The following is a 144179-nucleotide window of genomic DNA, read 5'->3' on the forward strand; positions in this document are numbered from 1 at the left end:
GAACGGGGGTCAGGCCTACATTTCTCACGAATATGAACCTAGTTAATTGATATGCTAAATGATCAATGCAAAATATTTATATTGACTTATATTAACTTTCATGTGTATTGGTTCAGGTGATAGAACCTTCGATCAAGCTTTTGTTTTCAAAAACTACTAAAGAAACATTTTGAAGTGCAAGTCCCTTTATTAAAAAAAACGGGGAGCTATCCAAGAATGGGCCCACATCTGGGAGACACTGGAGCACCCTTAGACCCAAACTAAAGTGTTGTAATATAAAAGTGACTAGGGGAAAAAATCTGAGATATCCAAGGACTGAACTACATTTGAGGCATACTAGACAACCCCAACACTCGAACCAAAGTACTCTGATGAAATTCGGACTTGTGACTTTATTTTACAGACTTTTTTTTCCATGTCAATTCATGTTCATGTTAGTGGACCCATTCTTGGATAGCTCCATTTTTTTAAAATAAAGGGACGTTCACTCTGAAACTACCCCGTTGCGTTACCATAATGCAAACAATGATCCAAATGAGGGACGGCTAGCTTGATTTCATAGTTCCATGTAGAGGCTGGTCTGACCGCAGTAGTTATGCATGCTAGCAAGTTCACACAGTTTAATGTTATGCTGACTCAGATGCAGGTCGGACTTTCAGTAGCAAAATTAGTGGTGTTTCCCCCACCTCCATAACATTGACGTCTTTTTACATTACTTACAGAGGCTCCTGCTGGCCGTAAAAAAAATATGTGTGTGTCTCTGTGTTGTCAGTTCGTCAGCCAATCAAACGTGCGTTTGAGGGGGAAAAAACAGACTGGCACATTCAGCAAGTGAAAAGGGGTAAATGTAAGTCTCAACATAATGAAAATAATTCACTTAAAAATGATAGTGTCTATTCTAGGATTACAACATCTGGGAAGACTAGCTAAATGACCTACACTCACCAGCCACTTTAGTAGGTACACCATGCTAGTAACGGGTTGGACCTCCTTTTGCCTTCAGAACTGCCTCAATTCTTCGTGGAATAGATTCAACAAGGTGCTGGAAGCATTCCTCAGAGAGTTTGGTCCATATTGACATGATCGCATCACACAGTTGGTGCAGATTTGTCGGCCGTACATCCATGATGCGAATCTCCCGTTCCACCCCATCCCAAAGATGCTCTATTGGATTGAGATCTGGTGACTGTGGAGGCCATTTGAGTACAGTGAACTCATTGTCATGTTCAAGAAACCAGTCTGAGATGATTCCAGCTTTATGACATGGCACATTATCCTGCTGAAAGTAGCCATCAGAAGTTGGGTACATTGTGGTCATAAAGGGATGGACATGGTCAGCAACAATACTCAGGTAGGCTGTGGCGTTCCAACAATGCTCAATTGGTACCATGGGGCCCAAAGAGTGCCAAGAAGATATTCCCCACACCATTACACCACCACCACCAGCCTGATCTGTTGATACAAGGCAGGATGGATCCTTGCTTTCATGTTGTTGACGCCAAATTCTGACCCCACCATCCAAATGTCGCAGCAGAAATCGAGACGCATCAGACCAGGCAATGTTTTTCCAATCTTCTATTGTCCAATTTCGATGCACTTGTGCAAATTGTAGCCTCAGTTTCCTGTTCTTAGCTGAAAGGAGCTGCACCCGGCGTGGTCTTCTGCTGCTGTAGCCCATCTGCCTCAAAGTTCGACGTACTGTGCGTTCAGATATGCTCTTCTGCCTACCTTGGTTGTAACGGGTGGTTATTTTAGTCACTGTTGCCTTTCTATCAGCTCGAACCAGTCCGGCCATTCTCCTCTGACCTTTGGTATCAACAAGGCATTTCCGCCCACAGAACTGCCGCTCACTGGATATTTTTTCTTTTTCAGACCATTCTCTGTAAACCATACACATGGTTGTGCGTGAAAATCCCAGTAGATCAGCAGTTTCTGAAACACTCAGACCAGCCCTTCTGGCACCAACAACCATGCCACGTTCAAAGGCACTCAAATCACCTTTCTTCCCCATACTGATGTTCGGTTTGAACTGCAGGAGATTGTTATAAACCATGTCTACATGCCTAAATGCACTGAGTTGCCGCCATGTGATTGGCTGATTAGAAATTAAGAGTTAACGAGCAGTTGGACAGGTGTACCTAATAAAGTGGCCGGTGAGTGTATATAACCGAACTCATTATATAATAGAAATAAGGTTGCTTGGAAGTTGATGGGGACAATTTAAGCATCCTGAAAAGTTGGTAGTTTTATGTCCCTACCATCCCTATGCAAACCTAAGCCCTTGGGTGTAATAAGGTCCATTTTCCTTGTATTTGTGAGGACTTAGCTGTAGCATCCTGATTGATTTTTTGTTAAGAACTGTAAACACACCATTGCAACAATCCAATTTAAGGACAGCAAAAACTTTTAATGAGTATTTTGTCTCATTCTGGTGACTAAAAAAGAAAATATGATTAGAAAGGATTCTTTTGACGTTTGATAGTCAAATATGTAAATGCTCTGTCGGTCCAGCACTCACTTGTCGTGATGCAAATGAGGCAGGTGAAGGCGAGTCCGGCTTCATCTCAAGTTATGATGACGATGACGGCGATTATAAAGAGCATCACATCATGGTGACAGAACAAAAAAGAAATCCTTCGCCCAGCTTGTCTAATTGATTAGTTGTGTTGTGACAGTGCCGTGCCGGCGCAATTATCGTCATCATCATCTCGCTGTGCCGTGGTGTAGCATGAATCAAGATGAATGGGAAAGATCACAGGAGTAAAAATAGTAACCGGCACTACTCTCCCAGTCAAACTGGATTGGACGTCCAGCGTCGGCATTGGCACTAAAACATGCGCAATCGCAGCCAATCCTCGCAGTTTAAAAAAAATTACGCCTATTCTTGTCGGTGGCAGGCAAGGATATGAAGTAAAATATAATGTCCACTCAGTTTGAACTAAGAGAACTGACAGTGGACGTAAATGACGTTGAATGAGTTCATGCCAACAGTTTGGACTTTTTACCTCAACGGCAAGTTTCATGACTCGACAGTTTTTTTCTGGCCTCTCAAGGGTGTTGTGTTCACCAGCAGACCTCTTCAGCATTGCATTGTTTTCCAGTCAGCGCCACATTTGATTCTATTACATTTCACCTCACAACACTCGGTTTCAGTCCATCCAAGTAAACACTTGGCAGAACGGCGTTATCCCTCTCGTTCTACAGTAGTGTGGCAGTTGCCATGGCGATGGAGTGTAGGTGGTGTACTGTGCTGTACTCTTCCCTCGTGCACCCCGCCACCCCTTCTTGATCTCTCTCGCTCACAATCCTTCTAACCCAGTCACTAAATGCACTGCTGGAACAATAGTTACATTGACAAGCATGCAAAATTGGTAAAACATCCATCAAATCTGCCTTTTGTACACAACTTTAGGTTATCTTTTGATGCATATTTTCTATCCCAAGCATTTCCTCTCAACTGTACCCCCCCATGCTGTCCACGCATGGCAGCCAAGCTATTCTTTTATCAGTTTCCATGGCGATATGTGTGAGTGAAGGCTCACGTTTCAAATAATGCTGATCAACCACGCTGATGTAATTTCTTCAAAGATGTGCTTGCGTGTGTGTTAAAAGTTGATGAAAGTAGTGGGCTGCGCTGTCCACAAAGCGCGCCCTTCCTCTTCTAAAAATACACCCTTGCCCATCATCCAAGTTCTTGTACTAGTACATATTTATTATTTTTTTTGCAGACAAGCTATTCTGTTATCAGTTTCCATGGCGATATGTGTGAAGAAGGCGAGCAAAGTGACTCGTTGTTCTCTATATTTGCAAGTGCCGTCCGTACGCTGTCAGTCATGTTGCTGGAAAGTCAGTGGGGACACTTATTAGGTGTGATTAAACCTGTAAGTATGTACACAAGATGTAAAAAAAAAATACCCTAAATGATAGTTCTGAATTTGATCTTGCAAAAACATACATTTGAACTGGGAAGGGTTGGCAGTGGATGCGCGCGTTTCAGTGCCATTAACACATGCAAGCTATTGTTGAAATTAGAGTTTAAAATTAAATTTAAAATTTTGAAAAATGATATCTGATAATATCAACGTTGGTTTTTCATTATCGGTTTTGGGCCAATATGCATGTTGCTTTCAAAGTGAATGTAGAAGCCTTCTGCCTTTGTACAAGTGCTGGTGACTAGGGTTGTTCCGATCATGTTTTTTTGCTCCCGATCGTTTTAGTCTGAGTATCTGCCGATCCCGATATTTCCCTATCCGATTGCTTTTTTTTTTTTCTCCCGATTCAATTCCAATCATTCCCGATAATTTTTCCTGATCATATACATTTTGGCAATGCATTAAGAAAAAAATGAATAAAACTCGGACAAATATATACAATCAACATACAGTACATAAGTACTGTATTTGTTTATTATGACAATAAATCCTCAAGATGGCATTTACATGATTAACATTCTTTCGGTGAGAGGGATCCACGGATAGAAAGACTTGTAATTCTTAAAGGATAAATGTGACTTTGTATATTGTGACTAAATATTGCCATCTAGTGTATTTGTTGAGCTTTCAGTAAATGATACTGCAGCCATTTAACTTCAGCCCAAATGCATGATGGGAAGTGCAACCATGACTGTGCGTAGGGGCCCCAATTGATATATCTTCTCTGCGTTGGGAAAGAACATAGGGTGTTAAGAAAATGATCAACTATTACCTTTCTTCCCCACATTGCCTCCCATGTTATTTTTATCCGCTGAGAGAGGTATTGTAAGACTTTAGCCACATAAAAAATGGCTCCAAAGACTGTCAAAATTCTCTCTACTCATTATACGCTGCCTTTTAGCGCTATCTATAGGTAAAATGGCGTCTTTATAGATTGAACGCGACAATGCATGAGTGGGTCGTGCAGCGCATTCGTTAATTATTATAATAATAATAATAATAATAATTATAGTGATTAATTAAAAAAAATTAATTACCGCCGTTAACGCAATAAATTTGATAGCCGTACTTTAAGCCAAAACTACTCTGGATGAGTGTAAGACATTTTGTCTGTAATGTTAAATACAATTAGAAAATGATTTAAATGAAATATATAAATATATAAAAAAAAAAAAGGTATGTCCGATATTGTTTTGCCGATTCCGATACTTTGAAGAAAATGATTTAAATAAAATATATAAATATATTAAAAAAAGGTATGTCCGATATTGTTTTGCCAATTCCGATACTTTGAAAATGACGTGATTGGCTTCCCGATCGATCGGGACATCTTTACTGGTCACAGCTTAGCACAGCAGTTAGGGTTATTGACCATTAGATGTCTCTAAACTAAGATTCTTGGGATTTGTTATGTGACCGTCATCATTATTAAAGCATCCAGTGGGGCACCACAATACAATTAGCCATAATATGTTAAGTCCACGACCTCATAGACTAGAATAGAATAGAATAGAATAGCCCTTTATTGTCATTATACAGTTGTACAATGAAATTGTGGAGCATCTCCATTTACAGTGCAGGACAAGTAAAAATCTCTAAAGTGGCTAGAAAGAATTAAAATGTAAAATCTAGATAAATATAATATATATATCGGTATCGGTTTGATATCGGTATCGGATTTTTGGAGTTGGACAATATCGGGATATTGGTTAAAGAGTAATTATCCGACAACTCTTGTAATTTGTCAGATAAACCGTCAGATATTAAACGCAAAATAATTTTTAACGGAGAGGCTAATTTTTTTCCCGCAAAATCTTGATTAATAAAGAATAATTGACAAAAGATTTTTTTTTAACCCAGCTAAAAATAGCAGGTACTTTCACACCACCTAGTGGCTATAAGTGCAAATGTTTGTTAATGTACGAAATCTGTACCTTTCTGTGTAAAAATTGGTCTTCTGTCATGTCTCTGCCGTGGCAATTTTGTATGATCTCTGAAAGCACATATCTTAGCCTAATAAAAATATTTTTTGAACATTTGAACACATAAAATGAACAAAATTCAATAATATCTGGACAATATATCGCTCAAGGTCCTTGCAATTACAGTTATCTCTCGCTCCTTCGCGCTTCAAATTTCGCGACCTCAGTCCATCGCGGATTGTTTTTCAATTAAAAAATAAACAAAATAAAAAATACAGATGAGCTGTCCCGAGCCAATCGTGTAGTCTCACTCTCTCGTTCTTCACGTTTGTTTTTTAAAATTTTCTTTGTTTGGATCGATTATTTATCATCTAACATATCGGGGATAATGCGACAGTGACAAAAAAAATAAAATTAAGCCATAGTTATGAGGTAGATATCCGTGACTTATTTACAGACACCATTTTTAAATTGAGACGTAATTTGTTTAAAAGTTTAAAATATGCGAGTGAATAATTTCTTAAAATCGTTTTTCTTTTTCAAACGAAATATTAGACATCAATTAATATTCTAAGCTAAAATTGACAGACATTTGGAATAATAAATATAATTACTTACCTTCTTTTTATGGCTGGGATGAAACAAAAGCGGTTGCTCGACGTCTTTAAACGGGGATTTCCAGGGTAAAACGGACAAATTAAAAATAGTTTGTGGGCTTAATGCGCCATGAATCTGCTATGGCAGCATATACAGTTGTGGTCAAAAGTTTACATACACTTGTGAAGAACATAATGTCATGGCTCTCTTGAGTTTCCAGTTATTTCTACAACTCTGATTTTTCTCCGATAGAGTGATTGGAACAGATACTTCTTTGTCACAAAAAACATTCATGAAGTTTAGTTCTTTTATGACTTTATTATGGGTTAACAGAAAAAGTGATCAAATCTGCTGGGTCAAATATATACATACATGGATCTGAAAAAGCGAATCATTGACTTGAACAAGTCAGGAAAGTCACTTGAAGCCATTTCAAAGCAGCTGCAGGTCCCAAGAGCAACAGTGCAAACAATTGTTTGTAAGTATAAAGTGCATGGCACTGTTTTGTCACTGCCACGATCAGGAAGAAAACGCAAGCTATCACCTGCTGCTGAGAGAAAATTGGTCAGGAGGGTGAAGATTCAACCGAGAATCACCAAAAAGCAGATCTGCCAAGAAGTTTGCTGCTGATCACATGGACAAAGATAAGACCTTCTGGAGGAAAGTTCTGTGGTCAGACGAAACAAAAATCGAGCTGTTTGGCCACAATGCCCAGCAATATGTTTGGAGGAGAAAAGGTGAGGCCTTTAACCCCAAGTACACCATGCCTACCATCAAGCACGGTGGTGGTAGTATTATGCTGTGGGGCTGTTTTGCTGCCAATGGTATTGGTGCTTTACAGAGAGTAAATGGGATAATGAAGAAGGAGGATTACCTTCAAATTCTTCAAGATAACCTAACGTCATCAGCCCGAAGATTGGGTCTTGGGCGCAGTTGGGTGTTCCAACAGGACAATGACCCCAAACACACATCAAAAGTGGTAATGGAATGGCTAAATCAGGCTAGAATTAAGGTTTTCGAATGGCCTTCCCATTGTCCTGACTTAAACCCCATTGAGAACTTGTGGACAATGCTGAAGAAACAAGTTCATGTCAGAAAGCCATCAAATTTAACTGAACTGCGCCAATTCTGTCAAGAGGAGTGGTCAAAGATTCAACCAAAAGCTTGCCAGAAGCTTGTGGATGGCTACCAAAAGTGCCTAATTGAAGTGAAAATGGCCAAGGGACATGTTACCAAATATTAGCGCTGCTGTATGTATATTTTTGACCCAACAGATTTGATCACTTTTTTCTGTTCACCCATAATAAAGTCATAAAAGAACCAAACTTCATGAATGTTTTTTGTGACAAAGTATCTGTTCCAATCACTCTATCGGAGAAAAATCAGAGTTGTAGAAATAACTGGAAACTCAAGAGAGTCATGACATTATGTTCTTCACAAGTGTATGTAAACTTTTGACCACAACTGTATACATATTGTTCTATCAAACACAACAGTTCTTTTGGCTTAAAATGCAGCAGTTTATTTTAAAGATGGGTGCAAGAGCAGAAACTGTTTTTTCAGCCTTGTCTGTGTTTTCCGCCATATACATATTTTTTTAAAATTATACTTTGGGGGAAAAAAGTAAAAAAAAAAAAAAAAAACTTATCGCGGTGGTTTCTGGTCCACATTAACTGCGAAAAATGAGGGATCACTGTAATCAATATGGTGTTTGGTTTGCCCCCTCATTTATACTGGTTGGCATTCCAAACAAGACTTTCCCTGTTGGCAGGGAATTTCAAAGTCACCATTCCTCACAAATGTGAGTTCTCGCATCGCAATAAGTGATTTCCGCACCAGCGTGAGAGATTAAACTCACTCTGGGTGTCATTTGAGCTCTATCGCACACTTCCAATCTCATTCCAATTAAACGGCGCGGTGGGGTTCCTCCAGCGGGAGAAGAGCGCTTGCAGGGCGGACTCGCTCGCCTCTCGTAGGCGGCGCTTCCTCGCCCCCACCCCGCCGATTCCGTCTATCTCACGCGCTATCTCCGCCCTCCTGGGAGAAGCGCATCCATTGAGCGAGCGCCTCTTCTGTCCTCCCGCCGCCGTCTTTAATCGCAATCGCTCTGCGGAAGAGATCGCCGCTCCGGTAGCGATTTACTGGACCTTATTATGGATTTTCTTCCCCAAAGAGTTTAGTCGAAAACGGAAGGAGAAACGTCACGAAGGACAAAATAATGTCGCACAAATGTGGATGTTTACCTTTTTTGGATGGCGGTTCACGTCTGTGAGGGTTAAAAGTGTTCTTAACGCGGGACTTCCGATTGATTCCAGGCCCGTAAACGCATCATGACCACAGCCAGAAGGCTCCAAAGAGAGAGTGCAACATCCCAGCTGCCCCTGGTGGTACCCACTAGAGTTGGAGGAGAGCAAGAAGAAGAGAGGTAACGAGGATTCTTACACACATATTTCCTGTTAAAACACCTGACCGAGGGCCTGCACGCACCCACTTGCAGGGGATGAGTAAAGGGTCACTCCAGGGGGACGCTCAGGTGTGATTCTCAACCCCGCCGCTGTCGCCGTGGCAACCTGACAACCGGCCCAGTGGGTCCGCAGCCTCGGATGTGACTGAGCTGTCAACGTTTCTTCGCCGGGAAGCAACCCCCCATCATTTTTGGGTGAGTGACACCGATATAGTACACAGTTGACGCATGTAGGACGGGGTCTCCCATCTGCACGCTCACCGGAATCAATATTAGGGACCCCCTGCACCATGTCATGTATCCAAATTCTCAGTTTTGATTGACGCTGACAGCGTGTTTGGTGTAACACCGAATATTTTGACATAATTGTTATTGATATTTGAGGGGTACGCATGTAGCAGTGATGCTAATTTAGCACTGTAAAAAAGAAAATCATACTGAAATCCTTGTACTGTGTTCTAGTCATAATACTTGTAATTTTTTATGCAAATGAGATGTTAATGTACTATGTCACTTTTTGCGCTCTTCCCAGTTATTTTAAATGGGAGATATATGAACTCTGGCCAACATTGACGTTAACGGAGCTGAAACATGAAAATTAATGGCTTTATGACTAATAGTGATTATTGTCTGCACTTCATCTGCTTGTTTTCCAGCAACTACATGGAATCTCAATAGAAGTGCGTGAAATTTTAACCAAGCCAAACATTTGTTTAATTTTTCTCTTCTAGCTTTGATACCCGGAGGTTCATTTTGTTCGTTGAATAATGCATGCCTGGAAACGCTGGGTTTTCTACTCTTGACTCGAGAGTACTGTGTTCTAAAATCGTTTTAGTGTATTTAAATTTAGAGTGTTTCAATGTGTTGTGCTGAGTACCACTCTTCTAGAAAACGTCTACCAGCTATCACACTTCTCTTGTCGCCAATCAGAAGCCGGAATACAGTCATTTTTTTGGGGAAAAGGTGCAAATGGTGAATATCAGGAAATTAATAAACTTGGAAACGTAATGCGAGAATAAGTCCAATGCAGAAAACAATACTATTGCGAGCATAGATCGGTAACATTTTTTCAACATCATATTTTTGTTTAAATATTTGTAATTCCACAAAGAAAAAAAAATAAAACTTGACGAAAGTGAGCTTGTAGTCTTACAAGAAAAGTACAAATATTTGAACATTTATGTGGTTTTATATGGATAAAGTTGCAGTTTCACAATAATATTGTAATATTGACAAGAAAAAACGTGTAATGCTACGTGAAAAGTATTTTTGGGGAGTTCTTAGATAGGGTTAATGTTTCAGAATTTTAAAATTGCAAGTAAAAGTACCAATTTTACGCGAATGAAATATGACTGACTATGAAAAGGTTGCAATTTGAAGATGAGAGTAGTATTTCTTCCCAAAACATCACAATTTAGCAAGAATTACAAGAGAAAAGACAGATGATCACAACATTTTTTTGGTGATTTCACCAATTTATCATTTCTGTGTGGCATGAATACTTCTGTGTGTGCATTAAAACATACTAGGGCTGCAGATATCGATTATTTTAGTAGCTGATTAATCGATTAACTATTTAGTTCGAATAATCGATTAATCGGATACGGAGCATTAAAAATTAAAATACCTGAGCTGAGCCTCAAGCGGTATAAAAAAGTCAATAAATGAGGATTTATGTGTGACAAAAGAACAATTGGCTAACTTACATAGCAAAAACCCGCGAGCTTAAAATGCTATAAAATACTAAATTAAAAAAAATTTTTTTTACAATGCTCTTAAAAAATGGTTCAGACACATATTTACACAAAAAACGGCTAAATACTAGTATACCTTTAAAAAAACAGCACAAAAAAAAAAAAACTTGGTTGGTCTTAACAGGGAGCAGCTGGATTCAGCAATGTGAAATGAGCCAGACTAGAGGGCACTGTATCCACCGAAATCAATAAAGTTAAATGCTAACACTTTCAAACCAAACCATTACAATGCCACTTTAATTAAACGAATACTCGAACCAGCAATATTTAATTCGAATCTTTTTTTCTAACCGAATACTCAAGTTAATCGATTAATTGTTTCAGCATTAAAACATACATTAACTGGCTAACTACCACCTTGCACATGCATATTTGAAAAAAGAGCAAACCTAAAGGTGGGATTAAACAAATCCTATCAATTAATCATGAGAGCAGCTGAGCAGCAGCCATGGTGACATTTAGGTTATAAAAGGGCAGGGCCGAGCTGTGCTGCTTGTTTCGCCGGATCATGGAATTCATACCTTCCATCCAAAAAAATAAGTTGAATACAAGCGAGTATGGCTGCAGCTATCGATTATTTTAGTAGTTGATTAGTTGATGAACTAGTTAGTTTGAATAATCGAGTAATTGAATAAGGACCATAGAAAATTAAAATAGCTGAGCCTCAAACGGTATATAAAAAAAAAAATGACGATCTAAGTACAACTAAAGAACAATTGGCTAACTTAGATAGCAAAAGTCAGCTAGCTTAAATGCTATAAAATGCTGTTTTTTGTTTTACAATGCTCTTAACAAATTGTTCAAACACATATTCCAACAAAAAAAGGCTAAATATTCCAGTAAACTAAATTATGAATGCATTAAATAAACATTAGCTCAAACAAAAACTTAGCTTATGTTGGTCTTAACAGGGAGCAGATGGATTCAGCCATGTGAAATGAGTTATGTCATATTCACTGTCATCACTAGAGGGCAGTGTATCCACCCAAAAAAAAAAAAAAAAAAAAAAAAAAAAACTAAATGCAAACACTTTCAAACCAAACCATCACAATGCAACTTTAATAGAACGAATACTCGAGGCAGCAAAATTTAGTTCGAATCGTTTTTCTAATCGAATTACTTGAATTAATCGATCAATCCTTGCAGCACTACAAGTGAGTCAACCCTGAGAACAAGAACTTGATTTTTGCATGTTGTGTGCCTTGTAGCTGCATGGACGCGCCGTCAAAGTCGTGGCTGCCGCATCAGGGTCAGTTTGGGTTAGGTGGTCAAGTGGAAGTGTGCTGTGGTGGATCCGGCGTTTTAACCCCAAGTGAGAATCCGCCGTCCTGTACTTCGTTCTCTGTTGTGCTTCACGTTACCTCCCTCAATGAGGTCGTAGCTCTCTGACGTGACGTGTTGGTCTGTTTTTCTGTGTCCTTGTTAGTGTTGTATTAACTTTTTTTGATTGACATGTTGGGATTTTCAACTTATACATGTCCTTTTACGGTTGCCACTCTAGTTCTACAGCACTCCTCCGAATCCTCAACTTCATTCATTCATACCGCTTTTTATTGACTGATACTGTAAATGTCAGCACTCAGCTTGGGAGATTTTCCCTTTGATTTCCCCTCCGGTTTCCCCTTCGCTCAGATGAGCTGTGAAAACTGCCTATATACTACTTCAGAATCTATTATTAGCCTGTGTGTTTGATAGTGCGAGTGATCGTGGTTTATTGCAAGGATCTCATGCAACTATCACGATCACACTGACTAATTTAAAAGTTAACACTTAAGACTTTTAACCCTATTGAAGTCAAGTGACTATTTTTGGTCGTTCAAAATCAAGAAAAAAGATATATGCAGTGGCAGAACAAATGAGGATGGGGCCTGGTTTGCGATGAGGGACGAGCCCCTCCACACTTTCATAGGCCCCTCAAGACGATTGTCCAGTGAATGTGTGTGTGGAAATTTTTTGTGGGCCCCTCCAGACAACCAGCCAAGTGGCTGGCAGAGATATTTTAACACTTATACACTATATTACAGCTCCATGCATCTTCATATCTTTTTGTTTGACCATCCCCTCACCCAACCACGCCCACTTCACGGCTGCAAACTGGGCCCCTTAGTCTAGGTTCATACCGCAGTCTTAATGCACGAATCCAATTTTTTCGTGCTTTTCCGACTTGAGTGAGGCATTAACTTGACGGTCTGAACGAGATAAGTCGCATAGAAGTGGACCATTTGAAATTGGATCTGCGTCAATTTCGTATGTGGCTTAAATCCAATCTGAGCCACATTTTTAAGAATGTGGCGGCGGTCCGAACTGCTCCCAAAATCGAATTCAGGCAACAATTACGTCAGCAAAGAGCGAGAGCGGCACGCAAGACGGCAGTGATGTAGCTTTTCATTAGCGTTAGCGGCTAGCTTGAACTCCGCTTTTTACTACACTGGCTTGACCACAGCCATAAAAAAACTGCAGTGTATGGCAGAAAATAACAGAATAGAATAGAATAAAATAGAATAGAATAGCCATTTATTGTCATTAAACAGTTGCACAATGAAATTGTGGAGCATCTCCCTTTACAGTGCAGGACAAGTAAAAATCTCAAAAGTGGCTTGCAAGAATAAAGTGTAAAATCTAAATAAATATAAAATATGTATGAGGTAGTCCTATGTAGCCTGGTACTCCAGAGTCACCGCTGTTCCAGCTATTGAGTCTGGCCACCATTAAGCGGATAAAATTTCCAGGACTGAGCAAGCCACAGCAAACAGACAGCAGAGTGGACCAATCAGCGACGGGCGGGACGAGGGACTTGCGCGCGGAAGTAAACATACGAGGAGAGCGGAGTTTATTCAACATGGCTAGCGCGAGACAGATCGATGTGTTTTTGGTAATTTAAAACTGATTTTACCGTGGATTGGAACATATTCTCGGCTCTCCTGTTCGCCAGCTGTGTTGTTGTGGAGACGACTTCCGACGCGGAAGAGTGACGTTGCTCATTAAGAACACATCACGCAAATAAACTAATCTGATTTGTCGATTGATTTTGTACTTGCTCGAGAGGCCGTTAATGGGCTGGGTCCCAGACTATTCTCTCAGTGTTTGAAAAACACAGGGAGAACAGTCTGGCCGTGCCAGGCAAAGTCCTATGTTCAGGCAGTGCAAATAATTAAAGTGAAGTAGCAGCAGTTGACAGTGAAGGCCTGGAATACTGCACATTAATATTGCACGTAAACCAGTATTGCACATAGAATATGTGTGAATAAAAGTAGTAGAATTTGACAGTGAGGCACTGAAAATTGCACATTAATATTGCATGTAAATAAGTATTGCACATAGAATGTGTGTAAATACAAAATAACACGATGGGGCTAAAAAACGAACATTAAGTGCAGGGAAATGAAATGAAAAGTGTAACTCACCCGTATGCTGTTTCAACCTTTTTTTAACAGCGGCCTCTCCTAAAACTTGATTGCAAATATCTTTGGTCGTGGGCATAATGAGTTATTCTCCATTCGTGAAAGTTTTCGTGGCTTTAGCAATATGGTTCGCCACGAAGTATGATGCTCTCAGTGCATTCGGTTTTGTTGCCTCGTTTGTTAGCTTTTAGCCACATTTTATACAGCTTGGACTTGGTTGTGGGCTCCTCTTCTGGCTCATCAGGTCCAAAGACCTCACCGCCCACAGCACACCGCCAACAGCAGCTAACGTTAGCTACATTGACTGACGCTGGGCTGCTATAGGTGTGCAATCACCCCAGTAATGACGACCAACCAGTAGAGGGCGACATACACAAATCTCTACTCGGATTAGTCAATACAGTAGACAAGCATATTGATGTGTCAAGAGGCACAGGTCAGATTGCGATTATTAAAAAATGATTTATTATTTCTTTGCGGCCCGGTAGCGAATGCGACACGGACCGGTTTGCGGCCCGATGGTTGTGGATCACTGCATTAACTGACTAAAACAGTAAAGTATCAATATTCTAAGAATAGATTTTATTGTGTAAAAATCTAGTATTGGTCCATAGGTAAATATAACAATGAAGAAAAGGTTAAGCCTGATAATGCTCGGTTTCTTACTGTGCGCCAAATGACCAATATGTCAGTATTGCTTACATGGCCGAGTCGGGGCAAACTGACCCAAACACATAAGGCTAATGCGTGTGCGTCCTGCACACACAAAAGTGTGTAGTTATTTGTTTTGATGTTTCTGCGCATGCGGGTCAGTTCGCTCAGCGCGTGTCGGACTGAAAGTTAGTGCGCATACATAATACTTGAATGGGCTCAATGGACAAAGGCACGCCCAAAAAACAGATATAACGAAAAATTGGAATTGTGCATTAATTCCTGCAATATGAACCTAGCCTTAAACACTATATTACAGCTCCGTACATCTTTCTGTTTGACCGTCCCCTCGCCCAACCACGCCCACTTTACGCCTGCAAGATGGGCCACTTAGAGACCCGGGTGCTGTTACACCCCCAGCGCCCCCCCTAAGTTCCGTCTCCGTATACAGGTATTCCCCGGTTTACGAATGAGTTCCAATCCTGCGCTGACAATGTAACCCAGATTTCCGTGCAAGTCGGAATTACCCTTTAAGTACCTCTAAACACCCTAATTTAAAAAGAGCTATCCAAAAACATGTGTTTTATGTCATATTAATAAAATAAAGTAAAAAAAAAAAAAAAGTGAAAAGTGCACGACTGTTACGCGACTAAAAAAAAGGGGTGAAAAAATGACTCGAGACAAAATGGCGTCCGAAACGCCAGCGTCGTACAGTCGAAATCGCATAGGTCGGGTCCGTTGTAAGCCGGGCTCTAACTGTATATGTGTATGTTTTAAATTATCAATCATTATTGGGTTTTTATATTATAATTTTGTAATCATGAATACATTTATCGATGAATTCCGTGGTACCGCCACTTAAGAAATTAATTGGTTCTGGAAGTAGTTTCTATACTTGAAAATTCTGTTAGTAGAGACTAGGGCTGCAGCTATCGATTATTTTAATAGTCAATTAATCGATTGACTAGTTAGTTCGAATAATCGAGTAATCAGATAGGAACATAAAAAATACCTGACCTGAGCCTCAAACAGTATAAAAAAAATAAATAAATGAGGATATATGTTCAACAAAAGAACAATTGGCTAACTTACATAGCAAATGTCCGCTAGCTTAAATGCTATAAAATGCCAACGTTTTTTTTTTTTTACAATGTTCTTAACAAATAGTTCATATTCCCACAAAAAAACGGTTAAATATACCTTTAAACTAAATTACAAATGCATTAAAAAAACATTAGCTCAAACAAAAACATAGCTTATGTTGGTCTTAACAGGGAGTAGCTGGATTCAGCCATGTGAAATGAGGCAGACTAGAGGGCAGTGTACCCACCAAAATCAATAGAACTAAATGCAAACACTTTCAAAACAAACCATTTCAACGTCACTTTAATTAAACGACTACTGGAAGCAGCAAAATTTAATTCGAATATTTTTTTTCTAATCGAATACTCGAGTTAATTGAATAATCGTTTCAGCACTAGTAGAGACACTTTTTCCATGTAAATGCCCTAATACGTTCCAAGCCCCCACCCCCCCAAAAAGAAAATCTGAGTTGCATAATGTAAAAAAACCAAGAGTAAATTAAAGAATCAAAGTTAATACACTCATGTAAAGCTGTCGGAACAAGATGAGCGATGAAGAGGACGCTGGGATACACGCATACACATACAGTAGAGGTCACTCATAGCCAATTGGATGCCAGGAGTGCTTAGCAATAGCCAATTGCAGAGCAGATATAAGTATGTTACGTTCAGTCAACTCAGGAAGCTGCGAGTACCAGCCATACTGTATTTTTTCTTTTTTATCCTGAAATTTCTTTGTTAACCAGAGGCAATATTCTCCTATTGAGGCGTGTCTTAACTTGAAAATTCTGTATGTAGAGAGACGTTGTTAAGTAGAAGTACCACTATTTGATGTAAGTCAAAATTAAAGAAATTAAAATGAATAAAAAGAGATTAAACACTAAGTACAGCCATATGTAACACTCTAAAGTTATGATTATTATTATTTTTTAAAATAGTACTGTAATTTTTCGCATAATGAGGCACATCTGATTATAAGCCGCCACCCACCAAATTTGACACAAAAACAGCATTTTTTAATAGATTAGCCACACTGGACTATAAACCACAGCTGTTCTTACTGTATTATAAATTTCTGTCATAAGACCAAATGCACCACCATGAAACTTTGCACCAATTGGCTGCAAAACTTGCCTCAAGAAGCTTCATTGGTCCCTTGGGAGAGACAGTCAACCTCTGCTGCCACCTGCTGTCAATACTGTTGTTGCCGTCCAACATGCCTCCTAGCATGCATTGCAGTGCTCCAGATGAAAATAACAATCAAAATTCATGTTCTGTCCTCATTATTTCTTCAGTTACTATTTCAGTTGTTTCATTAATTGCTAGTTATGGGATTTGGTAACACTTTATTTTACAGTGGCGCCAAAAGACTGTCATTAGACAGTCATAATTATGACATGACACTCTCATGAACATTAACGAATGCTTATAACAGATGTCATTTAGTGTTATCTGGCAAATTATCTCATTTTTGAATGGATGTATAAGATCCAAGCTGGACATAAATGGAGTTAGTGACATAATTTGCCAGATGACACTAAATTACACCTATCATAAGCAATCAGTAATGCCCATGATAGTGTCATGTCATAATTATGACAGTCTTATGACAATCTTTTGACCCCGCTGTCAAATAAAGTGTTACCTATTAACCCAAATAAATCAACAAGTAAGCCGCTCTTTTACAAAAATGAAGTTTTAATTTTATCCACTGAAGCAAGGGCGTAGGTTTGCATAGGGACGGTAGGGACATAACACTACCAACTTTTCAGGATGCTCAAATTGTCCCTACCAACTTTTAAGCAACCTTATTTGCATTTTATAATGAGTTCAGTTAAATAGGTCATTTAGATTCCCTTCCAAAATGCTGTAAGGATATAATTGACCCTACCATTATTAAGTGAATTATTTTCATTATGTTCAGACTTATATTTACCCCTTTTTCATTTGCTGAATGTGCTAGTCCATTCCCACCCCTCAAACTCGCGTTTGATTGGCTGATGACTTGACCCCGCCCCACCCACACAGATACGCACTGACCCGACAAAAATACAACATGTCGCCAACTTGCCGCCTCATCCACCCCCTTCAAAGAGGAGGGATATTAGAAGTTTTTTTTCAGCCAGCAGCAGCCACTGTAAGTAATACACACCACTAATTTTGCTACTGAATTTTTGCTACAACCTGCGTCAGAGTTTGCATAATATTAAACTGTGAATTTGCTAACCTGCAAAACTTGAGTAGGAAGCTGCTTAGAGAGAAGTGTCCTCCACTTTTGTTTGTATTTTCTGCTGTTAACGTAAATTAAGCTGTGAGAAACCGAGGTTTACCCCCTTCTACAAAATTGTCATTTTTGTTTTGTTTATGTGGTCTTAAATCCGCACTTGGTAACTTTTCAGTTTTGGTCGATTTTAGCGACGCTGGTGGACAAAAGCGGTAGTTTTTTGAAGACTGCATAGCGTCTTCCTATGAGGGGCATAACAGAAAATAATTGAGAAGGACTAGTATAACTCAATACAGATTTATTTTGCAATGATCAGTTAACCTATCAATTAATTAGGTTCATATTCGTGAGAAATGTAGCCCTGACCCCCGTTTACCCAATCGAACCTACACCCTTGAACTGTAGTCAACATTTTTAACAGAATAAAATTTAAGAAGATCAAGTTGTAGCATTACCAGGAAAAGTACAATTTTCATGAGAGTTCAGTTGTGCATTACATAATTTCTAATTTTTGTGTGAAGACACTTCTCCTGCTTTGCTCACAGTTTGCCCCCAAAAATGTAGTATACAAGACAAATTAGTATCAATATTATTTTAAAATAAATGAATTAGTAGAGTTAAGAAGTTGCAATTTTGGAAGAGTACCTCTTTACATTAAAAAAAATAAACATATCACACACTGTAGTTTTACTCATTGCAAGCAATGTTTCCATGGCAACCAGGCCACTGTCCCCCTCGGCCAGCTCGCACGTGCACGAGCAAAAGGCGGGAACGACGCACAACAACAACAAAAAACGACTACAAGGTCGAGAGTGGTCGGTTTTTCTTCCGAGGTGACGTTCAGCCTCACGCTGGGGTCCACATGGGAGCCAATGGAAGATGGCCTTCTACATCTCCCTCCCACCCTCACGTTGCGCTACCTCAGCACCCCTCCACCCACATCTCCCGTTCGAATCCTGCAGCGCTTCTTCATTCCTTCCTCCTCTTCTCTTTCTATGTCTTTTTTAAAAAAAATTTATATTTACTTGATTGCAGCTAGAGGCACTAAAAATAGCGGCAGTCACAAGTGTCACTTGTCTTTCTTTGCCCACTTTGCATAAATTACCCTACTGAGAGCTCAGGTAGTGCTTTCTTTAAATGTTAATTTGTCATTGAAGATGCAGGCTGGGCTGTAATATGTAGTGCAGAATGTTTGTAATATGAAAAAGAACATAGATGTAAAAAAAATTATGACTTGTTAGGTGTTCTATTTAGACTTCATGCCTTTAATGTTTGGTCCGTAACGCTGACAAAATTATGATTCTCATAAGATTTTGACTGTTTTATTTTAAACTGCTGGCGTTGGCATACCTCATAAAACATTTAGTCTATTTTTGCAAATTATGACTTAGCGCTCATAAAGTTTCAGCTAAAGTCTCGTAAAATGAATATTCTTGTAACTTGATTTTTAAGACCTACTATTTCGGATTCATAATATTTGGACATTTATTCATGAAATCATGACGTAATAGTTTGACTTTTTAATTTATTCAGCGCCATAGACATTAACTCCACTTGAACTGTGATAGGTTGCATTGAATGATCCAAGAGTTGTCCAAAAAGGACTTTTTAACCACTAAGCGATATCCCGATATTGTCCAACTCCAAAAGTCTGATACTGATATCAAACCGATACCGATATAACCGGTCACGGACTTAACATATTCATTATTTTTCAATCATTCATTGTTCAGTTTTTCACCATGAATGCAAATAATTTACTTACATAATAAATCCCAATCAACTTAATTTGGAGACATCGAATGGTCAATAGGCATAAGTGCTGTGCTAAGCTGTGACCAGCCCTTGTACAAAGGCAAAAGGCTTCTACATTCACTTTCAAAGCAACATGCTTATTGACCCAAATCCGATACTGAATAAAACAATGTCGATATTATCCGATATCGTTTGAAAAGTCTTTTATCAGTTTATATTATCGGGTAGCCGATAAAATCGGACAACTCCAAAGCCTCGTTTCAGCTTAAAACCTGGTAAATTCCCGTGTAAGGTGACGCGGGATTTACTCGTGTCATTGCTTTCATACTAGACATGTGCCGATTACCAGTTTCAAGGTATATCGTAAACGTCACGGTTTCAAAACCGCAAAAAAAAATTCCGTCATACCCTCCTTACGCTATTGGCTGTTTATTATGTCCCAAAAATGCAGGGAGAAATCCCTTTCTCCCGCCTGCAAAGCTCAACCCTCCCCCACCAGTTGTTGCTCAATGTCAGTGAGTCAGCTGTGCTACACGATGGCTGGAGGAGGTAAAACTCCTGAACTTTTTCCCCCATTGAAGAAAACGGAATCGCTGGTATGGGAATACTTCGTCTACAGAAAAGTTACAGGCAGCCGAGGTTTAGAGGAGGAGGGCCAACCGACATGTCAAACATGTTTACGGAGGCAACACCTCCGAATATGATTTGGCATTTATACAAAAATAAAGGTTAGAAAAAACTGTCCTGAACGTTTCCCACCAGCTACGAGAGTTACCTCCAGCCTTTTTAGTGTGTCTAGCGGTGGTAAAACACGTGTTTTTTTTTTTTTCTCTCTGGCAACTGTCTTGTGTTGAGTGTGTATAATGTAAACATTATATGAGTCACACATCCGCGCTTTTTATGGAAAATACAGTAATTCAATTATTTTTGTTATGATAATAATGTTGAGCTGTGGCTGTGGGTTTAGGCTCAATTAAAGGACTACATTTATCTTAATTTTATTTAGAATATTTCAATTTTTGGGCACAACATGTTGATGACCCCGAAACGCAGTGTCAGCAATAAAATTAATTTACAAGAATATTTATAACATAATAAATTGAAAATGAGCATTTTTGTGTTTCCCATCCTTTTTGAGGGGAATTCTAAATCAGGCTGCTTAGGACAGCTATACTTTTCGCCAAGATCATCATCCAATATGGTACGCCCGCCGGTGTTCTGTCAAATTTTGCACCCTATCAGATATGTTAAGAAGGACTGGGCCACGAATAGAGCAGTTACAAAGTCAACACTACCAACTTTCTTTAAATAAAGGAATATTGACTTACGTTCAATCATGCACGGACATGTACAAAAGTTCTCCTCAGACGCATCCTGCCATGGTAGTGCACACAACAACTGCACACCACTCTCTCACTGTTTATGTCTTCGCTGTGTCGTTAAGCATTAATTTACACCATATTCGTGTTGAGCATGTATATGTTTATGATGTTACTTGTTTATTTAACACCTGTGGATAATATTGAGAGTCCAAGTGAATGTAAAAGAGGGCTTATTCACTGCTTCAACACCTTTGGGAGCAAAATATAATAAGGGTGCAAAATTTGGCAGAACACCGGCGGTGGCTCTGTTTTACAGTTAGCGTCTTTAGTGGCGGGAAATTGAAACTCCGCTCACCATTTTGGTGGTGCGTTTTATGGTCCACATTTTCAATCCTTGGTTCTTGCTCCAGTTGTTGTTGGTTTTTAAAGCTTTGGTTTGAAAAAAAATACGTATATGGCGGAAAACGCTCAGGTGAAGTTCCGCTCTGAGACCCCCAATTTGGCTAACTTTCAAAATTGTCCGATATGCATGTGTGATACATCACTGGAAAGCTTAAAATCTCAATTTTCTGGGGGAACAAAAGTTTTGAACAGGAGTGCATTTAAAAAAAAAAAAAAAAAAAATTAACAGCAAAACCCTAACAGGAGGCGAGAGCAGAATTAAAGATGCCACGATTTTAACGAGATATTATCGCGTACTTACCTCGTTTCGATCCAAAAACTCCATGTAGCATGTATCACCAAGTGTCAAGACACAGCTGTGAATGGCCACAGCCGGATTTTTGGGGGATTATGTGGGTGAAACATGGTAATGTAATAAGGGTTCGCGATGCAGGAATCGCAGACAACAAGGAGTGGTCGAGATTTTCTTTTTTTATATATTTGCCCTTTTAAATATTATTTTTCAATTTTTCTTTGTTTGGATCGAATATTTATAATCTAAAATATCGGGGGAAATGCGACAGTAACGAAAAAAATACAATTAAGCGATAGTTATGAGGTAGATATCCGTGACTTTTTTACAGACGCCAATTTTTTCATTGTGACGTAATTTGTTTAAAAGTTTAAAATATACGAGTGAATAATTTTTTTAAAGTCGTTTTTTTTTAAAACGCCATATTAGACATCAGTTAATGATCTTAAGCTAAAAATGACAGACATTTCGAATAATAAATCCGATTACTTACATTATTTTTATGACTAGGTTGAAACAAAAGCGGTTGCGCGACGTCTGTAAACGGGGGTTTTCAGGGTAAAACGGACAAATTAAAATTAGTTCAGGGGCTTAATGCGCCATGAATCTGCTATGGCAGCATATAGACATATTGTTCTATCAAACACAACAGTTCTTTTGGCTTAAAATACCGCAGTTTATTTTAAAGAGGAGTGCAAGAGCAGAAACTGCTTTTTCAGTGTTGTCTGTCATCTTGCCTCTTCGGTTTTCGGTGCCTCTTGCCCTAAATGACTAGCTAAGGTGCTAGTCACATGATCTGTTCGAAAAATAATTTTGACCCATTATAATTTTTTTTGTTTTCATTTCATTCATTTTTGTTGTTTGTTTTATTACTTTACAACTTTTATAGACAATATTTTACTGGAAAACTCAGATTTAGTCCTATAATTCCTATTATCAGATATAGGAAAGTCAATTACATAGAGCCCCCCCGAAACTCCGCTTATGCTCACAGTATCTTATTTTTTTCCTTGCTTTATTTATATGAAATGTTCTGTCCTTACTAAATGTAAAGTTGTTCAGCTTTAAAGACATCAAACTGCAATTGTGCTTTTTGAAACTTTTTACTTCCATCACTTTTGACAATTTGTAAAGCTTTAACACACATTTGTACACATATGTTCAAAATGACATGCATTTTAACAGTAAAACGCTTGACACAAAACAATCAGTGTCAAACGTCTATATCGTCTGATCAATATGGAAATTTAGTCGATTAAATCAGCCTAATTTGCCTCTAGCTAGTCCGCTAGCTTAAATGATACTTATTTACAATTATATACAATTATACAATTATAATTCTCATAGCAAATTGCTCACACATAACTCCACAAACTATAGCAGTAAACTTAATTACAAATGCATACACAAACATGTATCAGCTGAAACAACTTACAGCCTTATGTGGACCAGACCAGAGCGCAGCTGTCCTTTGTTCATGTCAGAAGAGAGTCTACTCCTCATCCATAAGGCGATAGTCCAGCCAGACCCTACGCTGCTACCAGTGATAGTGTATCCTCCATCATTAAATACTTTTGGACTTTTTGATAATTATTTTAGTTATTTATTTTTAAATATTAAGTGTATTAAGTGTAAAATTACAATTTAATGATTATTTGATTACTTCTAATCTTTTAAAATTTGATAATATTTTCATTGTATCATCTTTTATAATAATTCTACATTTTCTCTTCTCCTTGAACTCTAGTTTGATACTAATATATTATTTTTATGGGAGGTTGTCCCTAATAATCCCTTAAATACAACTTTAAACACTCTCAAAGCCACAGCTTTAGTACAAATAGGGAAGGGATTTGAATACATAATCAGAATTATAATTTTTAAGTTCGAGGTGTCCTAGCTGGTTCAAATGCTGTTACAGTAGCTTATGTGGAGTTGCCGTGGTAACAGCAGAGCTGCTGTTTTTGAGTGTTGTCCAAATGATGTAGAATGTGATATTTCAAGGTCACTTTTCTACATATGCCGGGTTTGATATGGTCAAGAACTAACTGCAAGTGTTTGACACGTCGGAGTTCATTTGGGCTTTTCCCACACGTCCCTCGATTCGCGCGCTCGGACTGAAAAACCTCCTGGGGCGACGCCGTCAGCTTGTCAAAGAGGCATCAAGTTGATGGTTGAGTTTTTTTTTTTTTTGCTCTCAACGCCGTCACGCTGGCTGATTGTCTTGGCGGCTCGCTTCAAATGAACCTCCTTGAACCCTCTTTTGAGGTTTGGTCATTCAGACCAACGTAGACTTTACAGAGCGGCCGTTTGTTCACCGACAAGTAGCAGGTTTTGGGCACTTGGGGTGGATTTCCTCAGTTTGCATAGGAATTGTATCATGTTGCATTAGTTGAGGTAATTAGTTTTGATGGCGGTATTGTCCTAGATTAAGATTCACCGACTCTTGTAGAAAATTTAATATGTTTCGAGAGGCTTTTTCCACAGATGGTGGTTATTTACTCAACTGCAGATGGTGGAAGATGCATTTTTGGGTGTATCTGTCCTCCATGGTTTCTTTAAAAACGCAACTATACTGTATGTGTGTTGTCATGTTTTAATCTTCAAAAACAAGATTATTATCATATACAGTGGGTCAAATAAGTATTTAGTCAACCACCAATTGTGCAAGTTCTCCTACTTGAAAAGATTAGAGATGCCTGTAATTGTTAACATGGGTAAACCTCAACCATGAGAGACAGAATGTGGGGGAAAAAAAACAGAAAATCACGTTGTTTGATTTTTAAAGAATTTATTTCCAAATTAGAGTGGAAAATAAGTATTTGGTCACCTACAAACAAGCAAGATTTCTGGCTGTCAAAGAGGCTCCACTCGTTACCTGTATTAATGGCACCTGTTTTAACTCATTATCGGTATAAAGGACACCTGTTCACAATCTCAGTCAGTCACACTCCAAACTCCACTATGGCCAAGACCAAAGAGCTGTCGAAGGACCCCAGAGACAAAATTGTAGACCTGCACGAGGCTGGGAAGACTGAATCTGCAATAGGTAAAACGCTTGGTGTAAAGAAATTATTAAGAAAATGGAAGACAGACAAGAGCCCCGATAATTTCCCTCGATCTGGGGCTCCATGCAAGCTCTCACCCCGTGCCGTCAAAATGATAACAAGAGCGGTGAGCAAAAATCCCAGAACACTACGGGGGGACCTAGTGAATGACCTACAGAGAGCAGGGACCACAGTAACAAAGGCTACTATCAGTAACACAATGCCAGGGACTCAAATCCTGCACTGCCAGACGTGTCCCCCTGCTGAAGAAAGTACACGTCCAGGCCCGCCTGTGGTTCGCTAGAGAGCATTTGGACGATCCAGAAGAGGACTGGGAGAATGTATTATGGTCAGATGAAACCAAAATAGAACTTTTTGGTAGAAACACAGGTTCTCGTGTTTGGAGGAGAAAGAATACTGAATTGTATCCGAAGAACACCATACCCACTGTGAAGCATGGGGGTGGAAACTAAAGCTGTCCCGATCGATCGGGATGCTGATCGATCGGGTCCGATCACGTCATTTTCAAAGTATCGGAATCGGCAAAAAAAAATCGGACATGCCTTTTTTTATTCATTCATTCATTCATTTTCCATGCCGCTTTTCCTCACGAGGGTCGCGGAGGTGCTGGAGCCTATCCCAGCTAACTCGGGGCAGTAGGCAGGGGACACCCTGAACTGGTTGCCAGCCAATTGCAGGGCACAAGGAGACATACAACCATTCACGCGCACACTCATACCTACGGACAATTTAGAGTGTTCAATCAGCCTACCATGCATGTTTTTGGGATGTGGGAGGAAACCGGAGTTCCCGGAGGAAACCCACGCAGGCACGGGGAGAACATGCAAACTCCACACAGGAAGGCCGAAGCCCGGGATTGAACCCTTGATCTTAGAACTGTGAGGCAGACGTGCTAACCACTCAGCCACCGTGCCGCCAAATGCCTTTTTTTAATATATATATATATTTGTAATTAAATTGTTGTCTAATTGTATTTAACGTTGCAGACAAAATGTCTTACACTCATCCAGAGTTTTAGTTTTGGCTTAAAGTAGGGCTATCAAATTTATCGCGTTAACGGCGGTAATTAATTTTTTAAAAATTAATCACGTTACAATATTTAACGCAATTAACGCATACGCTGGACGACCCACTCACGCATTGTCGCGTTCAATCAATAATGGCGCCGTTTTATCTATATATAGAGCTAAAAGGCAGCGTAAAATGAGTAGAGTGAGTATTGGCAGTCTTTGGAGCCTTTTTTTAATTGACTAAAGCCTGACAATCCCTCTCTCAACAATTAGAAATATCGTGTGAAGCAATGTGGGGAAGAAAAGTAGTAGTTGATCTTTTTCTTAACACCCTATGTTATCTTCCAACGCAGAGAAGATATATCAATTGGTGCCACTACGCACAGTCATGGTTGCATTTCCCATCATGCATTTGGGCAGAACAGTTAAATGGCTACAGTATCATTTACTGAAAGCTCAACAAATACACTAGATGGCAATATTTAGTCACAATATACAAAGTCACATTTATACTTTAAGAATTACAAGTCTTTCTATCCGTGGATCCCTCTCACAGAAATAATGTTAATGATGTAGATGCCATCTTGAGGATTAATTGTCATAATAAACAAATACAGTACTTATGTACTGTATGTTGAATGTATATATTCGTCCAAGTTTTATTCCCTTTTTTTTTTAATGCATTGCCAAAATGTATACGATCGGGAAAAAATATCGGGAATGATTGTAATTGAATCGGGAGCAAAAAAAAAGGAATCGGATCGGGAAATATCGAGATCGGCAGATACTCAAACTAAAACGATCGGGATCGGATCGGGAGCAAAAAAACATGATCGGAACAACCCTAGTGGAAACATCATGCTTTGGGGCTGTTTTTCTGCAAAAGGACCAGGACGACTCATCTGTGTAAAGGAAAGAATGAATGGGGCCATGTATCGTGAGATTTTGAGTAAAAATCTCCTTCCATCAGCAAGGGCATTGAAGATGAGACGTGGCTGGGTCTTTCAGCATGACAATGATCCCAAACACACAGCCGGGGCAACAAAGGAGTGGCTTCGTAAGAAGCATTTCAAGGTCCTGGAGTGGCCTAGCCAATCTCCAGATCTCAACCCCATAGAAAATCTGTGGAGGGAGTTGAAAGTCCGAGTTGCCCAACGACAGCCCCAAAACATCACTGCTCTAGAGGAGATCTGCATGGAGGAATGGGCCAAAATACCAGCAACAGTGTGTGATAAGCTTGTGAAAAGTTACAGAAAACGTTTGGCCTCCGTTATTGGCAACAAAGGGTACATAACAATGTATTGAGATTAACTTTTGGTATTGACCAAATACTTATTTTCCACAATGATTTGCAAATAAATTCTTTAAAAATCAAACAATGTGATTTTCAGTTTTTTTTTTTTTTCACATTCTGTCTCTCATGGTTGAGGTTTACCCATGTTGACAATTACAGGCCTCGCTAATCTTTTCAAGTGGGAGAACTTGCACAATTAGTGGTTGACCAAATACTTATTTGCCCCACTGTACGAGTGTCATTATCAGTTTCATGTGTATTTTGGATTACGAATTTCTCATCAATATAACAACCCTGCAGATTTTGGAATTTGAGGTCATTACTACTGCTTTCGCCTAAAGGCACGAAACATCCCCGAATGTTTTGCAACAATTTTTGCCAGAAAAATTATTGTGATTTCATTCAACTCTGATTGAATTAAAAAAGCATGTATTCATAGAGGGCCGCATGATAAGTGGCGAGTATGCTTCTTAACACCCACTCTGCAGTCTTCTTCCTCGGTATCGCAGCTAGCTGGAGGCTGGAGCCGCCCACACACCTAACAATTTACATCCCGAATGGAGAGAGTCAACACACACACGCGCATGTGCACGCAAACACATGTTTTGCGTCAAACCACTCAGTCAGGTGCCTCACCGCCCAAGAACCAGCTCAGATTCAGAACGTGCGCCGCGTCGCCCGCCTTTTTGTTTGTACCGTGCCGCCACCTTGAGCGGTTGAAACGCGAACTAGTCGTTACCATGGAGACCAAACAATTATCCCGGCTTTCAGAATAGAACCTGGCGAGCGGCCCGCTCGCAGGCCTTGGGAGGAAATGGCAGGATGACAGTGTGTGTCTTTTGCTTACATTGAAGTAAAAGACAAGCTAAAATAGCATAGAAGAAAGCAGAAAATGATACTTTGAGTTGAAATAGCTCACATTTGCTTACGTACATGTCACAATTAGTCAGTAAAAGCTACTTTGTCACTGTGGATGTCTGTCTTCATGTTTATTGGCAATGTTGTTGACGGTCAAGCGTTGATTCCAAATTAACTTAATGCTTCCAAAAGGCTTTTTGTGCATCTGTCCAATCATGATTAAACTTGTTATGATTGCATTTTCCTGCCTAGACCAATCACGGAGGGCAAGTTTTGCCTCTGTGCGACAGTCAAGCATGGAAACGCCTCCCAACACCACCCCACAGTCCTTCAGACAGCCAGTAAGTGCATGAAAAACACATTTGAGCAAATGTATTGACTACTGTTATGGTTTACGTTTGGGTATTTCTCGTGACTTTTTTGCAATGTTCAGAGTTTCCTCAATCGAAGGCTGAAGGGCTCCATCAAGAGGGCCAAAAGCCAGCCCAAACTGGACCGGACGAGCAGTTTCCGACAGATGATTTTGCCTCGGTTCCGTAGCGCCGATCAAGAAAGGTTAGTTATTTTCCTTTTTGCAATCTGTCCTGTTTTTGTCCTAACCCTTTCACTGCCATTGACACAGTCCAGTTATATAGAGTAGAATCAGAGGATGTGCTGTGGTTAGGGGTGCAATGATCACAGTTTTCTTGCCTAGCATCACTCTTTGCAGATCCCAATTTTAAACAATGTATACCAAAAGTTTTTTTTTTTTTTTTTTTTAATGGTGTAATACTTATATAGCGCTTTTCCAACTTTTAAGGCGCTCAAAGCGCTTTACACTATCTCGCCATCCACCTACTGGTGACATAGCACCAGGAGCAACGTGGGGTTCAGTGTCTTGCTCAAAGACACTTAGACGAGTTCATCAGGGTGGAGAATTGAACCCACAACCTCTGGGTTGGGGGACAACTACTCTACCACTGAGCCACACCACCCCAGGTTAAAAGGTTTTCTTTCCAAACTCCAATATTATACCTTCCTTTACTAAAACATAAAATGCAACATTATTTGCAACATAAAATGCAACATTATTTTGTTTTTCAAAAACAGATTTTATTAATTAAAAAATATTGTTTTCTAGAGAACTACTAAATTACAGTTTATCAGATTCAAAGGCGCGTTAACTTTTATTTCATTATATTTACTTGAACCTTTTGAGAAAAATGTACTTATGAAAGTAGTTTTACTAAGCCATACTTTATACTTTTACTTGAGTAGATTTATGAAGAAGAAACGCTACTCTTATTCTGCTACTTTGGGCTACACTAGTCATTGCATTTTTCTACTTTATTCTACATATTAGATTTTCATTTTTCATTTTTTTCCCCCAGAGACGCCAACAGTGGCGCTACCAGTTTAACCAATGAGATGGCGCAACAATAATCACATGACTCCATTAAATCAATCAGACTCAAGCTTGTCGTTCTATGATCACACCGGCCTGTTCAATCAAATGGCGTCTTTAAAGCACTGTAAAAAAAAAAAAAAAAATTAAAAAAAAAAAAAAAAAAAAAAAAAGGATTTGCTATAGAGTGCTGCCATTAACTTTTCTCACACTTTTTATTAGTCACCGATTGACTACGGAAAACCGGAGATATGATGCTTTTAGTTTCATAATAGTAACTATATTTTCTCTACTAGACGGCACTCATGCTCTTCAGACGAACGATGCTTCATTTCAGTTTTTTTTTTCTCGCGATGAAATTCAATTATTTTTGTGGGTATTTATTTGGCTTTATGTGGTTATGTAGCAGCTTATAGTCTTCTTCTTAAGGGTATACCCTAATTCTCGGACTACAGGACGCACTGACTATAAGCCGCCATGCACCAAACTTGGCACGAATATCGGCATTTGTTCATCGATAAGCTGCACTGGACTATAGGCTACAGCTGTCCTCACTGTATTATTGGATATTTACACCAAAAGTTATTAACCGGTACACAAAACCAAATAAACTACCATGAAGCTTTGAACCAATTGGCACAACGCTTCAGTGCTTCAAGAAGTGTCATTTGGCCATCAATACTCCTTTGGAGGAGACAGTCAACCTTTGCTGCCACTTTGCTGCTTTGTAAACACTGTTTTCGTCCAGCATGCCTCCTAGCATGAATTGCAGCGCTACACAGATGGAAATAACAATCAAAATTCATGTTCCATGCTAATTATTTCTTCAGTTATGATGCTGCCAGTTATGATGCCACCGTCAAATAAAGTGTTACCTATTAACTAGGGCTGTCAAAATTATCGCGTGAACAGGCGTTGATTAATTTTTTAAATTAATCACGTTAAAATATTTGACGCAATTAACGCAGATGCCCCACTCAGAGAGATTTAAATGACAGTACACAGTGAAACGCTCACTTGTTGTGTTTTATAGAGTTATGCCGCCCCCTGCTGGCGCTTGGGTGCGACTGATTTTATAGGCTTCAGCAACCATGAGCATTGTGTAAGTAATTACTGACATCAGCAATGGCGGGCTACTAGTTTATTTTTTGATTGAAAATTTTACAAATTTTATTAAAACGAAAACATTAAGAGGGGTTTTAATATAAAATTTCTAAAACTTGTACTAACATGTTTCTTTTAAGAACTACAAGTCTTTCTATCCATGGATCGCTTTAACAGAATGTTAATAGTGTTAATGCCATCTTGTTGATTTATTGTTATAATAAACAAATAGTCCTTATGTACTGTATTTTGAATGTATATATCCATCTTGTGTCTTATCTTTCCATTCCAACCATAATTTACATAAAAATATGGCATATTTATAGATGGCTTGAATTGCGATAAATTGCGATTAATTACGATTAATTAATTTTTAAGCTGTAATTAACTCGATTAAAAATTTTAATTGTTTGACAGCCCTACTATTAACCCAATAAATCAACAAATAATCCGCACTGGTCTATAAGCCACATAATTCAAAATGAGGTGGAAAAATAGTGGCTTATAGTCTGAAAAGTATGGTAATAATAACAGTTCATATAGATAACTTTGTGCTGAGAAAAAAAACATTTAAAAAAATCAAACATCGTAAGCGGTTACTACTACTACTACTACTAATCATAATAATACATTATTTGTACAGCGCTTTTTTCCCAATGCTCAAAGATGCTTTACAGTAGGAACAAAAAACAGCAAACAACGTGAACAGAACAAAACAATAAAGAAAATAATTATATGTTAAAAGGTAGTTTAAAAAGGTGAGTTTTTAACAGTTTTTTGAACGTGGGAAGGTCTTTACAGGTACGGCTGGATTTAGAGAGTGAGTTCCAAAGGGATGGGGCAGCAACGGAGTAGGCTCTGTCCCCCCCAAGTTCGGTGTGTTCTTTGTTGGGGCGGTTCGAGGACATTGCCATTAGAAGAGCGGAGGTGACGGGAGGGGTTGTGGGGACAGAGAAGGTCTGTGAGGTAGGGAGGGGCCAAGTTGTTGAGTGCTTTGTTAGTGATAAGGAGGATTTTGAACTGAATTCTGTATGAAATAGGAAGCCAGTGCAGTTTATGGAGAACGGGGGTAATGTGGTTCCTATAGGGGGTCCGGGTGAGAAGGCGTGCAGCGGAGTTTTGGATATATTGTAGTTTATTGATGAGTTTGGATGGAGAACCAAAAAGAATGCTTTTACAGTAGTCAAGTCTGGAGGAGATGAAGGCATGGATAAGAGTTTCAGCTGCAGAGAAGGTGAGGGAGGGGCGAAGACGGGCTATGTTCTTGAGGTGGAAGAAGGCAGTTCTGGTGATGTGGTTGACGTGCTGGTCGAATCTTAGTTTATTGTTGTAGTTACTCACAATGTTACTAATTACTTGAGTATTCCTTTCACCATTTTTTTTACTCGACTACTTTTACTTGAGTAATATTATTTTAACGTAATGCTACTCTTACTTGAGTAAGATTTTCGGGTGCTCTACCCATCTCTGATCAGATCTCTAAGTCTTTATTTCTTTCACATCTTAATACCTTTTAGGCTGGAACAGTCTGAATGTGAGCCAAATGTGAGCTTTTACTAAACAGTTATTATCTGGGTGGATTCACTTACAAATTTACAAAACCATCTAGTGCCCGTAAACCTACTACCACACAGTAACGACTTGGAAAGGCCAATACACATTCTACTCCTTCCCACATTAACGCAAAACAGATCAGCAGATGTTTCAATCATAAACATTATATTGGGGTCGTTAAAGTATGTAAAGAGATAAGAAGCAACAATAATCTAACGGTTACATGCTCATACAATGACCACGAATGTCTGCAACCAAAATGCTAGTGGGCTAATAGGGCTAACTGACGCTTGATGCATTTAGCGGCAAAGATTGGTTAAATTTTTGGTGATCAACTATCACTATCTATTTAAAATAATCCATTAACGGATATAGAAGTAGGAACCATTTGGTATTCTCACAAATGGCGACTTTGACAGTGACATCCAATCCATTTGATTCCATCCATTGAGTGATTTGATTGGGCGTTTATCGCCGTTAAAGGCACAGAAAATTATCATTATACGCATATTTGTGTTCAGATACAAAAAAAAAAAAAAAGCATGCCTTTCCTAAGGCTTGCTTCGTCTTGTTTTTGCATTCTAATGCGGGGTCACATCTCACGGGGAATCTGGCCTGCATTGTTGTCAGAAATTTTCTGCTGTACTAACACAATTCAGTCACGACATGTACAGGAAGTGAAGATGTAAAAAGTGGAGCTATTATGCTGACACGAGCCACTAGAGGAGGAAAATAGACATTTTCAGGGCAAGTAACCACAAAAGCTTAACAATAAAGTGGAATTAACTTGAAATGAAGACAAAGTTTACATGGCGAAGGTAGTAGAGGTCAGAGGGGGTGGTCACCTTGACTTCCTGGCCCGGATTGGTACCGCTGCCCGACAGCTGCCTTCACAGCCGGCTTGCCGTTCTGCCCACACACACTTAATTCTCCCGTTGATGCCGGCGTCGCATCCGACGTCCAACTTCGCACTCTCGCAGCTGCTCAAAGTGGGCCCTGCCAAGCTCTTGTTTTTTTTTTTTTCTTTTTAATTTTTGTGTACTTCATCTTTTGATTGACATTTGAGTGCAGGACTGAATTAACACTCCAAAGATACAGCTTTAATTTTACCTTTGCATTCTTAATCCCTTGTGTTATGTGCTGAAATAATTCAAATTCTAATGTCTAATTGCCTGGTCAAAGCTATGCAACGCTAATTCCACGCCTAATAACACTCTCATAATGCCTCGACAAACTTCAACCACGCTTCGCATTGAAATGAAAATGCTCTCCCAGCTGCAATTTCACCACATCTACCTTTTAAAACTCGGAAATGAACTGATTTTCACTCCTACATTTTCCTCGGCGCTGCGACTCCTGCTAACGAATGACGCAGACGCGCCGAGTCAACAAGCCAAACTGCAAACAACAAGAAATGAAAACCCAGTGCTTTTGCTTCTTCCCACCCCCAAAACTCATTATAAAAGGATCATCTCTAAAAATATATTTAGATTGTCAGGTGTGATGCGTTAGGGCTCCCCGAGTCATCGTGACTCACATGTGTATCGAATCAAAGTCTTTCTGGATACGTTTATTTAAGGATGATGACAGTTACACACTTGGAGCTGTGAAAGTGAACACATTGTGTGTTTTTTCTTTCTATTCTTTGAATCCCACAAGGACACGCTTGATGCAGAGTTTCAAAGAATCCCACTCCCACGAGTCGCTGCTTTCTCCCAGCAGTGCTGCCGAGGCTTTGGACTTGGTGCTGGACGAAGACGCCGTCATTAAACCCGTCCATTCTAGCATTTTAGGGCAAGAGTATTGCTTTGAGGTGTGTAAAAACAGTTTTTTGAAATATGGTTCACTGCTAGAGAATGCAAATTTATAGAAAAAATATGCCATTCCTTTGTGCTAGGTTTGTGCTGCTATTGTTTATGAAATATTAACAATTCTTTTTTAATCATTCTGAGGTCAAGAAGTCCACCATTTTGATTAAAAATGACTAAAAATGGTGTCAATCGTTTGTGCTACGTTTGTGCTGGTTTGTGCCGTAAACATTTTCGTTTGTGCTGCTATCATTTTTGAGATATTAATTTCGAGTGATGACGTCACGCAGCCCCCCATGTATTGCAAAATGGACCCAAAATGGTGCTGTTCATTTACGCTACATTTGTGCTAGTTTGTGCTCAATACATTTTCACTTGCGCTGCTATCATTTTATAGATATTGAGATATTAATTTCGAGTGATGACGTCAATTGCAGCACCTCCGTCGAGTTAGATTTTTGTGGCGGGGGAGGGGTGGGTGGTGGTGGTGGTGGTGTTATACTTATATAGCGCTCGATGACCCTGAAACGAATAAATAAATAATGAATAGACTTACAAGATTAAAATTAATTTACAAGATACAGTGGGGCAAATAAGTATTTAGTCAACCACCAATTATGCAAGTTCTCCTACTTGAAAAGATTAGAGAGGCCTGTAATTGTCAACATGGGTAAACCTAAACCATGAGAGCCAGAATATGGGGAAAAATAAACAGAAAATCACATTGTTTGATTTTTAAAGAATTTATTTCCAAATTAGAGTGGAAAATAAGTGTTTGGTCACCTACAGCAAGCAAGATTTCAAGCTGTCAAAGACGTCTAACTTCTTCTAACAAGGTCTAACGAGATCTAGCAAGGCTCCACTCGTTACTTGTATTAATGGCACCTGTTGTAACTCATTATCGGTATGAAAGACACCTGTCCACAACCTCAGTCTGTCACACTCCAAACTATGGCCAAGACCAAAGAGCTGTCGAAGGACCCCAAAGACAAAATTGTTGACCTGCACCAGGATGGGAAGACTGAATCTGCAATAGGTAAAACGCTTGGTGTAAAGAAATCAACTGTGGGAGCAATTATTAGAAAAAGGAAGACATACAAGACCATTGATAATCTCCCTCGATCTGGGGCTCCATGCAAGATCTCACCCCGTGGCGTCAAAATGATGACAAGAACGGTGAGCAAAAATCCCAGACCCACACAGGAGGTAAATGACCTACAGAGAGCTGGGACCACAGTAACAAAGGCTACTATCAGTAACACAATGTGCCGCCAGGGACTCAAATCCTGCACTGACAGACGTGTCCCCCTGCTGAAGCCAGTACACGTCTAGGCACGTCTGCGGTTTGCTAGAGAGCATTTGGATGACCCATAAGAGGACTGGGAGAATGTGTTATGGTCAGATGAAACCAAAATAGAACTTTCTGGTAGAAACACAGGTTCTCGTGTTTGGAGGAGAAAGAATACTCAATTGCAGCCGAAGAACACCATACCCACTGTGAAGCATGGGGGTGGAAACATCATGCTTTGGGGCTGTTTTTCTGCAAAGGGACCAGGACGACTGATCTGTGTAAAGGAAAGAATGAATGGGGCCATGTATCGAGAGATTTTGAGTGAAAATCTCCTTCCATCACCAAGGGTATTGAAGATGAGACGTGGCTGGGTCTTTCAGTATGACGATCCCAAACTTCCAGCCAGGGCAACAAAGGAGTGGCTTCGTAAGAAGCATTCCAGGTCCTGGAGTGGCCTAGCCAGTCTCAACATCTCAACCCCATAGAAAATCTGTGGAGGGAGTTGAAAGTCTGTGTTGCCCAACGACAGCCCCAAAACATACTGCTCCAGAGGAGATCTGCATGAAGGAATGGGCCAAAATACCAGCAACAGTGTGTGAAAAGCTTGTGAAGAGTTACAGAAAACGGGTGGCCTCCGTTATTGCCAACAAAGGGTACATAATAAAGTATTGAGATGAACTTTTGGTATTGACCAAATACTTATTTTCCACCATGATTTACAAATAAATTCTTTAAAAATCAAACAATGTGATTTTCTGGGTTTTTTCAAAAACATTTTTTTTGATAATTTCATTCATTTTTGTTGTTTGTTTTATAGCTTTACAACTTTTATCGACAGCATTTTACCTTCAAAGTCTTCATTTTAAATTTATATAGTGGAATGTCAATTACATGCAATGGCATTTTCGGCCACCAGGTTGCTACTGACTGACTGGCTACTGGGCTACTAACAACTAGTGCAAACGTAGCACAAACAAATGACACTCATTCGGGTGCATTTTGCAGTAAATGGGAGGCTTGAGATATTCATTTCAATTGACGACGTGACTTGCAATTAATGACATAATTTTTCTATACATTTGCGTCTGATGGGGGGCCAACTTCACGTAGGTAGTTCCTTTAATTGATAAAATAGTCTTTTTTTCATCTTTAGGTTACAACTAATTCAGGGACAAAATGTTTTGCCTGCCGTTCCGCTTCGGAGAGGGACAAGTGGATTGAAAACCTGCAAAGAGCTGTCAAACCCAACAAGGTGAGCCTTATTCTAATTCAAGTCTGATTTACCCATTAACGGCCAAAAATGTGTTTTTATTGTAGCTTGGCAACAATAAAAGGTAAAAATTTAGCGCACAAGGTTTTTGCGATTAATCACAATTAATCACATTGTTATTAAGACAATCAAATAATGAGGTAAAATCAGCAATGTATTTCTTCTATTACATCACAACATAACCAGTTGGTCTAGTAATACTGTGTTTTTAGTTAAAATAATAAAGGTTTTCAATTGAAATTAATCGCATAAGAACCTAGCGATTGACACGTCTGCCATATGTTAACACTAGGGGTGTAACAATTAATCCATATGGATCAATATATTGATTTGTTTAGCACAATTGAACGTAATTTGGTCAAAATGCCAAATGATTACATTTTCGGCATGCTGTTTTGATTTTAAAAAAAATCAACAATATTGTCAAACAAATCAAAACTTGATTTGTATTTTTCATTGCTTGAGGTAAATTGGAACTGATTGTGTTAAATGTCTTTATCATTTTGTATTAAATCAATTGAAAGCCTTTGAACCGAATCGTCGCAGAATATTGCATTATGGCTGCAGCTATCGATTATTTTAGTAGTCGATTAATTGATGAACTAGCTAGTTTGAATAATCGAGTAATCGGATAAGGAACATGAAAAATTAATATACCTGAGCTGAGCTTCAAATGGTATTAAAATAAATTAATAAATAAATGAGGATATAAGTACAACAAAAAAACAATTGTTATCGCCCGCTAGCTTAAATGCTACAAAATGCTAATGTTTAAAAATTTTCACTTTTCTTAACAAGGCTCTTAACAAATGGTTCAAACACAAAAAGATGGATAAATATACCTATAAACTAAATTACGGATGCAGTAAAAAAACAATAGCTCAAACAAAAACTTAGCTTATGTTTGTCTTAACAGGGAGCAGCTGGATTCAGCCATGTGAAATGAGTTATGTCATCTTGTCTGTTGCCACTAGAGGGCAATGTATCCACCCAAATCAATAAAACTAAATGCAAACACGTTCAAAACAAACCATTACAACGCGACTTTAATTTAACGAATACTCGAAGCAGCAAAACTTAATTTGAATCTTTTTTCTAATTGAATTACTCAAGTAAATCGATTAATCGTTGCAGCACTATATTGTATCATTGTTCAAAGAATCTATGATGTATTATACCTTCATGAAATGTTTGCCACCCTATCACCACGCCATTTATATCAGATCCGCCCCTGGGTGTCATTGTCATAATATTAGCACATTTATTCATAAAGTTAAGATGTAATATTTTGACTTATTCACTGCCATTAACAGTGATCAGCATTAAACAAATTTGGACTAGGATGGCTAGCATTGAGTGATGTTTTATTCCCATTGACGGCGATAGACATCTTATCCGTTTTGAGTTCATTGCCAAAAAACAACAATTAAAGTTCTGAATCACAATTAACCTTCACAGTCGCTTGAACCTCTATTTCTGGCAATGACAGTCAAAAGAATTTCAATTAGCATTAGCTATCAAATTTCAAGCGCTAAAATTAATGAAACCGTTTCGCTCCTCATCCAGGACAACAGCAGGCGAGTGGAAAATGTGCTCAAGTTATGGATCATTGAAGCCCGGGACTTGCCAACGAAGAAGCGCTACTACTGTGAGCTGTGTCTGGACGACATGCTATATGCCCGCACCACCAGCAAACCTCGCACGGACACCGTCTTCTGGGGCGAGCATTTCGAGTTCAACAACCTGCCCACCATTCGTAGCCTTCGCTTGCACCTCTATAAGGAGACGGACAAAAAACGACGCAAGGTAACTGCAATTACAGTTGTCCGATAATTACTTTTTAACCGAAAACCGACATCTCGATATTGTCCAACTCCAAATATCTGATATCAAACCGATACCAATTTTCATGGACATATTATGGCTAATCAGTGTTGTGAAAGTTCATTTTCTACAGGAACTGGTTCAAATTGCAGTTCATCATTCAAAATTTGGTTCAAAGGTTCAATGGTTCAAAAAAATGAATGCAGGGATTCCAAAGTAACCACCAAAAACTTTATATAAAGAAATGAATATGTAGTTACATTTGGTCGATGATGCACACGAAGGAAAGTTCTACTCACACACATCCTACAATGTGGCAGCACAGCCATAACAGGCAGCTTGGGTTGCCAGGTTGGATAGTTCTCTGCTATTAACATTTGGATTTTTCTTTTATAGTGTGTTTTTAGCCTAGTGCTTTATCTACAGCAGGGGTGCCCAATCCTGGTCCTCGAGAGCCCCTATCCACTTTGTTTTCCATGTCTCCCTCCTCTAACACACCTGAATCAACTATCAGGATTGTTATCAGGCTGCTGCAGAGCCTTCTGATGAGCTGATCATTTGATTCAGGTGTGTTAAAGGAGGGAGACATGGAAAACAAGCTGGATAGGGACTCTTGAGGACCGGTATTGGGCACCCCTGATCTACAGTTTTCTCGGAAAGGCTCTAATTCTGAACTCATGAACGCAGCTCACAACCGCTAGAATGATTGCGTTCACAGTAATGTAAATATGATGCGTTCAATTCACCTTTGCCCAAAATATGAATGCTTTCATACACAACATTGTGGCAAATTGTATTGTGATGCCCGACTGGATGCTTTAATAATGATAATGCTCACATAACAAATCCCAAGCATTTTAGTTTAGAAACATCTAATGGTCAATAGACCCTACCCACCGACGTCACAAAATCACGTGATCGCTGTATTGTTCCGCCCCCTTGTCCGTCATTTTGTGTCTGTATTATCAATGGTCTCAATTGATCGAGCAATTTATAATGCATTTCATGGAAGACCCGGTGCTTTCGGATGCCGTAAACTCACTGGATGCGATGCATAAAAGGCGTTATGTGGAAAAGCTTCAGTTTATCCATTCGCCAGATCCATATTTGATGCCTAAATCGATGTTTTTCGACCCGCTGTCTTCGCCGTATTTGCCTGACATCTGCTAGCTACCCTGATATTTACAACTATCTTGTCCACACAAAATCAGCCTATTCTCACTAAAGTTTGAAAAACTTTAAGAGCTTGGAGGCTTATAAATACTTCGTTGCTGGTTGGGTGAAACAGGTCCTCGTCCACGAAAATTAGGCAGGAATCTATCTTGTGCTTGGAAAGGTGAGTTACGAAATTGTCAATTCAAAATCTTTTGTTCTTGCTAACATCCACTGTCAAGTTTAATGTATTTCATGTCATTTGTCAATGGAGCTAGGGCTTTTAATGTTTATATGGTTTAGCGATAGCACTCTCACTACATACATACGTGTATGTTGTCGGCGATTAGCCTAGCAATGATCTTAATTGTGGTTGTCAGCCCCAAACCCTCTAAATATATATTAAATGCATCTTACCAGAAAAAATTACTACTACATAATCTGTGGTAATCGTTTGGAGCCCAGTTTTCTCGTCGAATTGCAGCAGCCCATCTCGCTCTCTCCTCTCCGGGTCTCTCGGAATCCGGTAGAACTTCAAGTCTCTCCGTCTATCTTCTCTGTTATTGCAACCGACCGCCACACACGACTTCACCATTTTGATTATTAATGTTAACGAGCAGAAAAACACGCCGTAAATAGGAGGAATGTACGTAGCCGTAACAGGTAAACACGATGTGTTGACGGACAATTGGGCAGCACCAGTCAGGAGGGCGGAGTTGTGAGCATAACTGATGTGCTAAGATGTGACCAGCCCTTGTACAAAGGCAGAAGTCTTCTACAGTACATTCACTATGAAGGTAACATGCATATTGGCCCAAAACCGATAACGAAAAATCAATATAATCCGTTATCATTTTAAAATGTTCTTATCGGCCGATATTATCTGCTACCCAATAGCATCGGACAACACTACCGACAATCATTTATTGCTATATTATAAAAGCTACTGTAATTTCCGGACTATAGGACGCACCTGACTATAAGCCCGCCACCCACCAAATTTGCCACGAAAACTGAATTTTTTTCATTGATAAGCCGCAGTGGACTATAACCCACAGCTGTCCTCACTGTGCTGTGCGATATTTACACCAAAAGTTATCAGCCGGTAACACTTTATTTGACAGCGCCATCATAACACCAAATGAACCACCATGAAGTTTTGAACCAATTGGCTGCAAACCTTCATTGCTTCAAGAAGCATCATTTCGCCATCATCGCTCCCTTGGGGGAGACAGTCAAGCTTTGCTGCCACGTGCTATCAACACTGTTGTCATCCAACATGCCTCCTAGCATGCATTGCAGGGCTACAGATGTAAATAAATATCAAAATTCATGTTCTGTGCTAATTATTTCTTGTTTCATTAATTGCTAGTTATGGTATTTGGTAACACCTTATTTGACAGTGGCGCTACAAGCCTGTCATAAGATCATCATGATGATGACATGACACTGCCATGAGCATTAAGGAATGCTTATGACAGATTTTGTGTCATCCGGCAAATTATCTCGCTTTTGAATGGATGTAAAGATCCAAGTTGGACATAAATGGAGTTGGTGTCATAATTCATTATGTCATGACAGTGTCTTATGGCAGGCGTATGACACTGCTGTAAAACAAAGAGTAATCTATTAACCCTATTAAATGAACAAATAAGCTGCACTGGACTATAAGACGCAGGATTCAAAATGAACGGAAAAAAGCAGGGTTTATAGTCCAAAAATTACTGTACTTTTCCAATTCTGCTTCTAGGAGAAAAGCACATACATCGGCCTTGTCAGCATCCCCATCTCCAGCATCACAGGCCGTCAATTTGTAGAACAGTGGTATCCCGTCATCCAGTCCAGCGTTTTAGCCAAAAGCGGCGGTGTCGGGAGTGGCAAAATTATCAACGCCTCACTTCGTGTCAAATCCCGCTACCAAACCATGAACATCCTCCCCATGGAGCTGTACAAGGAGTTCGCTGAGTACATCACCAACAACTACCGAACACTGTGCGCAGTTCTGGAGCCGCTGTTGAGCGTGAAAAGCAAAGAGGAAGTGGCGTTTGCCTTGGTGCACATCCTCCAAAGCACTGGGAAAACCAAGGTAAAAGACTATAACAAGGTTTAAATGGGAAAATCTGTATCTTACAAGCAAAATATGTCGCTATCCCTCAGGAGTTTCTCTCTGACATGGCGATGTGTGAAGTGGATCGATTCATGGAGCGCGAGCACATGATTTTCCGGGAGAATACACTGGCTACAAAAGCTGTGGAGGAATACCTCAAGCTTATTGGGCACCGATACCTCAAGGAGGGAATAGGTAGGATCTGACGGTCAGTCTAAAAATTGCTTCCGTCTGTATTTTTTCTTTCATTTTCATGACGTCCGCCTTGCAGGTGACTTCATCCGTGCATTATACGAATCAGAGGAAAACTGCGAGGTGGACCCCATGCGAGTCCCGCCCTCGGTGCTGGCTGACCACCAAGCTAACCTTCGGATGTGCTGTGAGCTCCTACTCTGCAAGATCATCAACTCCCTCTGGTGCGTACGCAAGCTCTCTAAAATAAGCCATTTCCGTTTCTGAATGAGTCTCGTTTAGAGTTGGAGGTGGAAAAAGAGCACTTTTAAATGATATCGGATAATATCGACCTCATTATCGGTTTTGGCCCAATATGCATGTTGCCTTCAAAGTGAATGTAGAAGCATCCTGTCATTGTACAAGTGCTCTTTACAGCTTAGTACAGCTTCTCCTTATTTGTTTAAGAATGTTTATTTTATTTGGAAAACTTTGAAGTTGTTACATTTATTATTACGGTATTAAAGTAGGGCTGCAACTATCGATTGTTTTAGAGAAGTTGATTAATCTATTAACTGGTTAGTTTGAACAATCGAGTAATCGGATTAGGAACATTTAATGTGTTGCAGAATAGATGTTAGGAGAGGTAAAATTGCTAGGATTGCACTTTCAAAAGAGCACATAAATGCAAATAAAAAATAAAATTCCCAAGTGTTTCTTCAAACTATGCAGCATTACACGTTCATTTAAAAGTAATATAAAACCTACCTAAGCTTTGCCTCAAACGGTATTAAAATAAATAAATAAATGAGGACAAAAGTACAAGAGAAACATTGGCTAACTTGCATTGCAAAAGTCCGTTAGCTTAAATGCTATAATTAAAAAAATTTTTTTTAACAATGCTATTAACAAATCGTTCAAACACATATTCCCACAAAAGACACCTAAATACCCATACACTAAACAAGCAATACATAAAAAAAAATATTAGCTTATTTTGGTCTTAACAGGGAGCAGCTGGATTCAGCCATGTTAAATGACTTATGCCATATTCACTGTTGCCACTAGAGGGCAGTGTATCCACCAAATCAATAAAACTAAATGCAAACAGTGACAATGCCACTCTAATTAATTAGTCGCAAAATTTGATTCGAAGCTTTTTTCATCATCACATTACAATTACGGTAGCCATAATATGTAAAGTCCACGACAGCATATCGGTTTGATATCACTATTGGATTTTTGGAGTTGGACAATATGGGATATCAGTTAAAAAGTCGTTGTCGGACAACTCTAGTTTCGTTTGACTTTTGGTGCACGGGGGCACAACATGTTGATGACCCCGAAACGAAGTGTCAGCAATAAAATGAACTTTGAAGAATATTTATAATTTTGTTTCTCATCGTTCTTGAGGGGAATTCTAAATCAGGCTGCTTAGGACAGCTATGCTTTTCGCCAAGATCGTCATCCATTGAATATGGTGCGCCTGCCGGTGTCGTGCCAATGTAGTTACAAAAAATTCAAAAATTGTATCCCCGGGGCAGAGCCACACACTGCACTGATTTGCTTGATTTCCGTGTTTTGGTGATATAGTTATGTACGAGGTTTTAAAACATGGTCCATCAATCATTTTTTTCCCATCAAAAAAAACCCTTTTTTTCTGTCTATAACGTAACATATGTACTGAATGTAAAAAAGTCAAAGTTTTACTGTTTAACTCGTTGGATGAAATTTGGCCAAATTTCAAAATTGTCCGATTTGCACGTGTGATACATCATTGGAAAGCTTAAAATGTCAATTTTCTGAGGAAAGAAAAATTTTGACCAGGAAGGCATTTAAAAAAAAAAAGTGGAGGTTAGAGCCCGCGAAAGCAGAATTAAAGACGCCATGATTTTAATGAGATATTATCGCGCCCTTACCTTTTTATCGATCCAAAAACTTCATATAACATGTATCATCGAGTGCCAAGAGACAGATGTGAATGGCCACAGCTGTATTTTTTCGGGATTTTATGGGTGAAACATGGTAATATAACAAGGGTCGCGATGCAGAAGTCGTAGACGTCAAGGAGTAATCGAGATTTTCATTTTCATATATTTACCCTTTTAAACGTTTTTTTTTTTGGTTTCAATTTTTCTTTGTTTGGATCGATTATTTATCATCTAAAATATTGGGGAAAATGCGACAGTGACGAAAAAAATACAATTAAGTGATATTTATGAGGTAGCTTTCCGTGACTTTTTTACAGACGCCAATTTTTTTCATTTTGACGTAATTTGTTTAAAAGTTTAAAATATTTGAGTAAATAACTTTTTAAAGTCATTTTTATTTTAAACGACATATTAGACATCAATTAATGATTTTAAGCTAAAAATGACAGACATTTTGAATAATAAATATAATTACTTACCTTCTTTTTATGGCTGGGTTGAAACAAAAGCGTTTGCGCGACGTCTGTAAACGGGGTTTTTCAGGGTAAAACGGACAAATTAAAGATAGTTCGGGGACTTAATGCGCCGTGAATCTGCTATAGCAGCATATACTGTAGACAAATTATTCTATCTGATACAACAGTTGTTTTGGCTTAAATACAGCAGTTTATTTTATAGAGGAGTGCAAGAGCAGAAACTGCTTTTTCAGCCTTTTCTGTGTTTTCCGCCATATCCACCTTGCTTCTTCGGTCCTCAGGTGGTTTTGGCTAAGCAAAGCAAATGACCGTCTAAGGTTGTAGTCACATGATCTGTTCGAAAAATAATTTGGACCCATTATAAAAATACTTTTTTGCTCATTTCATTCATTTTTGTCGTTTGTTTTATTGCTTTACAACCTTTTTAGACAATATTTTACCGGAAAACTCTTAATTTTAAAATCATATATAGGAAAGTCAGTTACATAAAATGACACTTTTTGGCCACTAGGCTGGCCCTAACTCCCCCTTAAACTTTGCGTATGTTCTTGCGCTTGTTGCAGCATTTTCCCCCGTGAGCTGAAGGAGGTGTTCGCATCATGGCGGGCCCGGTGTGCAGAACGCGGCAGAGAGGATCTGGCCGACAGCCTCATCAGCTCCTCGCTGTTCCTCCGTTTCATGTGTCCGGCAATCATGTCACCTTCGCTTTTCAACCTGACTCAAGAATATCCAGCAGAACGCACCTCGCGGACTCTTACACTTATTGCCAAGGTCATGCAGAACTTGGCCAGCTTCAGCAAGTGAGTCCCCCATGCTGTCCTGATTTATTTGATGAGTCATACTGTTCCACTCTAAAGTACTTGAAATTGTGCCTGCTGCAGGTTTGGACCTAAGGAGGAATATTTGTACTTTATGAATGAATTCCTGGAAATGGAGTGGGGCTCCATGCAGCAGTTCCTCTACGAAATCTCCAACATGGACGCCGGAGGGAACGCCGGAGGTTTCGAGGGCTACATCGACCTCGGCAGGGAGCTGTCCATGCTTCACAGTCTGCTGTGGGAGGTCATGGGGCAGCTTAGCAAGGTCGGTAAGCTTAATGTAAAAGGAAGTGCTGAATTAACCCCTACAGTGTAACAACTTGACAACTCCTGCATATGCTCAGTGCGACCTCATTTAAGGTTGAGAGACGCCGTTAAAAATAACATCTGGTCACGGTGACATTTTCCCTACCTGCTCACAGGACGCCATTCTCAAACTGGGTCCGCTACCTCGGCTGCTGAATGACATCAGCGTGGCCCTGCGCAACCCCCAGCTGCACGCCGTCACCAACCACCAGCCCGAGCGGCCCAAGGACAGACTCTTCTCTCGGCCCACGTTCAATCGCCTCATGTCCTCCGACTTCCAGAGCTTGATGATGCGCGACTTAAACAGGTAGGTGTCCCCCTCCCCTTTTCCTTCCCTCCTCTTCCATTTCAGAAAATAGATCATCATGTCCTCCGGGAGGCCGGGTAGTTCTAACGCGGCCTGACACCGCTGCGTCATACCGGTGTAATTAATCGTGAAACGCAGAACGAGAAAACTTACAGGATGGGAATTCTACGGCTCGGAACACAATGCCCGGCTTATTTCCGAGAGCCCCTCTAATGTCACCTAATTTATCTCCAAATGCGCTAAGTATTTTATCAATCGGTAATTGCCGGAGCCATCTGTTCTCAAACCCCCTTAGCCAAACCCTCTTTTCCTCCGCCTCACACTTCTTATTATCAGTAGACACTAGCGCTCATTATCGCCTAACAATTCAAATGAGAACTCTTTACGTAAGAGCAATAACAGCTGTAATTGCGACTGTTTCCCCTCCACTGAATTTAGCTTGAAAACATTTTACTGGCGTTCTTATATGAGAAAAATGGTATCATCCAATGACACATCTGACAAATGACATGTATGTACAAACACATGCACTGTATTTTCCTCAAATAGCACTCATTCCTCAAACTGACTTTAGTCTCATATCTATGTATAGTTCCATAGACATCTCCCGCCTGCCGTCGCCGCCCACCGTTTCGGCCGTCGAGTCCCTGTCGTCCAACCTCAACATGAGGCGTCAGGCCGAACGAGACCTGCGCTCATCCCGTGAAGTGTTTTACGTGACTCGACCCCCGCTGGCTCGATCCAGTCCGGCTTACTGCACCAGCAGTTCGGACATCACGGAACCCGATCCTAAGGTAACGCAGTGAGCTTTGTGAGAAATTAATAATATGCTATGATCTATGTACAGTGCACTAATTGTGCAAGTTCTCCCACTTGAAAATATTTGAGAGGCCTGTAATTGTCAACATGGGTAAACCTTAACCATGAGAGACAGAATGTGGAAAAAAAAAAAACTGAAAATCACATTGTTTGATTTTTAAAGAATTTATTTGCAAATCATGGTGGAAAATAAATATTTGGTCAATACCAAAAGTTCATCTCAATACTTTGTTATGTACCCTTTGTTGGCAATAACGGAGGCCAAATGTTTTCTGTAACTCTTCACAAGCTTTTCACACACTGTTGCTGGTATTTTGGCCCATTCCTCCATGCAGATCTCCTCTAGAGCAGTGATATTTTGGGGCTGTCGTTGGGCAACACAGACTTTCAACTCCCTCCACAGATTTTCTATGGGGTTGAGATCTGGAGACTGGCTAGGCCACTCCAGGACCTTGAAATGCTTCTTACGAAGCCACTCCTTTGTTGCCCTGGCTGAGTTTTTAGGATCATTGTCATGCTGAAAGACCCAGCCACATCTCGTCTTCAATGTCCTTGCTGATGGAAGGAGATTTTCACTCAAAATCTCTCGATACATGGCCCAATTCATTCTTTCCTTTACACATATCAGTCGTCCTGGTCCCTTCGCAGAAAAACAGCCCCAAAGAATAATGTTTCCACCCCCATGCTTCACAGTGGGTATGGTGTTCTTCGGATGCAATTCAGTATTCTTTCTCCTCCAAACACGAGAACCTGTGTTCCTACCAAAAAGTTATATTTTGGTTTCATCTGACCATAACACATTCTCCCAATCCTCTTCTGGATCATCCAAATGCTCTCAAGCGAACCGCAGACGGGCCTGGACGTGTACTTTCTTCAGTATAGGGGGACACGTCTGGCAGTGCAGGATTTGAGTCCCTGGCGGCAAATTGTGTTACTAATAGTAGCCTTTGTTACTGTGGTCCCAGCTCTCTGTAGGTCATTCACTAGGTCCCCCCGTGTGGTTCTGGGATTTTTGCTCACCGTTCTTGTTATCATTTTGACGCCACGGGGTGAGATCTTGCATGGAGCCCCAGATCGAGGAAGATTATCAATGGTCTTGTATATCTTCCATTTTCTAATAATTGCTCCCACAGTTGATTTCTTTACACCAAGCGTTTTACCTATTGCAGATTCAGTCTTTCCAGCCTGGTGCAGGTCTACAATTTTTTCTCTGGTGTCCTTCGACAGCTCTTTGGTCTTGGCCATAGTGGAGTTTGGAGTGTGACTGATTAAGGTTGTGGACAGGTGTCTTTTATACCGTTAAAACAGGTGCCATTAATACAGGTAATGAGTGAAGCCTCGTTAGAAGAAGTTAGACGTCTTTGACAGCCAGAAATCTTGCTTGTTTGTAGGTGACCAAATACTTATTTTCCACTCTAATTTGGAAATAAATTCTTTAAAAATCAAACAATGTAATTTTCTGTTTTTTTGTTTTCCACATTCTGTCTTTCATGGTTGAGGTTTACCCATGTTGACAATTACAGACCTCTCTAATCTTTTCAAGTAGGAGAACTTGCACAATTGGTGGTTGACTAAATACTTATTTGTCCTACTATATTATAGTAGGGAACAACTTGAAAACAAAACAAAAATGTTGAGTTACAGTATTATGCTGATTAAAACTAAAATTGGCATGCTAATTTCAGAATTCCAGTCTTTTTTTTTCTAGAACCTTAAGTTTTTTCTTCTCAGCTATGTTGTTACTGCCAACATATAGAGAATTACACTAGTCATATCTAAGCCTGTGGCGATATGCAATGAGTGAATTTATCACATAGTAAAAAAAAAAAAAAAAAAAGAGATCGGTCATTTACCCGGCTGCGGTTTATTGCCGCGTTCGTTTGCGTGTGCTGCGTGCACTCAGCACACGTGTGTGTTGATTGCATACGAGACTCCAGTTCCTTTCACAGATGTTTATTGGTCATCAACACACTGTAGAATTAAAGTTCAGACATTCAATATAAGGAAACACATCTATATTAAACATTGTAAAACGTTAGCATTGAGGCTAATGGGAAAAAAGGCAATGTACTAAGCACTATAGCCTGCAATAAAACAATGGCAGTCTTCTCCAAAACGCAAACTTGCGGTTAAAAGGGGACACTTCAAAAATGAAAACTTGCTGGTTTGCAGCATTTGAAAACAATGCGAAAAAAGAAAAAAATCGATTACCAACACCCCATGCATGATGAAAATAGAAATGCTTTTTTTTTTTTTTTTTTTTTTTTTACTGAGTGTAAAGCTTACAGTTAGCGGTTTAGCGAACATACTTCCGGTGAATATTTCAAAAATAAAAGCACGTCATGTTCAACATGTAAATAAAGATTTCTGGAGTTAATCTCACATACTTTACATTCTACACTTAGAATAGCTTTAAAATGACATTCATTATGAAAAATCTGATTGGCAAAGAATTATGTAGGGTAAGATGACAGTCATTTTGGCTAAAACACTTTTGATGGGGTCTAATTATCAGAGAACAAAAATGGCGTTCGTTGGTTTCTTTCTTATTTCATGTTCTGCACATAGCTAGCTATCAGATTACTCGTTATGCATTGGGTTTTTTTCTCATCATTTTTAATATAGATTGTATTTTATTTAATTTATTATTTATTAATATATATAAATTTATCATTTTTTATTTAATTTATTGCCTTTGAATGGGTGATTTATTAGGATGTACTGTCACTACATTAGTGGTTGGATTGGTTTTAAAAACTGACCATATTATCGCATATCGGCAATGATTTATGAGACAATATATCGCCTACTAAAATTTGTTATCGCGACAGGCCTATATATAGTATCATACGTAAAACACTATGGTGTTTAAAAAAACATTAAAGTTGTGCCTCTTTCTTTCATATTTCATTTTATGTCGATATATGTGACGGAAAACGCTCAGGTGACTTTAAGTTCTGCTTTGAGACCCCCAATTTGGCCAAATTTCAAAATTGTCCTATATGCATGTGTGATACATCATTGGAAAGCTTAAAATCTCAATTTTCTGGGGTAAGAAAAAAATTGAAAAAAAAAAAGTTTAACCCCCGAAACCCTAACTCGAGGTGAGATCATAAGAGAGCATGATTAAAGACACAATGATTTAAACGAGATATTATCACATACTTACCTTGTTTCAATCCAAAAACTCAGTGTAGCATGTCTCAATGAGTGTCAAGACAGCTGTGAATTGCCACAGCAGGACTTTTTGGGGATTTTATGGGTGAAACACGGTAATATAACAAAGGTAGCAATGTAGAAATCGCAGACATCAAGGAGTGGACGAGATCTTTTTTTTCCCTCAATTTTTATTTGTTTGGATCGATTATTTATCATCTAAAATATCGGGGAAAATGCGACAGTAACAAAAAAAAAAAAAAAAAAAATACAATTAAGCGATAGTTATGAGGTAGATATCCGTGATCTATTTACAGACACAATTTTTTTCATTGTGACGTAATTTTTAAAAAAAAGTTTAAAATATGCAAGTGAATAATTTTATAAAGTCGTTTTTTTAATTTAAACTAAATATTAGACATCAATTAACGATTCTAAGCTTAAAATGGTAGACATTTTGAATAATAAATACATACCTTTTTTTTATGGCTGGGTTGAAACGAAACCGCTTGCACGCTGTCGGTAAACGGGGATCTCCAGGGTAAAACGGACAAATTAAAAATCGTTTGGGGGCTTAATATGCCATGAAACCGCTATGGCATGATATAGACATATTGTTCTATCAAACACAACAGTTCTTTTGGCTTAAAATACAGCAGTTTATTTTGAAGAGGTTTGCAAGAGCAGAAACTCCTTTTTTAACCTTGTCTGTGTTTTCCACCATATACAGTGTATATACAGTATATACAGTATATATAATATATATATTAGAGCTGTCCCGACTAGTCGACATTGTCGACGAGCACAACATCCCGTCGACGGTTAATAAAGGGTTAAAAAAAATATATGCGTGGAAAGTTCAGAATGTCGGACGCGCTCTGTATGCAAGCGGGGAAAGCGGCACAAAGCCAAAAAAAGCGCACCAGAGTGTCCAAAACATTGACTTATTTCAAAGAAACAAAGGAAGGTACACACTTTCTGTCCTGTCTCTTCATGCACGTCGGCCGTGAATAAACACCTCAAGCGCCGTCGCCCAGTTTGTAAGTCCATCTAACTAACTAACGACATGTTTTATTGAAGTTGCTAAGCCTGTCGAGATATGCAATGAGTCCATTTATCGCATGGCAAATAAAAATGAGGGCGGTAATTTTCACGGCTGCCTTTTATCGCTGCGCACGTGCGTGCGTGCATACATTGGTGCGTGTGTGCGTGCTGGTGGCATGTGAGACTCCTTTCTCTTATCAACACGCTGTAGAATTAAAGTTCAGACATATAAAATAAGAAAACACATCTATATTAAACACTGTAACGTTAGCATTGCTACACTGAGCTGAATGGGGGGAAAAAGGCAACCTACCGGTACTTTAGCCTGAAACATTGGCAGTCGTCTCGTGAAAGCAAACTTGCGGTTAAAAGGTGACACTTCAAACATGAAAAATCGCTGGTTAACAGCATTTGCAAACGAAAAAAAAAAAGACCAAAAAAATCTATTATTGACACATGCAATGACAAAAAGTGATTTTTTTGCGGAGTGTAAAGCTAAAGTTAGCGGTTTAGCGAACGTACTTCCCGTTAGCGGTTTAGCGAACGCACTTCCGGTGAACATTTCAAAAAAGCATGTCATGTTCGTCATATAAATAACGATTTCAGGAGTTAATCCCGCATACTTCAGAATTTAGATTCTACACTAAGAATACCTTTAAAATGACACCCTTTATGAAAAATCTGATTGGCAATGAATAATTATTATAATTATTATAAAACTATTATATATAGTACTATACTATAATATTAAGGCTAGGTGTTTTTTAAGAATTGTTTTGAATCATGTTGGAAAGGTGAAGTCAGTGTTTTGAATCTGTTTACATTCCATTGTTTTGCACTAGTTAATTCTACCAGCATTTGAACTCATTGTTTATTTGTGATTTATTATTGTTATTTACGTGTTTATTTGTACTTTAATAAATAGTTTAAGTGTTCCAATATATTTTTGTGAATTGATAAGCGTCAACAATAATTTCATTGCTAAATTAGTAATAATTTTTTAAATTTTTTATTATTAGATTAGTCGACTAATCGTAAAAATAGTCGGCTGACTAATCGGGAGAAAATTAGTCGTTTGGGACAGCCCTAATACATATATATATATATATATATATATATATTTTTTTTTTTTTTAAATAAGCACTTGCTAACTTTATGGCGGGAAAAAAAACTTTACTGCGTTATTAGCCGATATAAGAAGAGTTTTCTTTTTTAGTTCATCGCCTTTTTATTAATTTCGTTTGGTTTTATGAATAATGTTAAAGTTAACAGCGTAAAATACGAAAATATAATCACTTGGTGACCTCTAATATTTTAAATATTTTTTTTAGAAATCTGTTATTCTATAGTTGGAAAAACATGATTTATTAGAGACTCACTTTTGGATTCTGCACCCCAAAATTATTTAACAAGGGGAGCACTCTTAAAGAGCATACTTCCGCCTAAGCAGCCAAATTCAAAGCATTACCATATTTAGTAGCGTGGGCGGGCACTCACTTCCATCATTCCCCATTCTCTTCTCGTCCGATCACCTGCCCTTCAATTTTGAGTTAATAGGCTAATCCGTTACCAAATTATCTTGAAATTCCTTTCCTGACCTCAGTGACCTTTGATTTCATTACCTCCAAATGTAGTCACCTTTTCCTTTTCATAATTCAAATGTGTCCTGCAAGTTTGATAATAATCCCTTAATTCGTTCTTGAGTTATCAAAGGACCAAATCCACAAACTCTGCCTTCCGTAGGTTCCATGTACTGACGGAGGTGAAAAAACAGCTATCAGACCTAATTCAACAAAATATGTATTCCCCAGTGTTACTATGTTCTGCTATTGTCACTTGTGTCAGGTTCACAGTGTGAACAAAAGCGTGTCAATGATGGACCTCCAAGACTCGCGCATGAACAGCATCTCCAACCTGAACTCTGTTGGGGACATGTTAACCTCCTCCCAGGCCTCCATCGCCGGCTTGGGCCACAGCTTTAGCAACTTGGGCGGCCCCCTCCGCATGGGTGGCTCCGGCCTGAGGCTGAGCCAGATGGGCCACATCGGCGGCCCCACCGAATCCATCTCCCAGCAGCAACAGCAGGCAGCGGCGGCCATGAACTACCCGCTGTCTTTCCAGAATCCTCTCTTCCACCTGGCGGCGCAGAACTCGCCGGCTCATCCTCCGCCGCCGCCCCTCCTGCTGGCACCGGAACCGGAGAACGGCCACCACGACTACACGCCGGCATTCGGCAATAACGTCTTCTCCCGCAGTGAAGATTTATCGGCGCTACGGTCTCAGAACAGCCTGGTTCAGCCTAGCATCGTCCACTCGCATAGCTATAGCGACGACTTTGCCCGGCAGAACCAGAACGACTTTGTCTGGCACCAGCTCTCTCTCCAAGTGCAGGTGAGAGCCCCTCAATCGGATATCTTAAAATAATAACAATTAATTCATTATTCTCATATTCTATATTTTCTGATATTTTCAAAATGTGCGAATAAACTCTCACCCTAGAAACATTTACCGCAAAAATTGCATCCATGTCATTGGCTGCCATTGACGGCGATAGACGTCCTATCTATTTTGATTAGGGGATAAATTGGACGTCAATCACCGTCAATGATAGTGAATAAGCTAATAGTTGTAAATTAGTACAATAACCTTGTTTGGTGATTCAGCAGACATTTATTATTTTATTGTATATACAGTCTTCGTATGTATTGTTATGATTGGTAGTGGGAAGAATTTCAAAAGTGAGACATAGACTTTATTGATGTATTGACGGGCCGTGGGGCTGATAAATTGTTGGCGAGGCCGTCAAAGCTGACCGAGTGGAATCACAGACAAAGAGCTTTTTTCGTTGAAAATTCTTGTGAATAAATGCTTAAATCCCTGAATTCTTTATAGATATGGACGCAAAACAGTCTCTATTTTTGGTTAAAAGCAAAAAAAACATGCAGTTAGCATTTATTTCATGTAAATATGTCGAAGTACAATGCTAGTCTGTTAGTAAAAGTAACTAGCTGCCGCCTGATGTGAACAGAGGTTTTCTGGTGAAAATTCTTGTAAATAAATGCTGAAATCCCTGGATTCTTCATAGATATGGACGTGAAACAGTCTCCATTCTTGGTTAAGAGCAAAAAAAACGTGCAGTTAGCATTTATTTTACGTAAATATGTCGAAGTACAATGCTAGTCTGTTAGTAAAAGTAGCTAGTGGCCGCCTGATGTAAACAGAGGTTTTCTGGGAAAATTCTTGTAAATAAATGCTTAAATCCCCGGATTCTTCATAGATATGGACGTAAAACAGTCTCCATTCTTGGTTAAGAGCAAAAAAAACATGCAGTTAGCATTTATTTTACGTAAACATGTCAAAGTACAATACTAGTCTGTTAGTAAAAGTAGCTAGCGGCCGCCTGATGTAAACAGAGGTTTTCTGGCGAAAATTCTTGTGAATAAATGTGTAAATCCCTGAATTCTTAGTAGATATGGACGTAAAACAGTCTTGATTCTTGGTTAAAAGCAAAAAATACGTGCAGTTAGCATTTATTTTATGTTACTATGTCGAAGTACAATGCTAGTCTGTTAGTAAATGTAGCTAGCGGCCGCCTGATGTAACAGAGGTTTTCTGGTGAAAATTCTTGTGAATAAATGCGTAAATCCCTGAATTCTTTATAGATATGGACGTAAATTGGACGTCGATTCTTGGTTAAAAGCAAAAAAAAAAAAAAAACGCGCAGTTAGCATTTATTATACGTAAATATGTAGATATGGACGTAAAACTGTCTTGATTCTTTGTTAAATGAGCAAAAAACCGGGCAGTTACTCATCTATTTTATGTATATATGTCGAAGTACAATGCTAGTCTGTTAGTAAATGTAGCTAGCGGCCGCCTGATGTAAATAGAGGTTTCCATGTGAAAATTCGTGTGAATAAACGCTTAAATCTTCAAATTCTATATAGAAATGGACGTAAAACAGTTTTGATTCTTGGTTAAAAGCAAAAAAAAAAAAAAAAAAAAAAAAAAAAGAAAAACGTGCAGTTAGCATTTATTTCAAGTAAATTTTGCAGACTATGATGCCAATGCAGTAGCGGCTAATTTCTCCCATTGATTTTTTTCACAACATTTCAAAATGCATGCATGGTGTGAAAAATATAATAATTACCTTGAATCGGCGAACAAATCACTCCTGAGTCAATCCTTCGTGTTTGTATGCTTTATAGCTTTAGATCGCTGCGCGCGTGTTTGTGAATAGCTCCTCTCGATTTGGGCGGCCCCCAACTTGAATGCAAGACGCAGTGCATGACTGATCTGACCCGTCAATACATTATGAAGTCTATGAGTGAGATTTTATGTGTTCTATTACGCACTACATGTTACTAAGTAATGTGTAATAGAACACCTTAATATTTGTTATTAGCTTGCCACTCACACTGTGTAAATTGCTGTGCTTCTAATGATACCATTATGTACCGTAGTGTCCTGAGCTATTTCTGTCCTGCCGCGTGGGTTGTGGCGGAACAAACATCTCTCAGCTTCCCAGTCTTTTTTTTTGTCTTGCTTTCAAATACAGTTGGTGTAAGGATGATTGTTCTTTGTGAATTAATTAGCATGTTGTCCATTTTCAAATATGAAGAGATCTTCTCAGTTTATCTGAGGATTCACAGCAATTCGGCGAATCTCTCTGATGATGGATAAAATAACGTTTAAACCAAAAAAAAAAAAAAAATTGCACTGCTTAAGTGAGGCCGTTTTATGACATCAGTAATACCCATGCATATAAATTCGTATACGTAGATCGGAGCACTGTCATAAGTATTAATGATGTCATGATGGAAAGGCAGGTAATCTGGGATCTGATCAGTTTTTTACTAACATAAAAAAGAAAATGCCACCTCTTAAGGAGCATACGACAGGAGAAAAAAGGCTTAAATAGCATTATTATGTGAATTAGAATCATATTTTGAGACAATTCGACTATATATAACAATTTAGCAAAGCGCAGATGACGAGAAGTTAGTCTTTTAATCTGTCGGTTAGCCACGCCTACCATTACAAGGCTCTAGCGTCCCCAACAGGTGGATGACGTCAGCGGGAGACTGGGCTCATCGGTTTTACTATTCAGCCCATTGAGGGGGAATTATTCAGAACGAGGAAAATGCGACAAAGAGAGCCGCAAAATGTCATTGTTTCAGTCTCTCTGCTCCAATATTTTTACAGGATATTCTTTTTATCCAAGTATTTTTCCCCAATAGCTAAATAAATGGCTTGAGAAGGACCAGTCAGCCCGTCGAGGGGTATTCACAACGAGGAAAATGCGACGAAGAGAGCTACAAAATGTCATTGTTTCTGTCTCTTTACTTCAATATTTTTACAGGATATTCTTTTTATACAAGTATTTTCCCCAATTGCTAAATAAAAGGCATGGTCATGACAAATAAGTCTTGTGTTAAATGGAATATAAAATACTAAAAATGCACTTATTCAGGACGACATTACTCCATAATGGTCAAAACTGTCGACTTCACCTTTACTGTCGCACCTCCCGAACGATATTTTATGACACCTAAATCGGACATATGTCATTTCCCTGCCCCGGCTTCGTAGAATGTAAACAAACCAAGAGGCGTGACAGCTAGCCGACATGCTAACCCGAACCGAGTGATGTTTCAAAGTCTTCGGAGCGGAAAATCACACATAACTAGCCCGGATTATTTGACATGACGACTGGGTTATCGATTGTCTTCGCGGACCGGCAAACCGCCCGGCGGAGAGCAATTTATAGCTAGTTCCCCGGAGTAGGGCGGCTGCAGTTGTTGTGCAGCTAACGTTCAGCTAATGTGCACGAGGAGAGCTTTTTGCATGCCGATCAATGATCAAACTTACAGTAAGTAGTCCTTTATTTAAAGAAAGTTTGTAGTGTTTACTTTGTAATCGCTGTATTCGTATTTGACATACTACAAAACAAGATGTTTACTCACTTCCTCGTAAGTCCAATGGTCCCACAGTAGTAGGGCTTGTTTTGGCCAATGTCCACGGTGAATGGGAACCTTTTGAAACTCCAAAAAGGCGCATACGCCTCTCCCTCATAAAGCAAGATTTTTCTGTAGCCGTTTGGCTGGCGTGATGCGAAAAATAAACGTATTAATCCGCAAAATCAGCTGAATCCTTAGTCCTCATACACAACAGTACGGCTGGAGAGTGAAGAGGACGCCTTCAACCTTACACGTCACAGCGCCCTCCTCCTCAATGCTAGACCGAAGCCGGAAGTCACTCATTTTCATGGCGCGGGATTCAAAAAACTAAATAAATATAGCGATCGCTTCCACACACATCCAAGCGGTCCATAGCATTCAGGAGCATAAAATACCGCGTGTATGATGAAATAAACATGCTTTTTCGTGTCTCATGCACTTTAAGGATGACCACTTCCTGGAATATTTACATTTTTCTTTGCTATTACACTTTAAAAAATTAAAACGTTTTTCACTTTATTAAACAAGATTCTTGCTGCTGTGATGCACATGGCAAAGGTGTTGTCTGTCCTCAGGAGTCCCTCCAGCAGCAGCACATGATGGGCGTGGCTTCTCAGACGGCCACCGGAACAGGCACGCCCGCCTCCTTGGCCACGCCTCCTACGACCGTTCACCCCGTGCGCCAGTCCTCCATCGCTCCTCAGCTCCTCAAGTCCCAACGCTCCATCAACAACCCGGCGACTGCTACGCCACCCAAGGCCCGACCCCAAAGCAGGAACCTCCTACTGGAATCCACTGACACCAACTTCATTCAGGCTAAACAGCGGCAAACGCAACCGCAACAACAACAGCAACCTACGCAAACTCAGCAGCAAGAGACTACGACGGACAGTCCGGCTCCTGGTTTGCCGTTTCAGACAGGAGCCTCCAAGGAGAATCAGAATCCGTCCTCCGTCGCTACCGCCGCGGCCGAGGACTCGACGGACACGCCAACCAAAAGCGGGAAAAAGTCACAACAGCTGCAGCCTCCACAACAACATCTGCTGAAGCCACTGGGCAACAAGCAGGTCAGTCAATTATTGGAGACGTTTGTGTGTTTATCTACTCAACTTCAGATGGTGGAGGCATCTATTAGTGAAAGGATTGATGTTCTCATGTTTTTTTCCCCAGGGCTCTCAGTCCAACTTAAATGAACGCACCGTAGCTTGGGTGTCTAACATGCCTCATCTTTCCGCTGACATTGAGAGCCTGCGCCCTGACCGCGAGGGCCAGCTCAAGGAGTACTCCAAAAGCATGGACGAATCCCGTCTGGAGAGGGTAAGTGCAACACGTTTAAGGGCGCTTTCACACTAGCACTGTTTTAAATAGACCAAATTCTTTTTCTTAGATAGTCCGCCTCGTTTTGTAAATGTGAACACTAGGGCTGCAGCTATCGATTATTTTAGTAGTCGATTAATCGATGAACTAGTTATTCGAATAATCGAGTAATCGGATAAGGAACATGAAAAATTTAAATACCCGAGCTGAGCCTCAAACGTTATATAAAAAAAAAAAAAAAAAAAAGAATTTATGTACAACAAAAGAAGTTTTTTTTTTTTTTTTTTTCCGCTTAACAAATGGTTCGGACACATATTCCCACAGGAAATGGCTAAATATACCTGTAAACTAAATTACGAATACATTAGAAAACAGCTCAAACAAAACTTAGCTTATGTTGGTCTTAACATGGACCAGCTGGATTCAGCCATGTGAAATGAGGCAGACAAGAGGGCAGTGTAGCCACCCAAAACAATAAAACTCAATGCAAACACTTTCAAAATAAACCATTACAAGTTACAACCCCACTTTAATTAAACGAATTCTCAAGGCACCAAATTTAATTAGAATCTTTTTTTTCCTAATCGAATACTCGAGTTAATCAATTAATCGTTGCAGCACTAGTGAACACACATCCGAACGCTAGTTCGGACTAAACAACCGAGTTTGAAAGCGGAAGTACAGCGCGGACGCTATTCAAAATCAACAGTGGCAGGATGACAGGCGATTAGCCATTGCCAAATTGTTGTGCTGCGCTATAAGCAGTTGCATTTGATACACAAAATCGGGTTTTAATGTGGCCATTGTGTTTTGCATGCTGTTGCTGAACTTACCGTATGACGGTATGAGAGTGACTGGCCGAGACAGGCGGAGCCTCTCGGGGCGGCCGTTTCGTGAGTCCCACTCTCCTGGAAGTGGCGACAATTTGACAGTCCAAAAAGTCACGAAAGTGAAAGCGATTGCGTGCCTGTATGACTTGGGTTACTACGTGGCTCTCTTTCGTGGTTTAATTTTCCCCTATGCATTTTTTATATACTCCAGTTCGCTCAGTATTGAGTTGGGAGGGAGCGACCCCTTGCTGGCCGAGAGGCGACATGCTATGCTATTTGACATTACAGCACCATGCATTGACGCTCAGCGCTCCCTCTTCTATTTCCTCTTTTATTTGTCCAATCAATGAGTGCGCCTTTCGTCGACGTGATGCTACTCGGAAAGTTCGGTTGGCGCAGTGTGAATATTGAACTTTTTCAACAATTCATAAGTAAGTGTTGAGGAAGCTATCCAACCGGGCACTGGTCCTCTTGGTCTAGTGCGGGGGTCAGTAACCCGTCGCGCTAGAGCCGCATGCGACTTTTAGCGCTGCTCTGGTGGCTCCCTGGAGCTTTTTCAAAAATGTTTGAGAATGGAAAAATGCAGGAGGGAAACATATCTTTAGTTTTAATTAGGGCTGTCAAAATTATCGCATTAACGGGCAGTAATTAATTTTTTTAATTAATCACATTAAAATATTTGAGGCATTTAACGCACATGCCCCGCTCAAACAGATTAAAATGACAGCACAGTGTCATGTCCATTTGTTACTTGTGTTTTTTGGTGTTTTGTCGCCCTCTGCTGGCGCTTGGGTGGGACTGATTTTATGCGTTTCAGCACAATGAGCATTGTGTAATTATTGACATCAACAATGGCGAGCTACTAGTTTATTTTTTCTTTGAAAATTTTACAAATTTTATTAAAACGAAAACATTAGGAGGGGTTTTAATATAACATTTCTATAACTTGTACTAACATTTATCTTTTAAGAACTACAAGTCTTTCTATCCATGGATAGCTTTAACAGAATTTTAATAATGTTAATGCCATCTTGTTGATTTATTGTCATAATAAACAAATGCAGTACTTATGTACCGTATGTTGAATGTATATATCCGTCTTGTCTTATCTTCCCATTCCAACAATAATTTACAGAAAAATATGGCATATTTTATTTATGGTTTGAATTGCGATTAATTACGATTAATTAATTTTTAAGATGTGATTAAATCGATTAAAAATTTCAATCGTTTGACAGCCCTAGTTTTAATGTTTTTTTAGGAGGACTAACATGACACAAACATTCCTCTTAATTCAATAATATTATAATGAAGCGGCATCGTACAACAGAGTAGTCACATTCTGTATAGGTTGCCATGCAGGGAAAATAAACATTTATATTTCCGCACTATAAGGCGCATTAGAGTATAAGTAGCAATGAATGGCCCCTTGAAAACCGTTTTCACGTATAGGGCGCACTGCATTATAAGGCACAGTAGTAGTAGTGGTTTGTGTTGTGTTATTCATCCATAAGATGGAGCTGAGCTAAATGGAATGTCATGCCATGATTAACCAATATTGATCCATATATAAGGCACTTGTTTAAAAGGCGCACTGTCGGCTTTTGAGAAAATTGAAGGCTTTCAGGTGCGCTTTATAGAGCTGAAAATATGGTAATCATGAATGCTCATTATGTATTTGTAGCCATCATAGCCATTTTGATAGTGGGCTAATATAGCTAAGATGGATACATACAGCATGTGTTCCTTTCATTATAAGGCTAATATAAGGGTGTTAATTTTTTGAGGCTCCAGACATTTTTTGCTCCAATATGGCTCTTTCAACATTTTGGGTTGCCGACCCCTTGTCTAGTGTGAAAGTGCCCTCATATCAGAGGTGGCAAAAGTAGAAACACATTTTGACTAGAGCTGAAACGAATACTCGAGCAACTCGAGTAACTCGAGTTTAAAAACTGATCCGAGTAATTTTATTCACCTCGAGTAATCGTTTATTTTGACAGCTCTAAGCATCACGTTTTGCTCGGACTACTTTTAATGCGGGACAACAACGCGCTGATGTCACGTGCGTAGAGGAAGAAGCAAAAATACTTACTGCAGCCGACACCCGCTACAAAAGACGCCGACGTTGCTAAAAACTAGCCCGCATGATGCTACGTTGGTAGCAGGTAGCGTCTGATGCGTCTCATAGAGATCACATGTATATTGAACTAGATGCGAAATGACAGAGTCAGCAGCATTAGTAAACAGCCGCCATCTTAAAGTAGTAGAGCGCTAAGCGCTAATAAAGAGCGCTAAGAGCTAATAAATAAGATTAACGTTACTGTCACTAGCTCACGTAACGTTACCCCTGCGGAGGGCTAGGTTTCTATTAATTATGACCACTGTCGATGCGTGGCTAACGTGTCTTACATACAGGCTTTAACATAACATAGCGTTGTGGAGTGATGAGGATGTAAAATAAATACTTAATAATGCTAACTATCAACTTTAGCTCAGTAGTCATTGCTGGATAAAACACCATGTAGCACTGGTCCCTAATGTGGTCCATTATAGCCTGTATCATACATTTATTTTGAACACTGCAAAAACTCAAAATCCTATCACGACTTACAGTTTAGACTAACCTAAAACTTAACTAGAACTTAAAAATAGCTTGACACAAATAGAAATTCAATTGAAACACGTGGGAAAAAATCCTAACTTTTAAGTGATGTGTGTTATCAAGCGTAATGGCATTTTTAGGTAAGAAACATATATATATATAATTGTTTTTTTTTAAATAAGATCTAAAAGTTTTTTGAGTGAAAGCAGTGAATTGGTCTTTTTTTTTTTATTCTAGTTACATCTGAGATGCAATTGTTGGCTGTTTTCAACAATGTACATCAAAAATAAAGACATTGATTGACTGAAAATGGTTCAATATTAGATGAAATGTCTTGTTTTCTCATGTATATTCATAATTGCTCTTCATCTAAAACTATATATATCTTATCCGATTACTCGATTAATCGATAGAATTTTCAGTCGATTACTCGATTACTAAAATATTCGATAGCTGCAGCCCTAATTTTGACCATGTCTTCATTTCAGGTGAGAGAGTATGAGGAGGAGATCCACTCTCTGAAGGAGCGTCTGAAAATGTCCCATCGCAAGCTGGAGGAGTACGAGCAGCGGCTAGCGTCGCAGGAGCAGCAAACCAGCAAGATTCTTCAGCAGTACCAGTGCCGCCTTGAGGACAGCGAGCGCCGTCTCAAGCAGCAACAAGTGGAGAAGGACTCTCAAATCAAAGGCATCATTAACAGGTGACGCTTCAGCAAACGACTGCGGTCACTCTTCTATATTCCTTTATTTTACCTTGTATTCATTTGTACTTCAAATGATTTTACAGTCTTTTTTGTAAATTAATAAAACAACCGCTTGACAATATTTACACCAAGCTGAGTGGGGAAATTTGCACATATTCACGTCATTTTTGTGACAGACTCAGGACTAGTTAGCTAGCTAGCCCAAACAATGTAAACGTTTTTCTACTTATCTGTGAGAAAGTTGCCAATAAACTTAGCTCAGCATGCCAAACAGCATGCCAAAGACCTCAGTGTAAAATTATAATACAATTTAATTTATTTTTATTTCCCTGTTGTCAGACTCATGGCTGTGGAAGATGAGCTGAGAGGGGGCGCCATTCCTGATATTAAGCCTCGAATCCTCACAGACCAGGTTAGTGCCTGAGTCTACTTACGTATATATATGATTTTATTTATTTTTACTCATCGCCACTCGCTCCAAATGCCATTAAAACCTCATTCTCCATTTGCTAGTCAGCACAGGACCAAGTTTTGAGGCTGTCATGCTTACACACCAGCTTATCATTACAGTGGTACCTCTACTTACGACATTAATTCGTTCTTGAAGTAATCTCGTAACCCCAAAATTTCGTAAATAGAGGTGCGTTTTACATGTAAATGCCCTAGTCCGTATCAAGCACTTCTGACACACCACATTAACTTTAATAATTGGGGTAAAACCGAAGATCAGCACCTCCAAATCAGAGACCATAGTCCTGAGTCGGAAAAGGGTGGTGTGCCCTCTCCGGGTTGGGGATGAGATCTTGCTCGAAGTAGAAGTGTTCAAGTATCTTGGGGTCTTGCTAATGAGTGAGGGTAGGAGGACACTGGAGATCAACAGACAGATCGGTGCAGCGTCTGCAGTGATGCGGACACTGCACCGGTCCGTACTGGTGAAGCCAATAGACGAAGCTCTACCAGTCAATCTATGTTCCTACCCTCACCTATTGTCACGAGCTGTGGGTCATGACCTAAAGAACAAGATCGCGGATACAAACTGCCGAAATGAGTTTCCTCCGCAGGGTGTCCAGCTCTCCCTTAGAAATAGGGTGAGAAGCTCGGTCATCCAGGAGGGACTCGGTGTTGAGTCGCTACTCCTCTGCGTTAAGAGGAGCCAGTTGAGGTGGCTGCGCCATCTGGTTTGGATGCCTCCTGGACGCCTCCCTGGAGAGGTGGTCCGGGCATGTCCCACCAGCAGGAGGCCCCGGGGAAGACCCAGGACACGCTGGAGAGACTGTCTCTCAGCTGGCCTGGGAACGGCTTGGGATCCCACCGGAGGAGCTGGTTGACGTGGCTGTGGAGAGGGAAATCTGGGGTTCCCTGCTAAAGCTGCTACCCTTACGACTTTACCCCAGATTAAGCGGTAGATGGATGGGTAAAACCAGAATAAAACAAAAGCCAAAAACATTTGAATCATTCCATCTACAGTACCTAACCTAACCTAACCTAACCTAACCTAACCTAACCTAACCTAACCTAACCTAACCTAACCTAACCTAACCTAACCGTTGATACTTGCAATGAAGTAGATATTAGAACAAAATGCAAAGAAAAATATATATCTTACCTTTGGAGTGAGGCAATGTCCTCTTTCACGAGATCGATGGAGCCTATCGCCTATCTCAGTCATCGTGAGTCGTGACACATAAAACGCAAGGAGAAATATGCTCTAATGTGCTTCTAAGGTGGGCTTAAAAAAAACTTTGTGAGACAAAACATGCTCATTTTGTTCAGACGTCGATCGCTATATGAACAATAACACCGTTTGCGTCTGTGCATGTCATAATACTGCGACAGTGAAATTGATACATTATCAAGAATAGGCCAATAGGAGAGCAGCATGCTGAAGGGGCTGGGATGGGAAAGATTATAACCAATAGGGCAGCAGGATCTTTTGGCGGGACTTTTAAAAGTAGAAAGCAGGAAGTATATACATATCTTTTACAGTATTGTATCGTATTTTTGCCTCTCGTAACCTCAAATTTCTTTCATATTAAGAGGCAATATTTTCCCGTTTAAACATTTCTTAACCTGAAGACAACATTTTTCGAGACGTTCATAAGTAGCGGTACCATTGTATTAGCGACAATCACGGACTGGACGCTAATCCAGTCAGGGGGTGGGGTTGTTTAGTCCATCAATAATTCATTGGCTGCCATTAACAGTGATAGACATCCAATCCATTTGGACTGGGAGGTCGTGCAGCCAACCCCAACCAAGTTCAAATGGATTGGACGTCTATCGCCGTCAATGCATCTGGTGTATCTTGTTGCTGCTGAACTTTTTTTGTACCACACTCACTGCCTGCCTATCCAGTTATCATTTATTTTCCTCTCACTTGCAGTCTATCAGCCAGGGGTATGGGGGCCTCCCAGGATCCTGACTGCCACTACGAAAGCGACCAGGATCCGTGATGGTCATCCAAGTGTGAGCGCAAAACCGCCCCAGACAGACTCCACTTGAAGATCTGCTTGCCAGTCAAGTAGGACCACACACATTAAGGCTCCTAGTCGCTTCAAAACTTTTCAAAGAACTTTTGACAATCACTTGAAGGGGACACCAATTTGTACAAAGACTCCAACTTGAGCTAACATTCCATGTTTTTTGAGCTAAACCTACGCGGGGATGAAGACTCGGGGGGGAATCTGGTTACAAGCAGCACTTGAAAATGTAGAAGCACACAAAAACAGGAATTAGGTGGGTAGGATTTTTATTTATTTACACTACTGACACAAAAAATGCTTTCATGTGACATATTAGGATTTCAGTATGAGCCTGTACAGGTCAGAGTGCATTAACGCTCATCCTGAAATTTCCACTGAAAGCCCAATAATAACATTTTTTGTGAGTAGTGCATGATTATCAGTGGTTCAGATTTTTTTTGCATCCCTTTACCGCACATTTTACTTTTATGTTGTGCTGGATTGAAGGAAGGCCTCTGTAAAAATGCAACTTCATTTTGCTCGTTTATCATTTTTTAATTTTAAACAAACCAAAAAAATTTAAATTTCCTGTCTGCTTCCTTTTTTGGCTCCAATACTGCCTCTACAGGCTTGCTGGCCCAACTTCTATCCACCACTACTACGCATCAGCGCTGTTTATTACAGAGTAATAAAATAAGTGTGAAAATACCAGCTATCGTGGACCATGTGTCCAGTATAACAACCCGCCAAAGTACATACAGTACATGTAAATATAACAATCAACTTGACTTGAAGATGAAATATTAGTTCTGTATAGCACTTAACGACTAGAGATCGTAAAACTAAAATTGTTCAACAGTATAAATAGTTTATTTGGATGGAAATCCTCGTCTTTCAATGACTATAAATACCGTACTTCCTCAAGTAGAAAATGAACACCTGCCTCAAGGAAACACTGGTTGGTTGCACGCAGTTTAAAGCCTGTTGCTAACCAAAACAGCAGAACTTACTAAACAGTCTATGTGTATTTTAAACAGTATTAGTAATGCAGTAAACTAAAATTTCATGAAAAATATATTTAGAAGTCTATTTGTGGAAATACGGTAAGCAAGGAAGAAATATCTGCTTCCAGGATGTTAACATAGATAATTGTCACCATTGTCTATGGACTTTATTTCTATATTTTTTTGCAATACTGTTCCTCTAAAACCTATACTGACTCATCTGCTGGTGAATTATCAATGTGCATGTGCTTTTTAAAACGCGAGGATTAGTAAGCTATATATTATGATGTTCATTTTTCCAAACAAGATTTCCTGCCTTTTTGGCATTATACACCGTGAAGGACGGAACGGTGAAGACAACTAGGGTAAATGGATGCAGGGTAATAAGATATACAGCAACAACCCCAACAGGAGAACAGGTGTAACATTTGTATATTAAGCGTCTCTTTTGTAGTCGGGTTATGAATTAATACTGTGTTGTACCTATGAGTCATTTCTATTACAAAGTTGATGAATTGCTCTTTTAACCTCTTGCCTTTAAAACGTTTTCTTTCAACATGAATAGCATCTATACAAAGGTTTTTATGTTTGTAACAGAAACGTACATAAATGGACATTAGTATTCAAATGCACATTAAGTGATACTACTATAAAGGCATTTTTATGAATTACATAGTTTGATGTAGGCCTGGCTCCTAAACTGGCGAGTGTATTATCTAATATCTATTCTTATATGTATTCAAGTAATCAAAGGCAGTCAGGCATGGACATGTTGTACAAACGTAAACAGATTCTCTACTGTAAAGTATTATGATAAAACTCTTCAGAGCTATATTCTGTAGAGAGAGGTATTCATACAATAATGATTTGCTGTTTTAAAATATATATGTTTATTTTTTTGCTATTATGGTATTGTTTTTATTCTCCTGTGGGGCAAAATACAAAGAGGAAATATGAAAGTGAATTTTTGGACCTTAGGGGCTTACTTTATGCTAATGTAATTTAGTTGTTTTTTTTTGTGTTTTTTTTAAACAACAACATGGTTTTATTCATTATTTTAAAACATTACTTTGATTTAACTTTTAACTAACATTTTTTTTTGGGTGTGTACTTTTGGGGAAAATACCCATTTAAACAATTTCAAATAGACTTTTATTTAATTGTTTGAATGTTATTTTGACTATTTAAAAAAAAAAAAACGACTTTCATTTGAATGACATATTTTGCTCATGTGTTTTAAAGCAACACTTGGTAACTGTTCAGTTATGGTTGATTTTAGCGACGCCGGTGGGAAAAATGCGGTAGTGTTTTGCCTTAAGGAAGACTGCATTTCCCATGAGGACTAGCGCTGCGTTTCGTATTGTGTCGTAAAATCATGATGGTCACCTGCTGATGGATTAAACAAGATTTCTGTTTCCAGCTGCTGTGTCAAGGATGAAAAGTCATAAGGTAATGAATCCAGTTGTGGCTAAACAATAGCATATGACGGTTAGCAACCGTGTGGCTTAATGTGGCTAACCCCCACACCCCACTCGAATTCGTCAGCGCTCAGGGTGGAGTGAATGCAGGGCCAATGCTTATTCTGTATATCTTGGTAGCCTCCCTTTCTTTTTCCTGTCTCTGTTGCTCTGCAATATTTGCGGAATTCGCTCAAAAGCGTGAGTATCGACTTTTTTCTTTATACAGTGCTAGCCAAAAGTATTGGCACCCTTGCAATTCTGTCAAATAATGTTCAATTTCTCCCAGGAATTGATTGCGATTACAAATGCTTAGGTAGTAACATCTTCAGTTGTTTTGCTCCCAATGAAAAAACACAAGAGAGAATTAAAAAAAAAAAAAAAAAAAAATCATTATCATTTTACACAAAACTCCAAAATTGGGCTGGACAAAAGTATTGGCACCCTTTGAAAAATCATGTGATACTACTCCAATTTTTGTAATTAACAGCACCTGTTACTTATCTGTGGCACATAACAAGTGGTGGCAATAACTAAATCACACTTGCAGCCAGTTAACATGGATTAAAGTTGACTCAACCTCTGTCCTGTGTCCTTCTGTGTACCACATTGAGCATGGAGAAAAGAAAGAAGACCAAAGAACTGTCTGAGGACTTCAGAAGCAAAATTATGAGGAAGCATGGGCAATCTCAAGGCTAAAAGTCCATCTCCAAAGACCTGAATGTTACTGTGTCTACCGTGCGCAGTGTCATCAATAAGTGTAAAGCCCATGGCACTATGGCTAACCTCCCTTGATGTGGACGGAAAAGAAAAATTGACGAGACATTTCAACGAAAGATTGTGCGGATGGTGGAAAAATAACCTCGACTAACATCCAAACAAATTCAAGCTGTCCAGCAGTCCAAGGGTACAACAGTGTCAACCCGTACTATCCGTCGGCATCCTGACTGAAACGGGACTCCATGGTAGGATACCCAGGAAGACCCCACTTCCAACCCAGAGACATACAAAAGCCAGGTTGGAGTTTGCCAAAACATACCTGAGACAGCCAAAAACGCTTTGGAAGAATGTTCTCTGGTCAGATGAGACAAAAGTAGAGCTTTTTGGGAAAAGGCATCAAAATAGAGCTTACAGGACAAAAATTAAGCCTTCAAAGAAAAGAACACGGTCCCCACAGTCGAACATGGAGGATCTTCCCTGATGTTTTGGGGTTGCTTTGCAGCCTCTGGGACTGGAGTGCTTGACCATGAGCTTGGCATTATGAAGTCTGACTACGAACAAATTTTGCAGCATAATGTAGGGCCCAGTGTGAGAAAGCTGGGTCTCCCTCAGAGGTCATGGGTCTTCCAGCAGGCCAATGACCCAAAACACACTTCAAAAAGCACTAGAAAATGATTTAAGTGAAAGCACTGGAGACTTCTAAAGTGGCCAGCAATGAGTCCAGACCTGAATCCCATAGAACACCTGTGGAGAGATCTAGAAATAGCAGTTTGGAGATGGCACCCTTCAATTCTCATAGACCTGGAGCAGTTTGCCAAAGAAGAATGGTCTAAAATTCCAGCAGAGCATTGCAAGAAACTCATTGATAGATACCGGAAGCGGTTGTTCGCAGTTGTTTTGTCTAAAGGTTGTGCTACCAAGTATTAGGCTGAGGGTGCCAATACTTTTGTCCGGCCTATTTTTGGAGTTTTGTGTAAAATGTAGGGCTGTCAAACGATTAAAATTTTTAATCGAGTTAATTACAGCTTAAAAATTAATTAATCGTAATTAATCGCAATTCAAACCATCTATAAAATTTGCCATATTTTTCTGTAAATTATTGTTGGAATGGAAAGGTAAGACACAAGATGGATATATACATTCAACATACGGTACATAAGGACTGTGTTTATTATAACAATAAATCAACAAGATGGCATTAACATTAACATTCTGTTAAAGCGATCCATGGATAGAAAGACTTGTATTTCTTAAAAGAAAAATGTTAGTACAAGTTATAGAAATTATATATTAAAACCCCTCTTAATGTTTTTGTTTTAATAAAATTTGTAAAATTTTCAATCAAAAAATAAACTAGTAGCCCGCCATTGTTGATGTCAATAATTACTTACACAATGCTCATGGGTGCTGAAGCCTATAAAATCAGTCGCACCCAAGCGCCAGCAGAGGGCGGTAAAACTCCATAAAACACAAGTGAGCATTTCACTGTACTGTCATTTAAATCTGTCTGAGCGGGCATGTGCGTTAATTGCGTCAAATATTTTAACATGATTAATTTAAAAAATATTAACGCCCGTTAACGCGATAATTTTGACAGCCCTAGTAAAATAATTATTTAATGTTTTTTTTTTCATTCTATTTTGTGTTTTTTTCATTGCAAGCAAAATAAATGAAGATATTACTATCAAACATTTGTAATTGCAATCATTTTCTGGGAGAAATTGAGCATTATCTGATAGAATTGCAGGGGTGCCAATACTTTTGGCCAGCAGTGTATGCCGTGCATGAAGCAGTCAGCACATTTGTATTTTTTTTTTTTTGTGTAGCAGAGTTGCTACCATCATTCAACTAGTTGTCAGTCGACATATCACAAATGGTATGAAAATAAATTGAAAAGTCACCTGGTGTTGCTTTAAATTTGATTTTAAAAATTCTGTTTCATTAGATTTGTATTATCTTTTCAGAATGATATTTTAAGTTTGTAAAATTGTAATTTCATGTATATCCCTCGTCCTCCCCTCGGGTCTAGCAACAGCCAGTCAGGAAGTGACCTGACCAAAAATGTAATAATCAATGCCCTGAGATTCCCCATGTACTCAGAAATACATATTTAAAGGTTTCAAAACTTACATGTCGCTGCTCTTACACTAGGCTGTCAGATAAGTAAACCTAAGCCTAGCTGCTTCTTTTCTTCTTCTATTTTTGAATTTTTAAAAATATTTTTTGACACCTTAATGTCTTGCACAGGCCAATCCAGGAAAATACCATTCTAATATTTGAAAAGAAATGTACAAGGTATAATTTAATAATCTGCAAGTGTTCTTCAACTTCTTATCAACAAAACTACCGTTGTTTTACTTTTCTGTTATCCTTTTTGGGCAAGTTCCATTAACATGTTAATCAGAGTGTGTTTACAAGTTTTTGGTCAGACTTTCAGATGTTCAGTGTGGAACACAAGAGATAATCTTTAATTTCTCTGCTGTCAAAAAGCACAAAAAATGTATTGAAAGCATAATCTTTTAGGAATAATAAATTAAGCACTTTTATCGTAACATTTTATTTATATGGAAAAATTTTCTTTTGGTAGAAAAAAATTGTCTGAAACATGACACAATATATTTATGTGCCATCTGGCTGACACCTCATAAAGCACATGAAATATTCTGTATTTTTTAAATTATAATTGAGTATGACATATTTATGTTTTTAAAAATGGATGTATAGAGTATTTATTTCTTGGCAGCTAATTATTCTGCACTATTGACTTAGTGTGCTACAGATGCTCTAACTTTTTTTTTCTTTTCTTGGGCCTCCTGGATGTAACGTGTTCATTAACTTGACATTTGCTTTAAAACAAGCCATGCCCCCCATTGATAAAAGCCATATCCTCCCCCCGATGTTGTATGGTGGATGTTCGATGTATGAACATTTTTTCTTTTTTTTTTTTTTTTTTAATTTTAGTTAATAACAGTAATTGTTGTAGGAATGATTGCGCTTGTAATTATGATAATCGGTGTACGTGGGTTGATACGATTTGTTTGAAACTTAAAAGGAATGTATTTAAAGGTTTGAGTGATTTAAATAAAGTAACATTCAAAGATGTCAAGATTTGTTTGATATCTTCCTTTCATCAAAAGGTGAGTAGTTTTGCTTTTTTATGCAGTGGTTACAATTATTTATTACTATTATTATTATTATATATATTTAAGGTTAGCGTGTGTAGTTTATGATTTGTTTATTAGCGTTTAATTTTACTTTACTTTACTGTGTAGTCGTGATAGTAATAGTCATATGCTTTTATTCAACCACAACTTAACAATGTGTTTATATTAATTGTCGTTTGTAAGTTGTCGATAATTTTTTTTTTTTTTCTCTCTCTTTAACTGATGCTCAATCTCCAGCAGCGATGTAACATGTTAGCTATAGGATTTTTGCATAAAATTAAAGCAAAACAACTTTATTTATGTAGTATCTTTCACAAAGCCGTATTATACGTACAGCTGAAACATTTTTCCTAATTAATAAAAAGTATGGTCTTTCATTTGCTCAGGTTACAGTGTTCTCTGCTATAAAAGTATTTAGCACCATCTTGTGGCAGATGAAATAATTAAAAATATGCTTGCTTTTTGTGGCAAATGAAATAATTAAAAATATGCTTGCTTTTTGCGGTTAACAGGGGCCACCCTCAAACACGAAAATAAAAAATCTGCAAAGTGGAAATGGAGTTTATTTACATTATAAACAACCCCCCCCCCCCCAAAAAAAACTTTTTTTAATGTTGTTGTTTTTGTGTTTTTAATGTATTTATTCAGATTAAGATCAGATTCAGGGCCGAAAAGATATTGGAGAGCATGCTAGTCAGTTAGCCTGCTGTGTCCATAATTCTCGCGCTAGCGTTCGACTGGAATGTATGTCTTTTTGTGGCTTTCCGGTAACTCGTGGTGAGAGCATAATTAAAGACACCATGATTTTAACGAAATATTATCGCGTATTTACCTTGTTTCGATCCAAAAACTCTTTGTAGCGTGTATCACCGAGTGTCAAGACACAGCTGTGAATAGCCACAGCCGGACTTTGTGGGGATTTCATGGGTGAAACACGGGACAACAACAAGGGTCGCAATGCAGAATTCAAAGACGTTTAAGAGTGGTTGAGATTTTCTTTTTCAAATATTTACCCTTTTAAAAGTTTTTTTTTATTTTTTATTTTTCTTTGTTTGAATCGATTATTCATCATCTAAAATATCGGGGAAAATGCGACAGTAACAAAAAAGAAAAAATATACAATTAAGCGATATTTATGAGGTAGATATTTGTGAACAATTTACAGACACTTTTTTTTTTCATTGTGACATAATTTGTTTAAAATAAAATATGTGACTGAATAATTTTTTTAAGTCGCTTTTTTTTTTTTAAACGGAATAGTCAACATGAATTAATCATTCTAAGCTAAAAATGACAGACATTTTGAATAACAAATATAATTACTTTTCTTCTTTTTTGGCTGGGTTGAAACCAAAGCCATGAAACTGCTATGGCAGCATATAGACATACAGTATTATTCTATCAAATACAACAGTTCTTTTGGGTTAATATACAGAAGTTTATTTTAAAGAGGGTTGCAAGAGCAAAAACTGCTTTTTCAGCCTTGTCTGTGCTTTCCGCCATATGTATATTTCAATACAGGGTTTTTAAGCACTGCAAATGTAATAACTATTCTATATATTAGATATATATAAAAGAATATTATGATTTGTACATGTAAACATGCATATACATGCATATATCTTAACATTTTTAAATAAAATACTATATATATATTTTTTTTTAAATTGAAAAAATCCATGATGGCGCGAAGTTTGAAGCGCAAAGTAGCGAGGGATCAGCAAAAAAGGATTGAAAGAGCAACAACAGCACCATCATGTGGCATGTTGGAAGCACACATTGCAGCAAATTGTAGCACAAAAATCCCTGAATATCTAAGTTTGTTGTATTAGTGTGTATTAGGGTTGTTCCGATCATGTTTTTTTTCTCCCGATCCAATCCCGATCGTTTTAGTTTGAGTATCTGCCGATCCTGATATTTCCCAATCTGATTGTTTTTTTTTTTTTGCTCCCAATTCAATTCCAATCATTCCCGATAATTTTTCCCGATCATATACATTTTGGCAATGCATTAATTAAAAAATGAATAAAACTCGGACGAATATATACATTCAACATACAGTACATAAGTACTGTATTTGTTTATTATGACATTAAATCCTCAAGATGGCATTTACATTATTAACATTCTTTCTGTGAGAGGGATCCACAGATAGAAAGACTTGTAATTCTTAAAGTATAAATGTGACTTTGTATATTGTGACTAAATATTGCCGTCTAGTGTATTTGTTGAGCTTTCAGTAAATGATACTGTAGCCATTTAACTGTTAACTGCCCAAATGCATGATGGGAAGTGCAACCATGACTGTGCGTAGTGGTACCAATTGATATATCTTCTCTGCGTTGGGAAATAACATAGGGTGTTAAGAAAAAGATCAATTACTACCTTTCTTCTCCACATTGCTTCCCACGATATTTGTAATTGTGGGGGGAGGGATGGTTAGGCTTTAGCCAATTAAAAAATGGCTCCAAAGGCTGCCAATATTCACTTTTCTGAATTTACACTGCCTTTTAGCTCTATATATAGGTAAAATGGTGCCATTACAGATTGAATGCGATAATGCGTGAGTGGGTCGTGCAGCGAATGCGTTAATTACTGCTGTTACTGGGATAAATTTGATAACCCTACTTTAAGCCTAAACTAAAGACTCTGGATGAGTGTAACATATTATGTCTGTAACGTTAAATACAATCAGAAAACGATTTAATTAAAAAATATATACCGGTATATATATTTAAAAAAGGCATGTCCGATATTTTTATGTCGAGTCCGATACTTTGAAAATGACATGACCGGACCCGATCGATTGGCATCTCTAGTGTGTATGTTGTTAAAAGTGTAGATAAATACAAAATTAACACTGAATACATTTAAACTTTTTTTGTTCATTTATTAATTGCGGTACCAACAACTCAAAACACCCAAAAACAGGATTTCTTAAAAGCCCCAAAAAATAAGACATGAGGCCAGTTGCTTGCTGTAAAATATACATATATACTGTACATTGTATTTCATGATATAGTTTAGCTTTGGAAACCCTGATTTAAACCCTGATAAAATACTAATGACACTTAGCAGTATAGGATTATGTAGAGGTAAGTTCTTCTGTGCAAGCCTACAAAAATCCAATTTTATGTTGTATGTGCTGTAACAGATCTCAGTGGATTGTTTCGCTGGTACATGTATGTACATTTTATACTGTTACATAAGTGACAGCTGTCAGGACTTAAATTACAGTGGAAATCCTCCTTTCAGGTAATGATGTGGACTGTTAGCTTGATTCTTGTCTCTTGTGTTTTGAAGGTGGATTGAGTTGAAGCCAGTATTATCGTTTGTAACTTACAACTCCACAGCTACAAGGCAGAAGTGCCTATTTTGATTGGATTCCAAATATAGTTGAACACTCTGGTGAAAGTCATCCAAAATAGCAGTCAACCTTGGCTGTTCCGCTTTATAAACTGTAATTCTGTTCTGATAGGGTCGAGACAACCATTGGGAATGACGGAATATCTGTTTTAAAGATGATGCAGCAAATTTTAAGGTTTCTGTAAGCTGTAATTCTACAAAGTGGAGACCATCGTTGGTAGTGTCGATAAGGGTGCATATCGCCTTGAGTCCGATTGACTGGTTTGGCTCGGCATGTTGCTCAATGGTATGGCCAACTGCCCTGCTTGCTCAGAGCCTTGGTTGGAGTTGGTGGCGTACGGCATCTTGGACATGATGGACAAGCTTAACTTGAAGAAGATGTTGTGGAGAGCCGCCCGGTACTCCTTACGCACCAGGCAGTAGATGACAGGGTTGAAGCAGCTACTAGTGAAGGCCAAGCAGTTAGCTAGCGGGAAGAAGTAGGTCTGCGCCCCGTAGAAAGAGGGACTGATGTCAACTATGTCCAGATGGATCATGACGCTCCACAGTGTGAGAATGTTGTACGGGAACCAGCAGGCGCAGAAGGACAGAACCACCACCGCAACTGATTTAGAGATGTTGGCCTTCCGACGGGAGTTGCCGCCCTTCAGTTTGTGGCGACAGAGGAAACGCAGCAGGAGCAGGTAGGACAGAATAATAATGGCGTAGGGGAGCAGGAAACCCAGAATCACACGCAAAAGTTGGTTTATCCCCAACCAGGCGGTTCCGGCCGGGAACCTCAGCAGGCACGCCGTATCGTTGCCGCTTCCCACGTGGCGTATGTCGGCAAAAACGGCTCGGGGAGCTGCAGCCACCAGGGCCGCCGCCCATATGATGGCCGTGACCGCCGGGGAGGCGCATGGCCGTCCGCAGGGTGATTCCCTGGGTTTGAGCGCGGTGGCCACAAAGCAGTAGCGCGCTAAGCTCATGGCGGTCAAGAAGAAGCAGCTAGCGAACACGTTGAGGCCTGTGAGCAGTGACACGGCTTTGCATGTGGTCACGCCGAAGGGCCAGCTGTAGTCCAGCACAATGTCCATCGTCCAGAAGGGCAACGCCAAGGAAAACAAGAGGTGTGCCAGAGCCAGATTGAAGACGAAAAAGTTGATGGTGCCTGTAGTGATGGTGCGCGTAGAGTAGAGCAGGAACAACACCAGCAGGTTGCCCACCACTCCGGCCGTGGCCACCGCAAAGTAGACCACCGAGATAAGGATCCGCAGCCACGGCGACCCGTCCCCTGCCAGTTCCAGCCTCCCCGCGCTCATGTTATTTATCAGCAAGTGCGAGTAGTTGCACGACATGTCCGCGCTGCAGAGGTTCAGGAAGTTTCGGAAAAGCTCCATTCTTTCGTGGTCGCTAGTGGACATGTTCCGGATCACGGTTACCGGGGGGCCGCCTGCGAGATGACAGTCCTCAGTCGCTGCGTGGAAGGAAAGAGGAAATCATTATTGCGTAATAGGCACTGCGCTTTTATGAGCATTTAAATGGATTAGGCTTGTCAGATAAACAAATTACACCCAAGTGTCAGCCGCAGAGTTTGCTAATCCAATTTCATCTCAGCGAGACAATTTCTCTCATGATAAGACTTAATTGACAACTACAAGACAAGACTTGAAATGGTCACATCATGATCATATTTAATGGTGCTTAACCTACGAACCCTGCGGTGTATATTGAAAATCCGAGAGTAATTAACATGCCCTGAAAGGAATATTGGTTCTGGCCTATAAATGCTACAAGGTAGTGGCAAAACACTACTTTTTTCCTCATTTATTTCCTCAATGCACTCTTGTCAATTATATTAGTCAATTACATATTTCAGTGAGGACTGTCTGATGACAGTCTACTATGGATTTACATAAAAAAATTAAAAAAATTTTTTTTTTTTTTACTGATGCTCAGTCTCCAGTAGATGGCAGTGATTCAACATGTTAGCTATAAGATTTTTGGATAAAAGTAAAGCAAGTATATCACCTTTCACTGTCAATTGTCACAAAGCCATATTGCACTGCCGAAACTTTTTTTTTCTCCCTAATTTGAGGTGCAACAATTGATCGATTAATCAATTTGCAAATTAATCGACAACTATTTTGATAACCGATTAATCATTTAGGACCTTCTTCACCTTAAACTTGTCTGAATTCCTAAAATTATTACAAATATATAACGTCTCTATTGCAAATATTATCGGATTTCTTCATTATATTTTTATTTTATTTAAGTCAAAGTAGGACATGAACAAAAATCTGCTTTTACTATGGAGAACAACATTTCACATTTTTGCCAATTTTCTGACATCTTACTCTCTAAACTAGCTTCTTAATAAGACTGCAACAACTAAACGATTAAATCGATTAATAAACTAGTTGCCAACGAATTTGGTAATTGATACAGTTGTAGACTACAGTTAAGTCAGGAAGCTTGAATAAAATATTATTTTTGAAGGAAATAGTCATCCCTTTTGTCTTCATTACTACCTACATCATGCCGAAAACAACTTTAAGGTAAATTGTTTTTGTTGCAATTTTATTGCTGTGCAACTTTTATACGTATATATTCAGGTAAGTCAATTACATGCAATGACACCTTTTGACCCTAAACCCTAACCCTGGCCCACCCTTAAAATCCGCTTATGCCTAAAATATTCTACAAAACGACTAATAGTAGACATCCAATCCATTTACCATCCAATTACCTTTTTTCAAAAAGTGACATTTATGCAATTAATCGTTTAATTAATTGCCCAATTAATCGATAATGAAAATAGTCGTAATTTGTATCCCTATTCCTACTTAAAAAATATGGTCTTTCATTTGTTCAGATTAAAGTGCTCGCTGCTATAAAAGTCTTTAGCACCATCTTGTGGCAAATTAAATGATTAAAAACATAGAGGACCACTCACACTCTGTCAGACCTAAAGTACAAAAGAGAAGGAACAAGAAAGTATTTATTATTATTACTGAATGTGTCTAAGTTCTATTTCCAATTCCATGTTTGTAAGTCTTCTTCTTCTTCTTCCTTTTTTTTTTTAAGTTAAAAAAACGTGTGGTCATCATAATACACAACCAAAACAATGAACACACTGTTAAATGGAAACATTTTTCCCGTTGTCAACTATAAAACTAAGCATTAAAGACGTAATTTACCTTCAAATGCGTCATATGTTTCATTTTAAAAGAACAACTTACCAAATGCTCTAAGTTGTTTTTTTTTCCCCTTTTCCCTAAGAAGTGTTCCCCTGCAGTGCCCAGCATGGAAAACGTGGAACTTATCTAGGAGGCGGTGGACGACAACAATATGATTATCATTGCATTGACGCTCCACCCCATCCTCTTCCTCACTGGAAATAACCTGGTATGACACTACCACTGCTCTCGCTTTAATAGAACTGAAATTTTAGGTACAGGTGCAATTGCATTATATTTGATTAAGACTCAGTGAAAGGTTACATCCATCTGGAGTTCCAAACTGTAGTTTGGGGCCCCAAAATGTATCAATGATTAATATTTTAACCCCATTTTAATTCAGAATAAATTTATTCAGTGTATATAAATTTAGAAATTAAGGACCAAAAACTGAAGGGAAATCTGAGTCTGTTATTTTCTATTTATTCACCAGCAGAGTTAGACAGGGCGGCCGCAGTGATTCATTACCAATGGCTGATAGTGGAAACAACATCAGCAGTGAATGACCAAATAAGATTACGCGGCAATGGGCGGAAGAAGACAACGGTGCGGTGGAGGCTGGACTGATGAACGGCACCTTGTCAAAACAGACAAAACAAAGTCATTTACTTCAAAGTACACCCTGCAAAGTGCCATCAGCTACACTCTTACAGCTCTGATACTACCTCCCAAAAGATGGAAAATCGGGTATGCTTCATACCTCAATACACACACACATTTTCTGCAACGGTGCCATTAAAAAAAAAAGGGGCGGAAATATTACAGTTTTAATGCACTCCTCAACTGACATTAGTTTGTTCACAACTCAACTGTTACCACATAAAGCCAAAAAATTCAGCGTTGTAAACCAACCCGCTTTTCCGCATGTTTGTCATGACTAGGCATGAGATTTGAAGGTAATGATAACCTTAAGCAAAAATACCATGGTATCACCGTATTGCAATTATAGCTCTAAAATGTGTTATTTTGAGATGTATGGGTTAACCCCCCCCAAAATATGTTATTTTGAGATGTATGGGTTAACCCCCACCCCCCCTCATTGAACAGGATTTTAAAAAACAAATTTTTCACAACTTATTTGCAAGTTGGAACATCATCATGAATATAATATTAAAATAAATAAATGAATAAAATAACAAAAAATAAATAACTGAAATATTTTAAATAAAATTAAAATGCATACAACTTATTGACTAAACCCACAGCCACAGCTCAAGTTACAACAAAAATATTTTTTTACACAAAAAATTAAAAGCACTTCTAAATAAAGTTTTTAAAAAAATTATATTTAATATTTATGTGTGTGTATATATATATATATATATATATATATATATATATATATATATATATATAATATGGCGGAAAACACAGACAAGGCTGAAAAAGCAGTTTCTGCTCTCGCACCCCTCTATAAAATACATTTTAAGCCGAAAGAACGGTTGTGTCTGATAGAACAATGTGTTTATATGCTGCAATAGCAGATTCATAGCGCATTAAGTCCCCAAACTATTTTTAGTTTGTCCAGTTTACCCTGAAAACCCCCGTTTACGGACGTCGCACAACTGCTTTTGTTCCAACCCAGCCATAAAAAGGAGGTAATTACATTTCATGATCAAAATGTCTGTCATTTTTAGCTTAGAATCATTAATTCATATCTAATATTTTGTTTTAAAAAAAAAGAAGAAAAAAAAGACGACTTAAAAAAATTATTTACCCGCATATTTTAAAGTTTTAAACAAATTACATCACAATGAAAAAATTGGCATCTGTAAAATAGTCACGGATATCTACCCCATAACTATCACTTAATTGTATTTTTTTCGTTATTGTTGCATTTCCCCCAATATTTTAGATGATAATAATCGATCCAAACAAAAAAATTTGAAAAAAAAACGTTTAAAAGGGTAAATATATGAAAATGAAAATCTCGATTACTCCTTGACTACTGCGATTTCTGCATCGCGACCCTTGTTATATTACCACGTTTCACCCATAAAATCCCGAAAAAATCCAGCTGTGGCCATTCACATCTGTGTCTTGACACTTGATGATACATGCTATATGGAGTTTTTGGATCGAAACAAGGTGGTAAGTACGCGATAATATCTCGTTAAAATCATGGCGTCTTTAATCCTGCTCTCGTGTGCTCTTAAAAACATTAAAAAAACAAAAAAAACAAAAAAAAAACAACGTCTTGGCATGCTTACTAGCCACGTTAACAGCCTCGTTAACAAGCTTACGTTATAGTATTGTTTTACCATCGCTAGACACACGAAACACGGTGGATTGAACTCTCTTAGCCGGTGGGAAACGTTCATGACAGCGTTTACTTACCTTAAATTTTGTGTAAAGTGACGGATGATGGTCACGTAAATGTTTTCGGTAGTCGTTATACTCCCATTTTTTGGGGTGTTTTAAAAAGCTCAGGTGTAGTTTCGAAAGCAACAGCAATGTCACCGACAGAGCAAAACCTGGAGGGGGACGGGCAAGTTCTGCCGCTCTAAGCCATTTCACGCTGCATTTTTGGGACATGAAAAATAACTAATACCGTATATATGGTATGATGGAAATTTTTAGTGGTTTTGAAACTGACGTTTTCATACCACTGTAGACCTTGAAACCGGTAACTGGCAACATGTCTACTCATGACTCAGTTGTCATTTTTTATTTTTTAGATTTGTCTGAGATGAATAAAGATCAATAATAATACTACTATAATAACATAATTCAACAGCAGAGCAACACTGCCACCTAGAGGCTAAATGATTTGTATTACTTTATTATTGTGAATTAGTTAACTTTTTCTTTTAAATATTGTAATTTCATAATTGTGAAAAGACTCTTCATTGATATATTGTATAAGCACAGTCATTTGGAACATTAAACGATCTATTATTGTGTGTGCCAAGTTATTTTTTAAAGCAATAACATATTTTGCTTAGTTTTAAGCTGACATTTAATAATGTGATTAAAAGTTATTTTTTAAAAAGTGCTCTATAAATAAAGCTGAATTGTTTGGAGTAATAATGATTTTCATAAAAACTACAGTTCTATAAAATTTTTTAAAAATCATTATTGTTCAGATGCAATTATGAGACTTAGTTATTAACTCATTCACTCCCAGCCGTTTTCACCGGAGCTCCCGGCCTTTTTACTGGATTTTGACTGATTTTGCAAGGCCCACAGAAAATTCTGTTCTTTTGCTATATAAACATGGAATCCACCAAAAGAAAGATTAGGCTCTCTTTTTTCAGCAGAAAAAAAAGTTAGGTCATATCTTTTACCATTCTTTAGAAAACAGCATTAGAAAATAGCTTAGTTTGAGCAATTTTCCTATTTCTAATGAAAAAACGTGGAAATTGAGCTTTTTGTGAAAGCATACATTTCAAACATACCTTTGACTTATACACAGCTATTTTTTGCCTTAGTTGCATCCCAAACATCTGAATAATGTTTTCCTTTTACAAAATAAGATAAACAACAAGACAAATAGAGCTTTTGATCGCAAAGTAACAATTTATTTACACATAACTAACTGAAAGATGACGCTGTTCTGGCTGCGACAGCCGGTTAATCTTTTCCCTCATTGCCGTCTGTCTCATAAAGTTGAATTTTTTTGAGGCTCTGCGGGCTCTGCTCACGAGCAGCACGGACTCAAAGGCATCGTCCGCTGCACTAGTGGTCCCGGTCGTTCTGCTCGGTCGTCCAGCACCTGCCATCCCGGTGGTGTCCTGCCTTGTTCTGCTCGGTCGTCCGCCGCCTGGCATCCATTCGGTCGTCTTCTGCTGGCGCCTGGCCGTGTGGCTTGGCCGTTCGTTGCCGTTGAATCAGGTTGGGGGTCTTACCAAATAAGACACTGCCCTCCAGTGGCCAGTTTTATTGCTTTAAAATGGATTTTCAGCTTTATGCTTTGGAGCTAAATTGAATCACGAACCAGAGATCTCTTTTTTGAAAAAAACAAAAAACAACAACAAAAAAAACCATAAAAGGGCTGTCAAAATTAACGCGTTAACGGGCGCTAATTGATTTTTAAAATTAATCACCTTAAAATATTTGATGCAATTAACGCATGTGCCCAGCTCAAACAGATTAAAATGACAGTACAGTGTCATGTGCACTTGTTACTTGTGTTTTTTGGAGTTTTGTTGCCCTCTGCTGGCACTTGGGTGCGACTGATTTTCTGAACTTCAGCACCATGAGAATTGTGTAATTATTGACATCAACAATGGCGAGCTACTAGTTTATTTTTTGATTGAAAATGTTACAAATTTTATTAAAACGAAAACATTAAGAGGGGTTTTAATATAAAATTTCTATAACTTGTACTAATATTTGTCTTTTAAGAACTACAAGTCTTTCTATCCTTGGATCGCTTTAACAGAATGTTAATGTTAATGCCATCTTGTTGATTTATTGTTATAATAAACAAATACAGCACTTATGTACAGTATGTTGAATGTATATATCTGTCTTGTGTCTTATCTTTCCATTCCAACAATAATTTACTGAAAAATATGGCATATTTTATAGAGGGTTTGAATCGCGATTAATTACGATTAATTAATTTTTAAGCTGTGATTAACTCGATTAAAAATTTTAATCGTTTGACAGCCCTAGTATAAATACGTCTTTGGGACACTGAAACAATTAAAAATAGAACATATTTATGGCGGAAAACACTCAGGTGACTTAAAGTTCCGCTCTGAGACCCCCGATTTGGCCAAATTTCAAAATTGTCCGATATGCATGTGTGATACATCATTGGAAAGCTTAAAATCTCAATTTTCTGGGGGAATAAAAATTTTGAACGGGAGGGCATTTAAAAAAAAAAAAAAATTTTTTTAAACAGCAAAACCCTAACTGGAGGTGAGAGCACGCGAGAGCAGAATTAAAGACGTCACGATTTTAGCGAGATATTATCTCCTACCTTGTTTCGATCCAAAAACTCCATGTAGCATGTATCATTGAGTGTCAAGACACAGCTGTGAATGGCCACAGGCAGATTTTTGGGGGATTTTATGGGTGAAACATGGTGATATGACAACGGTCGCAATGCAGAAATCGCAGACAACAAGGAGTGGTTGAGATGTTTTTTTTTTCTTTTAAATGTTATTTTTCAATATTTCTTTGTTTGGACCGATTATTTATCATCTAACATATCGGGGAAAATGTGACAGTAACAAAAAAAAAAAAAAAAAATACAATTAAGCGATAGTTATGAGGTAGATATCCGTGACTTTTTTTACAGACGCCAAATTTTTCATTGTGACGTAATTTGTTTAAAAGTATGCGAGTGGCTAATTTTTTAAAGTCGTTTTCTTTTTTTAAACTAAATATTAGACATCAATTAATGATTCTAAGCTAAAAATGACAGACATTTTGAATAATAAATATAATTACTTACCTTTTTATGGCTAGGTTGAAACAAAAGCGGTTGCGCGACGTCTGTAAACAGGTGTTTTCAGGGTAAAACAGACAAATTAAAAATAGTTTGGGGGCTTAATGCGCCATGAATCTGCTATGGCAGCATATAGACATATTGTTCTATCAAACACAACAGTTGTTTTGGCTTAAAATACTGCAGTTTATTTTAATGAGGAGTGCAAGAGCAGAAACTGCTTTTTCAGTCTTGTCTGTGTTTTGCGCCCAGGCCATATGGGGGCCCTAAGCAAAATAATGCAAAAGGGCCCATATTTTTGGCCCACCATTTCGTCACAGTGTACTGTGAAACCCATACATGCAATCCAACCCATACGTCCATATTTTCTATATTAATTAGATTTTGTTGCACTGCATACTTCAAACTTCTCACCCCAAATGATTGTCAGTACTTACAGTAGATAGCGCCAAACCTTTTTCTAAAAGAGGAAAGAAAGAAGTTAAGGAAGAACTTTTATTTTTTTTTAAGCTTGTAATCAAGTCTCAAAACTCACAAAAGTCAAATAAAGCAAACTGTAGTATACAAAATAGAACACAAATTAAACAATTGTCAGATTGGGGGCCCCCTAGTGGTCAGGGGCCCTAAGCAGCTGCATAGTCTGCGTATAGGCTGGGCCGGCCCTGTTTCCGCCTTATACGTTTTTGGGAGCAAATGAGTTAATGTCATGGTTTTCCTATTCACATACTCAAGTTATCATTTTTCATGACCTATCTAATGGATTTTTATGGTGGTCAATCTTTAGTGACGTCACATATTTCAAATTAAATGTGTTCTGTCTCTTTAAAAGGCTCAGCAATGAGTGTATCTGCTAATTTTATCATTATATTGGTTTCTTATGTATTACCAATGTTATTTTGACAACTGTTTTTTGTTGTTGTTTGTTTTGAAATAACAACGCCATCTGCAGGATTTTAAACTGTCGTGTTAAATCCATGCCAATCTTTAGGGACGTCACATATTTTTAAAGTAAAGGTGATCTGTCTCTTTAAAAAAAGAGTCCGCAATGAGTTTGTACCGTGTGCCTTTGATGACCGGGCTCCGTCTAAAACTAACTAAAAGTGAGCGGCCACTTGAGATAGCCAGCAGTAGCAGCATCACCGTCGCCGTCTACTTGTTGGGGGGTGGCGCTCACGCACGCACGCCACGCCACGCCACGCACGCACGCGGCCACCAGGCGGAGATGCTCTTCTGTTATTAACGTTAATAACGTTATCTCCCGCGTCACTCGCCTCCAGGAACGAGACGGCACCCGCTGCCCGCACCGGCACCAGCGGCACCAGCAGTGACCTCGAGGGACCGCGACCGGCCGGCTCAGGTGCACCGACCGTGATTGGGACGACGACGACGACGACGGTAGCGACAAAGTTGAAGCCACCAAGTATGTCGCCATTGTTAACGAGTAATGATGGGATTCCTCCGCGTTCGGCCCTCTGAGCGAGGTAAGAACACTTTAATTAGGAGTTAGCTACTTGTCACTTTTTCTTTCCATTGCCCCGGGACAACAAGCTTCCCCGTTCGTCGTCGCTCTCCTCCTCTTCCTCACTTGCACAGTTTCTCGCTTTCCCCTCTTCCATCTTCATCTTGTCAACAAAGTTGGCGCAAACAAGGCTGCCATTGTGGCGGATCAGCGGTGGCAGAACGGGAATTCCTTGTCTCAATACCCCCTTCCCCCTTCTTATCGCTGTTGCATCTCTTTTAAACATTATGAAAGCTATTAGAGTCAAATGTGTTGGGGGAAAACACTTTTTGGGGCGAAGCAGCGACGTATGTATCTTGCTTGTTGTTTCCAAAGGATTGCGTGGGGGGCTTTTAAATAGGGATTAACGAGGAAAAACAGGAGAGCATCAAAATGTCTCATTATTAGGCATTTAGTTCCCATTTAAAAGTATATTTTGAAAAGAACATAAAGTCATCAATTCGTCAATACTGTACAGATGTTTTGCGTTTTTACTCTAGGAATAGACATACGGTGGTAATCTTTTGATCAGTGATTAATCGTGTCTTGAAGCAATAGACCTGGTGCGTTAAACGTCTGTAGGCATCAGTTTTGTTTTTGACAGCCCTTTTAATTTTTGTCTTTGTCTTTTGGACAATAATACTTATTAATATTAGTCATATTTTAGTCTTTTCAAAATGTGTTTGTCTTGATTCTAGTTAGGGTTGTTCCGATCATGTTTTTTTGCTCCCGATCCGATCGTTTTAGTTTGAGTATCTGCCGATCCCGATATTTCCCGATCCAATTGCTTTTTTTTCCTCCCGATTCAATTCCAATCATTCCCGATAATTTTTCCCGATCATATACATTTTGGCAATGCATTAAGAAAAAAATGAATAAAACTCGAACGAATATATACATTCAACATACAGTATATAAGTACTGTATTTGTATATCATGACAATAAATCCTCAAGATGGCATTTACATTATTAACATTCTTTCTGTGAGAGGGATCCACGGATAGAAAGACTTGTAATTCTTAAAGGATAAATGTGACTTTGTATATTGTGACTAAATATTGCCATCTATTGTATTTGTTGAGCTTTCAGTAAATGATACTGTAGCCATTTAACTGTTCTGCCCAAATGCATGATGGGATGTGCAACCATGACAGTGCGTAGTGGCACCAATTGATATATCTTCTCTGCGTTGGGAAATAACATAGGGTGGTAAGAAAAAGATCATCTACTACCTTTCTTCCCCACATTCCTTCCCACGATATTTCTAATTGTTGAGAGAGGGATTTTAAGGCTTTAGCCAATTACAAAAAGGCTCCAAAGATTGCTAAAATCCACTCTGCTCATTTTATGCTGGCTTTTAGCTCTATATATAGGTGAAACGGCGCCATTATAGATTGAACGCGACAATGCGTGAGTGGGTAACGTGATTAATTAAAAAAAAAAAAAAATTACCGTTGTTAACGCGATAAATTTGATAGCCCTACTTAAAGCCAAGACTAAAGACTCTGGATGAGAGTAAGACATTTTGTCTGTAATGTTAAATACAATTAGAAAACGATTTAATTAAGAAATATACAGTGGAGAGAATAAGTATTTGATACACTGCCAATGGGAAAATCCATTGGCAGTGTATCAACTACTTGTTCTCTCCACTGTATATATATTAAAAAAAAGGCATGTCCGATATTTTTTTGCCGATTCCGATACTTTGAAAATGACGTGATCGGACGATTGGGACATTTTTAATTCTAGTTTTAGTCGATGTTTACTCAATGTTTTGGTCTGTAAAATTCAAAAGTTTTACTTCGAAAATAAATAAATAAAGGTTTCCAACAATTTCGAGATGATCAATTGATAGACAAGCACATATCATACCATCTACGAGCATCTACAAATCTATCACCAACTTGGTGATAATCAGGGCTGTCAACAGACTTGCAGGGGCCCGGGGACAGAGAGACCGTTATAGGGCCCCCCAACCACACCCCTGCCACCGGCGTGTCACGACGACAACATACGCTGTACTTTAACGCTTTGCAAGCAATGACGTTGTAAATTTTCAAATTATTTAATTTGAGATGGACAGTTAAATTTAACAGACCATAATGTGATGTGACACACTATAAACAAACAATTTCCATCTATTGTCCCACGTAGGCTACAATACAAAACAACTGAGAGTGCTATGCCTGCCTGCTGAACAACAAACCAGTATAAATAAACATCCTGTCCTGCCCCCTCCACACCCCTTGGGTTATCGAGCCCTCAAACAGTGATGCGCCTAGATTTTTTGACAGCAAAGTCATTTATAACATCAGTGAAATCCAGTTATTGAGCAAGCACACGCTCAATGGAGAGCATGGTGTTACCGGCATCCCCAAGGGGCCCCTGTCCCCTACAATATGACCGGCTTTACCAATTTGGCGCAGACGAAGAGGTGGGTGAGCGTAAGGGGGTGAGATAGGTAGCGCATGGTAGCGCTGAGTTGAGTAGCTGTGAGTCCCCCATTATTAATAAAAGTTCCAGCAAAAAAAAAGGGGGGGGGCATTGTGTAAAAAAAAAAGGAAAAAATATATATTTGCAATATTTAATATGGTTTTCAAGTATATATCGAGTAGAAAGTACCGTATTGGCCCGAATATAAGACGGCCCCGATTATAAGATGACCCCCTCTTTTTCAAGACTCAAGTTTGAAAAAAGACTTTTTGAACACCAAATTAATTTTTCTACACAAAATAATGACAGTACATCTGAAACATGATTATAACAATATATTTGAGAGAAAAAGCATGTTATTTTGCCTCATTCAAATCTTAATATCGAAACATTTAAATATGTAAACTAAAGAGCAATCACATTTGTAAATGAATAGCTTCTGGTTTTTGAAATGTAAATACACCAATCTATTGTGATAAAATAACAAAATTGCAATAACTGCATTAACCATCAAAGTGAAGTCTAACTGTAACTGTAGTCTTGAAACAAATCTGAATAAGGAAAAACATTGCAATAAAATAATGCTGGTTAAACTGGTTAAACTGGTTAAATTTGACTGTAGCTGAGATCGGTTATGACAGAACATCGCTTCAATGATATCTGACGCCATCTAGCGTCGTGAATGTGTATAATGTCTAGACCGTGAATATAAGACGACCCCCACTTTATCAGTCTTATTTCAATGCAAAAAACACTGTCTTATATACGGGCCAATACGGTAATATTTAATCAGACAATGATTTAAATAAATAAGAAATATGTGAATATAAAGTAAAATAAATTAAGAGTCATTCAGGGGCCCCTATGGTCCTGAGGCCCGGGACAACTTACACGGTCCCCACCCCCAAAAAAAGTTTGTGGATTTTTGTCTCGTTCATCAGATGAAAACTAGCATTCGCTTCATTATGTTTAAGTTGTTTTAGTCTCCCAAGACAAGTCGACAAAATATTTTTGTTATCGTCTTCGTTGACGAAACAACACTGGTAGGCATATAATTTACACGACACGATGATCATACCAGGATGGTTAATTCACAAACTCCCATTAATTGGCCGTCTATGGCCAACAATGGCAGTGACTGAGTTAATAATGTTTTGAAGAAATGTTGGAAACAATCTCCAATGTTAAAATATTTCCATCAATGCCAACTGAAAGTATAGTTTCTGAACAAAGTGCAAAGGACTACAATTTGCCTCTGAGGTTTAACTCTTTGGCTGCCATTGACGTCCAATCCATTCTAATTGACACATTTTCAAAACATGTTAAATCTAAAGGTGCTGCTGTTTTGTTTAACAATACGGTTAATTAAAAGTTAACTTTCACAAATTTGCACTAATTTCTGATACTTACTGTTTATTTGCCCTAATTTATGTTACTGGTTGCACACCCTACTGGTCGCTAGCCAATCACAGTGCACAAATAGACAAACAGCCATTCACACTTAATTCATAGATTTCAATTAACCGCTATCGTGCATATTTTTACAGTAGGAGACCGGAGTACTCAGAAAACCCACACATAATGCCAAAAATCGGATTTGAACCTTCAGCCTTGTAATTTGGTACTGCACGGCAGATGTGCTCTTCATTTTTCTTATCGTAATTATCTTAAACAAAATTCCACTTGCTTCTTCATTCTTCCATACTCATCTCTGCTATCCCCCTCCCCACCACACCCTCCGTATGTGGCCAACCCAACATGTGGGGAGGTAATCCCAGCTATTAGGGTAATCTCCTCAGCATGACGATCAATAGAGGAGGGTGCGCGCCATCTACCAGACGAGAGAGAGCGAGCAAGAGAGAGAGGGGAGGTTGGTGGGAGAAGGGTGGGTAGGGACCAAATTTGGGCTAAAGAAAAATGATTTAATCATGGAGATTGGGTCAGGGGGGCTGGGGTCTGGTCAGGGGATGGGGTTGAGGGGGATGGGTACAGACTGAGCAGCCTTACCCCCTTAATGTGTCCAGAGTGCCTGACACATTTGGCAACTGCTTTGAAGCATTGCTTCACTTTATTTTCATCATAAGGCTGAATGTGATTAAATCACGATGCCTTCAAGGGCAGCCTGAAAACACAGTTGTACAATATGGGTTGGTATGTATGGGTTCTTCTTGCCTTAAAGGACAGCATGAAAAGTCAGGTGTCCTCTATGGAGGTGACGGAAAGTATAGTAGTTTAAAACTACAATTAATGTTTGTATGGATAAAAATGTCAGAAGACCTTTTCGGAACTAAGAATGAGCAATTATTATTAGTATAGTAATTGTAGAGTCACAAAAACTGTTTTAGATCAGATTTTACAAAAATATAACCTGTCAGGCATTTCATTAAATAAATAAATAAAATAAATAGAAAGCTTCTAATGATGATTTTGAATTTTTATATATTATAAATCAGTGAGCATCATTAAACTCCGTGGCTGCTTTTGACGTTGTTAGACGTCCAATCCATTTTAACTGGTTGTCAAAATGCCTGTCAAAATGGATTGAACGTCAATAGCACTGAAGTCACTGAAGTAGTATGAAAAAGTATATTTATTAATTCCCAAAATGGCATTTGTGATTTCTTTTTGGTTTTATAAGTGCTGGCACTGACATTGGCACTCATGCAATTCTGGCAGATAATGCTCAATTTCTCCCAGAAAATGATTGCAGTTACAAATGCTTTGGTAGTAATATCTTCATTTATTTTGCTTGCAATAAAAAACACAAAAGAGAAAGGGGGGAAAAAAATGATATCATTATCATTTTACACAAAACTCAAAAAATGGGCAGGACAAAAGTATTGGCACCCTCAGCTAAATACTTGGTAGCACAACCTTTTGACAAAATAACTGCGAACAACCGCTTCCGGCATTCATCAATGAGATTCTTACAATGCTCTGCTGGAATTTTAGACCATTCTTCTTTGGCCAATTGCTCCAGGTCTCTGAGATTTGACGGGTGCCTTCTCCGAACTGCCATTTTCAGCTCTCTCCACAGGTGTTCTATGGGATTCAGGTCTGGACTCATTGATGGCCGCTTTAGAAGTCTCCAGTGCTTTCTCTCAAATGATTTTATAGTGCTTTTTGAAGTGTGTTTTGGGTCATTGTCCTGCTGGAAGACCCAGCTTTCTTAAATTGGGCCCTACATTATGCTGCAAAATTTGTTGGTAGCCTTCAGACTTCATAATGCCATGCACACAGTCAAGCAGTCCAGTGCCAAAGGCAGCAAAGCAGCCCCAAAACATCAGGGAACCTCCGCCATGTTTGATGGTGGGGACCGAGTTCTTTTTTTGAAGGCCTCGTTTTTTTCCTGTGAACCCTATGCTGATGCCTTTTCCCAAGAAGCTCTACTTTTGTCTCACCTGACCGGAGAAGATTCTTCCAAAATGTTTTTGGCTTTCTAAGGTAAGTTTTGGGAAACTCTAGCCTGGCTTTTTAATGTCTCTGGGTCAGAAGTGGGGTTTCCTGGGTATCCTACCATCGAGTCCCATTTCATTCAGACACCAACGGATAGTACGGGTTGACACTGTTGTATCCTCGGATTGCAGGAGAGCTTGAACTTGTTTAGATGTTAGTCGAAGTTCTTTATCCACCATCGTTGAACTCTCATGTCAATTTTTCTTTTCCGTCCACATCTAGGGAGGTTAGCCATAGTGCCATGGGCTTTACACTTATTGATGACACTGCGCTAGGGTAGCTACAGGAACGTTCAGATCTTTGGAGATGGACTCGTAGCCTTGAGATTGCCCATGCTTCCTCACAATTATGCTTCTCAAGTCTTTAGACAGTTCTTTGGTCTTCTTTCTATTCTCCATGCTCAATGTGGTACACACAAGGACACAGGACAGAGGTTGAGTAAACTTAAATCCATTTTAACTGGCTGCAAGTGTGATTTAGTTATTGCCACCACCTGTTATGTGCCACAGGTAAGTAACAGGTGTTGTTAATTACACAAATTAGAGAAGCATCACATGATTTTTTAAAATGGTGCCAATACTTTTGTCTGGCCCATTTTTTGAGTTTTGTGTAAAATGATAATGATTTTTTTTCTCCATTCCCTTTTGTTTTTTATTCCTAGCAAAATAAATGAAGATATTACTACCAAATCATTTGTAATTGCAATTATTTTGACAGAATTGCAGAGGTGCCAATACTTTTGGCCAGCACCGTATTATGTAAATGAATCACAAAAAAAGTGCAGTTCAAAGGTCAGTATCCTAGCACAGTAACATACCAATTATTGAAGTAAAATTGTAATTACCAAATTTATCTGGCACCAATCTAGCACCAAATCTGAACATAAATACAAAAACATGTTTATGTCTCAATTTGTCATATCTGATTGAGTGTTGACGTTTATTCATGAAACCTGCAAGACATCCGGATGCAAGGTGGCGGCGATGACTCAAGTTGTTCGCCGATCTCTTCTTCTGTTTAACCCCGTCGAGGGCCGAGACGAGATTGGATGGGTACGCGAGGGAGTCGGGTTACCATAGCGCCATTCTACTCCCCGGCAGCGGGCGGTGTAAAAGATGCAGTAGCCCCGACGGGGAAACCTAATCCAAACCCTGCTGCCAGCTGTCATTCTTCTGCTTTGCCGCAGGGCAAAATGGCTGCGCGCGTATCGCCTTACATCGCCGCAATCATAACCTTGATCCCGCGTACATATGTCGGCATTGTCACTTCATGAAAGAATATAGTTTATAGTCCAGTGTGTTGAGTTGATCACAAAACAGCTGTTGGGATTAAGTCCTTCACTGCCATTGACGGTGATAGACGTCCAATCCATTTCAATTTGGAGAGGCTAGCAGCCAGCCCTCCCAATTGTAATGATACATTTATTGCTGTCAATGGCAGTCAATGAGTTTAAAGCATTTTTTTTTTTAATGATGAAAAGTTAACACTAAATCTTAAAAAAAAATATGTTGAGTTACTTTGCCGACGTGCCCGCGTTGAGACACCACGAAAAATACCGAACCACGTTGAGAGAAACGGTTGTGGCGAGTCGACGCTGACCTTGCTGCGATAATCTAATCCCTGTTGAGAGTGCTTTTTTTAGAGAGCAAGCTAATGCCCGCAGATTATACGCCAGTGTCTCCCACAACAGCCAATCCACTCTGAATAAGAGCAGGGGGTCCATAATGGCAAAAGTTATCTTAAAACGGCAACGATGTTCGTATGTGAAATTTCAGGTTTGATCATTAAGATTTTGTGTATGATGTTTGACAGGATTCACTTTTAGTCCCACACCTTTGATTTGATGATAAAAGGCGCAGCTCGCCTGGTGCCGTGAAGAGTAATAATCCCTGTGTATGTTGTGTAACTGCACACTGGGTTGGACAAGGCGGCGGGTAAGGGGGCGGGGGAAAATGTGCGCAAGTTATTTGACTGTGAAGCCGGCGGCTGTCTAATCTTTTAGGTAGATGAAGCTGTTTGCTCACACCAACTTCATTGTTGCTAAGTCGTTCGAGGAACCAGCTGAAGACTCATTTGTGGGCCCGGCTAATTGTGTACCGCACAATACTGGAATATCCATTGACATACCATTAACGACTTTAACAATGCGTGCATTTTTTTGGCATATTGACACATGCTGGTGCATCACATTAAATTAGGAGCAATTTGTGTCTAGATGTTGTAAAACATGTTTCATAAGTTATCCCATTTTAGCTTTTAAGTAAATCTGGGTCTTTTTTTTCCCCTTCCCAGAATTTTCTTGTACAAACTTTTAGCCACACTGCTTAGTCAGATTTCCGCATAAACATGAACACTTGGATATTTACGTTATTTAAGATATTTAAGTTAAACACTTTCAGGTAACTACAGTTGACATCTTTTCAAAAGTAAAGATTTTTAACCCTTTATAGAGCAAGTGACTATTTTAGCTCATTTAATTTCAATTAAAAAAAAAAAAAAAATTAATTAAAAAATATATTGATTATTATTGTTTTTACAAATATATAAAATAAGAAATAATCAATTCATGCAATGCTAATAAAAGCTAAATTAACTAAATTAAAATACCCCCAAGCAGCACTCTAAAGTAGTTTTTTCCCCCATAATATTTTTAACTAATTGCATGCCATTGACAGCGATATGTGTCCAATTTATTCAAACTGGGAGGACTGGCCATGATTCCTCATCTTCCAGTGCCATAAATGGCGCTGGACGTCATTTTGAATGGGATGGAACGTTCATTCGCCCAACCCATTCAAAATGGATTGGACGTCCAGCGCTGTCAATGGCAGCCTATGAGTTAAACGAGTTACCTGTAAGGGTTAAAAAAATGTGCATGCATGAAAATATTACTAATTATTACTATATTATTGTATTTACATCTATATAAAAGAAATAAATTCATAAATTAATGCAATGCTAATAATAGGTAATTAACGAAATTAAAACACCACCAAGCAGCACGTTAAAGTATTTTTATTTTTTTGTCATTGTATTTAACTCATTGTATTTTATTGACAGTGATATGCGTCCGATTTATTTAAACTTGGAAGACTAGCCATGAATGCTCATGTTTCAGTGCCATTGACAGCGCTGGATGTCCAATTCATGGATTGGATGTCCAGCGCCGTCAATGGCAGCTTATAAATTAAACGAGTTCCCTGTAAAGGTAAAAAATGTGCATGCATAAAAAGGTTATTCAACTAATTAAAAACTAATCTATGATCAAACTATAATGCTATCGTCGATTAATTGTTCACAGACATTTTTGGAAACTGTCCAAATCCTTGTCTTTGAACCTCTTAACAGAAAATGTAGTCCATAATGAAGGCAGACTGATTATTTTTGTATCTGATTTTGTCTAGAAAATGATATGGCCCTTAGTTAAACTTTTCTTAGCACAGTTTTTTTTTCAGTGCAAATGTCAATGGAACAGTAAAAAACTGATTTATTTAAAAAGCCGATTAGTCGACTATCACCAGTAGAGGTGTGCAAAATTTCCGATTCTTAGATTATTCGCGATTCGGCTGTGGAAGATTCGAGAACGATTCACAAATATCCAAATTCCGATTATTGAATTATACCAGGTAAAGCGGAAGTAAAACACAGTCAGTGCGGTCTTTGGGACGCAATGAGGAACTGACCGAGAGTAAATATCATGTTCAACTCATGCCGCTAGATAAAAAAACAATCATACCTGACTGCGGCTGACAGCCGCTACAAACAACGCCCAGTTGCTAGTTGCTACAAACATACGGCTACAGTAGCTATCATATATATGTAGAACTAGATGCAAAATGACAGACGACGTCGGTGTTAGAACATGAATTATTGAACAGAGATGCGAAATGACAGACTTTCCGGCGTAAGTAAACAGCCGCCATCTTAAAGCAGTAGACCTCTCGAGAAGGCTCTGTTGTAGCGAACCTAATTAACTTTTTATCTAAAATACTCCTAAATCGACAGAATCTTGTCTTGAATCTGTCTTTAAATGATGAAATAGTTTTAAAACTTTGACAAAAGTAGACAGAAGGGAAATTATGGAATAACGGGAGCAATTTTAACAACTGTAACAGTTGATTCACAACATTAAATTAACTGAATGTAGTTTAAAGCTGCTGATACAGAATGGGGACTGCAGTATTTTTTATTTACTGTTATTTTTCTATATTTGTTTACTGTTATATGTTAACTTGATACTGAAATAGTAGTTTGGTTTAGCCTGAGAGGATTTTTGAACAATTTTGGAACTAATGTACAAAACATTAAAAAAAAACAAAAAAAAAATTTAAAGGAGGGGGGTGCATCAATAATCGTTTTATAATCGAATCGGAGCCTCTGAATTGTAATCGTAATCGAATTGTTAGATTCCCAGCTCTAATCACCAGTATGACTTTGTCAGCTTTACATTTATGCACTTTGAGAGCGAACTAGCAGTATGGCCCGACGTTGCTGGGTTGTTGGGGCCAATGTTTGTTAAATCGACACATAGGAAACCTGGAAATCAGGGATTCCCCATGATTTTTTGTTAATGTATACTGGATGGATTTATTTAGCAGTATGGCCCAGCGTTGCTCGGGTTTGTGTAAAGTGAATGCAATATAACCAAATGGCAGATAAAACATACTTTCCTTAGAGATGCAGCAATTGCTTTTCCATCACTGTGTACAATATTGTGGCAATTGACATGGAGAAGAATGAGAGAGGCAGTCTTTATGTTTTACACTTGCTGCTCTTGTGCCCCATACACTGCACGACCCCAAGAGACAGCGTCCTTATTGAACAGAAAACACCATAACATAAGAACAGCAACTACTACTCTTAGTCCTGGTTGAACACACACAACAACCATTGAACCATTGCGAGCGTAACACATAATATATAAAAGTCGCTACAGTATGAATATTATTAAAATGTACATATTTTCCAAATCCAGCATCTTGTTGTGAAATACTCAAAGCCACAACAGCACATTTAAATTTGTACATGAAACCGTAAAGTTTGAAAGCCAACTGCAACAATGCAAACGCAAGAGATGTGTCTTTTGCCCAAAAGATGCTGCTGTCACCTCCACAATCAAGTCGGAGTTTTGAATTATTTTTCCACACTAAAATGAGGCCTACAGAGATCAAATCTATCTAACAACATGCCCAGACACATAAACTACAACTAGGGTTGTTCCGATCATGGTTTTTTGCTCCCGATCCGATCCCGATCGTTTTAGTTTGAGTATCTACCGATCCCGATATTTCCCGATCCGATTGCTTTTTTTTTTGCTCCCGATTCAATTCCAATCATTCCCAATAATTTTTCCCGATCATATACATTTTGGCAATGCATTAAGAAAAAAATGAATAAAACTCGGACGAATATATACATTCAACATACAGTACATAAGTACTGTATTTGTTTATTATGACAATAAATCCTCAAGATGGCATTTACATTATTAACATTCTTTCTGTGAAAGGGATCCATGGATAGAAAGACTTGTAATTCTTAAAGGATAAATGTGACTTTGTATATTGTGACTAAATATTGCCATCTAGTGTATTTGTTGAGCTTTCAGTAAATGATACTGTAGCCATTTAACTTTTCTGGCCAAATGCATGATGGGAAGTGCAACCATGACTGTGCGTACTGGTACCAATTGATATAGCTTCTCTGCGTTGGGAAATAACATAGGGTGTTTAGAAAAAGATCAAATACTACCTTTCTTCCCCACATTGCTTCCCACGATATTTCTAATTGTAGGGAGAGGGATTGTAAGGCTTTAGCCAATTAAAAAAGGCTCCAAAGGCTGCCAAAATTCACTCTACTCATTTTACGCTGGCTTTTAGCTCTATATATAGGTAAAACGGCGCCATTACAGATTGAACGCGACAATGCGTGAGTGGTTCGTGCAGCGCATGCGTTAATTGTGTTAAATATTTTAACGTGATAAATTAAAAAAAAAAAAAAATTACCGCCATTAACGGGATAAAGTTGATAACACTACCTTAAGCCTAAACTAAAGACTCTGGATGAGTGTAACGTATTATGTCTGTAACGTTAAATACAATTAGAAAACGATTTAATAAAAAAAAAATAAATAAATAAATTAAAAAGGCATGTCCGATATTTTTTTGCCGATTCCGATACTTTGAAAATGACGTGATCGGACCCGACCGATCGATCGGGCCATCTGTAAGAACAACTATGTCAAGTTTCGTCAAAATCTTCCAAGCCGTTTCGGAGTCCATAGAGAACGAACACACAAAGACAAAGTTCCATTTATATGTGGTTATAGATCTAGATAATTTAGATATAGATTTGAATTCGAGATGTTATGTCAGTTTGAAATCACAACCAGGAGCCATTGATGTAACAGCACACAGCTAAAAGATGTTTTCTGTTATTGTTGACAATAAATTTGATGGATTGTTAAGAGATGAAGGTAGAAATGGCTTTTTATTTAGCCAACATTTGTGAGCAAAACACGCCTCGATGCGGTGTATTAGATTTGTTTGATGCCTCCTGATGAAAACAGACAGGATTATTGGTGGGAAAACAGTAGATGTGAGGTGCGGCTTAGCGAGCGGGGCTCTGAACACAAGCATAAGGACGGTCACGTGCTAGCAGTCCGGTCAGCGGTAGCTTGGCACAAACCTCCTGCTACTGCTCTTTGACAATATTTCAATGACCTCATCTTCAAAGGGCTTGATATATTATTGTTCAACTATCTGTCCTGTTATACCTGGAGACAACTAACTAGGTGTTCTGAAAAGACCCGTTTGGGATCCTTTGCAAAAATCAAACTCTGCGATGATGCTATTTCTAGTCCTTGGCAGGAAATTACACCCACACTTTTGGTGCAACACGCACACCGGCAGTGGCTATTTTCATGCAAGAGCACACTCACACACATGAGAGCGTACGGCGGCCTAACCATAGGGAGTTTGTGCTGAGCTAGTTGTGGGACGTCAGGATGAATCAATGCGAGGACAGCTGACTGGACATGCCTATTCATCTGCCAAAGAAAAGGGAGAGAAAAGGGGCGCGAGGGATTCTAAAAGATATGAGCGCAGCCCCCCCGAAGCAACATTACTTTACGCACCTCCAAAGGCACGACGAGCACAAGAGGTGAAAAGGACACAAACGAGCGAGAGGGGAAAAAGAAGCTTACATTATCATGCATACTCTGGCATTGCAGATGCTAGAGAATGTTCAGTAAAAAAACGTATTTAGATTAGTGATATTTGGAAAACTGTATCCAGCAACTGCAATTTATAGTTATTGAACAATTATACTAAAACAAAAAATATGTGGTTGTAAGAAATAAGAATAGAGAAAGAGACAAAAAATTTTTTAAAAAAATACAAAGAATTACACTAAATAAAAAATACCGGGTTGAAAATCATAGTATCAGGCACAAAAAATTAACACAAAAATGAAAAAACGTAAGCAAGAAAAGCAGTTTTTAACACTAGAAAACCCAGCAGAGGCCAATTCGGCCTTTCCCAAAGACAAATACTCCTAATATTCCCAAGCAATGGCCGATTTGGTCTCGCCTCCTAAAAAACCCAGAGGTGGCCCAAATGACCCAAGTGGTTTTGAATTAGCAAGTCATTGCCCGACAGACAGCAACCATTCACATGCAAATGCAACCACTACACATATATTGTGTTAGAATGCGGCCCAAAAGGAAGGGAACACACTGCAGTTGCACAATTCATGTGATAGTTTGTGTCAGTTCAAGTCAAGCTACATTTATTTGTTTACATTTATTTATGGAGTTTTACGCTTTTTACAAATTTTTAACCCACTTCTCCAATACTCCACACATAAAAACAGAAAAAAATGTCCCAAATGTGTAGATTGTTTTGCAAAAAAGCGTTTTAGAACTGCAATTTGAGATTAAAGCAGGATCGTGTCTATAGTTTAGAATGACTGGATCAAGGGCATGAAGCATAAATTGTGGTCAAACGTGTGAAAACCTTTGAGTAAAAGGTCCAGGTTGTTCTTCATATTCAATATAACGGAAATCAATTCACTTTTGTCTGTTCTACAGACTATTGTACTTGTTGTGTGGTACCATTTTTGGGACCCGTAACAACAACACACATTAAAAAAATGTGCAAAACTCCATAAATGTAGCTTGACTTGAACTGACACAAACTATCACATGAATAGTACTACTGTTGTGTCTTCCCCTCCATTTTAGCCGCATACCAACACAATGTATGTCTAGTGGTTGCATTTCAATATGAACGGCTTTTGTCTGTCGGACAACAACTTGCTAATTCAAAACCATTTGGGTCATTTGGGCCACCTCTGGGTTTTTTCGGATGAGAGGCCAAATCGGCCATTGCTTGGGACTATAAGGAGTACCAGAATTCTCTGGGACTTAACTATAATACTTAAATACTTAACTATATTAAAACAAAATTATAATTAACATTTTAAAATATTGGATAAAAAAAAAACAAGATTTAAAAACACAAAAACCTGAAAAAAAAAAAACTACAAAAAAGACAGATATATAAAAAAAATTGTAGTTGACGTCATTATAGTGTATTAGACAAAAAATGTATTAAAAAAATCTAATGAAATACAGAAAAAAAACAAAAATACTAATGAAGAATGCTTTAAAAAATTGTTTTAAAAATTCAAACAAGTTTAAAAATGCTAAAATATTGAAAGGGAAAATGCTAGATTAAAAAAAGCAGGAAATACAGCGCATAAATACTGAAACAACAACAACCTAAAAGCCAAAATGACAAAAATGTGGCAAATGACCAGCGAGCTAAAGTTGCACATCTGCACTCTTGTCTCGTCAAACATACCTAAAGTTAAAAAGGCTATCAATACAGGCTTCGGCTAACCATGGCTTTCATCTCTGACTATCATGACACTGAAACACTCACTTTGACAAAAAGGAGTATTTAGAAAACCATAAGTCTTTTTTTTTTTGTGCTTTAAATCCGCCCACTTCCCGTTGAACAACACAGTTAATCCTTTGACGTTGAGTGGAATGAGGTCTGGCGAGGTGCGGCGACATTTAAGTCATATCGAGGAGTTTTCCTCTTTGTAGGTTGCTTCGACAAAGGCTCTTAAAGCTGCGGTGGTGAAGCCCCCCACACCGATGGCCTGTTTATTCCCATCTGTTGACTTCATCCCCATTGTACCTTAACCCCCTAATTGCCACCCTCCAGTTTTCCGTGCACATCCTCCCTACCCCCCTCTCAGAGGACAGCGTGCCACATTACCCGTACGCTAATCTGACGGCGTCTGCCTATAGCGAACACCTGCCATGTCCCGGACGAGCCCCCGATACGAGCTCCGTTCAGGGATAGAAGTGACTCTGAAAGTGGACGGACAAGCTTCACCCCCCCTTCCAAGTTGGATAAAACATCACCTTCGTCGCGCTCAAGTAGCGACCAAGGCTAGCCAGAGTCGTCTGTTGTTCTTGGCGTTGACACGCAGGCCAAGGCCTCTCCGGCTCGAACAATGACCCTCTCAACCCCCCCGACCCGGCCGGCGGGGGCCCAGACGTGAGGCGATGTGACAGTTTTGGTGCGGCCGACACAATGGCAGGTTTTACTTTTTTACCGCCTGGATGGTGAACGGTTTGCGGAGTATCCGTTCTTTCTCAGAAACAAAAAGTCGCCGTGTGTCTGGCCCTGTCACATGTCCGGCCCATTTCAGAAACAGGCGCCATTGTCTTCGCGAGCACGTGTCTCGGAGCTACTTAAACCTCCGAGATCCTCATTTTCCCACTTACTCTGAAACGTCGACGCAGAACAACTATGTTAAACATGCCAACAAACAAGACTGTCATGTCAGCACTTAGCAAATGTGTGTCTGTGCACACCAAAGTTGGGTCATAATGGATTATTGATCGTGAATTAGAGTGTGCTGACCCCGAGGGCCTATCCTCATTGGCCCAGGAATGAATACGTCTCTTCATGCTTGGCCTCACACACTCAATTTGGACAGAGGCCGGCGCTCTAATACATGCAGACAGGCGCCTCTTCACTGGTGAGGGACAAAGGTTATACGAGAGTCCCCTGTAATTGCAAATTGTCCTAAATGGATTGTCAGTGCACAGCTTTTGCTTATCCCTCTCCCATCGGTTATGTGATGTGTTCTCAGTGAAACTGAGTAGAAATACAACAAAGAACTAGCAGGTTTTGGAAAGTAATCGATGAGTTGATTAATCGATGCATCATATTTCGGTGGAATCTAGTGTTGATTAATCGTGTCCTGAAGCAGCACGGAGAGAGCCATAGATGAAAAAGTGTTAGTTGGAAATAATTTCAATGTTAGATCAAAAAAATAAAACAAAAAAACAACTATAAAAAGAGAAACACACAAATCGTGGAATTAGTAGGGTTGTCCGATAATGACTTTTTAACCGATATTGCCCAACTCCAAAATCCAATACCGATATCAAACCGATACCGATATATGCGGCCATGCACTTAATAGCTGTAATTATGAGTTATGCTCCCGCGTTGTGGTGACGGCGCAGCAACTATGGCGTCATTTGACATTTGATGGTTGGGGCATGCTTGTTGACTTCCTCTTTTCTAGTTTAACGGAGAAAAAATAAACAATGCAAGATGGAACGCTTGAATGTGGATCCTCAGCTAATCAACATTGAATTAATGTTGATCATACAAATGTTGAGGCGCAGGCGACTCAGAAGACGGTTTCGAGGCGGTCTGTCCAACTTTTGATGCCGCATAGAAAGTTCTAGCCTCGGGTGGAAACCAGTTAGCTGTAGTGGCTAGCTTCAAACTGGCGTCGAGCACTGCGTCCAGCGTTTTGTCCAAGGTCTGCAAAGTCCTCCAGCCTGATTTGTTTGCTGTGTCCTACAACCAGCCAGTGGGAAGCCATAGCAGATTTAATAAAATCACCGATGTACTCTCAATCAGTGATTATGTATCGTATGTGAACTGTCTGTTGTTGAAAATTAAACATCAAAACAACTCTTTTGACACCAAACCTGTGCTTTATTCTTCATATAGTTGAAGTGTGACACGTAAATAAGTCACAGACTCACAGCAAACATATGTACACAATAAATGATGAAGTGCACCGACCAAAAATACGACATAAAGTGATAAAAAGCTGGCAGTTTTTAGCTGACTGGGTCACCGCTTCGTGTGGCCATTCGATTCCGAACACACCCATACTGTACTTGTCTCGGTGGTTCTTGGTAGTATTTTCAGCAATCTCATCCCACGAGTTGCTTGCCATTTGGCAATCTTCATAATGTCTTGATGAGACATTATAGAAGTTGTCGTACTTGCTCTTCGTTGATACTCTCGTCGGCTTGGTCCATTTTTGCGTGTAGAAAAATAATGTTTGAGAAGGGTGGTGATTTCGAGCTGAACCGGAAACAACAGTCTGAGCGGACCAATCATAGTCTCACTTCCACCACGTCACACGCGACGCGAAGTCAAAAAAGAAAGAAGGACCTAGAGAGGCTACGGAGCAGAGTCATAAATCAGGTCTTGCTTGACGGCGCAGGTCTGACACGGAAGCATAACTCGGCCTTTATTGGTAATTGTAATGTGATGCCCCCAATGGATGCTTTAATAATGATAAATGTAACAACTTCAAGGTTTTCCAAATAAAATACGGTAAGCATTCTTTGAAAAATAAGAGAACAACTTCAACTGACGTTATAGAAAATAAATGCCCCGTATAAATAGAGTTCGGCATCGTTTGAAATTGAGCGATTCCAGTTCCGATTCCACGTTTCGATTCCGGTTCCGAACGATTCTGATTCTTTTAAGAGGCAGGGTCCCAATAAATAAATAAATAAATAAATAAAAAGGCAGGGTAAAGAAAATGCGTAGTTTATATTAATGTTTTAATTAAAAAGTAATTAACTCCTTGAGAAGTTTTTAAATTATATGAACTTCTCAGAGGGCTTTTTTAAACTTGTATATAAATACAATGTGATGTGAATGTGATGACGTTTCTTTCCACAGGAGTGCACTTTCACAAAGATGTTTTTTTTTTTCAAAAGCTCACGGAGAAAACATTTACACACATTCTTTTGCCTTAGCTGGGAAGTACGACGAAGCATTAGTATAAATTATTCTATTGATTATAATTTGATTTTGAATACTGTTGATTTTAACGGCGACGGCAACGCGCTACGTAAAGTACGTAGCTGCTCATATAGGCTATATTGACTGATAAGTCTACTACTTTATGATGGCGGCTGTTTACTACTGCCGCCGAGTCTGTCATTTAGCATTTAGTTCTCTATACATGTTTTAACGCCAATGAGTCTGTCATGTCGCATCTAGTTCTATATACATGTGATATCTACCGTAGCCTAACGTAATAATGCGACTTATTCTTGTACTGATCCATCCATCCATCCATCCATCCATCCATCCATACATACATACATACGGGGGCGGGTAGCGGGGACAGCAGAAGACAGACGTAATTTATTGTTTTACTTACCTGGTTCTGACGGCTCAGCGTGTCAAATACGTGGCACTCAGCTGTGCACTTGGCACTCAGCACTTGTATTCCATGAAGCTGGAGGTGTTTAATCATATTGACCATGCAGCCTTTGCATGATATAATTGTGTTGCAAATGTTGCACTGAGCTGACTGCTCACTCTTTTTTTGTAAAGTTGAGGCAAACTTTGGAGCGCCGCCGCACCCTGTCCATGGTTGTAATCAAGGTGCAATGCACAAACACATGCTTCTTGTGGCTTCTTCTTCGTGGTTTTCGGCAGCAATTTTTTCCACTCGGCAATCAGGACATCGAAACATGGAGTCGAAATTTAAAAATTCGAATGGTTCCGGGAGCATCGGAGTGTTAGAACCGGATCCCATTGTTGCTCGATGCCCAACTGTACGTATAAATAATATAAATCGAACTTAGCCAAAATGTCCATAATTAAATGAAAGGAATCATTCACAATTAAATCACCTTTGCAGTAGTTACCCCAAAGAGCCATTAGGTGCGACCAAAGCATTACAAATACTGGCAGGCAATCATTGGACATGCCAATGCAATGACAATTCCGGAGATGCATATCGCTGGTCTTTTGCACAAAGTTTTGTATTTTATTACTTTTCTAGTTTTCTTAGTGTGACCATTTCTTTCTGGTAACACAGTAGTTAAATGTAATGAGTTTATAATTCACTATTTTTCAATTATTTATTGTTCATTTGATTTTTGCACCATGAATGCAAATGGTCTGTTCATAAAACAAAACGTAAGCATCTTTATGGGCTATGATTATAACTGCTGTGTTAAGCTGTGACCAGCCTTGTACAAAGGCAGAAGGTACTGCCTTCTTACACTCACTTTGACCAGTAATAAAAAACAGATGTCGATAATACCTGATATCATTTTAAAATGCTTATAACAGCCAATATTATTGGCTACTCGAAAATATGGGATAACTCTAGGAAAGTATCCTTTGAAAAACTCTGTTAAGTTTGAAATTCGCGATGTGTAGTTCTGTTTTATTCTTCTGTGAGGAATCATTCACAAACAATTGCTCAATTCAACTGTATTCAACTTTAAATGTTGAAAATTCACTGTCTGACAAATCCTTACATTTTGTTTTTCAGGTTCGCCTGAGTGAAATTATATCAGAATGGCTGGATGACCCCGAAGCATCACTCTACTCTTTTTCCATCAACCTACCAACTCTCTGAAATCGACCTTGTCATCAAAGTTATCTCTTACCCACACCGCTCAAAGAATTAATGGAGACCAAACTGAGGCAGGAGGAAGAAGCACCGGCAAAAGAAGGCGAGATGGAGGAAGACCCCGCTTCGGGCCACACGTGCGGCGTGTGCGGCCGCAGTTTCCCACTTCTCAGCTCGCTTTCGCAGCACATGCGGCGGCACACTCGCGAGAAGCCGTACAAATGCCCCTACTGCGACCACAGGACGGCGCAGAAAGGAACCCTCAAGGCACACATCCGAAGCCACAAACTAGGCCTGCTAGGCCTCAGCGACCGGCAGAAGGAAGACGAGATACCCGACGCTCCTGAAATGGTAAAAAAGAAAGCGAACAAGAAAAAAGGTAAAGATTTGGAGGCTGACAGAGTGGACTTTGGGCCATTTCCCGAGGCGCCGCTGCTCAAATCGCATGTGAAGCGTCTCCGTAACGCGCAGGACCACGGCTGTCGCATCTGCGGCCGCCGTTTCCGCCAGGCGTGGTTCCTGCAGAGCCACATGCGCATCCACCGGGTAAAAGCGCAGTTGCGTGGCGGGAAGGGCGACGAGCCGCCCCTTACTGTCAACGGCGTGCCGCAGGACCCCGCCGCGCTCGCCAACGACGAGTGCCTCTACGAGCTCTGTGGTAACTGCGGCCACTTCTTCACGGACTGCAAAAACCTACGCGTACACGAAAGGTTACACAAGCACAGCCAAAACGCACCGCGGGACCTGGAGGCCTCGCAGCTGACCAAGACGCGATTTTTGGAAAGCCTCAACCTCACGCGGGTGACACCAAAGGAAGCTCAAACGGACCTAGGACGGAGAATCCCAGAACTGGACCCGTTGTGCAGCTACCAAGCTTGGCAGTTGGCCACAAGGGGGCGACTGGCGGAAGTTGGCGAGAAATGCCTCGGCTGGGAAGAACGGCTCGCAGACGCCGAGGTGGTGTACAACACGGCCAAAGGAGAATACGTGCCCGTCAAACCGGAGAAGAAGAGGAAGCCCGTCGACGTGCCTGCCTCCATTGCCAAGAAGAAGAAGGGCGACACTGGTTCTGTGGGCGGCGACAAAAAGAGTTGCCTGAAAGATCGCATCTTGCTGAACGGACTCGGACAAGCCTTTTATGAGGCGCTGCAGCACAGATCCAGCAAAGATACACACAGCAACAGCAGCAGCAATCAGGAGCAGGAAGGTAAGACAATATATTAGACAAAAAAGCTTAAAAATATCAGCCTCCCATTTTTTTCAAATCAAACAGGGCTAATTACAGTGCTCCATACTGCCCCAAAATGTGGGCATTATGCGACTAAATTTAGAGCCAGTGCGAGTATTTTTTTCATCATGTGCGACCAGTTTTTTTTGTTTGCTGACAAACTCCTTCATGGTTAAATCGACTACAGTGATCCCTGAAAAAAAAAAAAATTGGGGGGGTGTTCAATGTATTAAGATTTAGCATTGTGAAGAGATACATATAAGACATGTTTATTCACTAGTTTAATTTAAAAAAAAATAAATAAATTAAAAAAAAAAAAAAAAAATATGTATATATATATATATATATATATATATATATATATATATATATATATATACGGCCGGCCCAGCCTATACGCAGACTATGCAGCTGCTTAGGGCCCCTGACCACTAGGGGGCCCCAATCTGGCAATTGTTTAATTAATATTCTATTTTGTTGACTACAGTTTGCTTTATTTGACTTTTGTGAGTTTTGATACTTGATTACAAGCTTAAAAAAATAAAAGTTCTTCCTTAACTTCTGTCTTTCCTCTTTTAGAAAAAGTTTTGGCGCTATCTACTGTAAGTACTGACAATCATTTGGGGTTAGAAGTTTGAAGTATGCAGTGCAACAAAATTTGATTAATATAAAAAATATGGACGTATGGGTTGGATTGCATGTATGGGTTTCACAGTACAATGTGACGAAATGGTGGGCCAAAAATATGGGCCCCTTTGCATTATTTTGCTTAGGGCCCCCAAATGGCCTGGGCCGGCCCTGTATATGTATATATATATATATATATATATATATATATATATATATATATATATATATATATATATATATATATATATATATATATATATATATATATATATATATATGTGTGTGTGTGTGTGTGTGTGTGTGTACACCATGCTAGTAACGGGTTGGACCCCCTTTTGCCTTCAGAACTGCCTCAATTCTTCGTGGAATAGATTCAACAAGGTGCTGGAAGCATTCCTCAGAGAGTTTGGTCCATATTGACATGATGGCATTACACAGTTGGTGCAGATTTGTCGGCTGCACATCCATAATGCGAATGTCCCGTTCCACCACATCCCAAAGATGCTCTATTGGATTGAGATCTGGTGACTGTGGAGGCCATTTTAGTACAGTGAACTCATTGTCATGTTCAAGAAACCGGTCTGAGATGATTCCAGCTTTATGACATGGCGCATTATTACTTTAATTCTTTTCTACACTTTATTGTAAATTGAGCTATATATTTCTTCTTTAATATTAAAAAGGACACACTATTATATAGAGGTATACTTATGTTAATAATTTATAGGCAAATGATGCAATTTACAGTGGCGGCAGAGAGTTGTGGGGGGGCAGGAAACGTTTATGTCTTCCTGGGGGGGGGGGGGGGGCGTAACAGAAAATAATTGAGAAGCACTGGTGTAGTGTGTAATGATCACTCAGCACAGACTTTTAAAGGCTAAAGCAACATGGCATATCTAGCCAAGCTAAGAAAGCCAAACTTACCAAGCAGCACCTGACACACGTTTCACAAAATGAGCCTAGAATGGGCACAGGCTTACGGTGAGTAAGCGTGTGTGTGTGGGGCGGGGGAGGCGCATACATCACACGAGTGACACCACCAAATACTGCTAAATGCGTTCTAACTACACATACAGTACGAAAATGTCACACATCGTTGTCAGACGACAACTGGCATCCATCTCGTTATGTTTTAGTCTCCCAAGACACGTTTTCAACACTTCATCGTGACGTCATCATCGTGGAAAAATTGTTCGTTGAAGAAATATTTTCGTTATCGTCATCGTTGACGAAAACAACGCTGGTTTGGATTTTATGTTTCATAGTATACATATACAGTATAATGATTAGTATCACAAAAATAAGTTCTTACCATGCCAAACTGTTTCGGAAAAAATATTTTATTTTATTTTTTTCACAAAAATATGAGCTGGGTAAATACCCTAAAAACTGCCAAACAGAATGTTTGAATAAATGATATACATTAGATTTAAAAAAAAAAAAAAAAAAAATTATAAATAACGCTTGGCCTAAATTTGAGACAGCAATACAAAATTAGGAGTGGGAACCTCTTGGTACCTTGCGATACGATACGATTTGCGATACAAAGCTCAAGATAACGATGATCTCACGATATGGTGATACAACGATTATCGATACATTGGTCAGGAACTCATTTTAGGATATTCTACAAAACAACTAATAACCAGAGAAAAAGCTATCTTCATCCTTCCGCTGCAAGGTTATATCTCAAGTAGACGTCCAATCTATTTCAACTGGAAGGGTGGCAGCAAATGAACCCCTCCCACTTCTGTGGCAGCCAACGCCAGGCAACAAGGTCATTGTGGGCCATTTCAGGTCATTTACCTGTTGGGTTTCATCGTTTCTGTTGATTTTGGGGCATTTTACGGGTCACGTCCTATTGATTTTGGGTTACAGAACAGAAAGTGACCCGGCACATGATGATGAACCCGAAACGCAAGAATATTTATAATAATAAGTTGACAATGAGCGTTTTTTGTTTCCCATCATTCTTGAGGGGAATTCTGGCTGCTTAGGCAATACTTTTCGCCAAGATCGTCAACCATTGAATATGGTACGCCCGCCGGTGTCGTGCCGTGCCAATGTAGTTACTCCAGTCAAAAATTGTATCCCCTGGGCGGAGCCATATGGAGGTAGATTTGTGTCTTTATTATTCAATCAAAAAAAAGTTGCTTCAATTAAAAAACAAGTTGCTTCAGACAAAATATATATTTTCAATCCAAAAAAGTGAATGCAAAAATAAAATTTGAAACTCAAAAAAATGCATGTGAAAGCAATTTTTTTTTTTTAATTGAATTTTTTTGTTTTTTTTATCGCAGTCAGGTTTTTTTTTTTTTTTTTTTTTTTGATTGAAGCAATTTTTTTCATTGAAGTAATGTAGATTTGTGTTTGGGCCATTTATGGGTAGGACATTTGTGTCTAAATCATTCAATCCCCCCAAAAGTTGCTTCAATCAAAAAAATATATATTTTCAATTAAAGAAAAAAATCATTTGAAAAATAAAATTGCCCTCACCAATTTAAAAAAATTTTTTTTTTTATTATATGCCAAGCAAGTGACCGTCTAAGGAGCTAGTCACATGATCTGTTCAAACAATAATTTTGACCGATTATAAAAAAAATTTTTTTTGTTCATTTCATTCATTTTTGTTGCAGTTTTATTGCTTTCCAAAGTATATATATATAGGAAAGTCAATTTCATGCAATGACACTTTTCTGCCACCAGGGGGGCCTAGCCCCCTTAAAATCTGCATATGTAAACAAACATTAAAATTGGACAAAATTCATTTTAAAAGAAAACATTTTTCAAAAAAATACAAAAATGTAGAAAAGAAATACAAGGAAAACATACAAAATTACAGCTCGGAAAGAAGATACTTGAATATGAGAAAAAATACTTTTTAACAATGAAAACACATGAGGAAAAACTAAAGGTGGTCTGTTCTACAGTACTTGCTTCCATATTTCATTGTATAGCGAGGGAGACCTCTTCTGGCACATAGTGAAATTGCAGCAAACGTTTATGACGGATAAATTACTGTGGGGAAATCAATGGTGACTAAATAGTCGTGTTTTTCTTTTTGTGTGTGTGTTTTTTTAATGGATTTGTATTGATTTGAAATTGCAGCAAATACACAAAAAATCTTCTGCTCTCGCCCACAGATGAAAAAAAGCCTTTACTGTGCGAGCACTGCGACTTCCACACGTCGGACGCGTCACTCCTCAGCTCTCACGTGCACACGCAACACCGGGACAGCAAACCGAGCACGACTTTGGACAAAGCGGCTGGCCAAAGTGGCTCCACGGCCTCCAGATACGTGGACTACCTCCGGAAAAGAAGCGCTCTGCTTTGTCAGCCGTATTGGAACCCCTTTCCCGGCTTGCCCGGTGAAGTGACCGTTAAGACGGAAAAGTCCAGCGAGGCGGGGACGGCGAGCGATTTTGTGAGTCTTCTCAACTTGTCGGCACTCCCGGACAATAAAGGACAGGACTCGGTTAAAAAAGAAGGCCTGCTTAGACATCAGTGTCCGTATTGTTCCCACGCCACCTGCTACCCTGAAGTTCTGTGGATCCATCAGCGGGTGTTGCACAGAGTCGGAAGCGGCAGCTCTGCCGCCCCCAAGTGGGCGCCCTGCTCTAATGGCGCCCGGGGTCCGAAAACCTCCCGTTGGAGGCGCACGGGACCGCCGCCGTTCCTTGAAGGGAAAGACTGCCCTGCGTTGCCAGCGCCTAAAAGCCAACGCACGCAACCGCCGGCTGCTGGCGACACCAACCCGCCGCCCGTTAAGCAGACGCCCGCCAAGAGTCAATCGGTTGCCAAGTCCAAGCCCAAAGATGTGAAAGCTCCAGATTCACGCCCAAGGGTGAAGTCAGAGCTGAAGCGTACGTCCGAAGGCGCCGGCAAACCCAGCTCGTCCGGTAAGAGTGTCTCCGTTAGAACCGTGGAGGAGGGCAGCTTTCCAAAGGAGGGCCTCGGTTTTATGTTGAGTCACGGCGCGGCTTCATCCGACTTGGATCGACAGCGCCCCCAGAAGCTCCCCTCTCCCAGTCCCAAGGGGGCCGACCTCTGGGCCGCTATGAGCATGTGGGGCCACCGCGCCTACTTCGAACCGCTCCTGTACTCTCAAACAAAAAGTAACGCGGCGGTCGCGGACACCCCTGCGGACTTTGACGTGGTGAGCCTTCTGAAGAGCTACAGTCCACACGAACTGGCGGCTCTCTACCAGCACTGGGGCTTTGTGGACCCCAGACTGGATCCACAGGGTAGGACAAACTTCTAACAGCACTCACCATCTACAGTACTTGACATACATTTGTAACTAGTCTTTTATGTCTTTGCAGCAATGCTGCGACTCAACGGCCATTTTGCAAATGAAGTCCATTCTTCCACTGAAGCTTCCAAACAAGTAAGTGTTGCTTATTTTACAACTAGGGTTGTTCCGATCATGTTTTTTTGCTCCCGATCCGATCCCGATTGTTTTAGTTTGAGTATCTGCCGATCCCGATATTTCCCGATCCGATTGCTTTTTTTTGCTCCCGATTCAATTCCAATCATTCCCGATCATACACATTTTGGCAATGCATTAAGAAAAAAATGAATAAAACTCGGACGAATATATACATTCAACATACAGTACATAAGTACTGTATTTGTTTATTATGACAATAAATCCTCAAGATGGCATTTACATTATTAACATTCTTTCTGTGAGAGGGATCCACGGATAGAAAGACTTGTGACTTTGTATATTGTGACTAAATATTGCCATCTAGTGTATTTGTTGAACTTTCAGTAAATGATACTGTAGCCATGCCCAAATGCATGATGGGAAGTCGAACCATGACTGTGCATAGTGCTACCAATTGATATATCTTCTCTGCGTTGGGGAATAACAGAAGGTGTTAAGAAAAAGATCAGTTGCTACCTTGCTTCCCCACATTGCTCCCCATGATATTTCTAAAAGTAGGGAGAGGGATTGTAAGGCTTTAGCCAATTAAAAAAAGGCTCCAAAGGCTGCCAAAATTCACTCTACTCATTTTACGCTGCCATTTATCTGTCTATATAGGTAAAATAGCGCCATTACAGATTCAGCGCGACAATGCGTGAGTGGGTTGTGCAGTGCATGCATTACTTGCGTTAAATATTTTAACGTGATACATTTTTTTAAAAATGAATTACCACCGTTATCGGGATAAATTTGATAACCCTACCTTAAGCCTAAACTAAAGACTTTGGATGAGTGTAACATATTATGTCTGTAACGTTAAATACAATTAGAAAACGATTTAATTAAAAAAAAAATGTAAAAAAGGCATGGCCGATATTTTTTTGCCGATTCTGATGACGTGATCGGACCCGATCGATCGGCATCCCGATCATCTCTATTTACAACATATTAGACCTGTGGTCCCCAACCTGTTTTGCACCACAGACCAGTGTAATGTGGGCCTTTTTCTCACGGACCGGCAATGTGTGGCAGAAAATGACAGTAAATATAAGATAACACATCGACACTAAAAACGAATATTAACTCATTCACTCCCAGCCATTTTCACCGGAGCCAAGCCCTTCGCTCCCAGCCAGTGTTGTTAATTTTACTTTAAAGTAATTAATTACAGTTACAAATGACTTCTCCCAAAAAGTAATTGCATTAGTAACTAAGTTACCTGAATGTAAGAGTAATTAGTTACTTGGCAAAGTAACTAGTGATAATTTTCATGTTTTTTTTCTCAAAAACAAAACAAAAAAAAAACAACAACAAAAAAACAGGTCACACAATGTGAAGTTTAAAGGGTTTTGGGGACAATTGGCCCTAGCCCAATTCTTTACCCTCCACTTAACTAGACACAAGGGTATTGTGACAACTAGATAATAACCTTAGCTATGTGTGGAAGTCATTTAAAGTTGTGAATGAACCGTTAAAGTTGTTAAAATTGCTCCCGTTATTGCATTAGTTCCCTTCTGTCTACTTTAAACATGTGTAAGTTTTAAAACGGTTTCATCGTTCAAGTCAAGATTTTGCCGATTTAGGAGCATTTTAGATTTAAAAAAAAAAAAAAAAAAATTTACTTAGGTTCGCTAGGAAGGATCTCTACATCAGAGCCTTCCTGAGAGGTCAGCTGCTTTAAGATGGCGGCTGTTTACTAACGCATGTAGTTAGAGATGCCGATCGATCGGGTCCGATCACGTAATTTTCAAAGTATCGGAATCGGCAAAAAAATATCGGACATGCCTTTTTTAAATATTTATATATTTTTTAATTAAATTGTTTTCTAATTGAATTTAACGTTAGACATAACATGTTACATTCATTGAGAGTCTTTAGTTTAGGCTTAAGGTAGGGTTATCAAATTTATCCTGTTAACGGCAGTAATTAATTAAAAAAAAAAAAAATTATCACGTTAAAATATTTAACGCAATTAACACATGCGCTGCACGATCCACTCACGCATTGTCGCATTCAATCTCTAATGGCGCCGTTTTACCTATATATAGAGCTAAAATGCAGCGTAAAATGAGTAGAGTGAATTTTGGCAGCCTTTGGAGCATTTTTTTAATTGGCTAAAGCCTTACAATCCCTCTCTCTACGATTAGAAATATCGTGGGAAGCAATGTGGGGAAGAAAGGTAGTAATTGATCTTTTTCTTAACACCCTATGTTATTTCCCAACACAGAGAAGATATATCAATTTACCAATTGATATATCTTGACTATGCACAGTCATGGGTGCATTTCCCATCATGCATTTGGGCAGAACAGTTAAATGGCTACAGTATCATTTACTGAAAGCTCAACAAATACACTAGATGGCAATGTTTAGTCACAATATACAAAGTCACATTTATCCTTTAAGAATTACAAGTCTTTCTATCTGTGGATCCCTCTCACAGAAGGAATGTTAATAATGTAAAAACATGATCGGAACAACCCTATTTGGCATATGTGTGCTTTCCATATGATTAGGGTAGACAGTGAAACACAGTGGTTTATTTTTCTGATAGCCCGTACATACCAGCACACGAAAACGTTGATGCAGCTTGCCTCTACAAAGACGTCTCAGGGGCTCCGTGACCGAGAGAATGCTGCCTTACCTTATTTTTGTCACGTAAAAGCAGATGTCCAGATAGTTGACTTATCAGCATCGGATTTATCATACTTAATCAGATGTCGCTCGCGAAGCTTGCTTCTCGGTGAATAAGCGACACGGAAAACGAATTCATGTAATGAACTCAGTTTGTTTGCTGCATTGAGAGCTAAGAGGCAGAAAAAGGCGAGTGGACACAGGCATTCAGATTCGTAGCTCGGACCGCACCGTCTATTGGCATAGACGGCATAGACAACTTCGGCAACAACTCCTTCACGACACAAGTATCATATTGTGAAAATACAACCAAATTTTATTTTAGTATTCATATCCCTCAAAAAATAATGTTAACAAAACAAAAAGAAAAGTGCTTCAGTCTATTCATGAGGCCCTATTCTCTCACAGCTAAACAACAATAGAAAGAGTTCACAAATTCACAGTCAAAATAGATATGCAAAATACACATAAAATTTGCTCAGACTTTGGTCAAACTCGTTTAGCTCAACATATACACTGGATGGCAATATTTAGTCACAATATACAAACTATGATTCTGAGAACCATTATCAGGAGTCTTGTATGTTGTGAAGACAACATACAAATTAGGTACAAGACACAATGGCCCCACAGTAAAAAGGAAACTGCAGCGTCAGTGAAAGGACAAAACGCACTCATTGGCTTGATTGCTAATTAATTTAAAACTCGCTATTGACACATTGTGTTGTATTTAAAGAGCATACGACAGGAGAAAAAAAGTCTTAAATAGCATTATTATGTGAATTAGAATCATATTTTGAGACGATTTGACTATATACAACACTTTAGCAAAGCGCAGAGGACGAGAAATTAGTCTTTTAATCTGCCGATTAGCCACGCCTACGTCCCCAACAGGTGGATGACGTCAGCGGGAGAATGGGCTCATCGGTTTTACTTTTCAGCCCATTGAGGGGGAATTATTCAGAACGAGGAAAACGCGACGAAAAGACCCGCAGAATTTCATTGTTTCAGTCTCTCTACTCCAATATTTTTACAGGATATTCTTTTTATCCAAGTATTTTTCCCCAATAGCTAAATAAATGGCTTGAGAAGGACCAGTCAGCCCGTCGAGGGGGAACCTAAACGCGACGAAGAGAGCTGCAAAATGTCATTGTTTCTGTCTCTTTACTTCATTTTTACAGGATATTATTTTTATCTGAGTATTTTCCCCAATTGCTAAATAAATGTCATGGTCATGACAGTCTTGTGCTAAATGGAATATGAAATAATAAAAATGCACTTATTCAGGACGACATGGCAAAATTACTCCATAATGGTCAAAACTGTCGACTTCACCTTTACTGTCGCACCTCCAGAACGATATTTTATGACACCTAAATCGGACATATGTCATTTCCCTTCCCCGGCTTCGGAGAATGTAAACAAACCAAGAGGCATGACAGCTAGCTGACATGCTAACCCGAACCGAGTGATGTTTCAAAGTCTTCAAAGCGGAAAATCACACATAACTAGCTCGGATGTTTTGACATAACGACTGGGTTGTCGATTGTCTTCGCCGGAGAGCAATTTACAGCTCGTTCCCCGGAGGAGGGCGGCTGCAGTTGTTGTGCAGCTAACGTGCAGCTAATGTGCATGAGGAGAGCTTTTTACATGCTTATCAATGATCAAACGTAAGTAGTCCTTCATTTAAAGAAAGTTTGTAGTGTTTACTTTGTAATCGCTGTATTCGCGGCTATTTTTAACTCAAAGTTGCAATTTCTGATCGGTCGGAAAATTTGACAGAACACCAGGAACATGAGCACAATAAGCCGAATATAGTGCTCTCCCGGCGGATGGATGTGCGACAAACCGCCGGTGTTGTGCCGAAAAATAGCCGCCCCGCATGCATGTCAGCCACAAGATGCAAGCCACCTATATACTGAAATGATCCCAGTATTTGACATAATACAAAACACAATGTTTACTCACTTCCTCTTAAGTCCAATGGTCCCACAGTAGTCGGGCTTGTTTTGGCCAATATCCACGGTGAATGGGAACCTTTTGAAACTCCAAAAAGGCGCACACGCCTCTCCCTCATACAGCAAGATTTTTCTGCAGCCGTTTGGCTGGCGTGACGCGAAAAAAAACGTATTAATCCGCAAAATCAGCTGAATCTTTAGTCCTCATACACAACAGTACGGCTGTATAGCGAAGAGGACGCATTCACCCATACACGTCACAGCGCCCTCCTCCTCAATGCAAGACCGAAGTCACTCATTTTCATGGCGCTGGATTAAAAAAAAATATATATAGCGATCGCTTCAACACACATCCAAGCGGTCCATGTCATTCAAGAGCATAAAATACCGCGTGAATTATGAAATAAACATGCTTTTTCGTGTCACATGCACTTTAAATACATACATACATACATAGTTAAAGAGTGACACTATGGAAGTACGGCAGGGTACCTATGTGACGTCAACAACAATGGCGAGCTACTAGTTAATTTTTTGATTGAAAATTTTACAAATTTTATTAAAACGAAAACATTAAGAGGGATTTTAATATCAAATTATAATAACTCGTACTAACGTTTATCTTTTAAGAACTTCATGTCTTTCTATCCGTTGTGCGCGGATCGGGATATCCCGAATTTATACTCTGCAACAGTGAAGGAGTTCTTCCCAACTGCCATTAAACTTGAACTTCATCTTCCCACAGGTGACCAGCCGTTCCACTTCCACCTCAGGGTCTCTCCATAAAGGAACGTGATGACCATCAAAAATACCCAACATGACAAGAAGACAATATATGCAAAGACATTCGGTGGACTCATTGTTTTATTTCCATTTGTGTATGTACACCGGTACAAAAAAAAAAAAAAAAAAAAAAGAAATGAGCTGATAAATATGAAGTTTGGAAGGTTAACATGACCCAGAATATGTGATTAATGAAATTAAGTTCTCAGTTTTTCTTGTTTTCATTAATAATGCCATAAATTGTGCGTATTTGTAATGAGTGTTTATTCCATTTTTTTTTTTTTTTTTGTTCTCAAAGAACCTCAAGTCATGAAATAGTTTTAAGACATCAGACTTAGATGCTGGAATAAAAAATCGAATTAATTATTTTCATAGACACTATTGTAAACAGATCTGTCACCATGCGAAGTTCAGGTCCAAAGACGTCGTCTTATTCACATTTTTCCTTATTTTATGTGCTTGTGTTTCTACTTAATTAGTGTGTTTCTATTTGTAGTTTTGTACTGTATTTTTTATGTCCCATAGACAAAATGTGTTTGTACCAAAAGAAAAAGCCATCAAAAGTTGTGGGATATAAAAGTGACTGAAATTTTTATGGAATAGTTCTATTTAATTGTCTGTGTTGATTCCGAGTGGAATTGAAACACTCTTTGAGTACTTGATATTTGTAGATGAAAATGTTCAGATAGAGATAATAAAGACTGTTGTACGTGTCGTGTGTGCTTTTTGGGTAATCAGGCGAGTCCAACCAAACTTGAGTGGCCTTTCTATTGCCAATTTGCAGTTCCCACCACAAGGTGGCAGCATTAGCAAACAAGTGTTTGCTGATGCTCTGGAGTAGCTGGAATAATAATGTAGTTAGATTAAAACAGCAGTTTAATTTGATGGACATCCAGTCTATGATGAACACATTTTTCCCCTTAAAAAGGGCAATGTAAGGCACACCCCTATCAAAAATCGACCAGGAGTAGGCGTTTTTATAAACAAAAGAAAAAGAAACAACGACCATGTCAAGGCATTTTTGTAAAAAACGCGACAATGTAAGGCGTTTTTGTACAAAAAAACAAAAACGACCGAGTGTAGTAAGGTGTTTTTGCAAAAATAAAACGACCATGCAGACGAAGGTTTTTCTGTGAAAAATACAATGTATAGTAAGGCCTTTCAGTTAAAAACGACCATGTACGGTAAGGCGTTTTTGTAATAATAAAACAAAATATGTATAGGAAGGCGTTTTTGTAAAAAAAAAAAAAAAAGGATTATGTATAGTTAGGCGTACAGGTGTTTTTGTAAAAAAACGCGACATTGTATAGTAAAGCGTTTTTGTATAAAAAAAAAAAAAGTAAAAAAACGACCATGTATAAATAGTTTATGTAAACATAAATAAACGACCGTGTTTAGTAAGGCGTTTTTGTAAAAAAAAAAAAAAGACAATTTATAGTAAGGCATTTCTGTAAATATACGACCATGTACAGTAAGGCGTTTTTGTAAAAAAAAAAAAATTTTTAAAAAGCCAAGGGGGGATGATGAATAGTAAGGCGTAAAGGCGTTTGTGTAAAAAACGCGACCATGAATAGTAAGAAGTTTTTGTAAAAAGAAGGCCATGCATTGTAAAGTGTTTTTGTAAAAAAAAAAAAAAAACACACACACAAAAAAAACCGACCATAATAAGGAAGGAGTTTTTGTCAAAAAAAGAAAAACAAAAATAAAGGGTTATGTATAATAAGTCGTTAAGGCTTTTTTGTAAAAAACGCGACCATGTATTGTAAGGCATTTTTGTAATAAAAACCAAACAAAACCAAACAAAAAAACGACCATGTATAGTAAGGTGTTCTTGTTAAAAAAAAAAAAACGACCATATATAGGAAGGTGTTTCGTCAAAAAAATAAAAATAAAATAAACAAAAAAAAGGGTTATGTAGAGTAAGCCGTTAAGGCTTTTTTGTAAAAAAAAAAAAGCGTTCATGTATAGTAAGCCGTTTTTGTAAAAAAAACAAAAGGGATTATGGCGTAAGGCGTTTTTGTATCGTAAAAAGTTTTTGTAAATTTTTTTTAAAAAAGGCCATGTATTTTTGTGTTTCTGTAAAAAAAAAACAAGACTATCTGTATAGTGATGCGTTTCTGTAAAAATACGACCATGTGTAGTAAAGTGTTTTTGGAAAAAAAAAAAAAAAAAAAGGCCATGTATTGTAAGGTGGTTTTGTAAAAAAAAAAAAAAAAAAAGCCAAGAGGAGAATAGTATGAATAGTAAGGCGTTTGTGTAAAAAACGCGTCCATGAATAGTAAGAAGTTTTTGTAAAAAGAAGGCCATGTATTGTAAAGTGTTTTTGTAAAAAAACACACACAAGAAAAACGACCATGTATAGTAAGGCGTTTTTGTAAAAAAACAACAACCATGTACTGTAAGGTGTTTTTGTAATAAAAAAAAAAAAAAAGACAATTTATAGTAAGGCTTTTGTGTAAATATACGACCATGTACAGTATGGCGTTTTTGTAAAAAAAAAAAAAAAAAGCCAAGAGGGATGATGAATAGTAAGGCGTAAAGGCGTTTTTGTATCGTAAAAAGTTTTTGTAAATTTATTTTGAAAAAAGGCCATGTATTTTTGTGTTTTTGTAAAAAAAAAAAAAAAAAAAAGACTATCTGTATAGTGATGCGTTTCTGTAAAAATACGACCATAAGTAGTAAAGTGTTTTTGAAAAAAAAAAAGCCAAGAGGGATGATGAATAGTAAGGCGTTTGTGTAAAAAACGCGTCCATGAATAGGAAGAAGTTTTTGTAAAAAGAAGGCCATGCATAAAGTGTTTTTGTAAAAAAAAAAACATACACACACACAAAAACCAACCATGTATAGTAAGGCGATTTTTGTAAAAAACGCGATCATGTAAAGTAAGACGTTTTTGTAAAAAAAAAAAAAAAGAGTATCGTAAGGTGTTTTGTAAAAAACTTGACCATGAATAGTAAGAAGTTTTTGTAAAAATAAGGCCATGTATTGTAAAGTGTTTTTGTAAAAAAAAAAAAAAAAAAAAAAAAAAAAGACCATGTATAGTTAGGCATTTTTGTAAAAAAAAAAAAAAAAAAAAAAAAAAAACGCAACAAAACAAAAAAAACAACAAAAAACGACCATGTATAGTAAGGTGTTTTTGTACAAAAACGACCTTGTATAGGAAGGCGTTTTTGTGAAAAAAAACAAACAAACAAAAAAAACGACCATGTATTGTAAGGCGTTTTTGAAAAAAAAAAAAAAAAACCCAAAAAAACGACCATATATAGGAAGGTGTTTTGTCAAAAAAAGAAGAATAAAACAAACAAAAAAAAAAAGCTTTATGTATAGTAAGTCGTTAAGGCTTTTTTGTAAAAAAAAGCGTTCATGTATGGTAAGCCGTTTTTTGTAAAAAAAAACTAAAGGAATTATGTATAGTAAGGCGTAAAGGCATTTTTGTATAGTAAAAAGTTTTTGTGAATTTTTTTTAAAAAGGCCATGTATTTTTGTGTTTTTGTAAAAAAAAACCCTGACTAATTATAGTATAGTGATGCGTTTCTGTAAAAATACGACCATGTAGAGTAAGGCGTTTTTGTAAAAAAACACCCAAAAAAACGACCATGTATAGTAAGGCGTTTTTGTAAAAATAAGACCATGTAGAGTAAGGCGTTTTTTGTAAAAAAAAAAAAACGCAACAAAACAAAAAAATGACCATGTATAGTAAGGTGTTTTTGTAGAAAAAAAAAAAACGACCATATATAGGAAGGTGTTTTGTCAAAAAAAGAAAAATAAGACAAACAAAAAAAAAAAGCTTTATGTATAGTAAGTCGTTAAGGCTTTTTTGTAAAAAAAAAAAAAAAAGCGTTCGTGTATGGTAAGCCGTTTTTGTAAAAAAAAAAACTAAAGGGATTATGTATAGTAAGGCGTAAAGGCGTTTTTGTATCGTAAAAAGTTTTTGTAAATTTTTTTTTAAAAGGCCATGTATTTTTGTGTTTTTTTAAAAAACAGAATGTATTGTAAGGTGTTTTGTAAAAAAAAAAAAAACGACTATTTAGTGATGCGTTTCTGTAAAAATACGACCATGTACAGTAAGGCGTTTTTTGTAAAAAAAAGAATGTATCATAAGGTGTTTTGTAAAAAAAAAAAACAAGACTATTTATAGTATAGTGATGCGTTTCTGTAAAAATACGACCATGTAGAGTAAGGCGTTTTTGTAAAAAAAAAAAACACACAAAAAACGACCATGTATAGTAAGGTGTTTATGTAAAAATAAGACCATGTAGAGTAAGGCGTTTTTTGTAAAAAAAAAAAAAAAAACGCAACAAAACAAAAAAACGACCATGTATAGTAAGGTGTTTTTGTAGAAAAAAAAAACCAACAAAAAAACCGACCATATATAGGAAGGTGTTTTGTCAAAAAAAGAAAAATAAAACAAAAAAAAAGCTTTATGTATAGTAAGTCGTTAAGGCTTTTTTGTAAAAAAAAGTGTTCATGTATGGTAAGCAGTTTTTGTAAAAAAAATAAAGGGATTATGTATAGTAAGGCGTAAAGGTGTTTTTGTATCGTAAAAAGTTTTTGTGAATTTCTTTTTAAAAAGGCCATGTATTTTTGTGTTTTTGTAAAAAAAAGAATGTATCGTAAGGTGTTTTGTAAAAAAACCCCAAGACTATTTATAGTATAGTGATGCGTTTCTGTAAAAATACGACCATGTACAGTAAGGCGTTTTTGTAAAAAAAAAAAAACACAAAAAAACCGACCATGTATAGTAAGGCGTTTTTTGTAAAAAAAAAAAAAAAAAAAAACGCAACAAAACAAAAAAAACGACCATGTATAGTAAGGTGTTTTGTCAAAAAAATAAAAATAAAACAAAAGCTTTATGTATAGTAAGTCGTTAAGGCTTTTTTGTAAAAAAAAAAGCGTTCATGTATGGTAAGCTGTTTTTGTAAAAAAACTAAAGGGATTATGTATAGTAAGGCGTAAAGGCGTTTTTGTATCGTAAAAAGTTTTTGTAAAAAAAAAGAATGTATCATAAGGTGTTTTGTAAAAAAAAAAACAAGACTATTTATAATATAGTGATGCGTTTCTGTAAAAATACCACCATGTAGAGTAAGGCGTTTTTGTAAAAAAAAAAAAAAAAAAACACAAAAAAACCCGACCATGGCGTTTTTTGTAAAAAAAAAAAAAAAAAAAAAAAAAAACCGCAACAAAACAAAAAAACGACCATGTATAGTAAGGTGTTTTTGTAGAAAAAAAAACAAACAAAAAACGACCATGTATTGTAAGGCGTTTTTGTAAAAAACACACCCAAAAAAACGACCATATATAGGGAGGAGTTTTTGTCAAAAAAAGAAAAACAAACAAAAATAAAGGGTTATGTATAGTAAGTAGTTAAGGCCTTTTTGTAAAAAACGCGACCATGTATTGGAAGACATTTCTTGAATAAAAACAAAACAAAACAAAAACAAACAAAAAAAAAAGACCATGTATAGGAAGGCGTTTTTGTTAAAAAAAAAAAAAAAAAAAAAAGCGTTCATGTATAGTAAGCTGTTTTTGTAAAAAAACAAAAGGGATTATGTATAGTAAGGCGTAAAGGCGTTTTTGTAAAAAGTTTTTAAAAAGGCCATGTATTTTTTGTGTTTTTTTTAAAAAAAAAGAATGTATCGTAAGGTGTTTTGTAAAAAAAAACCAAGACTATTTATAGTATAGTAATGCTTTTTTTGTAAAAAAAAAAAAAAAAAAAAACGCAATAAAACAAAAAAAAAACAACAAAAAAACGACCATGTATAGTTAGGCGTTTTTGTAAAAAAAAAAAAAAAAAAAGGACCATGTATAGTAAGGTGTTTTTGTACAAAAACGACCATGTATAGGAAGGCGTTTTTGTTAAAAAAAAAAAAAAAAACGTTCATGTATAGTAAGCTGTTTTTGTAAAAAAACAAAAGGGATTATGTATAGTAAGGCATAAAGGCGTTTTTGTAAAAAGTTTTTAAAAAGGCCATGTATTTTTTGTGTTTTTTTTCTAAAAAAAAGAATGTATCGCAAGGTGTTTTGTAAAAAAAAAAACAAGACTATTTATAGTATAGTAATGCTTTTTTTGTAAAAAAAAAAAAAAAAAAAAACGCAATAAAACAAAAAAAAAACAACAACAAAAAAACGACCATGTATAGTTAGGCGTTTTTGTAAAAAAAAAAAAAAAACACCATGTATAGTAAGATGTTTTTGTAGGAAAAAAAAAAAACGACCATATATAGGAAGGTGTTTTGTCAAAAAAATAAAAATAAAACAAACAGACAAAAAGAAGAAGGGTTATGTATAGTAAGTCGTTAAGGCTTTTTTGTAAAAAAAAAAAAAAAAAAAAAAGCGTTCATGTATAGTAAGCCGTTTTTGTAAAAAAACAAAAGGGATTATGTATAGTAAGGCGTAAAGGTGTTTTTGTATAGTAAAAAGTTTTTGTAAATTTTTTTTTAAAAGGCCATGTATTTTTGTGTTTTTTTAAAAAACAGAATGTATTGTAAGGTGTTTTGTAAAAAAAAAAAAAACGACTATTTAGTGATGCGTTTCTGTAAAAATACGACCATGTACAGTAAGGCGTTTTTTGTAAAAAACAAACAAACAAACAAAAAACAATAAAGGTTTATATATAGTAAGTCGATAAGGCTTTTTTGTAAAAAACGCAATCATGTACAGTAAGGTGTTTTTGTAGAAAAAAAAAAAGAAAAAGATTATGTATAGTAAGGCATAAAGTCGTTTTTGTAAAACACGCGATCATGTATCGTAAATCGTTTTTGTTAAAAAAAAAAGGCCATGTATTTTAGGGTTAGAAAAAAATAAATAAAAGGATGTATAGTAAGGTGTTTTGTAAAAAAACAAGACTATTTATAGTATAGTGAGGCGTTTCTGTAAAAATACGACCATGTACAGTAAGGCGTTTTTTGTGAAAAAAACCCGACCATGTGTAGTACAGTGTTTTGGGGGAAAAAAAAAAAAAGATTATGTATCGTAATGTGTTTTTGTCAACAACAAAAAAAGACCATTTATAATGCGTTTCTGTAAAAATATGACCATGTACAGTAAGGTGTTTTTTGCTAAAACAAAAAACCAAACAAAAAAAAAGATTATGTATAGGAAGGCGTAAAGGCGTTTTTGTACAGTAAGAAGTTTTTGTAAAAAAAAAAAAAAGATGTATAGTAAGTCGATAAGGCTTTTTTGTAAAAAACGCAATCATGTACAGTAAGGTGTTTTTGTAGAAAAAAAAAAGAAAAAGATTATGTATAGTAAGGCATAAAGTCGTTTTTGTAAAAAACGCGATCATGCATCGTAAATGGTTTTTGTTAAAAAAAAAAAAGGCCATGTATTTTAGTGTTTTTGTAAAAAGAAAAAAAAAAGGATGAATAGTAAGGTTTTTTGTAAAAAAAACAAGTTTATAGTATAGTGAGGCGTTTCTGTAAAAATACGACCATGTACAGTAAGGCGTTTTTTGTGAAAAAAAACCCGACCATGTATAGTAAGTGTTTTTTGAAAAAAAAAAAAAAAGCCATGTATTGTAAGGTGGTTTTGTAAAAAAAAAAGCCAAAAGGGATGATGTATAGTAAGGCGTAAAGGCGTTTGTGTAAAAAACGCGACCATGAATAGTAAGAAGTTTTTGTAAAAAGAAGGCCATGTATTGTAAAGTGTTTTTGTAAAAAAAAAAAAAAAAAAAACCCACCATGTATAGTAAGATGTTTTTGTAGAAAAAAAAAACAACAAAAAAAAAAAACGACCATATATAGGAAGGTGTTTTGTCAAAAAAATAAAAATAAAACAAACAAACAAAAAGAAGAAGGGTTATGTATAGTAAGTCGTTAAGGCTTTTTTGTAAAAAAAAAAAAAAAAAAGCGTTCATGTATAGTAAGCCGTTTTTGTAAAAAAACAAAAGGGATTATGTATAGTAAGGCGTAAAGGTGTTTTTGTATAGTAAAACGTTTTTGTAAATTTTTTTTTAAAAGGCCATGTATTTTTGTGTTTTTTTAAAAAACAATGTATTGTAAGGTGTTTTGTAAAAAAAAAAAAAAAACGACTATTTATAGTATAGTGATGCGTTTCTGTAAAAATACGACCATGTACAGTAAGGCGTTTTTTGTAAAAAACAAACAAACAAACAAAAAACAATAAAGGTTTATATATAGTAAGTCGATAAGGCTTTTTTGTAAAAAACGCAATCATGTACAGTAAGGTGTTTTTGTAGAAAAAAAAAAGAAAAAGATTATGTATAGTAAGGCATAAAGTCGTTTTTGTAAAAAACGCGATCATGTATCGTAAATCGTTTTTGTTAAAAAAAAAAAGGCCATGTATTTTAGGGTTAGAAAAAAATAAATAAAAGGATGTATAGTAAGGTGTTTTGTAAAAAAACAAGACTATTTATAGTATAGTGAGGCGTTTCTGTAAAAATACGACCATGTACAGTAAGGCGTTTTTTGTGAAAAAAACCCGACCATGTATAGTAAGTGTTTTTTGAAAAAAAAAAAAAAAAAAAAAAAGCCATGTATTGTAAGGTGGCTTTGTAAAAAAAAAGCCAAAAGGGATGATGTATAGTAAGGCGTAAAGGCGTTTGTGTAAAAAACGCGACCATGAATAGTAAGAAGTTTTTGTAAAAAGAAGGCCATGTATTGTAAAGTGTTTTTGTAAAAAAAAAAAAAAAAAACGACCACGAATAGTAAGGTGTCTTTTGTAAAACAAAAAACGACCATGTATAGTAAGGTGTTTTTGTAAAAATAAGACCATGTAGAGTAAGGCGTTTTTTGTAAAAAAAAAAAAAAAAAACGACCATGTATAGTAAGGCGTTTTTGTAAAAAAAAAAAAAAGATTATGTATAGTAAGGCATAAAGGCGTTTTTTGTAAAAAAAAAAAAAGATTATGTATAGTAAGGCATAAAGGCGTTTTTGTAAAAAAGTGATCATGTATCGTAAATCGTTTTTGCTAAAAAAAAAAAAGAAAAAAGGCCATGTATTTTAAAGTGTTTTTGTAAAAAAAAATAAAAAATATATAAAAGGATGTATCGTAAGGTGTTTTCTAAAAAAACAAGACTATTTATAGTATAGTGAGGCGTTTCTGTAAAAATACGACCATGTACAGTAGGGCGTTTTTTGTGAAAAACCCCCGACCATGTGTAGTAAAGTGTTTTTGGAAAAAAAAAAAAAAATGGATGATGTATAGTAAAGCGTAAAGGCGTTTGTGTAAACAAGGCGACCATGAATAGTAAGAAGTTTTTGTAAAAAGAAAGCCATGTATTGTAAAGTGTTTTTGTAAAAAAACAAAAAAAACGACCATGTATTGTAAGGCGTTTTTGTAAAATAAAAACAAAAACAAAAAAAACAATAAAGGTTGATATATAGTAAGTCGATTAGGCTTTTTTGTAAAAAACGCAATCATGTATAGTAAGGTGTTTTTGTAAAAAAAAAAAAAAAAAAAAAAAAAAATTATGTATAGTAAGGCATAAAGGCGTTTTTGTAAAAAACGCGATCATGTATCGTAAATCGTTTTTGTTTAAAAAAATTAAATAAATAAAAGGATGTATAGTAAGGTGTTTTCTAAAAAAACAAGACTATTTATAGTATAGTGAGGCGTTTCTGTAAAAATACGACCATGTACAGTAAGGCGTTTTTTGTGAAAAAACCCCGACCATGTGTAGTAAAGTGTTTTTTGGAAAAAAAAAAAGGCCATGTATTGTAAGGTGATTTTGTAAAAAAAAAAACACAACCCTAAAGGGATGATGTATAGTAAAGCGTAAAGGCGTTTGTGAAAAAAACGCGACCATGAATAGTAAGAAGTTTTTGTAAAAAGAAGGCCATGTATTGTAAAGTGTTTTTGTAAAAAACAAAAAAAAGCGACCCTGTATAGTAAGGTGTTTTTGTTTAAAAAAATAAATAAAAAGACCATGTATAGGAAGGTGTTTTGTCATGTCAAAAAAAAAAAAAAAAAAAAAAAAAAAAAAAAAAAAAGGGGGTTATGTAGAGGAAGTCATTAAGGCTTTTTTGTAAAAAAAAAAAAAAGCGATCATGTATAGTAAGGCGTAAAGGTGTTTTTGTATAGTAAGATGTTTTTGTAAAAATAAAGAAAAAAAAAGATTATGTATCGTAATGTGTTTTTGTCAACAAAATAAAACAACCATGTATAGTTAGGCGTTTTTGTTAAAAAAAAAACAACAAGACTATTTATCGTATAATAAGGCGTTTCTGTAAAAATACGACGATGTACAGTCAGAAGAAAAAGAATTTTTTTGACTTTGTTGTAAGGGGGGTGCTGACACAATTTTTCAAATTTTTAAAAACGGTCAAAAAAGTTGAATTTTTTGTAAGGGGGGGGGTGCTTACACATTTTTTCAAGATTTCAAAAACGGTCAAAAAACACTTTTGGGCCAGGGAGCGCCGGGAAACATTCCAAAAACACATCAGGACTCTCGGCACCACCCAAATATGCCAAAAAAGTAAACTTTTGGGAAAAGTCAATTTTTTACTTTTTGTAAGGGGGGGGGGCTTAAACATTTTTTTCAAAATTTCAAAAACGGTCAAAAAACACTTTTGGGCCAAGAAGCGCTTGGAAACGTTTCTTAAACATGTCAGGACTCTTGGAACCACCCAAAAGTCAACTTTTTTGGCCTATTTGGAATGTGCCAAAAGTCCTGACGGGTTTTTGGAACATTTCCCGGCGCTCCCTGGCCCAAAAGTGTTTTTTGACCGTTTTTGAAAAAAATGCGTAAACACCCCCCCCTTACGAAAAGTCAAAAACTGACTTTCCCCAAAAGTCATCTTTTTTTCATATTTGGGCTGTGTCAGGAGTCCTGACTGGTTTTTGGAACGTTTCCTGGCGCTCCCTGGCCCAAAAGTGTTTTTTGACCGTTTTTGAAATTTTGAAAAAATGCGTAACCACCCCCCCTTACGAAAAAGTCAAAAATTGACTTTCCCCAAAAGTCCACTTTTTTGCATATTTGGGGTGTGCCGAGAGTCCTGACGGATTTTTGGAACGTTTTCCGGCGCTCCCTGGCCCAAACGTGTTTTTTTGAAATTTTGAAAAAATGCGTAACCACCCCCCCCTTACGAAAAAGTCAAAAATTTACTTTCCCCAAAAGTCCACTTTTTTGCATATTTGGGCTGTGCCGAGAGTCCTGACGGGTTTTTGGAACGTTTCCCGGCGCTCCCTGGCCCAAACGTGTTTTTTTAAATTTTGAAAAAATGCGTAACCACCCCCCCTTACGAAAAAGTCAAAAATTTACTTTCCCCAAAAGTCCACTTTTTTGCATATTTGGGCTGTGCCGAGAGTCCTGACGGGTTTTTGGAACGTTTCCCGGCGCTCCCTGGCCCAAGAGTGTTTTTTGAAATTTTGAAAAAATGCGTAACCACCCCCCCTTACGAAAAAGTCAAAAATGGACTTTCCCCAAAAGTCCATTTTTTGCATATTCGGGGTGTCCCGAGAGTCCTGACGGGTTTTTGGAACGTTTCCCGGCGCTCCCTGGCCCAAAAGTGTTTTTTGACCGTTTTTGAAATTTGGAAAAAATGCGTAACCACCCCCCCTTACAAAAAAGTCAAAAATTGACTTTCCCCAAAAGTCCACATATTTTGCATATTTGGGCTGTGCCGAGAGTCCTGACGGGTTTTTGGAACGTTTCCAGGCGCTCCCTTGCCCAAAAGTGTTTTTTGACCGTTTTTGAAATTTTGAAAAAATGCGTAACCACCCCCCCTTACGAAAAAGTCAAAAATTGACTTTCCCCAAAAATCCACTTTTTTTGCATATTTGGGGTGTGCCGAGAGTCCTGACGGGTTTTTGGAACGTTTCCCGGCGCTCCCTGGCCCAAACGTGTTTTTCGACCGTTTTTGAAATTTTGAAAAAATGCGTAACCACCCCCCCCCCTTACGAAAAAGTCAAAAATTGACTTTCCCCAAAAGTCAACTTTTTTTGCATATTCGGGATGTGCCGAGAGTATTGACAGGTTTTTGGAGCGTTTCCCGGCGCTCCCTGGCCCAAAAGTGTTTTTCGACCATTTTTGAAATTTTGAAAAAATGTGTAACCACCCCCCCTTACGAAAAAGTCAAAAATTGACTTTCCCCAAAAGTCCACTTTTTTTGCATATTCGGGGTGTGCCGAGAGTCCTGACGGGTTTTTGGAACGTTTCCCGGCGCTCCCTGGCCCAAAAGTGTTTTTCGACCATTTTTGAAATTTTGAAAAAATGCTTAACCACCCCCCCTTACGAAAAAGTCAAAAATGGACTTTCCCCAAAAGTCCACTTTTTTTGCATATTCGGGATGTGCCGAGAGTCCTGACAGGTTTTTGGAGGGTTTCCTGGCGCTCCCTGGCCCAAAAGTGTTTTCGACCATTTTTGAAATTTTGAAAAAATGCGTAACCACCCCCCCTTACGAAAAAGTCAAAAATTGACTTTCCCCAAAAGTCCACTTTTTTTGCATATTCGGGGTGTGCCGAGAGTCCTGACGGGTTTTTGGAACGTTTCCCGGTGCTCCCTGGCCCAAAAGTGTTTTTTCACCGTTTTTGAAATTTTGAAAAAATGTGTAACCACCCCCCCTTACGAAAAAGTCAAAAATTGACTTTCCCCAAAAGTCCACTTTTTTTGCATATTCGGGGTGTGCCGAGAGTCCTGACGGGTTTTTGGAACGTTTCCCGGCGCTCTCTGGCCCAAAAGTGTTTTTCGACCGTTTTTGAAATTTTGAAAAAATGCGTAACCACCCCCCCTTACGAAAAAGTCAAAAATTGACTTTCCCCAAAAGTCCACTTTTTTTTGCATATCCGGGATGTGCCGTGACTCCTGACGGGTTTTTGTAACGTTTCCCGGCGGTCCCTGGCCCAAAAGTGTTTTTCGACCATTTTTGAAATTTTGAAAAAATGCGTAACCACCCCCCCTTACGAAAAAGTCAAAAATTGACTTTCTCCAAAAGTCCACTTTTTTTGCATATTCGGGGTGTGCCGAGAGTCCTGACGGGTTTTTGGAACGTTTCCCGGCGCTCCCTGGCCCAAACGTGTTTTTCGACCGTTTTTGAAATTTTGAAAAAATGCGTAACCACCCCCCCCCTTACGAAAAAGTCAAAAATTGACTTTCCCCAAAAGTCAACTTTTTTTGCATATTCGAGATGTGCCGAGAGTATTGACAGATTTTTGGAGCGTTTCCCGGCGCTCCCTGGCCCAAAAGTGTTTTTCGACCATTTTTGAAATTTTGAAAAAATGTGTAACCACCCCCCCTTACGAAAAAGTCAAAAATTGACTTTCCCCAAAAGTCCACTTTTTTTGCATATTCGGGGTGTGCCGAGAGTCCTGACGGGTTTTTGGAACGTTTCCCGGCGCTCCCTGGCCCAAAAGTGTTTTTCGATCATTTTTGAAATTTTGAAAAAATGCGTAACCACCCCACCCTTACGAAAAAGTCAAAAATTTACTTTCCCCAAAAGTCCACTTTTTTTGCATATTCGGGATGTGCCGAGAGTCCTGACAGGTTTTTGGAGGGTTTCCCGGCGCTCCCTGGCCCAAAAGTGTTTTCGACCATTTTTGAAATTTTGAAAAAATGCGTAACCACCCCCCCTTACGAAAAAGTCAAAAATTGACTTTCCCCAAAAGTCCACTTTTTTTGCATATTCGGGGTGTGCCGAGAGTCCTGACGGGTTTTTGGAACGTTTCCCGGTGCTCCCTGGCCCAAAAGTGTTTTTTCACCGTTTTTGAAATTTTGAAAAAATGTGTAACCACCCCCCCTTACGAAAAAGTCAAAAATTGACTTTCCCCAAAAGTCCACTTTTTTTGCATATTCGGGGTGTGCCGAGAGTCCTGACGGGTTTTTGGAACGTTTCCCGGCGCTCTCTGGCCCAAAAGTGTTTTTCGACCGTTTTTGAAATTTTGAAAAAATGCGTAACCACCCCCCCTTACGAAAAAGTCAAAAATTGACTTTCCCCAAAAGTCAACTTTTTTTGCATATCCGGGATGTGCCGTGACTCCTGACGGGTTTTTGTAACGTTTCCCGGCGCTCCCTGGCCCAAAAGTGTTTTTCGACCATTTTTGAAATTTTGAAAAAATGTGTAACCACCCCCCCTGACGAAAAAGTCAAAAATTGACTTTCCCCAAAAGTCCACTTTTTTTGCATATTCGGGGTGTGCCGAGAGTCCTGACGGGTTTTTGGAACGTTTCCCGGCGCTCCCTGGCCCAAAAGTGTTTTTCGACCATTTTTGAAATTTTGAAAAAATGCGTAACCACCCCACCCTTACGAAAAAGTCAAAAATTTACTTTCCCCAAAAGTCCACTTTTTTTGCATATTCGGGATGTGCCGAGAGTCCTGACAGGTTTTTGGAGGGTTTCCCGGCGCTCCCTGGCCCAAAAGTGTTTTCGACCATTTTTGAAATTTTGAAAAAATGCGTAACCACCCCCCCTTACGAAAAAGTCAAAAATTGACTTTCCCCAAAAGTCCACTTTTTTTGCATATTCGGGGTGTGCCGAGAGTCCTGACGGGTTTTTGGAACGTTTCCCGGTGCTCCCTGGCCCAAAAGTGTTTTTTCACCGTTTTTGAAATTTTGAAAAAATGTGTAACCACCCCCCCTTACGAAAAAGTCAAAAATTGACTTTCCCCAAAAGTCCACTTTTTTTGCATATTCGGGGTGTGCCGAGAGTCCTGACGGGTTTTTGGAACGTTTCCCGGCGCTCTCTGGCCCAAAAGTGTTTTTCGACCGTTTTTGAAATTTTGAAAAAATGCGTAACCACCCCCCCTTACGAAAAAGTCAAAAATTGACTTTCCCCAAAAGTCCACTTTTTTTGCATATCCGGGATGTGCCGTGACTCCTGACGGGTTTTTGTAACGTTTCCCGGCGCTCCCTGGCCCAAAAGTGTTTTTCGACCATTTTTGAAATTTTGAAAAAATGCGTAACCACCCCCCCTTACGAAAAAGTCAAAAATTGACTTTCTCCAAAAGTCCACTTTTTTTGCATATTTGGGCAGTGCCGAGAGTCCTGACGAGTTTTTGGAACGTTTCCCGGCGCTCCCTGGCCCAAAAGTGTTTTTTCACCGTTTTTGAAATTTTGAAAAAATGCTTAACCACCCCCCCTTACGAAAAAGTCAAAAATGGACTTTCCCCAAAAGTCCACTTTTTTTGCATATTCGGGATGTGCCGAGAGTCCTGACAGGTTTTTGGAGGGTTTCCTGGCGCTCCCTGGCCCAAAAGTGTTTTCGACCATTTTTGAAATTTTGAAAAAATGCGTAACCACCCCCCCTTACGAAAAAGTCAAAAATTGACTTTCCCCAAAAGTCCACTTTTTTTGCATATTCGGGGTGTGCCGAGAGTCCTGACGGGTTTTTGGAACGTTTCCCGGTGCTCCCTGGCCCAAAAGTGTTTTTTCACCGTTTTTGAAATTTTGAAAAAATGTGTAACCACCCCCCCTTACGAAAAAGTCAAAAATTGACTTTCCCCAAAAGTCCACTTTTTTTGCATATTCGGGGTGTGCCGAGAGTCCTGACGGGTTTTTGGAACGTTTCCCGGCGCTCTCTGGCCCAAAAGTGTTTTTCGACCGTTTTTGAAATTTTGAAAAAATGCGTAACCACCCCCCCTTACGAAAAAGTCAAAAATTGACTTTCCCCAAAAGTCCACTTTTTTTGCATATCCGGGATGTGCCGTGACTCCTGACGGGTTTTTGTAACGTTTCCCGGCGGTCCCTGGCCCAAAAGTGTTTTTCGACCATTTTTGAAATTTTGAAAAAATGCGTAACCACCCCCCCTTACGAAAAAGTCAAAAATTGACTTTCTCCAAAAGTCCACTTTTTTTGCATATTCGGGGTGTGCCGAGAGTCCTGACGGGTTTTTGGAACGTTTCCCGGCGCTCCCTGGCCCAAACGTGTTTTTCGACCGTTTTTGAAATTTTGAAAAAATGCGTAACCACCCCCCCCTTACGAAAAAGTCAAAAATTGACTTTCCCCAAAAGTCAACTTTTTTTGCATATTCGAGATGTGCCGAGAGTATTGACAGGTTTTTGGAGCGTTTCCCGGCGCTCCCTGGCCCAAAAGTGTTTTTCGACCATTTTTGAAATTTTGAAAAAATGTGTAACCACCCCCCCTGACGAAAAAGTCAAAAATTGACTTTCCCCAAAAGTCCACTTTTTTTGCATATTCGGGGTGTGCCGAGAGTCCTGACGGGTTTTTGGAACGTTTCCCGGCGCTCCCTGGCCCAAAAGTGTTTTTCGACCATTTTTGAAATTTTGAAAAAATGCGTAACCACCCCACCCTTACGAAAAAGTCAAAAATTTACTTTCCCCAAAAGTCCACTTTTTTTGCATATTCGGGATGTGCCGAGAGTCCTGACAGGTTTTTGGAGGGTTTCCCGGCGCTCCCTGGCCCAAAAGTGTTTTCGACCATTTTTGAAATTTTGAAAAAATGCGTAACCACCCCCCCTTACGAAAAAGTCAAAAATTGACTTTCCCCAAAAGTCCACTTTTTTTGCATATTCGGGGTGTGCCGAGAGTCCTGACGGGTTTTTGGAACGTTTCCCGGTGCTCCCTGGCCCAAAAGTGTTTTTTCACCGTTTTTGAAATTTTGAAAAAATGTGTAACCACCCCCCCTTACGAAAAAGTCAAAAATTGACTTTCCCCAAAAGTCCACTTTTTTTGCATATTCGGGGTGTGCCGAGAGTCCTGACGGGTTTTTGGAACGTTTCCCGGCGCTCTCTGGCCCAAAAGTGTTTTTCGACCGTTTTTGAAATTTTGAAAAAATGCGTAACCACCCCCCCTTACGAAAAAGTCAAAAATTGACTTTCCCCAAAAGTCCACTTTTTTTGCATATCCGGGATGTGCCGTGACTCCTGACGGGTTTTTGTAACGTTTCCCGGCGCTCCCTGGCCCAAAAGTGTTTTTCGACCATTTTTGAAATTTTGAAAAAATGCGTAACCACCCCCCCTTACGAAAAAGTCAAAAATTGACTTTCTCCAAAAGTCCACTTTTTTTGCATATTCGGGGTGTGCCGAGAGTCCTGACGGGTTTTTGGAACGTTTCCCGGCGCTCCCTGGCCCAAACGTGTTTTTCGACCGTTTTTGAAATTTTGAAAAAATGCGTAACCACCCCCCCCTTACGAAAAAGTCAAAAATTGACTTTCCCCAAAAGTCAACTTTTTTTGCATATTCGAGATGTGCCGAGAGTATTGACAGGTTTTTGGAGCGTTTCCCGGCGCTCCCTGGCCCAAAAGTGTTTTTCGACCATTTTTGAAATTTTGAAAAAATGTGTAACCACCCCCCCTGACGAAAAAGTCAAAAATTGACTTTCCCCAAAAGTCCACTTTTTTTGCATATTCGGGGTGTGCCGAGAGTCCTGACGGGTTTTTGGAACGTTTCCCGGCGCTCCCTGGCCCAAAAGTGTTTTTCGACCATTTTTGAAATTTTGAAAAAATGCGTAACCACCCCACCCTTACGAAAAAGTCAAAAATTTACTTTCCCCAAAAGTCCACTTTTTTTGCATATTCGGGATGTGCCGAGAGTCCTGACAGGTTTTTGGAGGGTTTCCCGGCGCTCCCTGGCCCAAAAGTGTTTTCGACCATTTTTGAAATTTTGAAAAAATGCGTAACCACCCCCCCTTACGAAAAAGTCAAAAATTGACTTTCCCCAAAAGTCCACTTTTTTTGCATATTCGGGGTGTGCCGAGAGTCCTGACGGGTTTTTGGAACGTTTCCCGGTGCTCCCTGGCCCAAAAGTGTTTTTTCACCGTTTTTGAAATTTTGAAAAAATGTGTAACCACCCCCCCTTACGAAAAAGTCAAAAATTGACTTTCCCCAAAAGTCCACTTTTTTTGCATATTCGGGGTGTGCCGAGAGTCCTGACGGGTTTTTGGAACGTTTCCCGGCGCTCTCTGGCCCAAAAGTGTTTTTCGACCGTTTTTGAAATTTTGAAAAAATGCGTAACCACCCCCCCTTACGAAAAAGTCAAAAATTGACTTTCCCCAAAAGTCCACTTTTTTTGCATATCCGGGATGTGCCGTGACTCCTGACGGGTTTTTGTAACGTTTCCCGGCGCTCCCTGGCCCAAAAGTGTTTTTCGACCATTTTTGAAATTTTGAAAAAATGCGTAACCACCCCCCCTTACGAAAAAGTCAAAAATTGACTTTCTCCAAAAGTCCACTTTTTTTGCATATTCGGGGTGTGCCGAGAGTCCTGACGAGTTTTTGGAACGTTTCCCGGCGCTCCCTGGCCCAAAAGTGTTTTTTCACCGTTTTTGAAATTTTGAAAAAATGTGTAACCACCCCCCCTTACGAAAAAGGCAAAAATTGACTTTCCCCAAAAGTCCACTTTTTTTGCATATTCGGGGTGTGCCGAGAGTCCTGACGAGTTATTGGAACGTTTCCCGGCACTCCCTGGCCCAAAAGTGTTTTTCGACCGTTTTTGAAAATTTTGAAAAAATACGTAACCACCCCCCCTTACGAAAAAGTCAAAAATTGACTTTCCCCAAAAGTCCACTTTTTTTGCATATTCGGGGTGTGCCGAGAGTCATGACGGGTTTTTGTAACGTTTCCCGGCGGTCCCTGGCCCAAAAGTGTTTTTCGACCATTTTGGAAATTTTGAAAAAATGCGTAACCACCCCCCCTTACGAAAAAGTCAAAAATTGACTTTCTCCAAAAGTCCACTTTTTTTGCATATTCGGGGTGTGCCGAGAGTCCTGACGAGTTATTGGAACGTTTCCCGGCACTCCCTGGCCCAAAAGTGTTTTTCGACCGTTTTTGAAAATTTTGAAAAAATGCGTAACCACCCCCCCTTACGAAAAAGTCAAAAATTGACTTTCCCCAAAAGTCCACTTTTTTTGCATATTCGGGGTGTGCCGAGAGTCATGACGGGTTTTTGGAACGTTTCCCGGCGCTCCCTGGCCCAAAAGTCTTTTTTGACCGTTTTTGAAATTTTGAAAAAATGCGTAACCACCCCCCCTTACGAAAAAGTCAAAAATTGACTTTCTCCAAAAGTCCACTTTTTTTGCATATTCGGGGTGTGCCGAGAGTCCTGACGGGTTTTTGGAACGTTTCCCGGTGCTCCCTGGCCCAAAAGTGTTTTTTCACCGTTTTTGAAATTTTGAAAAAATGTGTAACCACCCCCCCTTACGAAAAAGTCAAAAATTGACTTTCCCCAAAAGTCCACTTTTTTTGCATATTCGGGGTGTGCCGAGAGTCATGACGGGTTTTTGGAAAGTTTCCCGGCGCTCCCTGGCCCAAAAGTGTTTTTCGACCATTTTTGAAATTTTGAAAAAATGCGTAACCACCCCCCCTTACGAAAAAGTCAAAAATTGACTTTCTCCAAAAGTCCACTTTTTTTGCATATTCGGGGTGTGCCGAGAGTCCTGACGAGTTTTTGGAACGTTTCCCGGCACTCCCTGGCCCAAAAGTGTTTTTTCACCGTTTTTGAAATTTTGAAAAAATGCGTAACCACCCCCCCTTACGAAAAAGTCAAAAATTGACTTTCCCCAAAAGTCCACTTTTTTTGCATATTCGGGATGTGCCGAGAGTCCTGACAGGTTTTTGGAGGGTTTCCCGGCGCTCCCTGGCCCAAAAGTGTTTTTCGACCGTTTTTGAAATTTTGAAAAAATGCGTAACCACCCCCCCTTATGAAAAAGTCAAAAATTGACTTTCCCCAAAAGTCCACTTTTTTGGCATATTCGGGGTGTGCCGAGAGTCATGACGGGTTTTTGGAACGTTTCCCGGCGCTCCCTGGTCCAAAAGTCTTTTTTGATCGTTTTTGAAATTTTGAAAAAATGCGTGACCACCCCCCCCTTACGAAAAAGTCAAAAATTGACTTTCTCCAAAAGTCCACTTTTTTTGCATATTCGGGGTGTGCCGAGAGTCCTGACGAGTTTTTGGAACGTTTCCCGGCGCTCCCTGGCCCAAAAGTGTTTTTTCACCGTTTTTGAAATTTTGAAAAAATGTGTAACCACCCCCCCTTACGAAAAAGTCAAAAATTGACTTTCCCCAAAAGTCCACTTTTTTTGCATATTCGGGGTGTGCCGAGAGTCCTGACGGGTTTTTGGAACGTTTCCCGGCGCTCTCTGGCCCAAAAGTGTTTTTCGACCGTTTTTGAAATTTTGAAAAAATGCGTAACCACCCCCCCTTACGAAAAAGGCAAAAATTGACTTTCCCCAAAAGTCCACTTTTTTTGCATATTCGGGGTGTGCCGAGAGTCCTGACGAGTTATTGGAACGTTTCCCGGCACTCCCTGGCCCAAAAGTGTTTTTCGACCGTTTTTGAAAATTTTGAAAAAATACGTAACCACCCCCCCTTACGAAAAAGTCAAAAATTGACTTTCCCCAAAAGTCCACTTTTTTTGCATATTCGGGGTGTGCCGAGAGTCATGACGGGTTTTTGTAACGTTTCCCGGCGGTCCCTGGCCCAAAAGTGTTTTTCGACCATTTTTGAAATTTTGAAAAAATGCGTAACCACCCCCCCTTACGAAAAAGTCAAAAATTGACTTTCTCCAAAAGTCCACTTTTTTTGCATATTCGGGGTGTGCCGAGAGTCCTGACGAGTTATTGGAACGTTTCCCGGCACTCCCTGGCCCAAAAGTGTTTTTCGACCGTTTTTGAAAATTTTGAAAAAATGCGTAACCACCCCCCCTTACGAAAAAGTCAAAAATTGACTTTCCCCAAAAGTCCACTTTTTTTGCATATTCGGGGTGTGCCGAGAGTCATGACGGGTTTTTGGAACGTTTCCCGGCGCTCCCTGGCCCAAAAGTCTTTTTTGACCGTTTTTGAAATTTTGAAAAAATGCGTAACCACCCCCCCTTACGAAAAAGTCAAAAATTGACTTTCCCCAAAAGTCCACTTTTTTTGCATATTCGGGGTGTGCCGAGAGTCATGACGGGTTTTTGGAAAGTTTCCCGGCGCTCCCTGGCCCAAAAGTCTTTTTTGACCGTTTTTGAAATTTTGAAAAAATGCGTAACCACCCCCCCTTACGAAAAAGTCAAAAATTGACTTTCTCCAAAAGTCCACTTTTTTTGCATATTCGGGGTGTGCCGAGAGTCCTGACGGGTTTTTGGAACGTTTCCCGGTGCTCCCTGGCCCAAAAGTGTTTTTTCACCGTTTTTGAAATTTTGAAAAAATGTGTAACCACCCCCCCTTACGAAAAAGTCAAAAATTGACTTTCCCCAAAAGTCCACTTTTTTTGCATATTCGGGGTGTGCCGAGAGTCATGACGGGTTTTTGGAAAGTTTCCCGGCGCTCCCTGGCCCAAAAGTGTTTTTCGACCATTTTTGAAATTTTGAAAAAATGCGTAACCACCCCCCCTTACGAAAAAGTCAAAAATTGACTTTCTCCAAAAGTCCACTTTTTTTGCATATTCGGGGTGTGCCGAGAGTCCTGACGAGTTTTTGGAACGTTTCCCGGCACTCCCTGGCCCAAAAGTGTTTTTTCACCGTTTTTGAAATTTTGAAAAAATGCGTAACCACCCCCCCTTACGAAAAAGTCAAAAATTGACTTTCCCCAAAAGTCCACTTTTTTTGCATATTCGGGATGTGCCGAGAGTCCTGACAGGTTTTTGGAGGGTTTCCCGGCGCTCCCTGGCCCAAAAGTGTTTTTCGACCGTTTTTGAAATTTTGAAAAAATGCGTAACCACCCCCCTTATGAAAAAGTCAAAAATTGAATTTCCCCAAAAGTCCACTTTTTTGGCATATTCGGGGTGTGCCGAGAGTCATGACGGGTTTTTGGAACGTTTCCCGGCGCTCCCTGGTCCAAAAGTCTTTTTTGATCGTTTTTGAAATTTTGAAAAAATGCGTGACCACCCCCCCCTTACGAAAAAGTCAAAAATTGACTTTCTCCAAAAGTCCACTTTTTTTGCATATTCGGGGTGTGCCGAGAGTCCTGACGAGTTTTTGGAACGTTTCCCGGCGCTCCCTGGCCCAAAAGTGTTTTTTCACCGTTTTTGAAATTTTGAAAAAATGTGTAACCACCCCCCCTTACGAAAAAGTCAAAAATTGACTTTCCCCAAAAGTCCACTTTTTTTGCATATTCGGGGTGTGCCGAGAGTCCTGACGGGTTTTTGGAACGTTTCCCGGCGCTCTCTGGCCCAAAAGTGTTTTTCGACCGTTTTTGAAATTTTGAAAAAATGCGTAACCACCCCCCCTTACGAAAAAGTCAAAAATTGACTTTCCCCAAAAGTCCACTTTTTTTGCATATCCAGGATGTGCCGTGACTCCTGACGGGTTTTTGTAACGTTTCCCGGCGGTCCCTGGCCCAAAAGTGTTTTTCGACCATTTTTGAAATTTTGAAAAAATGCGTAACCACCCCCCCTTACGAAAAAGTCAAAAATTGACTTTGTCCAAAAGTCCACTTTTTTTGCATATTCGGGGTGTGCCGAGAGTCCTGACGAGTTATTGGAACGTTTCCCGGCACTCCCTGGCCCAAAAGTCTTTTTTGACCGTTTTTGAAATTTTGAAAAAATGCGTAACCACCCCCCCTTACGAAAAAGTCAAAAATTGACTTTCCCCAAAAGTCCACTTTTTTTGCATATTCGGGATGTGCCGAGAGTCCTGACAGGTTTTTGGAGGGTTTCCCGGCGCTCCCTGGCCCAAAAGTGTTTTTCGACCGTTTTTGAAATTTTGAAAAAATGCGTAACCACCCCCCCTTATGAAAAAGTCAAAAATTGACTTTCCCCAAAAGTCCACTTTTTTGGCATATTCGGGGTGTGCCGAGAGTCATGACGGGTTTTTGGAACGTTTCCCGGCGCTCCCTGGTCCAAAAGTCTTTTTTGATCGTTTTTGAAATTTTGAAAAAATGCGTGACCACCCCCCCCTTACGAAAAAGTCAAAAATTGACTTTCTCCAAAAGTCCACTTTTTTTGCATATTCGGGGTGTGCCGAGAGTCCTGACGAGTTTTTGGAACGTTTCCCGGCGCTCCCTGGCCCAAAAGTGTTTTTCGACCATTTTTTAAATTTTGAAAAAATGCATAACCACCCCCCCTTACGAAAAAGTCAAAAATTGACTTTCCCCAAAAGTCCACATATTTTGCATATTTGGGCAGTGCCGAGAGTCCTGACGGGTTTTTGGAACGTCTCCCGGCGCTCCCTGGCCAAAAAGTGTTTTTCGACCGTTTTTTTAATTTTGAAAAAATGCGTAACCACCCCCCCTTACGAAAAAGTCAAAAATTGACTTTCCCCAAAAGTCCACTTTTTTTGCATATTCGGGGTGTGCCGAGAGTCCTGACGAGTTATTGGAACGTTTCCCGGCACTCCCTGGCCCAAAAGTCTTTTTTGACCGTTTTTGAAATTTTGAAAAAATGCGTAACCACCCCCCCTTACGAAAAAGTCAAAAATTGACTTTCCCCAAAAGTCCACTTTTTTTGCATATTCGGGATGTGCCGAGAGTCCTGACAGGTTTTTGGAGGGTTTCCCGGCGCTCCCTGGCCCAAAAGTGTTTTTCGACCGTTTTTGAAATTTTGAAAAAATGCGTAACCACCCCCCCTTATGAAAAAGTCAAAAATTGACTTTCCCCAAAAGTCCACTTTTTTGGCATATTCGGGGTGTGCCGAGAGTCATGACGGGTTTTTGGAACGTTTCCCGGCGCTCCCTGGTCCAAAAGTCTTTTTTGATCGTTTTTGAAATTTTGAAAAAATGCGTGACCACCCCCCCCTTACGAAAAAGTCAAAAATTGACTTTCTCCAAAAGTCCACTTTTTTTGCATATTCGGGGTGTGCCGAGAGTCCTGACGAGTTTTTGGAACGTTTCCCGGCGCTCCCTGGCCCAAAAGTGTTTTTCGACCATTTTTTAAATTTTGAAAAAATGCATAACCACCCCCCCTTACGAAAAAGTCAAAAATTGACTTTCCCCAAAAGTCCACATATTTTGCATATTTGGGCAGTGCCGAGAGTCCTGACGGGTTTTTGGAACGTCTCCCGGCGCTCCCTGGCCAAAAAGTGTTTTTCGACCGTTTTTTTAATTTTGAAAAAATGCGTAACCACCCCCCCTTACGAAAAAGTCAAAAATTGACTTTCCCCAAAAGTCCACTTTTTTGAATATTTGGGGTGTGCCGAGAGTCCTGACGGATTTTTGGAACGTTTTCCGGCGCTCCCTGGCCCAAACGTGTTTTTTTGAAATTTTGAAAAAATGCGTAACCACCCCCCCCTTACGAAAAAGTCAAAAATTTACTTTCCCCAAAAGTCAACTTTTTTGCATATTTGGGCTGTGCCGAGAGTCCTGACGGGTTTTTGGAACGTTTCCCGGCGCTCCCTGGCCCAAACGTGTTTTTTTAAATTTTGAAAAAATGCGTAACCACCCCCCCTTACGAAAAAGTCAAAAATTTACTTTCCCCAAAAGTCCACTTTTTTGCATATTTGGGCTGTGCCGAGAGTCCTGACGGGTTTTTGGAACGTTTCCCGGCGCTCCCTGGCCCAAGAGTGTTTTTTGAAATTTTGAAAAAATGCGTAACCACCACCCCTTACGAAAAAGTCAAAAATTGACTTTCCCCAAAAGTCCATTTTTTGCATATTCGGGGTGTCCCGAGAGTCCTGACGGGTTTTTGGAAAGTTTCCCAGCGCTCCCTGGCCCAAAAGTGTTTTTTGACCGTTTTTGAAATTTGGAAAAAATGCGTAACCACCCCCCCTTACAAAAAAAGTCAAAAATTGACTTTCCCCAAAAGTCCACTTTTTTTGCATATTTGGGCTGTGCCGAGAGTCCTGACGGGTTTTTGGAACGTTTCCAGGCGCTCCCTTGCCCAAAAGTGTTTTTTGACCGTTTTTGAAATTTTGAAAAAATGCGTAACCACCCCCCCTTACGAAAAAGTCAAAAATTGACTTTCCCCAAAAATCCACTTTTTTTGCATATTTGGGGTGTGCCGAGAGTCCTGACGGGTTTTTGGAACGTTTCCCGGCGCTCCCTGGCCCAAACGTGTTTTTCGACCGTTTTTGAAATTTTGAAAAAATGCGTAACCACCCCCCCTTACGAAAAAGTGAAAAATTGACTTTCCCCAAAAGTCCACTTTTTTTGCATATCCAGGATGTGCCGTGACTCCTGACGGGTTTTTGTAACGTTTCCCGGCGGTCCCTGGCCCAAAAGTGTTTTTCGACCATTTTTGAAATTTTGAAAAAATGCGTAACCACCCCCCCTTACGAAAAAGTCAAAAATTGACTTTCTCCAAAAGTCCACTTTTTTTGCATATTCGGGGTGTGCCGAGAGTCCTGACGAGTTATTGGAACGTTTCCCGGCACTCCCTGGCCCAAAAGTGTTTTTCGACCGTTTTTGAAAATTTTGAAAAAATACGTAACCACCCCCCCTTACGAAAAAGTCAAAAATTGACTTTCCCCAAAAGTCCACTTTTTTTGCATATTCGGGGTGTGCCGAGAGTCATGACGGGTTTTTGGAACGTTTCCCGGCGCTCCCTGGCCCAAAAGTCTTTTTTGACCGTTTTTGAAATTTTGAAAAAATGCGTAACCACCCCCCCTTACGAAAAAGTCAAAAATTGACTTTCCCCAAAAGTCCACTTTTTTTGCATATTCGGGGTGCGCCGAGAGTCATGACGGGTTTTTGGAACGTTTCCCGGCGCTCCCTGGCCCAAAAGTCTTTTTTGACCGTTTTTGAAATTTTGAAAAAATGCGTAACCACCCCCCCTTACGAAAAAGTCAAAAATTGACTTTCCCCAAAAGTCCACTTTTTTTGCATATTCGGGATGTGCCGAGAGTCCTGACAGGTTTTTGGAGGGTTTCCCGGCGCTCCCTGGCCCAAAAGTGTTTTTCGACCGTTTTTGAAATTTTGAAAAAATGCGTAACCACCCCCCCTTACGAAAAAGTCAAAAATTGACTTTCCCCAAAAGTCCACTTTTTTGGCATATTCGGGGTGTGCCGAGAGTCATGACGGGTTTTTGGAACGTTTCCCGGCGCTCCCTGGTCCAAAAGTCTTTTTTGATCGTTTTTGAAATTTTGAAAAAATGCGTGACCACCCCCCCCTTACGAAAAAGTCAAAAATTGACTTTCTCCAAAAGTCCACTTTTTTTGCATATTCGGGGTGTGCCGAGAGTCCTGACAGGTTTTTGGAGGGTTTCCCGGCGCTCCCTGGCCCAAAAGTGTTTTTCGACCATTTTTGAAATTTTGAAAAAATGCGTAACCACCCCCCCTTACGAAAAAGTCAAAAATGGACTTTCCCCAAAAGTCCACATATTTTGCATATTTGGGCAGTGCCGAGAGTCCTGACGGGTTTTTGGAACGTCTCCCGGCGCTCCCTGGCCAAAAAGTGTTTTTCGACCGTTTTTGAAATTTTGAAAAAATGCGTAACCACCCCCCCTTATGAAAAAGTCAAAAATTGACTTTCCCCAAAAGTCCACTTTTTTGGCATATTCGGGGTGTGCCGAGAGTCATGACGGGTTTTTGGAACGTTTCCCGGCGCTCCCTGGTCCAAAAGTCTTTTTTGATCGTTTTTGAAATTTTGAAAAAATGCGTGACCACCCCCCCCTTACGAAAAAGTCAAAAATTGACTTTCTCCAAAAGTCCACTTTTTTTGCATATTCGGGGTGTGCCGAGAGTCCTGACGAGTTTTTGGAACGTTTCCCGGCGCTCCCTGGCCCAAAAGTGTTTTTCGACCATTTTTTAAATTTTGAAAAAATGCATAACCACCCCCCCTTACGAAAAAGTCAAAAATTGACTTTCCCCAAAAGTCCACATATTTTGCATATTTGGGCAGTGCCGAGAGTCCTGACGGGTTTTTGGAACGTCTCCCGGCGCTCCCTGGCCAAAAAGTGTTTTTCGACCGTTTTTTTAATTTTGAAAAAATGCGTAACCACCCCCCCTTACGAAAAAGTCAAAAATTGACTTTCCCCAAAAGTCCACTTTTTTGAATATTTGGGGTGTGCCGAGAGTCCTGACGGATTTTTGGAACGTTTTCCGGCGCTCCCTGGCCCAAACGTGTTTTTTTGAAATTTTGAAAAAATGCGTAACCACCCCCCCTTTACGAAAAAGTCAAAAATTTACTTTCCCCAAAAGTCAACTTTTTTGCATATTTGGGCTGTGCCGAGAGTCCTGACGGGTTTTTGGAACGTTTCCCGGCGCTCCCTGGCCCAAACGTGTTTTTTTAAATTTTGAAAAAATGCGTAACCACCCCCCCTTACGAAAAAGTCAAAAATTTACTTTCCCCAAAAGTCCACTTTTTTGCATATTTGGGCTGTGCCGAGAGTCCTGACGGGTTTTTGGAACGTTTCCCGGCGCTCCCTGGCCCAAGAGTGTTTTTTGAAATTTTGAAAAAATGCGTAACCACCACCCCTTACGAAAAAGTCAAAAATTGACTTTCCCCAAAAGTCCATTTTTTGCATATTCGGGGTGTCCCGAGAGTCCTGACGGGTTTTTGGAAAGTTTCCCAGCGCTCCCTGGCCCAAAAGTGTTTTTTGACCGTTTTTGAAATTTGGAAAAAATGCGTAACCACCCCCCCTTACAAAAAAAGTCAAAAATTGACTTTCCCCAAAAGTCCACTTTTTTTGCATATTTGGGCTGTGCCGAGAGTCCTGACGGGTTTTTGGAACGTTTCCAGGCGCTCCCTTGCCCAAAAGTGTTTTTTGACCGTTTTTGAAATTTTGAAAAAATGCGTAACCACCCCCCCTTACGAAAAAGTCAAAAATTGACTTTCCCCAAAAATCCACTTTTTTTGCATATTTGGGGTGTGCCGAGAGTCCTGACGGGTTTTTGGAACGTTTCCCGGCGCTCCCTGGCCCAAACGTGTTTTTCGACCGTTTTTGAAATTTTGAAAAAATGCGTAACCACCCCCCCTTACGAAAAAGTGAAAAATTGACTTTCCCCAAAAGTCCACTTTTTTTGCATATCCAGGATGTGCCGTGACTCCTGACGGGTTTTTGTAACGTTTCCCGGCGGTCCCTGGCCCAAAAGTGTTTTTCGACCATTTTTGAAATTTTGAAAAAATGCGTAACCACCCCCCCTTACGAAAAAGTCAAAAATTGACTTTCTCCAAAAGTCCACTTTTTTTGCATATTCGGGGTGTGCCGAGAGTCCTGACGAGTTATTGGAACGTTTCCCGGCACTCCCTGGCCCAAAAGTGTTTTTCGACCGTTTTTGAAAATTTTGAAAAAATACGTAACCACCCCCCCTTACGAAAAAGTCAAAAATTGACTTTCCCCAAAAGTCCACTTTTTTTGCATATTCGGGGTGTGCCGAGAGTCATGACGGGTTTTTGGAACGTTTCCCGGCGCTCCCTGGCCCAAAAGTCTTTTTTGACCGTTTTTGAAATTTTGAAAAAATGCGTAACCACCCCCCCTTACGAAAAAGTCAAAAATTGACTTTCCCCAAAAGTCCACTTTTTTTGCATATTCGGGGTGCGCCGAGAGTCATGACGGGTTTTTGGAACGTTTCCCGGCGCTCCCTGGCCCAAAAGTCTTTTTTGACCGTTTTTGAAATTTTGAAAAAATGCGTAACCACCCCCCCTTACGAAAAAGTCAAAAATTGACTTTCCCCAAAAGTCCACTTTTTTTGCATATTCGGGATGTGCCGAGAGTCCTGACAGGTTTTTGGAGGGTTTCCCGGCGCTCCCTGGCCCAAAAGTGTTTTTCGACCGTTTTTGAAATTTTGAAAAAATGCGTAACCACCCCCCCTTACGAAAAAGTCAAAAATTGACTTTCCCCAAAAGTCCACTTTTTTGGCATATTCGGGGTGTGCCGAGAGTCATGACGGGTTTTTGGAACGTTTCCCGGCGCTCCCTGGTCCAAAAGTCTTTTTTGATCGTTTTTGAAATTTTG

General features: G+C 38.9%; 3 protein-coding genes across 6 annotated transcripts; 2 read left to right on the plus strand and 1 right to left on the minus strand.

Annotated features, from left to right (window-relative positions):
- The first annotated feature begins 8510 nt into the window (after positions 1-8510).
- On the plus strand, positions 8511-70703 carry LOC130910526 (ras/Rap GTPase-activating protein SynGAP-like). Of its 4 annotated transcripts, none has more exons than XM_057827915.1 (21): positions 8511-8876; positions 8949-9110; positions 11878-11981; positions 28281-28369; positions 28462-28583; positions 33730-33883; positions 36323-36421; positions 38006-38245; positions 41166-41501; positions 41573-41717; positions 41794-41938; positions 44664-44900; positions 44982-45183; positions 45341-45531; positions 46124-46325; positions 52396-52941; positions 57086-57577; positions 57681-57827; positions 61748-61959; positions 62302-62374; positions 64346-70703. In XM_057827915.1, exons 3-21 carry the CDS (start codon positions 11882-11884, stop codon positions 64382-64384), a joined length of 3771 nt encoding a protein of 1256 aa, XP_057683898.1. In that variant the 5' UTR covers positions 8511-8876; positions 8949-9110; positions 11878-11881; the 3' UTR covers positions 64385-70703. The 4 variants fall into 4 exon arrangements, with proteins under 4 accessions (XP_057683898.1, XP_057683902.1, XP_057683899.1 ...); XM_057827919.1 differs by having other exon boundaries at positions 52672-52941; XM_057827916.1 differs by lacking the exon at positions 62302-62374.
- Positions 70704-74329: 3626 nt separating this feature from the next.
- LOC130910157 (relaxin-3 receptor 1-like) lies at positions 74330-75538 on the minus strand. The gene has a single exon (XM_057827169.1). It carries the CDS (start codon positions 75536-75538, stop codon positions 74330-74332), a length of 1209 nt encoding a protein of 402 aa, XP_057683152.1.
- Positions 75539-83872: 8334 nt separating this feature from the next.
- LOC130910788 (zinc finger protein 516-like) lies at positions 83873-116243 on the plus strand. Its single transcript, XM_057828346.1, has 5 exons — positions 83873-84238; positions 103787-105074; positions 108869-109969; positions 110048-110112; positions 115492-116243. Exons 2-5 carry the CDS (start codon positions 103925-103927, stop codon positions 115540-115542), a joined length of 2367 nt encoding a protein of 788 aa, XP_057684329.1. The 5' UTR covers positions 83873-84238; positions 103787-103924; the 3' UTR covers positions 115543-116243.
- The last annotated feature ends 27936 nt before the right edge of the window (positions 116244-144179 follow it).

The sequence above is a fragment of the Corythoichthys intestinalis genome, chromosome 22, assembly GCF_030265065.1.
Source record: "Corythoichthys intestinalis isolate RoL2023-P3 chromosome 22, ASM3026506v1, whole genome shotgun sequence".
In the NCBI taxonomy this organism is placed as follows: Eukaryota; Metazoa; Chordata; class Actinopteri; order Syngnathiformes; family Syngnathidae; genus Corythoichthys; species Corythoichthys intestinalis.

Coding starts and splice junctions, on each gene's coding strand:
- LOC130910157 (XM_057827169.1), bottom strand. CDS start 75,538: ATGTCCACTAGCGACCACGAAAGAATGGAGCTTTTCCGAAACTTCCTG.
- LOC130910526 (XM_057827915.1), top strand. CDS start 11,882: ATGGACGCGCCGTCAAAGTCGTGGCTGCCGCATCAGGGTCAGTTTGGG. Junction 41,502..41,572: donor AAAGCACTGGGAAAACCAAG/GTAAAAGACTAT, acceptor GCTATCCCTCAG/GAGTTTCTCTCTGACATGGC. Junction 57,828..61,747: donor ACGAATCCCGTCTGGAGAGG/GTAAGTGCAACA, acceptor TCTTCATTTCAG/GTGAGAGAGTATGAGGAGGA.
- LOC130910788 (XM_057828346.1), top strand. CDS start 103,925: ATGGAGACCAAACTGAGGCAGGAGGAAGAAGCACCGGCAAAAGAAGGC. Junction 105,075..108,868: donor CAGCAATCAGGAGCAGGAAG/GTAAGACAATAT, acceptor TCTCGCCCACAG/ATGAAAAAAAGCCTTTACTG. Junction 109,970..110,047: donor CCCCAGACTGGATCCACAGG/GTAGGACAAACT, acceptor ATGTCTTTGCAG/CAATGCTGCGACTCAACGGC.